This window comes from Barbus barbus (genome assembly GCF_936440315.1).
Source record: "Barbus barbus genome assembly, chromosome: 10".
Taxonomy (NCBI): Eukaryota; Metazoa; Chordata; class Actinopteri; order Cypriniformes; family Cyprinidae; genus Barbus; species Barbus barbus.
In genome coordinates this window covers 8,887,949-9,032,127 of record NC_136738.1, presented here as the reverse complement: position 1 = coordinate 9,032,127, position 144,179 = coordinate 8,887,949, and the positions used below count along the sequence as shown (strand labels likewise).

Genomic DNA, 144,179 nt, shown 5'->3' with positions numbered 1-144,179 from the left:
GCGGATATCCCTCTCAGATCCTGACAGACAGTCTTACAGCCTTTTTAAGGAAACCGTTCGGATGTTTACAGAGTAGGACTCGACCCCGGGTGTCACGTCCACCCCTCTTTGGCCCTGATTAGGGTCCCGGAGCAGTGATAGATGCTCCCAAGTCAGAGGCCGCGCCGCCCTAGGCGGGACTTGGAGGGGATGCTCTCTCTGGGGACAGGAGGGGCGAGCTGGGCTCACGGGCCCAGTGAGGAGAGGCCCTGACGGAGAAGACGTGAAGAGAAAAGAGGGCAGTGCTGGAGGTCAGGATATGCCAGACTCTGTCTCACACCGACCCTGATCTGGACTGACCTTTGTGCTTCTGCTCTGAATGGACGCTTGTTCCGCCTGCTCTGTCACTCTGACACAGTGACATCACGCCTTAAAGAGACCTTTGTTTTTAGGGTTTATGTAGCTGATTTAGAAACACTTACTGGGGTGCACAATCCTGATGTGACAAAAATTAGGGGCCAAACTGTCTGCCTCAAATGCCCCCTTCTAACCGATTACCCCAAACAACCCCATACAACCCTGCAAATTCAGTCCTTAAAAGACCCTGAATATGTTTGTTTTTGCTCAGTTATCACAAAGAAAAAAAAATCAGATGAGTTACAGTGCATCTATAAATATCTAAAGAAAGTGCAGATGCCTTTGAATGAATTGAGGAATGTTTATTTGCCATGATTAGTAGTTCTTGAGTACAGAGCCACATTTGTAAATCATTTTCATTTCAAGATTTTTGAAATCTATTGCTTGTCCATGCAAAACAGGTTGATAGTGTGTTGCTATGCGGTTACATACTGTAGCATTCAGTGGTTGCTAGGGAATTTTTTAATGATATTCCAAATATAATGTTTTTTTGTGTGTTTGTTCTTGTATTTTTGGATATGGGTTGTAGATTCCATAGAGGATGGAAGCATATATCTTTGGGAAACAAATAAAAAAGATAAAACAGTATTGTTATGAAATATGAACATATTTACGAAATATAATATAATTAAAATAAAATACTTAAGTATGACGTGACCGTAATGTTTTTGGGCACTTAATTGTGTGTTACTATATTATGTTTTATAATTAGCTGAACTTTTGTGACTCTGTTTTTGACCCACTTAAGTGGGACTTAAGTACATCTTTATATGTAATTTCAAAATTCTTCTATTTTATTTCAAAAGAAAGTGTACCGCAGAATGTACTGACAAGCATTTATGATAATCTAAAATATACTATAATTTGATTTCCATTGAAACTCGTATGCTATGTATTGAAATATATTGTAATTACACATTTGTAATGATGAAGATGCAATTGAATACATTTTAAATATATTATAATTAAATGTTTTATCAAATAACACACTACAGTTAAAATTAGATTCAGGTATTTAACATGTGCTTTAGTATGTTATCCAACACATCAAAATAAGTTTACTTCTTTAAAACAACAAAATATAAATAAAACAGATTTTTTTTTCTTCATTTTAATTATTTTAAAGTTAAACATAGTAATGAAAGTGTACTCTCTTTAAGTACAGTTTTAATTAATATTATATTATCTGCGAATAGAACTTTTTAAGATTTGAAGTACACTACAAGTGCACATCAATACAGTTAAGCACACTTCTTTTTCACTTGTGTATATTGTAAAGAAATCTTTGTTAAAATCCTCTCAAAGTTCAAATATGTGCCCCTGGGTTCACATCATGATGCTTGTTAGCTTGTATGTGAGTCTGTGGTTTAGTAAGGGAAGTAGAGTTGTGTGTGTGTGTGTTTGTGGGTATCAGTGTTATTATGTCCATATGTTTTTCAGTGTGTGCATGTATGTGTTTGTGGCCAGTACTCTTTCTCTCTCTGCTTGACTTATGCTGCCGTGGTTTGGCTTCATTTTGAGTTTAACCACAGACTTATTCCACCGCCCTCCTACAATCACCCTCGTAAAGCCTCTCTGTGCTGTTCCTGGATCAGCTGTGCTGTATGAAACACAATGCTTTAAAAACAGTTCAGACAGAGTGGTCTGATTCTAGATCAGCACCGCAGCTCTGTTGTCTGTTTTGGGTGTTGTCTTCATGTGAATCAGAGGGATGGCTTGCATTAGCATTCGCAGATGAGCAGACTTGAGGTTTCGGGAATTAATGTGTTCATAAAAAAGAATTCAGGAGAACTGAAAACATATGGGAACTTCTTCTGGACAAAGTTCATTAAAGGGATTTCCAAAGCAAGTCTGGAGTTTCCCTGCGTGAGACTAAAGACAGACACTGAGTTGATTTCAACAGGTGTGTGCATCAGGAGTACAGTAGTCCCTCTTTTTGGACTAGAGTGGAAAAATACTCAGTCTTTGAATAAGGAATGTTTTAAACAAACATTCAGCATTTTAAAAATGTTACATTACACAGTGGATCTCAGCTTGTTTTGCTTCAGAGGCCAGATTTTTGGTAACTCAACAGTACATAAACCGTTTATCATACAACACTACATAAAACTCCCTATACTACGAGAGACAATGTGGCACCACAATAAGGGGACACATTCTCTCAATATTCAGATTAGTGCTCAATATATGGGGTTTTCAGTGGACACATCTTTTGGACATCAGTGGACACAAACTATTACCACCTATAGTAAATACAAGGATTCAGCCTAACAAAGAATCAAACACATTTGTTGCTAGTGCAACATTATTTCATCCATGTCACAGTAAAGTGGAATTTATATGCTTAAATTTTGAATATAGCTGATTAACTTGAAGTGGAAGGCTATCACTTGTTATAATTAAATCATTATAATAGAGTGCTGAAGGGATGGCACATTTTTGATGTCCAAAACCCAGAGACGAGTTAACATTTGAACACTTCTGGGTCCATTGTTCCTGAAGTCAGTGGGTGGTTAAATGCCATAAATTAGGTTTGTGGTTAAGATATTTTCACATATTATTTTACAATATTTAAATATGTAATGACCCCTTTTGCTTTTTAAAAAGCTTTTACTTGTCTTGAAAAAGATGGTTCCTAACAAGTGGATAAATCTAAGTCTAAAGAAATCCCCAACATATTCTCTAAATCTATCATCTAAAATATATTTTAAAATGTAATTTATTCCTGTGATGACAACATTTTAGTCAGTTCAGTATAGTTTAATAATAGCAGTAAGAGAATGACCTTCATCTGGCTACATACAACTATAAATATTGTGTTAGATAATGTCTCATAGATATTCCATTCCAGCATATCTAAACATGAATGCATGAAAAAGCACATTCGGATTGCAGCTCACCTTTTTTTTTTAATTGCTGTCAGTATTATGCTTTACACCCTTTTTGAATCATGCATAGCAGGATGAGGTTCTTCTGCAGCATTGTGATAGAGCTTCTTTGCATTGTAATAGATTTGTTGTATAGGTGTTCCGAGAGGAGCAACAAACACACAGCCGCTATGTCTCACTATATGGTAAAATGAGAGGTTTCACAGGTGTAGGACTCCTCTAATTGAGGTCTGGAAGATGTGTGTGAGATTGCATTTGAAGGAGCGTGAAGTAAAGGCTGGATGCACTGTAACCCCGGCTCTTGTTTCTTCACTCAGCACGTGTTTTCTCCGCACGCAGCACGCAGTCTGCTTTAACTCTAGTGATCTTCTGCAGCGATTGTTTCACGTTCACTTTGGAGGACAATCCCTCCAATATTTTATTCTGCTGGCCGTTTAAATTTGCTGTATATTCAGACTAAATTTCTTTTAGGCACCACGAATTAAAAAAAAAAAAATATATATATATATATATATATATATATATACGTATATATATAATGTATTATTGTATAAGATGTTTTGCCTCAGTCAGTCCTTTCACAGGTTAATGCAGTCCATGCTCATCAGTCCTGCATTTATTTGATCAGAAATAAGGTAAAAGAGTGATATTGTGAAATATTCCAATTTAAAACAAGTGTTTTCTATCTGAATATATTTAAAATGTAAATTTTTTTCCTGTGATGCAAAGCTGAATTTTCAGCATCATTACTCCAGTCACATGATCCTTCAGAAATCATCTTAATATTGTGCAGATTTACTGCTCAAAAATCATTTATCACTTACTCTGTCCTTGGTGAATACAAATATTAATTCATAACTTTTGATCAGTAGTGTATTTCCACAACTTGTTTATTCTCTCCTCTTGAAGGTTTATTATACTGTGGCTTCCACAAACATTACATATTTTTATTGCTTCTGTGTCATTGTCTTTTATTTTTCATATTTTTACATCTTGCAAGTAGAATCCCACCACTGGTTTCACTGCTTTTAATAACATGAAACCAAATAATAATATGATGCACTATTTTAATACTTAAAAAAAAGTACAATATAAAAAGTAGTACAATATAATAATCTACTCTCTACTATATATCTACTATTAATAATTTACTAACCAAGTTGATAGTAAATCTGTGGAATTTTCAAGCAATGGCCAAAGTATTAAGAAAGTATTAAGGCTGAAGTATTTTTTTTAAAGATTATGTCTGATTATGGGAACATGCATGGGATCTAACAGGAAATACAAATGTTTTATTTAATATGGAAAAACAACACATTAACAGACTTAGGATATTTGGTTTAAATGCATTTGATTATTGTATTTTCATTTATTGAAATAAATTTCAATTGTTACATTTCAAACGCAGAATTTATTGGAAATTCCATTAAACACGAGGAATACTGTTGGAAACAGCTGGAAGCAACATTTTGAAATCTTTGCAAACCTACTTTCGTCTTTCAAAATACTACAGGAAAGACTACAGGATGACTTCAAACTGATTGGAGGTAAATCACAAGAGATTTGGCTTAGAAAACGAATTCAGATATACAAAGATATTCAAAGAGGTTCTGCAAAAGTTACCATTAGCGTTTCAAACAGGTGTGAACACTGGAAGAGGAAGACCTTGATCTCTAAAACAGACACTTCAGATAGTCTAAAAATGAACCCACTATATTGATATGCATCGCAAATACGTGATTGTGCCTCTGCTGAGGTGAAGAGGAACAAGATCGATGATTAACAGGAAGAAAGAAAAAAAAAAAGTCAAATTATTCCAGCATTTGGTCCACAGCTAGACTCAACAAACTCAATACTTGACGCTGAATATGACCCACTGACAAGATCTGAAAGAGGTAGATCTCTACAATTCTCTTGGTCTGTGATCAAGTACAAAAAGATACGACGGTTCACTAGTATTGAGAATAGTACCGATGTTAGGGTAATTCTGACAACCTCTCAAAAACATATTTCACCCCAAAATCAAAAGAAAACAATTACACGTGAAAGAAAATGAAGCCTATTTTATGATATTTTCTACTATTTATGACATCTAGCACTTAAGCACATTCCCTCACCCCCAATTCTATTTTACAGTATTACACTAAAAACCTGTAATACAAAATTTGTTATACTAAATCTGTGTCATTTGAGGCAGCAAATTTATTCCTTTAAACCTTTTGGTTTACATCAAAATGTGCTCAACTGTCATAAAAATAATACAAAAAACAGCTTCACTTTCTTAATGGAAAAATTGTTGTTTCCTTTTTTAATTTTGGGGATCCAAGGTTTAATATTTCATATTTGGCTGTGCATAATAAGCTGAGAGTTTAGCACGCTCAGAGATACCTGGATAGAAACAGAAACATTCATTATGGTTTTGTTTTTTGCATGCAAATGTTAAGGCTTCTGGTCATGGGCCTCGCACTATGAATTGCACCTACAGTCAATTTTTCGTATTTTTACTCCAAACAAAAAGGTATAATCAAAGGTTTGCACACAGAAATAATTTCATTTCCAAAGACAGACGTGATAACAGCTTTCTGAGATCTGCTGGTTTGATGACGATCAAGCGGTGAGGCGCTGAGCGGCCAGTTCCTCGGCATCATCGCGGTTCTCGTGGATCTCCGCCAGCGTCCGCACAAAGCGGGTCCATTCGTCGTTTCGCGGGACCGCAATTTGCTATGGTAGAACAGAGAGAGAAACATAATACAGAGCGTTTTGTAAAGAGGTATAAAGTCTGTTGTGGCCACACAGCGGACGATCAAACTACTCTTGAGATTATCAGAGTGAACTGACCCCTGCCTAACAATCATCCATCTCGTTCTTCTACTCTATCTGCTGAGTGACAGAGGCCCTCTATGGCCCCTGAAGGGCCGTGCTGTTAGGGCCCCTCTGACAGACATATAATTGTAGTGCGTGTTATATTTAGAGGCTCGGAGTGGGCTTTTTACATGACTGTCTCAGTGACAGAACAGGAGCGAGCGAGAAAGGTGTTACAGTGTAGCGAGTCTGTGATGTGTCTTAAAGGGATAGTTCATCCAAAAATGAAAATTCTGTCACCCTCATGTCGTTCCAAACCCGTCAGACCTTTATTCATCTTCGGAACACAAATTAAGATATTTTTGATGAATTATGAGAGCTCTCTGACCCTCCCATAGACAGCAAGGGTCCCGACACGATTAACGCCCAGAAACATAGCAAGGAAATCTGTAAAATAGTCCATGTGACATCAGTGGCTCAACTTAAATTTTGCAAAGCTACGAGAATACTTTCTGTCCACAAAGAAAACAAAAATAACGACTTTATTCAACAATTCGTCTCCTCTGCATCACCCTATAATAGCGCCATTCTGGAGAGTATCAACATACACAAAGAATGTATGCAGCATATGTTCACGGACACATTATTTACATTCAGATCAAAGTGTAAACAATGTATCCGCGTGGCACAACTGACACAGAACAGCATATGGTGTTTACGTTCAGTCGATACTCTTCAGAATGGCGTGATGCGGAGGAGTCATTATTTTATTTTTGTTTTCTTTGCACATAAAAAGTAATTTCGTAGCTTTGTAAAATTACAGTTGAACCCCTGATGTCACATGGATTATTTTAACGATCTCCTTGCTACGTTTCTGGACCTTGAGCGTGTAAGGATCCTTGCTGTCTATGGGAGGGAAAGAGCTCTTGGATTTCATAAAAAATATCTTAATTGGTGTTCTGAAGATGAACAAAGGTCTTACAGGTTTGGAACGACATGAGGGTGAGTAATTAATGACAGAATTTTTCTTTTTGGGTGAACCATCCCTTTCAGTAAACTCTACAGTCTCACCTCGCCAACGTCGTAAATGTGGATCTGTCCCTCTGAGTCACCCACGGCGATCTCTCTGCCCGACTGAGACCAGCGCAGTCTGTTCAGAGCAGGACTGCCGTCCACTGACATGCTGGCAGTGGGCACCTGCACACACACACACACATACACACAGGTTAAATTTATTTTCTCCATCTGACCATAAAGACTGAGTGTCTGTGATGTTGCAAGCGATGACATCTGATCTCTATGTTCAGTCAGTACCTGATACATCCACATTATATATTTTATTTGTCACAAAGAGGTTGTTTAACATATAGGAGAAGGGGATTCATTACTTCCATGCTGATATTTAAAAGTAACTGGCTGTCAAACATGTTGAAGTACACACAGGACAAGGCTGAACACAAGAAACTGTACATTTTCATAACTGTACATTTCACATACTGGCTTTCTTTTACAGCAGAAATAGCTTATAAGAACATAGAGCAACAAACACACTCTGATGCCTTGTTGCGAATTTGGACTCAAACTGTCAATGAGTAAAACATGCAAAATAAGTAGTAAATTATATACAGTAAGCTCACTGTATACAGTAAATGTGACCCTGGAGCACAAAACCAGTCATAAGTAGCTAGGGTATATTTGTAGCAATAGCCAACAATACATTGCATGGGTCAAAATGATCTATTTTTCTTTTATGACAAAAAATCATTAGGATATTAAGAAAAGATCATGTTCCATGAAGATATTTAGTAAATTTCCTACCGTAAATATATCAAAACTTCATTTTTGATTAGTAATATGCATTGCTAAGAACTTCATTTGGACAACTTTAAAGGCACCTTTTTTTGCACCCTCAGACTCCAGATTTTCGATTAGTTGTATATCGGCCAAAAATGTCCTATCCTAACAAACCATACATCAATGGAAAGCTTATTTATTCAGCTTGATGTATAATTGACACTTATGACTGATTTTGTGGTCCTGGGTTACAAATAGGAAATAGCCCAAATTATTTCTATATTATTACTAGGGATGTAACGATATCAAAATCTCACGATGCGATATTATTGTGATATGAAGTCCACGATATGATAGTTATTGCAATATTTAGAAAAAGAAAAAGACAAATGAAGAATTGGGATTTTTTTTTTTTATTTTGGTACATTTTAAAATTAAACTATTCTAATTCACTTTGAGAGTTCAAAATTAAGAGCTCCAGCCCATGTTCTTAAAGAAAACTTAAGTCAGAAGAAAGTCAGTGAATTGACTTGTACCTGAACTTTAAAGGGGATTCGCTTTTATTTGGGTTTTTTTCGCAAGAATAAAGCATAACTGGTGGCTGTTGCGTTCCCAAACACGCGTTAAACTCACAGCACAGGCAATAAACGAGTTCACAGCATTCATTCACTGTGAACGGAGCCGTTCCAAGGCACGGAAAACACTGAATCACAAGCTGGTTGCTTGAACAATGTGTCCGCTTCACTTTAAAACATGCAGCAAAAAAAAAAAAAAAAAAAGCTAAATGAAGGGATTAAGCCATATTGTGCGTTTGGTATTAGTTCGTTTAACATGTAATGTCCCAAAGCATAATAGCCCAAAACAAATATATTTTAAAACACCTATCGTTTCAAATCGTCATGTGACCACGATAATATTGAGACAGTTTTGATATTGCGATATTGATAATATTATTACATCCCTACATTTGATGCTGTACACTTTTAGTAATGAATCATATTTTAAAAGCAATGCAGATTTATATAAACACTGTTCAAAATTTTTTCAGAGTTCGAGGTTGACAAAATTCTTTGAATTTTTTCAAAGAAGTCCTTTCAGATGTTCACCAATGAAGTCTTTATTTGATTAAAAAAAAAAAAGCAATATTGTGAATATAATTATTTAAAAAATTATATAAAATAAAATAATTGAAAATGACAGTTTTCTATTTGAATATATTTTAAAATGTAATTTATTCCTTCTGTTATTCTAAAATAATTCGGAAATAATTATCATCAATGTTAAAAACAGCTGCTTCATATTTTTTTGGGAAACAAAGACACAATTTTTCAAAATTACTTCATGAATAAAACCTTCAAAAGAACAGCATTTATTTGGAATAGAAATCTTTTAGAACATTCTAAATGTTTTTACTGATCAATTTAATGCATCTTAGCTAAATAAAATATACATTTTTGGGGGGGAAGAAAATTAAAAAATACTTGACTGATAACTGACTTTGAATAGTACTGTATATGCTGTACATCTTTTCAATTTAACACTACTCATGGCAGAAATGTTGTTGAACATAAAGCGCAAACTCACAGTGTTTGATTATTTTCATGCAAATGAGTTTTACTTCAAACATATTCCCCCGGTTTCACAAACAAGGTTTAGGCCTAATCCCAGACTAAAGTGTAAGTCTGAGCTGTTTCAACTGAAAGAAACTTGCACTGACTGATCTTAAAATATGGCAGTGTCTTTGTTTTGTCTCAAGATGCACACCAGTAGTGTTTTTTCTAAGGCATGTTTATAAAAACTACTTAAATGTCCTTGTTGAACTTTTGACTAATCCTGGTTTAACCTAAACCCTGTCTGTGAAACCAGGCCTTTAAACCTAATTAGGTACGCAGTTTGTTTTAAAAACTGGCTGAAAAAAATCTTTCATGATTTTCATGAGACGATTTCAGAGCAAATAAATAAATATCCAGATACACTGAATATTGTCAATATGCGGAAAAAATGTTTTGTATGTAATTTTTTAACTATATTGCTCAAACCTGAAGAAAAAAAAATAAGATTCTGCCACTGGATAAAAGTTTGATTATGAGTTCAGACCATTATTGCTAATACTAAATTTGTCACTGAATATGTGCATCATTTATTCAATACTATTTAATATGGTTCACCTCTGTGTCATTGTTGAGGTTCCACAGGTCGATGCGTCCGAGTCCGTCCACACAGGCGAAGAGAGTGGGATGAACCGGAGACCACATGACATCATAAACATAATCTGAGTTGTCCTCAAACGAGTACAGTGGCTTGTTATTCTACAGCAGAGAAAGCAGCGCACAGTCAGCCGAGAGATTCATGAATGAGTGTTATGTAATAAGTGTTTATAAATGCTGTGCTACCTTGGTGCTCCAGAGTTTAACGGTCCAATCAAATGAGGCGGACAGGAAGAGATGAGAGAAATCTACGGGTCCTGCCGCTGTGTGACAGTGAATGCCTGTGATTGGACCATGATGCCCCTCGAACATCTCACTGATACCTGCCCGACTGCTCACACACACACACACACACACACACACACACACACACACACACACAGAGAGAATGGCAGAGGTTTAATGATCAGCATCTCAGCATGTTTCCATAAATCAGTTAACACTTCACATCAACTAACACACACCGCTGAGTGTGTGTGAGCTCATTACTGTGAGAGGTAAACAGCCGTGTGAGAGACGCTGAGTGTGTGTGTAGAGGATCAGATAATCACAGCATCACCAATGAAGAGGGAACATTCACTCTCTCAGCTCATTACGGCACACACAAACACATCGACTACATCCCATTCATAAAACAAACCGCTTTTCATATTTTTGATATGAACACTTGCGTCGGAACTTTCAGGACATTCCAAAGTTTAGAGAGACAATGAAATCCAATCTGATTTCTGCTTCAGTAAAGCTCTACGAACACAGTAGACACCATACATTTACTATTAACAGAAATTCAATATTAGTTTCCTTATACATATTTATTTACAACTAAATAAACATCAACACTAGTATTCAAAAGTTTGGGGTCTGCAAAATTAAGTCTCTTATGCTCACCAAGGCTGCATTTATTTACAGAAATTTTCTTTTAAAAAGTAATTTATTCCTTTGATGGCAAAACAGAATTTTCAGTAGTAACATTACAAATGTTTTTACTGTCACTTTTGATCTATTTAATGAATCCAAAAGGAACAAAACTATTTCTTACAATAAATCTTACTAACCCCAAACTATTGAATGGTAGTGTACATATACAGAATTACAATATATTAATAAATATTAAATTATTAATATATTGTATATTTAAATAACTTTTTTTGGATTACACAGTTTTAAATTAATAACTTAAGGTAAAGAATTTTGTCAATCATACTAATTAAACTGGTAAGATTTTTGTATTAGTCCTAATACACTGAATGTGTTACATACACAGTATCCAGCTTTACTATTTTAATTAATGAATATATAGCAATTATTGAATAGCAATTATTATTTTTGCAATAACATTATAAGTGTTTCGTGTGTGTATTACCTGCCATGACGACAGGCTGTGTAGACTGATCCATCCTCACTTCCCACCACAAAGTTATTAACATCACCCAGAGGGAAGGACATGGAGGTGACCGCAACTGATTTAGACTGCTTAAACACCAGCTCCATACTGTCCTGTTGACACACACACACACACACACACACATCAATAACACCACAGCCAACAGCCTCTTCCACAGATTAGAAATGCGCAATTTAAATTCAGCCAGCGCTTTACCAATCATTAACATCTGACACTGCGGTTTGGCAAATGTTTTTGGAAACTCAAGGTTGAGCAGCATGGAAGAGGTTGTGCTCCTCAGTGGGCCTTTTATAGCGCTTCTGATATCAACAAATTCATGTCAGCAAGATTTGTACTCAACATTCACTATTTTTACTGGTTGAGTAAGCAAGTCGCTTTCTTTGAGTGTGATATTCAAACTCTGAAACTATGATGGTATATTTGAAGGGCATTTGTGGGTACCTGTGGTTGAGACAGCATGTCCAGACTCCAGGAGCACATCTTTCCATCAGTGGAGATGCTAATGAGGTTATGAGCATTTTGTGTGCCAACCACATTAACACAGTACACTGGGTGCTGCATAGAGAAACAGCAATGTAAGGTTAAGGGTAAATAAAACAAATCGGAAAAATATGCAATATTTTGTTTAAGGCCACCATAATAATAATAATAATATCTCAAGGTTCTTGGACTGCACCTACTGCTTTGCCTCATTTCCAGTATGGTGTGTGAACGTCACGTACCGTGTGGGCCGCAGCAGAGAGAGGCGTCCTCTGGACAGGAGTGCGTCTGTTACTTCTGTTGTCCCAGAGGACGATCTGTCCCGAGTAAGTGCCACCGACAACCAGGTTAGGATGAAACTTTGCAAACGCTGCAGACATGACAGCGGACTAGAGGAGTGAGAAAGACAGAGATAATTACACATTTCTTCAATCCTACAGGACAAATCCACAGGAAGTAAGGTTTAGCAGCTTCACCTGTATAATCAAAATTGCAACTACCACATATAAATGTTACAATCCATGTTTTAGCCTACTCACTGAAATTGCCCATTGCAGGTCATCTGCTGATTCTTGTTTAGAATGTTTGTGTATTTAAAAGGATAGATGACCATAGTGAAAAATAAATATACTAAAATGTATTTGAAGTACATTTATTTCATGCTAAGTATTCTACAAATACATTTACATATTTATGTACTTAATAAAAATACCCTGCAATTGAACTTTTAGTATACTAAACCGGTAAACTTGAGTCTGCTAAACTGGAACCACAAATGTTTTACTTTGTACTTTAATTGTACAGTAGTAGTGCTGAAGTCCAACTAAAGATGCATTGAAGTATATTTGATTGTGCTAAATTCTTCAGGTACACTTTAATTATCTTGCATATCTTGACCGATATTATTCAAAGATCATAATAATCATCAATAGTGACATTAAAACACATTTTAGGCTTAATGTTAAAAAAAATGTGCATTGTGCACAAGTAGTGCTCCAAATAAATCTTAATTACAATTATTAAATCAGTAAGTCTCGAGTGACATGTCAGTAAATGTTAATAGATTTTATGATAAGTATGAAATAAGTGCATTTTAAATGCATTACTTTTTTACTAAGGGATACAAAAATGAAACGATACGTGATAAATTACAAACGCAAAATAATACATATATATATATATATATATATATATATATACATATATATATACACATATATATATATACATATATATATATATATATATATATATATATATACATATATATATATATATAATAATAAAAAAAAACTTTAACAGTTGAACTTTAAAGTCTTAAAAATTAGAGTTTTCATTTTTAGGTGAATTAAGATAACCCTTTAATTATTGAACAACAGAAAAAAAAAGTTTATACTATTTGAAAATGAATGCATAAATGGGGGAGAGGTAAGTAAACTTCTCACTGCTGCTTCTCAGCGGTTCAGCTGATATTTTCACAGTCCTGTACCTTCTTGTTTTTAAAAATAGTTTGTGAGCAAAGCTACATTATAAAAGCCTCTGAGGTGCATCAAGCATAAATGCAGTTTGATGTGACCTCAAATTCCACCATGACACCTCAAAACACCAATTGAATGTAAAGGGAGTTTACATTTTTACACCAACCACTAATGATGCAGCTGAACTCACTTTTCTCAAGGAAGAGTTAACCCCAACACACTGAGCAAAAATATGGAAAAAGTAACAACTTCACACCTCTTTGAGTGTGTGTGAATACCGCAGGAGTTTTTCCACGAGAGTGAGTGTGTGTGTGTGTGTGTATCTGTTGCTGAGGGTGGCACATGTGGTTCTACTCAGGCCGTCCCAAGCAGATCACCTCAGGCCAAACACACAGCCAACACTGAACATACAGCAACACTCATCACATACACAACTGATCAGTGAAAAACATCTAAAAGAAATGCTACAATTTGCTTCTGTACTGTTTGTAATGCAGCATAATGGCTAGAAGGATTGAAATCTTCGGGGTTGAGTCTGATGACCATTTATATTTTAAATCAACTGAAGTCAAAGAGTTCACATAGTAAATTGTCACTCATTTTATATGTTCTTATAATTTTAATTTAATTATACATTTAAATAAAATTCCTAAAAATATTAATAAGTGTTTTTTTCTTGCATCTCACTAGCTTTCCTGCATGTGTAATGTGAAATTTAAACAAATCTCTCCTCTTTTACGAACAAAATTGTGCAAATAAAGTAATAAAGTAACACAGTTATTAAACATTTTAACGGTTTGTAAATTATTAATTTATGAATGTTTTATAAGCTTAAGTTAAAACTGACCCGAGGACTTCAAAAGATGTATGCAGATTTTAAATGTACTGGGAGGGTTAAGCAGTATTCAGTACTGAATATTAGAAAGTGTTATATATATATGCTATATACTGTATGGAAAAGAGAAACTTGAATAGTCTTAAAAACTTCTTCTTTTGTGATTGATCCATGCAAGGAAAAAGTCATGGCTTTGTGATGACAAGAGTTTTTGAACTATTCCTTTAAGGCATCACAAGTGTGTGAGTGTATGTGTTTGAATGCCAGTAGAGTGAAATCACAGTGTGCAGGGGAATGAGAAGGAGACAGAAAGATACAGAGAGGAAGAGAGGATGGAAGGAAATCCGGCAGCAGCCCACCCGTGAAATCTCAGGCCGGTGTGTAGGTGTTTGTATATGACAATCATGTTATGTAGGATGGCTTTCAGGAGGTGTGTGAATGTGGAGGAGTGAGAAGTCAGTCGTTGCTGATTGAAGGCAAGTCTGTGTGTGTGTGTGTACCTGACAGTGGAAGACATACTCCGGTGTGGTCTTCTTGTATTTCATGTTCCAGACTAAAGCCACTCCATCAGGCTCATGCGGGGCTTCCTCATTATTGTTATAAGAGGCAACCAGCAACTCTGGATACTGTAAACACATGTGTACAGGTCAAGAACTAGACTTTATACTACATAAGAAAAACTTCTGACTTCAAGTCTGGTTACAGCTTTTTCTGTCCAACAAGCATCCACTTGTATGTATGTATTCATTCATTCATTCTTTGGACTACCTGTTACAAACATGCATGGAAAAAACTTTAAAAAAAACTGTCACTGGGAAAAAATATATTTTTTAATAATAATTCAAAATGCAAATTAAATGCTACATAAAACAGTTGTACCCAAAAAGAAGAAATCATTTACTCATAGTTTACCCTTACATTGTTCTAAACCTATATGACTCAAAAAAGTAATAGACAATTCCTGTGATATATTCAGACTGAAATGTACAGTGCCGTGAAAAGGTTTTTGCCCCCTTCCTGTATTTTTTTTTTTTTTTGCATATTTGTCACACTTAAAAGATTCAGATCATCAAACTAATTTTAATATTACACAAAGATAATGCAAGTAAATACAAAATGCAGTTTTTAAATTATGACTTCATTTATTAAGGGAAAAAAGATGTCCAAACCTTCCTGGTCCTACGTGAAAAATTAATTGCCCCTTCCTGTTAAATCATGAAAGAACTGTGATTAACCACATTATTTTAGAAAGCTGAGTTAAATTTCACTAGACAAACCCAAGCCTGATTACTGCCAGACCTGTTGAATCAAGAAATCACTTAAATAGAACCTGTCTGACAAAGTGAAGCATGCTTAAAGAGCAACACGTTATGCCGCGATCTAAAGAAATTCAAGAACAGATGAGAAAAATAGTTGACATGTATCAGTCTGGAAAGGGTTATAAAGCCATTTCTAAGCCTTTGGGACTCAGCAAACCACGGTCAGAGCCATTGTCCACAAATGGAGAAATCTTGTAAGAGTGGTGAACCTTCCCAGGAGTGGCCGACCTACCAAAATTACTCCAAGAGCGCAACGACGACTCATCCAGGAGGTCATAAAAGAACCCAGAACAACATCTAAAGAACTGCAGGCCTCACTTGCCTCAATTAAGGTCAGTGTTCATGATTTAACAATAAGAAAGAGCCTGGGAAAAAACGGCATCTATGGGAGAGTTCCAAGGCAAAAGCCACTGCTGACCAAAAAGAACACAAAGGCTCGTCTCACATTTGGCAAAAAATATCTTGATTATCCCCAAGACTTTTGGCCAAATATTCTGTGGACTGATGAGACAAAAGTTGAACTTTCTGGAAGGTGTGTCCCCCGCTAAATCTGGCGTAAAACCAACACAGCATTTCATAAAAACGACATACCAACAGTCAAACATGGTGGTGGTAGTGTGATGGTCTGGGGCTGCTTTGCAGCTTCAGGACCTGGACGATTTTTCATCTTAAAAATATATTTAAATTGAGACCTATGCTCTCAAAGTCAAATGCAGAAATGTTATTTCATGCGTTTATGACCTCAAGGTTAGATTATTGTAATGCTTTATTGGGTGGTTGTTCTGCACGCTACAGATGGTTCGAAATGCAGCAGCTAGAGTTTTTACTAGAACCAGAAAGTCTGTCAACACTGCACTGGCTCCCTATTAAACTTTGTATAGATTTTAAAATCGTGTTAATTACTTATAAAGCCCTGAATGGTTTAGCTCCTCAGTATTTGAGCGAGCTCTTATCGCATTATAGTCCTCCACGTTCACTGCGTTCTCAAAACTCTGGCCATTTGATAATACCTAGAATATCAAAATCAACTGCGGGCGGCAGAACCTTTTCCTATTTAGCGCCAAAATTCTGGAACAATCTACCTAACACTGTTCGGGAGGCAGACACACTCTGTCAGTTTAAATCTAGATTAAAGACCCATCTCTTTAACCTGCCTTACACATAATACAGTAATACGCTTCTAATAATAAAATCTGTTAAAGGATTGTTAGGCTGCATTAATTAGGTCAACCAGAAGCGGGAACACTTCCCATAACACCCGATGTACTTGTTACATTGTAAGAAGAATGGCAACTACGCTAATATTAATCTGTATCCAGATCAGATGGTCACTGCAATCACCAGATCCAGTCCGTATCCAGATCAGATGGTGGATCAGCACCTAGAGATGACCTCTACAGCCCTGAACGTCAGCGGAGATCAGGACACCTAGATGAGCCCAAGAGACAGATCCCCAGTGAGGAACTTGTCACCTAGATAGCCATCGGGACAAGACCACGGGAACCAAATGAGTCCTTTACACAATCTGACATTGCTGCAGTTGGAATTGAACTGCTGGTTTGTCTGGCCAGAGGAGAACTGGCCCCCTGACAGAGCCTGGTTTCTGCCAAGGTTTTTTTCTCCATTCTGTCACCGATGGAGTTTGGTTCCTTGCTGCTGTCGCCTCTGGCTTGCTTAGTTGGGGACACTTCATTTCCAGCGATATCGTCGACTTGATTGCACAGATACTATTTGAATTGAGCTGGATGATGACATCACTGAATTCAATAATGAAATTCCTTTAACTGAAAATTGAGTGTTTAATCTTGTCATTTTACATTATTGACACTATTTTCCTATTTTGATTTTGAAAAATTGCTTTGACACAATCTGTATTGTTAAAAGTGCTATATAAATAAAGGTGACTTGACGATTTGCCATAATTGATGGAACCATGAATTCTGCACTCTGCAATCAGAAAATCCTGAAGGAGTTTGTGACCTCAAGCTCAAGCGTACTTGGGTTGTGCAGAAGGACAATGATCCCAAACACACCAGCAATTCCACCTCTGAATGGCTCAAGAAAAACAAAATTAAGGTTTTGGAGTGGCCAAACTTTGATTTTCAGTCAAAGTCCGGACTGAAATCCGATTGAGATGCTGTGGCATGACCTTGTCCTTTCATGCTTGAAAACCCTCCAATGTGGCTGAATTAAAACAATTCTGCAAAAAATTCCTCCACATCGATGTGAATGACTCATTGCCAGTTATCGCAAACGCTTGATTGCAGTTGTTGCTGCAAAGGGTGGCACAACCAGTTATTAGATTTAGAGGCAATTACTTTTTCACGTAGGGCCAGGCAAGTTTTGGACAGCTTTTTTCCCTTAATAAATGAAATCATATCAAAACTGCATTTTGTATTTACTCGGGTTATCTTTCGGGTTAAAACTTGTTTGATGATCTGAATCTTTCAAGTGACAAATGTGCAAAACTGGAAGGGGGCAAAAACCTTTTCACGGCACTATAAGTCATATATGTTTGGAATGACATGTTGGTGAGTAAATGATTACATTATTGGTGAAAAATAGCTTTTCCAAAAAGAAAGCTAGTTTTTCCAAAAATCTGAGGAGTAACATGACATGTCATTACAGCTGTGCAGTGTTTTTAATTCAATCTTATAAATTAAGACATTTTTTAGTTTCATTTGTAGTATTTAGCCACTAATTGCTTTAGTAATTCCATGACACCAGGAGATTTCTCATGTAAACTCACATTGACAGCATTGTTTCAGTGTGTGTTTTGTGCTCTCTCTCAAATCACACACATCTGTGCTGTGGACACACATGAGGTGCAGTGTGTTTCAGGGGGTTATACTCTAGATCTATTACATCAAACTAGACACAGCGACTTCAAGACATCATCTGTTTGAGCTTCTGTTTGATACAGTGGAAGAAATCAACACTTCTAAACATATAGCCGATGTAAAATATCTTCACATTCAAATTTGGTGGCTTAAACAGCATTTGCTTGTTTTTAGAGGACCTTCAACATTTCTGTCGGTTTCAGACAAATTCCTCTTATTATTTATTTCACATTTACTATTACTATCAACAAGCAGACGTTCAAGAATATCATGGGTAGCAAAAACAAAAAAATGGGTAGTTTTGAAATCTAGTGAAGGTAATTTGAAGTAAAATGTGAACAGGGTCATGAGCAACCATCATGAACATCAAATGATAAATAAATGTGTGTAGTTGTCAAATTATAAAATTGAAGTGTTCTTATTTTTATCTCCTTAAACTACATCTGAAGAGGGTGTCAAACATATCCAAATCAGGTATGTTCAAATGTTTAACTGGACCCTATTATAAAATATATCCATTACTTAATTACTTAAATACATATTATATTCATTACTTAAACAATACAGTGCTGCTTGAAAGTTTGTGAACCCCTTGCAGAAAATGTGAGTAATTTTAACAAAATAAGAGATCATACAAAAAGCATGTTATTTTTTATTTAGTACTGTCCTGAGTAAGCTACTTTACATAAAAGATGTTTACATTTAATCCACAAGACAAAAAAAAATAGCAGAAATGATTAAAATAACCCCATTGAACCTTTTTTAATAGTTGTGTTTGAGACCCTCAATTGTCCTCAGTGTGAAAAGATGGATCTCAAAATCATACAGTCACTGCTGGAAAAGGTTCAAATATGCAAAAGATGCAAGAAAACTGAAGAATCTGCAGGACATGGAGGACTTTTCTGAAGAACAGTGCTCAGTTTAACTTCAGAACAAACAAGGGACTCTTGAATAACCATCACAAAACAAAACAAATCATGGATCATCCATAACCACACACAGTATTAAGAACCAAGGGTTCCCAAACTTTTGAATGGGGTTATTTTAATAATTTCAGCTATTTTTTTTTGTCTTGTGGACTAAATGTAAACATCTTTTATGTAACATATCTTACTCAGAACAGTACTAAATAAAAAATTAACATGCATTTTGTATGATCTCTCTTATTTTGTTAAAATTACTCACATTTTCACAGATTCTGCAAGGGGTTCACAAACTTTCAAGCAGCACTGTATATCCAATTATTTTTAATGTTTTCATGAACAACAATAGCAGTAGTTTTGATAAATTGTAAAACTAACCTATTAATGAAAAATATAATTCAATTTCAGCCTAATTTCATGTGCAACATATCAGTAAGATTTTTACAAGTTTTTGAAAGAAAAACTTATGACCAAGGCTGCATTTATTTGATCAAAAATACAGTAATAACAGTAGTATTGTGAAATATGATTACCATTTAAAATAAGTGTTATCTATTTGACAACACTATCTACTTCAGACTAATTTAATGTGTCACTGCTCAAAAGACTAATTTCTTAAAAAAAAAAAATCTTACTGGCCCCAGATTTGAATGGTATTGTATATGTTATATAGCAATGGATATAAAGGCTTCAAATGTCAAAAAAATAAATAAAAAAATAAAAAACAGATTAATATATTTCATGAAAATCAATATTTATACTTGAAATTTTGACATAAATGAAGTTTAGGAGTTCACGTACCTGTGGGGACCAATCCAGACAGGTCACCACTCGCTGTTTGGACCAGCGATCATCAACAAACTTCCTGTTTAGAGACAGTTTGGCCCCAGCCTGCATCTCACTAGACACACACACAAGTATCTCACATTAAACAATGCACATGAGCTGGTTTGTGATTTTGTTTAGGTGAGTAGGGCTGACTGTTACCCCTCCTTCTCCTCCATGTCACGGCCGCTGTAGTCGAAGAAAACATCCACGTGTTCGGACAGAGCGCGCTCAATGATACGTGTGCTGTGATCAAAAAACTCCATGAACTCCTCCGTGTGCAGAATCTGCAACTTCTCCTCCTCTGTTAGCTCATAAGGGGGCGCTACACTCACAAACAGACAAGAAACAATGGCAGGTGTGTAACGGGGTGAAATTAATTGCATTTATGCATCAGAATTGTTGAACTCTTGATTCTAGTGGTTGACAAATGTTCCAAAGTGTTTAATTAAATAGTGTTTAATTCTCCATAACTGCATGGCTGTGAAGCAGTTCCAGGTTTGTTCCAGTCAATCCAGTATTGAGCCATGCAAGATGCGTAATCGTTATTGTAAGAGAAAAGCTCTACCCAAAAGATGTCTAAACACATGTATATCGCAGGGAACAATTGTGCATAAGTGGAAGAATGGATTCCAAACCACTAAACAACTGAAAATTTAATGCACACTCTGGGTAGAATCATGTCTTGAAGCAGGGGGCACTAAATTGTGTGCATTAAACTCAATATTTCAATGGTCTGCTGTGAATTCTTCCTTACATATATTTCTTAGCTAGATTGTGTTTCCATTACACCAACATTAAACTAAAAATGGACACACTTTATTTTAAGGTCCAATTCTCGCCATTACAAACCAATAACTACGACTTCTGTCCAGGGCCGGAGTGGGACTAATTTTTAGCCCTGGAGTTTCAAGCCTTAGACCGGCCCACTTTTTTTATTTATTTTTTTGTTCTGGCCTTTTCAGTGCCTCCTTTGTGCTTTCTATTATCCATTTTTTATCTATTATTTTTTGCTCGCATATTTCCAACAACTAACTTTTTTTTTTTTTTTTGAGCAAGGTGCAGCTGTCAGGGAAGTCAACAGATAATTATGTCATCATTAGGGTTGCCAATTAACTTCAGAAATGGAAAATAAGGGACAATTGTGATTCTTTATCTTTTATTCTTTGAGAAAATAGTGTTCTTGTATTCTTTAAGAAAATAAGTGTTTATTCTTTAAGAAAATAAGGAGCAGAATAAGGGATGCTCCAAATATTTGTACTGTACCATAATGTAGGCTGTTTGCCTGAAGTTAAAAATAAGTAATAGTCACAATTATTCTAAAAATAATTTTAATTTTATACAAAAAATGTCATTGACCTGTGTAAATTGTACCATTATAGAACTGTGAATTCACAAGTGTAGTAATTTAGGAGGTGAAAATACTGTGAAATTACATGCATACAAAATGGCATGAAATTTGAAAGCATAACAACTGAAGGTCAATGAAACGTCAGTCAATAAAGCATTATTTTTTAAAACAATGGCACTTAAAGTTTTGAACTAAAATATTATTGCAACTATATCCTTTGAATGAATAAAAATGCATATTTTTCAATTAAAGAAAACTTAGAGAGTGTGGTGCTTCTGGTGCTTGGATTTGTACTTTAATAATGAGGTCCAAGTTTAAGGATAGGCTACTAGAAGTTTATTTATTTTTATTTTTTTATGTATTTTTTCTCCCTGTCTCTCTCTCTCTCTCTCTCTCTCTCACACTCTCACTGTTTAACAGTATTACAATGAAAGATGTCTTCCCTCAGGTAGATTGAATGTTTTCCTGCCTTGCTAAATGTTGGTCTCATGATCAATAAGTTGCTTGCATTGGCCAAAACTGATTTGACAGAGTCAAAACACAACCTGCACCAGGTTGCCGTTAGCGTGAGTCCCGCACGCTGTGAAGCAGGAGCAGCCGGCAGAGGATTCCGCTTGGTCTTAAAGCCTTCCGCAAACGGCTACTTCACAAAACAATGATTTGAGCAAAAAGAATGATTAAATATCAATTTAGAATTTGTTATTTATATGGTCTGGTGAAAATAATAATAAGGGCTGAACGAAAATAATAGATAAAAAGAGTGGGGCTGCTATGAGTGCAGGCACTCTAGGGACAGCATCCATATCAACCCAGTGGCATGACAACACCGCGGCCCTCACAGCCAAAATAACAGACCGGCCCACCGGGAATCCTCCCGGTGCTCCCGATTAGCCAATCCGGGCCTGCTTCTGTCTCAATAAACTCCTAATTTGCAACTAATAGTTAATGAGGTAGTTGTTAAATTTAGGTATTGGGTAGGATTAGGGAAGTAACTAATAAAAAATCTAAAATGAAAAAGAAAACAGAAAAATTATATAGTACATCAATGATACTAAAATAACACTGATGTATTACACTAGAGTCGGTAGGACACTGTATATGAAGTGTGTTCAATACTTTACCTTCCTCATCTTGTTTCTCTGCTGGTTTCTCTTTTTCTGCCTCAACCTCAGGCTGCGGAGTTGCGGTCTCTTCCTCCTCATCTTCCTCTGCAATAGGAAGATCACAAACATAATTCACACCAGAGCTGCTGATCTGTCTTATTATAGGGCCCATGTTACACACTACTTGGGTTATCACTGGGTTAATATAGTATTTTCAAGATAACATTTGTTTACTGTGGGTTAATGGGTATTAAACAACTCATGGTGACATTATAACACTAGAAATTCATTGTTAGCAAAATCCACATTTACGTATCAACACCTATTCAGTGCTCAGCAACTTGGTCTAAGTACAATAGGAACCACTCTGCATGAAGTCAGCCAATAGTAATAGAAATCATTAACATATGTAAATAACCTCTTAAAGGTACAGTAGCAAAAGCAGTCTTTTTAATTCGAAGGGTCAGAGAGTGTAATAAACGTCATGAAAAACTAAAATTATTAAATATAATATAATATAAAAAAAAAATACTTTGAGACTTTTTTTGAGATGAAACCACTGTAATCCAAAAGGTGGGAAATTTACTTTCATTTTTACTTATCAACCATAGTGGTTAAATTAAAGCTATACTTCACCTGCCATTTTCTCTAATTAAAAATATAAATAAATTATCTAACAATATGAAGTGGATCAAAAAACATACAATGTGCATTTTTAAATGTGACTGATACTTGTTGAGGCCTCTGTACCTGAAACTGAACAAACACAATATATGTATGAGTGTAAGATAAACAAATTACCATCATTGTGCTCAAACAGAGGTTCCCCAACCACCGGGTCACGACCCACTACCGGGCTGTGGAAGAGTTGCTACGGGGTCGCAAGAACGTTCAGGGAAAAATGTGTATAGATATGACACTGTTATTTATTGCGTGTTAATGATTGTTCTAATTATTCTATATTTTCGTTTTATGCGATTGATATAGATTAGCACTTTGGCAATTTATGTTAAATAAGTAAATGAAAGATTGCTCTGATCCGTCACATATTAGGGGTTAAACGGATCGCAGTTTATCCGTGATACGTACGGATGAGACCCCACTGTTCGGCACGCACGTGATTCACAGATTCATTTGCCAATTTACACGTTCAAGCAATTTTAAACCACAAGAAGAAGAAACGAAAGAGAGCTCAATTCGTTACTCATGCGCTGTTCTCGCACACAAAGCGTGCACAAGCAAAAGAGATGCGTTTCAGACAGTGCGGAAATACCGAGTTGCCTATACATACACATACAATTAGTCTATGTCAAAAACCCTTTGTGGCATTGTCATTCTCTGTGCTTTAAATATTTTTTCCTTGCTTATCCGAAAAAATGATCCGATCTGTGATAAAAAAAAAAAAAAACACAATATAATGCTATTGTAATACTATTTAATTGACTAATAAATATTAGGCTATATCTCAACCCCAATCCCCCCCCACACACACCTCCAGACGTTCCGTGAGAATATTATACGATATTATTATATGAGAATATTATATAATATATGCAACCGGTCTGTGGTGTACAAAAGGTTGGAGACCCCTGTGCTAAAAGAACCAGCCTTTTAGCAGGTGATGGATGTTAATTTCACCCTAAATCTCCATTAACATAAAATAACCAGGACTGTAGAAGGATTTGCTTCATTTCACTGGTTCTGATTAATATAAATAGAATAAGTGGGGGAAGAAAATCAAATTGAATCAGCCAACAAATTCCTGAAACCCAGTGAATATGTGACAAGCCCATGACTGCTAACAGCCTGTTTAGTCTGTTCAAATGCCCAAGAACAACATGGAGTGTGTTTGTGTGTGTGTGTGTGTTTGGACATTGTATCTACAGCCCAGAGTCCGTCCTCTCTCTAATCTACTGGGGGTTACGCCATCACCGAGGTCTTAACCAACCCGTCCAACAGACTCCCAGCGTAACTGAGAGAGGGACTATTCAGCAGCGCATCCCACACACACACAGGGCAGCAGGTGCCAGCGGCTGAGACAGCTGACGGCTGTGTGTGTCAGGCAGATGGTTTTGCTGCATTTGTGTGTGTGGTGGCACAGGGATGGCACAGGGGTTTCTGCCTGACTGCTCTTAGTCAAGACTCTCTCCGGATACACAAGTCTGTGCAATTAGAGAGTCGGCAGGGGGTCCAGGGACCGCTATTCACCCCCAAACATGAGCAGCTAAATTAAGCTTCTGCCCTGACCAGCTGTAAGCCACACACGGCTCATCTCTGACAATACTCTACCAATGAGGCCTGAACTAATGTAAAGCTCAGGGAAAAATTTTAAAAGGATGTTAAAGCAATAGTTCCCAAAATTAAATGTTTTCATTCATTTGCATTCATACTGTTCTGAATCCATATGAAACAGAAAAGGAGAATATCTGAAGAATATTCTAGCACCTCTTTTCAATATAATAAAAAAGCAAAAGGATCACGGTCTGAAAATGCACCATAAAAACACAAAAAAGTAGTCCACAGGCTGCAAGATTTCGGGAAAAAATCCAATTGCAGTTTTTCTGATATAAATTTAATTTGCAACTTAAAAGATGAAAATAAATACTACATAAATACTACAATACTAAAAAGTACTAATAAGGTACTAAAATGGACCCTACAGGTACAAAGGTGTACCTTTTGAAAAGTAACGTCCCAGTAACAGCTTTTCTAAAAAATATAAAATATGCAAAATAAAACCGTAATTTAATCATTTTATTTTACAGTGCAACTGTAAAATTTTAATACTAATATTTATGGCTCTTAATTACTTAATTTTCAAAAGTTTAAAACATCAAACTTAAAGCTTCTGTCTTGTTGGCAACAGCTGGTTTATAAGCACTTCTCATGACAAGTTTTGGAAGATGATCGGCACGTGTTCCCAAATGCATGTTATACCTGCAATGCATGCAACTAACAGCACACAAATTCATGTGGAGCAGAATTTACAGCAAACTGAGACAATGAAAGCAACAGGCCATGAGCTGCTGGTGAGTAAAACACTACAGTGCCATGTTATGCTCTGAAATTTCGATGAATTGTGCAGACTTAGCCACTGACTTGCATTCTTTGTATCACCAAGGACCACGGCTTCAGCTAAAATCCTATTTACTGTTCTAATCAAGGAAAAAAGCCACCAACTTCTTGGATGGCCTGAGGGGGGAGTAAATTAACAGCAAATTTAAATTTTTGGGTGAACTATCCCTATAAGAATAAGCTCATCTGTGAGAAACTGACTGAAATGTAAGTCATTATTCACTGAAAATACCCTCCAAATCAAATAGGGCAGCATTGGCAAAAATCCTGTTTGACCAAGAGAAATGACAAGTTCTGTCATGAAAATAGATGCTGCAGGCTGATGGGTCGATAATGCAAATTGATGATATTCACAGTAGGGATGTAACGATATGAAAATTGCTTATCACGATTATAGTGACCAAAGTTATCATGGTTATCAGTATTATCACGGTATTGTTAAATTGTGGAGATGTTCAAAAAGTATCGACACATAAATCACTTCAAGTTTTATATTTAAAAATCAACAAACAGCAAATAAATTGATTCTGATTCTAAAATGACTTTGTTTGCATAATCACTAAAACAATAACATTACCAATGATGTTCGGATTTTAAATGATGACTGACAACAGTTTAATAGCATGTTCAAATATCTAATGTAAATTTTCAAACAAAGCTTTGAAAAAGTTTCATATAAAAGGTAAACCTCACATTTCAGACTGTAAATAAGAAAAAGGGTTGTCAAAATGATAAATGATTATAGGCTATGTATTTTATCTGCTCCATAAATAATTCTAGATACCTTATGCAAATTGTTTAAATGTGTAGAATCCACATAAGCTTGTTTTTCATCAACCGGTCAAAATTTACAGCAGGGCATGCAAATTTGGTCAAGTCAAGTCACCTTTATTTATATAGTGCTTTTAACAATACAGATTGTGTCAAAGCACTTAACAGTATCAAATTGGACGATAATTGCTAAAGAAATTGGTCCGTTTTTTGGCCACACAGAATCTGCAGCGCACACAGACTGAATGTGAATATAAGTCTCTGTAAATCCACTCTCTGACAGCAGGTGGCGCTTTATATGGAAAAGCTGTATTACAGCTGATTCCCGTGAACTCCATGAACTAAGCAGTATTGCGATTAAAAACACTTCCCTTAGGAATTACATGGAGCGAAGATGAAAACAAAATGCCATCGAACCGTTTCTGAAGACAGTAACCTTCAGAGGTACATTCATATAATTCATTCATATATTAATTTGTATAATTCCCCAAGCACTCTTTTAAAACCTCCCAGCTTTTCCGCCCTATTTTTACTCAAAACGAAACTACTCTGCACGCTGTGTGCACGTGAGACTGTTACTGAAAACTGTGCTTTATGCTGGACAGTCTGTATTTATCGTGAGTTGTTCAGATCGCGGTAATATGGTTTTAATGTTAATTAAAATATGAAATGGTAATACTAACCATGAGGAATTTTATCATAATTTATCGTCAAACCAGTAATCGTTAAACTACTTGGCACAAGGCCTCCTTTAGCAAATTGATGCATTTTTGTAAAAAAAATATCAATATTTAAAACGATATGAACAGTTTTGTGTAACTTCCACTAACTGTCGTACGCGCGTTGACAAGAGCCTGCCTTTCCGGCTAATGATGTAAGATGTACTGTAGGCGCAGTGTATGTGCATGTGAGTCTCATGAAAACCAACATTTGTTTACAGGAGCAAAGGAAGCGAAGTTTCCTTACTTTACCAAAGGAAAACCAGTCTCCTTTTGGCTTATATCGAAATTCTCAGACATTTGTCTTTACAAATCCTTGTTTTGTACTTCTAATTCGTGACCGACGTTTTGTTTTGCTGTCTCTCTGTCACGCTTCCGCATTTGTCACTAATCATTGGTGCTCACGCTACGCCTACATCATCCTCCGGAACGGCTTCTGCATATGACAGTTAGCAAAAGTGAAAGAAAGGTGTTTATATTCTTTTAAATATTTTTCTTACAAAAACACATCAATTTGCTACAGGAGGGCTTTATTAACCCCCCGGAGCAGTCTCTTATACAAATTAAAAGTGATTGTGTAAGTCACAATACGGTGTTACACAAGCACCCAGTACAAACTGCATTGTTGAAAACACCCGTAACACAAGTGGAAAGTCTATCGCAGTTCCAGGTTTCGCCACCAGGTTCTCTCCAACACGTTTGAACGAGGTGCGAGATTTATCCGTACAACTAGACAATTGGGTGAAATGCACAGATTCTCAGTGGTTACTCGGCACGATTAAAAGAGCTACAGACTGCAATTTGCGAGAAGACCTCCGGGGTTCTCAGCAATAAAACGGAGTGCAGGCAGAGAATGCAAACATTTTGAAGGAAGGGATCAATTCTCTCCTTCTCAAGGAAGTAATTCAGGGAGTACCAGTAGAAGAATCAAAGAAGGGATTCTTCAGCCAGTATTTTCTGATCCCAAAGAAAGGAGGAGGCATTTCAATATCTGAAAGATGCTTATTTCCATATTCAGATCCATCCTCAGCAAAAACAATTCCCAAAGTTTGCTTTCCAGGACAAGATATACGAGTTCAAGGTTCTACCATTTGGCCTGTCTCTAGCACCCCGCATTTTCACAAAATGTGTGGAAGCGGCACTAACACTACGGAGACAGCAGGATATAAGGATTTTAGTGTAGCAGGATGACTGGTTAATTTGTGCCAAATCAAAGGAGATGGCAGATCTGCATACGAAGGCTGTATTAATGCATTTGAATGCTCTGAGTTTTGTAGTAAAGCAGAAGAAGAACTCATTGACTAACTCAGTCAATAATATTTCTGGTTTTAAACCTACACTCAGTATCTTACCGGGCATCCCTGTCAGAACAGAGGAGGGAGAATTTCAGGAACTGTGTAAGTCAGTTTCATGGAAGGAATGGGAGTAGTCTCAAATCGCAAGGTGGTCACCACAGATGCATCCTCGCTGGGTTGGGGAGCGATTATGGAGGGACAACCTGTGAATGGGGTATGGACAGAATCAGTCAAAGTAATGCATATTGTCTGGTACTCCTTGCAGTTTCTCTGGCTCTCAAACACTTCCTTCCACAGATAAGAGACTGGCATGTGTTAGTTAGATCAGACAACACAACAGTGGTTGCCTATATAAACAGGCAAGGGGGAGTCTGATCAAGGAGTCTGCATGCCTTGGCAAAAAGAATATTGTTATGGAGCAGAAAGTACTTGCTGAGTCTCAGAGCGGCTCATGTGCCAGGCCAAATGAATATCGGGGCAGACCTGTTGTCGAGGAGGAATCCTCACCTGGGGGAATGGAAGCTCCACCCAGAGGTAGTTCAGGAAATATGGTGCAAATATGGTCAGGCAAGAGTGGATCTATTTGCCTCAGAGGAGAACACACATTGTCGCCTGTTCTTCTCACTAAAGGTGATGGATACACCACTAGGGATGGATGCATTAGCACATCCCTTGCCAGAGACTCTGTTATATGATTTCCCACTGATAAGCCTTATCCTCCCCACACTGTCCAGAATCAGATCACAGAGGGTGAGGGTCCTGCTAATAGCCCCGTTATGGCCAGGGAGGACATGGACAGCAGAGATAGTTCAACTGCTGTATTCACATCCATGGTGTCTTCCTCAGTGCAGAGATCTCCCCTCTCTGGCAGGGGAGGAGGATTTTTCATTCACATCCGGAGAGGTGGAATCTTTGGGTCTGGCCCGTGAAAGGTCTAAGCTGAACGCCCTGGGCCTGCCTCAGAATGTGATCTCCACCATACAGAATGCTAGAGCAGACTCTACCAGATCTCTGTATGAGGCAAAATGGAAAAGGTTTGAGGCAGTCCAAACAGTAGGAAAGTATCCTATCGTAAGTAGATATATGAAGTGTGTGCACCGTCTGAGACCAATCACCAAACCTATGTTACCAACATCGGTCCTGGTCCTGGAAGCACTCAGGGAAGCCCTTTTGAACCCTTGGATCAGGCAGATTTGAAGACTGTCTCGCACAAGACAGCTTTACTGCTCGCACTAACCTCTGTGAAGCGGGTCGGAGAGTTACATGCATTATCTATCAACCCTGCATGTATCAGGTATACAAAAAATTTTCCAAAGTTATCTTGCGCCCAAACCCAGCATTTGTGCCCAAGGTAATCAAGCCTGGCTATTCATGTATGGACATAGAAATTCAAGCTTTCCACCCTCCTCTCTCAGAGTCCCCAAGGATAGGGGATCTGCAGCACTTATGTCAGACTAGGGCATTAAGGATTTACTTGGAGAAGACACAGTTTTTTAGACGATCTGAAAACTTCTTTGTGTGTTTTGCGAACCCTAAGAAGTGCAAGGCCCTGTCAAAACAGTGACTATCTCACTGGATAGTGGAAGCTATAAAACTGGCATATTCAGTGAAAGGTCAGTTATTACCAGGCAACCTAAGAGCCCATTCTACAGGAGGAATGGCCGTGTCTTGGGTGGTATTTAAAGGTATCTCCATGGAAGATGTGTGTGCAGCAGACAACTGGGCTTCTCCTCATACTTTGGTGAGATTTTATAAATTGGATGTGACAAAATCTGCTTTGGTACAGGCAGTGCTGGAAGCACAGTAAAGAAAAAGGGAAAGGAGCATAGAAGACTGCTAAGTGTAATGAATAAGCTAGGGGATGCCCAAATATTGGGTGTTTTCTATATCCCATAGTGAGGTGGAGCGAGTCAACCAAAAGAGAACGTTGGGTTATGGTTATAACCTTGGTTCTCTGAGGGAGATGAGTGAGACATCTCACCAGAGGGCCCATTATTCTTATACTCAGAAGAGCTGTAAAGTATGCCATACTGAGCCAGCGCTGCTGTTTAAATAGGAAGGGATGAGGCTTCCCGAGAGCGCGGGCCTGATGGGCGTGATTGTATAGGGCTTCATGGATGGCCACGCAAGAGGCGTTTCCCATAGTAAGATGTCTCACTCATCTCCCTCAGAGAACCAAGGTTATAACCATAATCCAGCATTTTAATATGGATGGATACGCTTTATTTGACTACTTTTGGACCGTTGAACAAAAACATCTTGGAAAGCTTGGAAGAGCAAGGGCAATTTTTAATATAACTCCAATTGGATTCGTCTGAAAGAAGAAAGTCATATACACATAGGATGCCTTGAGGGTGAGTAAAACATGGATTAATTTTAATTTTTGGGTGAACTAACCCTTTAATGTAACTTCTGTAGTCTATTTTAAATGGGAATAGTATCAGAAAAATAATGATCTTCAATATTTTCTTCACACAAAACTGACCTCAGAACACTATGAATATAATGATACAACTGAGGACTTTTATACAACACACTATACAGAAAAAAAGCATCTAGGATATTCATCAAAGACCTCGTCCAATGACATGAGGATGAGTAAATAATTAAATTAATTACATTTTTCGTGTAAATTATTCCTTTAGTTTCCCCACAAACAGTCATATTCGATAATCAAAATGTGGTTTGTCCATGCTAATGGCAGCTTTTTGCATGACCAGAAAAACTTGTTTCAATAGATAGTGAAATCGCCCTTTCCTGCAATAATCAAAATGATAATGTCATCTGTCAGATTTTACATCAGAAACGTGTCCACGGCTCTCTCAGGAAGAGAGAGGGAGAGGGAGGAGGGGGTGGTGGGGGTTCACTCTGATGAGTTTATGGAGTCGTTCTGATGACACAGGCCATCTCGCCATGCTGGGCCCGTACTCAGCAAAGAGAGAGGAGAGAAGGTTAAAATCTTTCCTTTCAAGGGCCTCAATCAGGCTCGGAGGAAAACAGTAATCAGTGTCTTTCAGTCTGGGGCCCGAACGCAGCGCGGCCCTTTCTCCGCCAGCCAGACCCGAGCAATCAACCTGCCAGGCATTAGCAGCGGAAAGACAATCTGAAAATAAGGGGTGTAATGCACCTGCCAGCAAAAATGCCCATTTGGAGAAAAGCAAGTGATCCTGGTGACCCCACAGAGGGGAGGAGAGAGAAAAAGAGAGGGAGAAAAACATTTAACAGAATTCACCCTGATGGCAGATCACCTTCCAATCGACACCTCATCTCAAAGCAGCAACAATTATAGCTTTTGTATCCCTCAAGAAATAAAAGCTTTTTGCGAGGGGAGGGCGTAAGCAGAGAGAGAAAGAGTAATCGACAGGCTTTGTCAAAGGACAATGTATTAATGCAAGCGCCCCATGGGGTTAGAGGTTGTTCGAGAACAAGACTAATGCTCTTTGATGTCCTCTGCAGGTGCACAGAGTCCGTCAGACGCCCACAGAAAAGGAGTCGCAGAGAGACCTCTGAGCACCGACTTCCACGTTTGTACTTGTGAAAGAGGCCCAGGCAAACCTCTGCTTTGTGAATAAGAGTCCAATACTCCTAACATACCCAATGAAGGGATTGTTCGTGATGAGCTTTACAGCTGGAAAACAAAACAAAGAGATGTGCGCAGCTCCTCGGGTCGCATAGTCCTCCAGAGAGGAAGTTCAGTTGAACAGATCAATAAAGATCAATGTTAAACGGTGCTTCTGAGCTTCACAGGCCCATTCAGACACTGAATTTGATTGTTTGAATATATCTCTAAAGCATAAAATGCTTGAATATTTTCAACGACAAAATACAGTTTTTGCAATAGGAATCCCCAAGATTTGGTGTTTCGCGTATGGGCGAAAAACTTCCCGCAGATTTCACAACAGATTCAGTTGGTGACATGAAATCAGCCAGCTGACCAACAGTTGCTTATTTTAAAGGTGATTTCAGTGTTTCATACATTACATGTTTTGCCTGAGAAATTTTGCCAAAATTTTGCTAATGTGTCTGCACATTTAGCAAGCAATTGAACAGATTAAGACAATTTAAGTCCCATTGTTTTTTGTGAAGGCTTTATACACAAATACACTTCTAATGGCCAAAAACGCTAACATGCATTTAACATCTAATGCCCATTAACATCCAGTTATTTCAATTGGAATCCCCACGGTTTGTTATTCCACATACGGGCAAAAGACTTCCCGCAGATTTCGTAAGAGGTTCAGTTGGTCACATGAAATAGGCCAGCTGACCAACAGTTGCTTATTTTAAAGGTGATTTCAGTGTTTCATACATTACATGTTTTGCCTGAGAAATGTTGCTATTGTGACTGCATTATGATCATGTCGATTTATGTCCCATTATTTTTAGTGAAGGCATTTTACACCAATTTTCAAAATGCTGTCTTAAAATGTGGTTAAATTTACCATTGTTTGGTTAATGTTCACAGTCAAAATCCAGTCAACTGGAATCTATGAGATCGGGAATTTTGAATACTGTTTGGGCAAAAAAATTCACAACAGGCTCAATGTGAATCTAAGAGAATCTACAAGATCGGGAAGATTTTCGCAATTTCGTTGTAGAATTTGCAACAGGTTCAAGTTGGTCACGCAAATATAACACGCTGACCAACAGAAAATTCTTTGGTTTCTATGTGAGCATTGTTTCAAACATCACTACATTATTGACAATACACCTTTTTTGCCTGCAAAATTTTGCCTAAATGTTGCTAATATGACTGGACCTTTAGCAAGCAACTAGATAACTATACATTTTGAGACAACTTATATTCTATTAATTTTTAGTAAAGGCATTACCAAATTAGTTTTTCCCAAAAAGTTTGAGCAAAACACAAACTTAAGATATAATGAACACAGCGGAGGCTTTTAATTATCCCTGTAATCAATGTGGTAATTCCTCTGTCATTGACTGATAGCTGATGAATGATGAAATAAGTGTGTTTAGGAGATGATGGACAATAGTATTCATTTAGAGATGCCTGGATCTGTGAAGAGCTGGGCTAAGGATGTTCTCCATACGAGAGGCTTCTTGTGATTAGAATGGGATATTAACCCTCCCACGAGCACAAGGGCGATTAAAACAATCACTTTTAATTCAATTTCACACTCTCACAACCCCTGGTGCTCCAGTAAGCAGAGCTGTGGATCGGCCAGTAATAAAAGTGATTTTAATCCGCAAATCGCACGTCTTTTTGTATGTTTTTAATGCACACCATAAAAGACCATAAAACTGATGGAAGAAGTACTAAATCGAAAACCTTCAGATACACGGTCACATCAGGTCAGAGTGCCACATGAAAAAAATGCACTGTATGACGTGACTAGTTTTGTCTGGAGCAGTTCTGTTTACACATCACTGATGCAGGTATGCATCCTGAAAATTCAAGGGAGTCACTTTGTTTATAGAATGCATTGAATGCGTGTGAATTTAACTGTATCTGGCACTCTGATACAGCACTGACACCTGTATGTCCTGCTGCGCACAGTAACGGCCACACACCTCCTGACCTACACAGAGCTGAGCCTTCAACAGCCCCACAAGCCTCTTCACCACAAACCACTCCATCAGTGAGAAAGAAAGCAATGTTCCTCCCAATGTCACCCAGAGTGATTTGTTATGTGCTGGAGGAGAGACAGGAGAGAGTGTGAGAGTTGATGAAATGATTATACAGTGGCAGGAATGGAAGGAGAGATTGTGTGTGTGTGTATGTGTGTGTGTGTGTGTGTTGAGGAGAGCTTTCGGACAGTCTGCAGATAAAAGTCTTAATTTTAACATACTGCGGGCTGGGGCAAAGTGACACTGCAGAGAAAAACGTATCTCTAGATGTTTTTTCAGCCTTCTGACAATGTGTAAATCCATCTTGTCATGATAGGTGATGTTTCCACATTTGCTCTGAAATGGCCTAAAAAATTATTCTCACTCGCCTTAAAAACACTTCCCACTATAGGGATAGGAAGAATGCTATTTAATTATAATGATAACTAACAATAAAAAGTAATAAACAATGTACACAGCCGTTTTAATGTCTGGGGTTGGTAAGATTGTTTAAAAATGTTTATGAAAGTCTCTTAAACTCATAAATGGTACATTTCATTCAAAAATCTGTAAAACACTGTAATATTAGTTCAATAAAAAAAAAAAAAACATTTCTGATTAATGTAAAACATTACATTAACATTTAACATCATTAGCAACGATACAGAAGCATCACTGACAACACATTCTGTAATATCTATACTGTTTTCCCTCTTTAAAATGTGTTAAAAGAAAGGAAGAAAGATTACTGTAAGAATTGCAAAAATCCCTAAATATCTCCTGCACAAACATCAACAGAATAGACATTACAAATACACACAGAGTAAAGCAGTGATCGCATATATCTGACATGAGAGGGGCAGTCACAGACATGCACGAACTGCCACATAAAAGGCCTCAACTGCAATTACACAAATCCTGACCTGCCTTTGGACACACATTCTCATATCTCCACTAACCTACTGCTCATTTCCTGTGCCCCCTCGCTCCATCTCTGTAAACGGATGTGAGTGTGAGTTTAATCTTGCCTTGACGTCTTATGTTTCTCGAGTCTCTGCAATTTTCCCTCAGCTTTCATCTCCATGTTCACTACAGTCAGATCATTTCCAAAAAGGGTTACACACTTCTGATGTCTCTCTCACACACACACACACACACACACGCACATCTGAATAGCTCTCAGATCAGAAGCTTGTGCTCTAACTGCTGCAGCAGATGCAGTGCCACTCGCCAGCCTCCTTCTCCGATGATTGACATGTGTCAGTCACGCTCGTTTCTATTCTGACCTGCATCCTCAGCGCTAAAACAAATTGGTTTCAACTTGTCTGGGAGATTTTTTGCAATGAGCCAAACCACCTTTGTAAAATAATAACCTTTTGCAAAATAAATTCTATTCATTACAGTGAAAGTTTCAAACTCATTTGCTATCAATGAAAAAATAGTCACTGACTGCTCTACAATATAGCCAATGTTATGTTTTTATGCTGTGGTTGATAAAAGATAATATAACTGATATTGTAAACCTATAGCCTATTGTTTTTTGCTGTTTAAAAACATTTAACAGCATTTAACAGAGAATCAATAAATAATAATCTATGAAATTAAGCATAAAAACATTCAAATTTACAGTAAGAAGTATAATTTTCCTAAGCTGGAACAGGAAATGTGTACATACATATATCATGCATCTGTAATTCTGATGCCTGAATCCACCTGCAGCATTTAAAATTCTGGAGGCTGTTGGTGTTTTTTTTTTTTTAAATATAACTATCACAAATTGCTTTATTTACTGTCCATAACATGAAAATAATCTTGTAAATGGTATCAGTCAGCATTCCTGTATGGGTTTGATGATGACTTACCCTCTTTCTGCTCTGTCATGGTGGGCGTCTGTGTCTCCTTGGTGTAGGACACCACCTCTTTGGGAGGGAAATCCACGTGGGTCACCTTCGCCATGGCCAGCTTCAGAGGACCACGTCTGAAAGAGCACACACACACATATATATATATAAATCATAAGAAGGAACAATGCCCACACTGTTCAACCATCTAAATGTTTACACACACGCTGCATCTTTCTTTAGCAGATGACAAACTGAGGCCACATTTACTTCTGGTAACATCTCTATCAGCTGATCACAAGTGGACAGCGCTAAACACAGCACAAGTGGAATCATGTTCCAATAAGTCTTAGACACGCACTGTGATTCAATCACCCACACTACATTCATAGGTGGTGAGAAATGGACACGTTTGCTGAAAAAAAAAAAAAGGACACATTGGACTAAATTTCTTATGCACTTGAAAATCTTTTGTTCTGAAAAGTCTTGTGCCAGATTAGTTTGTAAATAAATACAAATTGCAATTCATGAATTTTAAACAAAAACCCATAAACTCATCAAAAATAATATAACATTTTTATAACTGATTCATTTAATTTAATGGGTGGTTGTGAAGGAAAAATAGCCCACTGTGCACATGGGATTGGATCTCTTTCAATTGGTCAAAAGCTTTAGAATACAAAAAGTTTATTAGTTTAACATTTTTTGTCATTATGTAATTTCTAAACTTGCATTTGATCATGTTAATGACTTTTACTCTAAATTCTATTATTCTAAAATCTGAAAAATAGTAACACTAATGAATAAATACTAAATAAGTCCAAACCTTTAACCGGTATTGTAAACATTGTCTCATATGTTCATCACACCAGGTGTAAATGTCTGTAAATGTCGTCTGGAAATCACTGTGCTCACTTTAGAAGTCTTTCAAACTGATAATATTTACATTCACCTCTGTGTGATGTCCATCCGAATCCATATGCCTTGCTATCTTGAAGTTTACTTTACAGTACAGCATGAATCATAGTATGAATCTCTTCTCATGATCAACAACAATCCCACATGACTTCTTTCTCTAGAGGTTTGAAAGAGCAGAAGTGAAGGAGAATGAACAGTAGGGCTGTAACGTCCCAGTCGATTAGTCGATTAATTGGTCGATACGGTCTGGTTCGACCAAAATTCTGATTGGTCGATTTTTTGCCGCGCTCATTTCATCAGGTGGAAAGCACTAATTGCTAATGGGGGTGTTTTCAGAGCACCCCTGTTTCACAGGTAACAGTCTGTTTTCAGAACACCCCCATTGTTTTCACTTTTTTTGGATTAGCCCAACCCACTGGAGAAGAGAGACAGATAAGTAGGCTTTAGAAGGTTTGATGCTAAATATTATTTATTTAATAATAAGCTAGTGGACTCAGCGGTTTGGAACACATATCAATATACATCAGTCCTATTCTAACATGTCAACAACAAAAAAATCGACAGTGTGGCAGCATTTTGTTTTAATAATAACTTAATAACGGGAAAGAGGTTGAATGCAAAGTTTGCAAGCAACAGTTTGCTTTCCACAGCTCGACGACAAACATGACGTATCATCTGAAAGCGGTAAGCTAACTTGTCTGCGTTAGGTTGCCCTGTCTGTTTTTGAGTAGGCTACATGAACATATCAGAATTGGCATATTTCAATATTTTAGTGTAATAATCGTTTTATAACTGCAGGCGCACACATCCGTAATGACGGTAGAATCCCCCAGACAAACCCATTTTTTTATTTGGAATGCGCAATTGCGCTGTGCCCACTGTTTGTGTTAGTTTTGAGCCTAAGATGCTTTATTGTTCAGTTATGCACTTTATTTGGTTTCTGCTCTTGTTTGTTTAATAAATATTCTTTTTTTATTAAAGTGGACGCGCCTTTTGTGTTTATTAAGAGTAAAAGCTTTAAGTCTATTCGTGTCTCAGCCGCGAAGCTGAGCTCTTATGTTCAGCCTCGCTCTGTGCGAGCTGCGCAGAGCGGCTGAAATGATAGTGTCTGACAGTTATACTTATAACATATGACAAAAATAATTTTCTAAATTATGTTGCACATTCCTCAAAAGTTCTTGTGATATCACTAGTTGACAACATAGTACTGTTTTCAGAAATCACAGGCTATGATATTGCGCAGGTGCACCTGATGCACCGCTGTCAGAGACGACAGACTCGTGTGTCAGACTCATTTCAGTGCAAAATAATTAGGTCAAAAACGATTTAATATACTGCAAATAGCCTATTAGTTTTTTATGTTTATTTATAATTAATTTAGGCAGACAACAAGGCTACCAAGTACTGAGCACAGTGCGTATCTAATTAATGTAACGTACGTTTTTTTTTTTCTCCACAACGTCATTTTTAGTCGATTTTTAGTCGAAAGTTTCAGGACTTCAGTCGACCAAGATTTTCTTTGGTTGATTACAGCCCTAATGAACAGAAAGTGTGCAGTACCCTAGCTCAGAGTGAAGCAGAAGAGTAGAGGGGTCACAGTCCCAGTGCAGCGTCCTGTTAGTGTCACAGCCACGAGACAGGGTTACAGACACAGAGAGAGATACAGCAAGACAGAGAGGCTGTTAGATTAAAGGTGGTTAAAAACAGTGTTATAGTTCTTCAGAGCAGTTAGAGACAAGAAAAGCTTCTATACTGACACACACGAGACAAACACAACACAGTCAGAAAGAGAACCAGATGTCCATGTGGTGCTCTGTTTCTAAAGGAAATCATGTGTTCTGATGTTCAGGAGACCACCACACTTCTCCAGTACAGAACCAGACATAAATCACCTGATCACAGCTGTTTGAGAAAACCACACGTACTTTAAATGACACCATCATAGACTTAATTCAAATAAGAGAATTGTAAGTAAATACTAGAAGTGACATGGAAAGCCTGCTTTATATACATCAACAGATAGTGTTGCATATTATTTAGTCACTAAATTGCTGAAATGTTTGGGCAAAAAGCTGTCTGTCACCAAAATAAGTAAGCTCTACACGGCGGTTTAAAAAACGTGCCACTGAGCTATAGTTACAACATGTGTAAATGTAGGGTTTTGTCACAATTGGTTAGTTTTAGGTGTCTCCGAGACCTTTCTGAAGTAAACCAACTTGAGTACAGTTCATTTTAAAATAAACATTAAACGACACACACAACCTTTTTCCCTTTTTTTTGAGTCAAACAGGGTATTCAAAAAACAAAAAAGGAAGATGGCCGGTCTTCATTGGGAATTAGAAGGTATAAAACATCGATATGGCAGTTAAAAATAAGAGGGCATCAGTTAAAAAGGTTTTTTTTTTTTAAGAATTCCTATTTCAAAACACAAATTTCTAACACTCTATATTTATAAAAATTCTTCTCAATTTTCCAAATGAAGCTGGTGTGTAATACTAGCTGAGCACCGTCTGTTTCTCAAGACACTGATGTCCAGTTTGCTTGACAAGACAGTGGTGCATGAAATAGCCTTCATCTCTGGAAAGAACAGACTGATGCATTTCTGGAGAAATAGGTTTCTTTTTCACCATTCCTGATAGAAAAAGACATTGTATTGTGATTTCCACAGTTCATTAACCCTCATGTTGTGTTCTGGTCGACAACATTTTTAGTTGTTCAGGAAAAAATGATGAGCCTACAGAAAATTTCTTATATCTATCTTGTTGTGCTATATTATTACCAAATATTGTATGTATATTCAATAATTTGAGTGCATAATCTCAGATCAATGAGGCCTATCCATCAGTTCCAAAAAGAAATACAAATCCTGTGCAAACTGAAAGAAAACAAGTTCGTTGTTGATAATATTGCATAATGAGAGATTTAAAAGCAATTTTTAGTAGCACAAACATTTAAAACTGTTAAGAAAGGTCCCATCAAACACCAAATTTCAACAACAGAAGGATTTCATCAGGTTTTAGAAGTAGAAAAACACTGCTGAAAATGGGACATTGCCTTTACAGGTAAAAATTAAATTTTTAATATATAACAATACAATGTTATTTCAAATGCTAGTAGTACAATATTTTTAACTACATTTCTTTAAACAAAATTTGTTTTGGTGAACAGAAGACTCTAAACTTTTCTCAATAGCTCAAATACTCTGCTGAAACAAAGCAATCTAGTTTCAAAGCCAAATGCATCATTAAAATACTTTCAGTCTTCTCATTATATGGAGTTGAATATGTATTTACAAAATAAAATGAATTTTATTTTCAGTTATTTTCAATATAAAAGACGACTGCTGGCTTATATTAAAACGACAATTAAATCTTTACAGATCATGACACTAAACTGCCCCACATCAGCGGAAGCACAATCAGAGGCTGTGTGTGGTCATGAGTGCATTAAGTGGGAGTATGACTGTGATGAGGGAGAATGTGTGTGTGCAGCTGGTAACATGACCTGCGTGTGTGTAGGAAGTGATGAAGCGGTGCGGGATATGAGTGGACACGGAGCCCCGGGGGCATCTGTGAGTGTGTGTGTGAGTTTCTGCTGTAATCAGGGGTTAAACACTCCCTACAGCAGCTCTACACTGCTCCCACAGGTCTTATTGTGAGCTAAATCGCACTTACATTCTATAAGCTTTCTATATTCATATTGTTTTACTAGTTGGAGCCTAGTGGTTAGCTTATGTGCTCCAGAAAAGTTATGCAGGTTCAATTCTAGCCTGTGTCCCCACAAAACATTTGACAGTCTTCCCTCTATTTTGACTGTCAATAATACAGTGACAATATTGTTTTACTCTCAGATATAACAGATATAACATTAAGGATGAGCAACATTAAAGCAACAGAGTGCGGAAAACAAATTACAATTTTAGCACTTCCAGTTCCATCTTCTCAAAGTGAATGGGTTTTGGTTAAATGCCTGAAATAAGGTCTGTGATTCATAAAAGATTGAGATATTTTTATGTTTTACTCTTCAACATACAATACACCAGTTACATCTTCCTTTAATTTTTAAAAACTTTTACTTGACTTGAAAAAGGCAGTTGCTAGCAAGGTGTTAAATAGGGCTACAGAGGATGTCATAGACTCACACTGAACAGGAAAACTCGTCTACGCACTAGTCTGGGTTTACTGCCTCCCTGTGTTCATAATTTGCACTTGCAATCTATTCTAACTCAAAATTTCAGGGAAACTATTTTTTAAATTAAGACTGAAAGAGTTGTCAAAAGCTCAATGGGGATGATGTTAAAAATCAGTAGATGGTGTAGTTCATTTTTGTGAAGATTATTATGATGAACATCCGACTTTTGTTGGTCGCAAATTTTATTTTCCGCAAAAATTCAAAAGCCAATGGAAAAATCCTGTGGTGTTTTTGTGGTTCGGCCTACTAGACTGGATTCTGGGATAAGCTTCTCTGTAGATGTAGCCTTTGCATTAAGAGTGCATCTATGATGCTGGAAAACACAGACACAGTGGGCTGCTCACTAGGTGTTGGAACAGAGCTAATGATTTCATGTTTCCCCTTCTTTCTTCTCAGGGGGTTTCCAGCAATAAATTCTGTTTTAGTTACAGGTGAAAAGAAGCTAATAACAGAGATTTATTCAGAAGAATCTTTCCCTACCTGCTCAGACCTGCATACAGACACAAAAATACAACAACACTTGCACTGGAGGATTGTCCTTCGAGCAATGCTAAAGCCACAAATCTTTCCAGTGCCAATCAGATCAGACCTGCCATATGTACTATAAAGAGAGAAAGAGAGAATACCTTGGCCCGGTGGCACAGTCTCCTGAGTCTTGGCTACCTGCTTCACTTGGAGTGCCTGCAGATTTGGCCGTAGGAGACATGGGTGTAGGAACTAAAGAAAGAAAGACATAAACATACTTTCATCTACATACAGTGCCCTCCAAAACATTTGGACAATTCAATCACTTAATGCATGTGGACTCAAATGTTACTAGAGCTTTTCTCTTCACTAACTTCACTTTTCTGAGACGTTTTTTCTGATGAACTGGTGTTTTGATGATTTTTAGCAGATGTATACAAATAACTGGTCAAAATTTTGGAATAATACGATTTTTTATATTTTTGAAAGAAGTCTCTTACACTTACCAAGGCTATTCATTTGATTATAAAAAACAATAATATTGAGAAATATTACTACAATTTCAGAACAGTTTTCTATCTTAATATATTTTAAAACTTGTGATGGAAAAGCTGAATTTACTGCTGTAAATTTTGACGAAGACTGTCAACATTTTTAGCCCATTTTAACAATACATATAAATAATTATATGTACAGCGTTCAGATATAAAATAAATCATAAATACTACATCTTAGCTAAGTGTTTGATGAAATTAGCTGCCCACCATCAAAACTACTGTGGTGCACTTCTGCCCCCTTGTGTTCAATCAATATGGTACACTACACTGGGTTTCTCCGTTTGTTGGTAGCACTTTCAAGGAACTAATGCTGTTAAATGTCAGCTTAAAATCTGGTTCACATAGCATATTATTGACTTAGACTGCAAGGGGTCATCTGATGCATAAAGGGATCTCAGTTTGATATTCTAGGGATATTTTATATTAGATGTTTGACTGACACTACAGTGGATGTGGATCAGGTGTGTAGGTGACTTACCCACAGGTACATCTGGTGTGATGCCCATACTCTGTAGCAGAGCCTCAGCCTCTCTGCGCTTTTTCTGCAGGTCTGAATCATCCTGCGGTGGGACGGCCTCCTTCTTCAGCTCAGCCTGACAAACAAAACAGAGTGAATCAAACATGTCATCAAAAAACTAAATTTCTATCGTTCCCAAAGAACAAAAACCAGCAATCTGGCTCTATTTACTTCCACCAGGAACCCTCCTACTGCATTTACTCAATGTTGACACAAATTGTAGTGTTGACTGCATTCATCAAACTCACCCACTCAACCCTGTTACTAAAGTTATTGTAAGAAAAATGACTGAACATATATGTCTGTTTTCTTTAATGGGAAAAGTAAGTTTATCAATAACTGGAAACTAACACTGTCTAACAATCAGGAACTTTGCAAATGTCAAATGAATAAAAAAATACCTAACCTCGTATGAAAACAGTAGAAAACAATCAAAACATAACTCATAAAAGATATGGTATTTAACCTCCCAAGTTTGAAAGAACTTGCTGGCTATTTGTAGAAAAGGAAAGAAAAACAATCTGTAATTTCAGGCTCTTTTGTAGACCATTCATGAAATGTGCCTGAAAATCTGCAGTTAGAGCTGAAGATTCTGGTGGAGGATTGATTGCTTAAACAATATTAATATAAGTAAAAAAAAGTAAAGTATGGCGTGTTTTCACCTCTTTTTTCTTGCGTTCCTCCTCCTTTCTCTTCTTCTCCTCTCTTATCTGAGCCAAACGCTGTTTTTTTCGCTCAAGCTCAGCTTTCAGTTCACTTTTATCCGACATTATGCTTTACAAAACACACAGACAAAACTCAAGTTAGTGTCAGGAAGCCAGAACGTTGTCATGAAGGGATTTTCTGTATACATTTCTTTTTTTAATTGAAACTTTTTTTCATGTTAAACTGTGAAGCTGCTTGACAATCTATATTTTATAAAGTGCTATAGAAATAAATGTGACTTGACTTGATGAAGTGAGAATATGGGGCTCATACTCAAGGAGAAAAACAATTCAGAAGCCCGAACTGAGCAAAATAAAGCAATTTGGTGCAGATGTTATTTATAATATGGCCAAAAAGTATGAAATTCTGATAGCTTGGAATGTAGGCTAAATCAATGATCTTAATAACAATATAAGAGTGCTTTATGTATATAAATAGCAGATGCCATTCTGTATCTCCTAATAATATGTTGCATTAAGATAATCAAATGCTTAATTTTATGATCAAAGCTCTGTAGTTTTTATTATGGGAACTAAACCTATGATGCAAAACAAAACAATAATAACTTAGAGATGAACAAATAAACGTTCCCTATAAACCTGATGCATTATATTTGATATTCACATTTGAACATGATTTTTTCCAAATGATGTATGGATAATTAAGTGAACCTAAGTTGCTTCAGTTCAGTACTTGCGCATCTTAACATTTACTAACAATATAAAAGTTATTCTCATGTTTACTTTCTAAAAATCAGTAAAGATTTCACAGAAAAAAGACACGTGAACAACAACAGTTTTACACTTATATTAAAAGCCCTTTTACTTTCTAAAAACTACCAATCAGACGGCAGGTTTATTAAAGTTGTGTACAACAGGGTTTTTAGCAAAGTTGATACAGTGTACATGTTGATAATTTAGAGGAATTATAAATTGTCATATCAAATATGATACAGTAAGTGAGAAGCACCTGTCAATAATAATATTCCAGCTCATACAAAAAACATTATTCAACTGATCAGCATAATCTGCAGTCTTTCATTGCACTTCCCTCATCTCATTATGACAAAACTTGTGTTAGTGTTACTCATTTAGAAGCTGATTTGGATCAAAGCGACTGCTGAATGATAAAATGTAAATCTATAAAACAGATATTTGACTTACATATACATATCTAACCAAATGCTGCTTACTGTAAAGAAATAAATGTTATTAGGTTCTTCTTTTCCTGTAGCACAAACCTTGAGTTATTTATTATTTCTATTAACATCCTCAGCAGATAGTAAAACATATTCAGAGAGAACCATAAACCGTAGAGGGAAAGAGAGACCCCCTTCACCTGATCTCAGGACCCCATTCACTGCCGCCTGTCTGTCGGCCCGTCCCAGCCTCTTCAGACAGATTAACAGGATCAGTCCAAGAGTCACGTTTGTGTCTCTGCTCACTGCTCTAATCTGTCTTTTGTGCACGGCAGCACCTGACTCTCTCCACAGAGCTAAATGACCAAATTAAAACATGCACTTGAAAAACAAAGAGGAAACGGCCTTGTTTAGTCCAGTAATCTCTCACTGAGGATTACAGAACAGACTTATCTTTCGCTCTAATATTTTCTGCCATCTGCATGAGTCCTGATACATCAGATCACACCAAAACTCGTGATCGTAGGAGTTTACAACACAATACAGCCACTGAACACTTCAAAAATAGAGCAGCAAATGATTGCAACAAATACTGCAGGATCTTTTCTCATAACATTTTTCCTGCTCATAACAGATATGTTTGTGATTTTAAATGGATATATTAAGTATTTTCTCCTTGAGTTCAACTAGGTGTCATTCATCTTATTAAATGTGAACTTTCGGGATTTTGAATATTAAAATCTGACATCTAATCTAACATTTATAACTTCTCTTTGTGAAAAGTGTGCTTGGCATCTTAGTCTTTTTTCATGGCAAAAACAATAAAAAAATACAAGTATAGCAAATACAATAAAAACCAGCAAACAAACAAACAAGTTATATTACACACGATTGTTAACATTAACATATGATTGTGAAAGGTTTGCTTAAAAAGTGTGGTTCTTTTTTTTTAATGAATGACACTACATTTACATTTGTACAGTGGTTTCAAACAGTTTAAGGGTGATTTAACTGTGCAAATATTTTCTGTAGATTTGAGAGGGCATTTTCAGAAATGTGACCTTCATGAATAGCAAAAAAGCACAGACACAGAGCTGTCTTTTAGCAACTCACGGGATTATCATCAGATGGTGGGGTTTTTTTCTGTTAAAATACTAGGCCTATACATCATACACACAAACACTGGTAACACACAGCACAAATAGTCAAATACTCTAATTCAATTACTCTAAGAACAGAAAACATTGACTGTAAATCTCCTTAAATCGGATTTAAAGGATTTTATCTGAATAAGATTAATTTCTGCCCTCTCACAGCACAACAGAGGAACTATATAACTTATACTTCCTCTGTTGTGCTGTGAGAGGGCAGAAATTAATCTTATATATATACACATACGCATACATTCACAGTAGAGTTTAGTGTGTTATTGCTGTGTGATGAACGTTAGTAACGTTAGCAGCCCGGTAGAAACCTACTGCTGCACTCCACCCAACACATGAAAAGTGACATGCTGAATGATGAACAGCTCACTCGTGTCATAAACACACTACTGAAATGTTTTCTCTAATCTGAAAGCATGTTGTGAACAGACCTGAGGGTGTTTATTGCCTGCAGAAAGCGCTGCTTTTGTTGCACTTCTCAGCTTCCGGGTGCGCGGATGCAGAAGCGCGTCTGACGGGTGCCGGGGAGGACCATATTACCCAATGTCAAAAAGGCGTTTTTTTCTCAAATATGTAAAATAAGGAAGAGAGTGAAGATAAAGTTCGCAAGGCATACAACAAAAATTACCCAGATATTGTTTTTTGTAAACTTTTTGCTTTAGTTACATTATCCTCTCGAATATTAACTTCCCTATGAACATAATCGTCGGATATTTGCTCTTACAGTCAGACACAAGGGTGCATAACATCTTCAAAACAAGGCAAAATCTTTAATATATTATATGATTAATTTCCATATTATGCATTAGGCTATATGTAGAATTTAATCAGAGTCGTATTTTCAAACAATGGCTTTTGAATGAATTAAGATTTTAATTAGGGTGTCATTTCTAAAAGCAACTAAAACAGACTGCAAAACTTCCTATAGGCTATATCTCAAATCAAGCACATGGACAGCAACATTTTAATATTTCAAAATAAAATAAAATGCCTAACTAGTAGGCCTATAAAGGTAGGCCTAAAAACTGTAAAATGTAGCCTACCATTGACCATTTCAAGTACAGTCAGTGTAAGCATCACAACAAATATTATCCTTATATTATCTAATAGTTTAACTCTGTTGACATCTGATATTTTAAGCTTCATTTAAGTTCAGCTACTTTATGTATTAATTAATAGTCAATAAGAGACTTCACTAACATTTCAGTTACTGATTCATTGTGGCTTAAAGCCACATTATTTATAGATTACAGTCAGCTTTCTGTAATCTATATCGTTAGATCACACACTTTCACTGTTGATCCACCGTGAACTGCAAACCCCGGATAGAGCGGCTGAGTGAATGTGGTCTGGACTGTGTGGATGAGGCTCATTGTGTCAGAGATGCTGTAGAAGGACAGAGTTCCTGCACTGTGATCCACATACACTCCTATTCTAAAGCGACCGTATGGTACAGGAAGATCGGTGTAACTGTTATTGTGCCAGAATGAGTAAAGTAAGGGAGAGCAGTCCAAGCTCCAGGACTGATCATTACATCCAAAAACACACTCATTTCTGCCTGCTTTCCTGCTGATGCTCTTATATGACACTGATATATCCACACCATCATCACCACTCCACTCGAGCTCCCAGTAGCAGCGTCCACACACACACACCCTCTGCACAACACCGAAGGATAATTATCAAATCTGTCTGGATGATCACGATACTGCTGGACTACGTTAGGGACATTAAATACTCCATTCCAGACAGACAAACGGAGGTGTTCATTCACTGTGTTTGGATCCAGAGTGAATTTACTGTAATCTAAAAGAGATAAAACACAAAATAATTTATTCAGTTTAAATGAATTTAATGTGTGGGCCTAACAACTGCTGTATGTCACAAATAGTGCTACAAATATATAATCTTATTTGCATTCTCTCTCTGATCAGTGTAAAAACAATTAAATCAGTGGAAAGTCCTAATAATGATAGACGTGCCAATGCTTGTGTGTGTGTGTGTGTGTGTGTGTGTGTGTTTCCATTGTGTCTTACGCTGTACTCTTCCCTGATCATGGGTTCATTGGTGGGAATAATTTCAACATGTTACTAAGAAAATAAACAAACATAAGTATCCCATAAAACTATGTTTTTATATGCTATGATGACTAAGTGTTAAAGAAAGTCTTTACTTTTGCCAGATATCTTGTCTATCTTCTCTCAAAAGAAATCCTGCAGTTTTTCTTTCAGTTGATAGAGGGACTTTCCCACATCATCAAAAGAGAGGAGAGAGCTAACAGTATTGCTGGATGTATCTGTAGATTCAGGAGATACAGCGAGAGACTGGAAACTCTACAGGAAGAAATAAACATAAAAGATTAAGATCAAAACAAAAAACCTTAATGACATCCAAACTTCCACCACTGGCCTGTACAATCACATAGTATCTTGCTTGTTTATATCTGCACCTTATTTCCAATAGTTGCCTCATTCTGGTATTAATCATATTCTTGGTGTTCTCCTGGGCTCCTCAGGTGTAATCTAACACTCCTGTTATAGTGGTTTTCCATATTTCTAGTAATTAAGCTGAAATTTAAAAAGCATCTAATAGCAAGGTCTTGTTAAAACCACATTTCTGTATTTCAGATACGTTACCTTGAGAAAAAGAATGTGATCATTTGTGTGAGAAAGCTGCTCCAGCTCAGCATCTCTCAGATCATCAAATCTCCTGCTCTAGTCTATAGATGAGTCCCTCAGCTCGACTCACTGCAGCCTTTTCCTGTTCTCTGATCATCTGCATCACCTTACAGCGGATTTTCTCAATAGAGCGGATGAGCTCAATGAAGATTTTCTCACTGACCTCTACAGCTGTCTCTGCAGAGCGCTGTTAGGACATGCATCACAATCAGCTCTCACTGGTGCCTGTGACCCACAATTATAAACAGAATCCAAGCAGAGTCTCAAACCTTTGTTCTTCTCCAAACTCACCTTATGAGTCTCCACAGCCTCTCTCAGCTCCTCAAGATATGTCTTTCTTTGCTGGATTCTCTTCTGGAACTCTGTCTGTCTCTCTTTCAAAATGATCTGTATGGAAATTCAATAAAACTGTAAACTTTAGAAATATTACACACAACTGTGTTAGAAATGACTATACAATGTGTGGTCTATATGGTGTGAAACTACCTTAAAGCTGAGCAAATATGAAGAATTAGAATGAAGAAACTAAATTAATCATGACTTAAGACAATATACATAGTTATTTATAATAATAAATAATAAGGCAGCAGCATACATTATACTTCTGTAAATGGATTTCTAAAACTAAACTGATTATGAGTACAGATCTCTTTTTTGAACATAAGTAATGGAAACAAGATATAGCACCAGTAGCTGACACTATGGGAAAAATCATGTTTTTATTGTCTGGACCCTGTATAATCACAACAGTTTATTGGCTAATGGCATCAACAGTACCTAAAAGGAACACTGGACCATCAATCCTCAGATGTTTTTATGAAGAAATAGTAGCTGTAACTACTGTAAAATCTGACAAAATATGCAGAGATGCCCAGTTTGCTGCGCACTTAGATAAGGCCTAAAAAAGCAGCAACAATTCTAGTGTAACAGTGAACTTAAATGCCAAAAGGTGAGTTTAACCCAAGGGCCTTTATAAGTAAGAGAAACTGCATCCTTCACCGAATGTAACTTCATTTGTTTCTTAGCGTCAACACCCTTGTTGTGGCCCACAAAACAAGAAAACAGTTGATTAGATTGATTAGTCTTCAGCTGACAAGAAAACACTGGATTATGCAGTCTATGTAAATCAATTATAGGACAAACACCCATATAGAGCAAGGGTGTTACGGTCACAGTATGAACGAGATGAACAAGTTGAGTACAAGGTAATTGAGCTTCTTTATTACGAGATGCAGGGTTCCAACATGGACAGGTAAGCAGGAACATAAACAGTCACAGGAAGCTCACTTAACTGAAGTAGTAACCTCTTTCTCAATTCCTCTTCCAGGACTGTCCAACCGAAACTCAAAAGTCCAAGCAGATAAATCATTTTAAATTTTTGTGGCTGGTAACTCCGTGACAGTACCCCCTCCCCCACGGCGTCTACTGACGTCCGTAACCGACGGTGAGGACGGCCGCGGCCTCTGAGGGCAGGCCGATCCAGGTGGAATTGATGGAAGTCAGTGAGGAGTGATGGATCTAGAATGTCGTCCCTTTCCACCCATGACCTCTCCTCAAGACCGAATCCTTCCCAATCGACCAGATATTGGAGATGACCACCTTGCGCCAGGAGTTTAAGATCTCTCTGAAGATGGTCTCTTTGCTGTCTATCTCGGGAGGAGGTAGGCACGAAATTCTCCGGTCCCACTTTATCTTCATAAATGGCCATTTGTTTACGAAGTGAAGGATTCAAACCACGACGAAATGCAGAGAGGAGAGTTGTTTCGTTCCATCCAATGGTAGCAGTGAGATTTCCCAGATGGATCTTTCCCATTGGAGTGCTCATCCCGACAGCAAGGAGATGATAAAATTGATCTTTGCTCTCTCATTAACGAATTGTTGGGGTTGCATTTCAAAATACAGGGAACATTGGAGAAGGAAGCCACTGTACTCAGACGCCTCACCAGAGTAAGTAGCAGGTTTGGCCATGGGACATGTGGAGGCAGATGAAGTGACTGGAGGTGATATGACAAGAGTGATTGTACCAGTTCAACAAAGGGGTCAGAAGTGGCTGTGTAGGAGCCTACGTAAAATCCCATAATCGGGGGTAAACCACCATCCTACTTTGGTGTCATAATATCAGTCTTTTAGCAACCGAAAATCATGGGGAGCACTTCCGCTGAAGTGAGGCAGGCAGCACAGAAATTGGATAGCATAGCCTTCTTTAAGGTTTGAAGAAGCTCTGGATGTTGAAAACTGTCACAAAAAATGCAGTTTAACTGAGTACCTTCTGCTCTACATTGTTCTGACCTCAACATCGTACCCCCTTGCTCATACAGCACGTCAGCCTCTGAGTGCATTGCTTGCGCTATCAGCCAGTGAATTGGTGTGATTCTATGGGCATTCACATAGTTGTCACACTGGGAGGGTGTTCCCATCAGCTACTGATGCAGCACTGAGTAACCCAAGAAATACTAATAAATGTTTCACATCTCATTTAACATGACTTTTAAAAGATGATTGATAGATAGACAGACAGACAGACAGACAGACTTTCAGTTCATACATTTTTCTTTGTCCTCTCTGGTACAGCTGCTGCAGTATCATGATTTTTGTGATTATCCATCGTACACATTTGGATAAAAGTGTCTGCTAAATGACTAAATAAATAAATAAATACACAGATAACAAATGCACTGATGGTCATTATGACAGTAGATTTCCAGTAGTTTATTATGCGTTGGACAAATTTTCTCCTGAAGTCGTCCAGTGGCATCTATCAGATTGTGTCTCTTACCTTTGAAGAGGTGTTTATGTTGTTGGAGGTGATTTTGACAGTAAGAGTTCAGACACACCAGACATGACTTGACAGCTTTGTATTTTCTCAGAGTACAGATGTCACACTCCACATCTTCAGGTCCAGCAGGAACAAAAGCCTGGAGTTTAGTCTTCAGTTGCTCCACCACTTCAGTCAGCATGGTGTTTTTATATAAAGCAGGTCTTGGGGTGATGGTATGTCTGCATTGAGGACAGCTGTAGACTCCCTTCTGATTATCCTGATCCCAGTAGCTTGTAATACAGCTCATACAGTAACTGTGTCCACAGGGAATGGCCACTGGATCCTTCAGTAGATCCAAACACACAGGACATCTGAACTGATCCTGAGAAAAAAATGGTTTCTGCCATTTCACTTTATTTACTCACAGAACAAAAGACAAATACAACAGCTCAACAAGTTTCCAGCTTTCTTTCAAGCAGCTGAAAGAGTTTCCTTGTTCTGTTTAAGAGATGTGAGCAAAACAGCTGCATCTATAAGGTGTGACTCAGATATATTTTATTGCAGATTCATACAGTACGCAATAACAAAGTCCATTCTGTCTCAAACAACCTTACAAAAAACAGACACTAAGATACAAAAACCACTGCAAACATGTAAGTCAATGTTTGCTGCCAAAGCCCAATGCTGCAGTACTGAACCACCGCATTACATACACACGTACTTCTGTCACCCTACTCAGAAGTAATTAAAAAAATTGTTAGAAATTCAGAAAAAAATAATTTATAAACTGTCTGTAGTTTATGATTAACTCAGGTGTATATCTGAAAAATTGTAATGCATAACATGGGACAAATTCCATGTATTGTACTGTTGCTGAACCAAAAATATGAATATACAATACATGGTTATCTACTGTATACCATGTATACATATTTAGTTCAGCAGCATTTCAATTTTTTTTTTACTGTTCATATATATATATATATATATATATATATATATATATATATATATATACACACACACACACACACACACACACACACACACACAGTATAGCTATATATGAAACATAACTTAATCAGAGCCATATTTTGAAACAATGGCGTTTGAATGAATAAAACCCTAAATTAGAATGACAAAATATTAATGTACTGTCATGATCCCTGTCTGTGTGGTTTGTCTTGTGTGTGGACTCTTGTGTTACTTCCTGTTTTTAGTGCCACTTGTAGTAAACTTGTAGTCCTAGGCTGTATCCGAAATCGCCCCCTATACTCTCATTCACTATTCCCTACATTAGTCCACTCATACAGTTCACTTGAAGGAGTGAGTGAGTGAATTCGGACACCGAGTGCACCGGAAGGACTGCCGCTTTTGCATAGTTTGCTTGCGGTTTAATAATCATTTGAAACGGGCAGCTCCAGTAGTAAGATTGAAGGATTTATCTTGAACTCTATCACGGAATTATGTATAAACCTTAAATAGTCAATTTACAATTAATGTTGTACCTTTGTTGTATTATGCCTTGGACGAGCTTCTAAAATGAATGAATGGATGATTCAGCTGCGGGCGCCACCTTCTGGCGAGACGCAGGAATTCGCTCGGCGCGCGACTATCACAGTGCGAGTGCATTCTGGGCCATCTCTAGCAGTTGAGTGTATATCTGGTGCACGTTCAGGTTCACACCGATGTCCAAAGTTTTGCTCCGGTTTCCGGGTTGAAAGACATGTTACCTGGAAACGGTGTGCAACTGGGTTTGAGATACGTTTTCCACGCAAGTCTGTATTACAAGAATACTTACCTTTCAAGTGTTGTCTCCTGTACTTTCCTCCTGTGTTTCTCCAGCGTCCAGTCCTCGTCCTCCATCGTCTTCATATCCTCCAAGCTCCGATCAAGTTCCTGTAGTGGATTATCTCACCAGCTCCTCTGTCCACGATCTCCTGGTCCTACACGCGAGAGAGAATAAAAATGCATTACCAAAAATAAATAAATAATAATAATAATAATACATACATTATGGTACAGTACAAATATTTGGAACGTCCCTTATTCTGTCCCTTATTTTCTTAAATAATAAACACTTATTTTCTACAAGAATAAACACTATTTTCTTAAAGAAAAAGATAAAGAACCACAATTGTCCCTTATTTTCCATTTCTGAAGTTAATTGGCAATGATGACATAATTATCTTTTGACTCCCCTGACAGCTGCACCTTGCTCAAAAAAAAGGTTATTGTCCAAAAATGTATAATAGATGTATAATGTATAATTAATGTATAATGTATAATTTCAGTGCAAAGGCAGCACTGAAAAGGCCAGTACAAAAAAATTTAAAAACCACAAAATTAAACAAAATACATAGTGGGCCGGTCTAAGGCACGAAACTCCAGGGCTGAAAAAGAGTCCCACTCTGGCCCTGTCCTGAACACTCACCTGAACCACCCGCTCATTCTGCTGTGCTGTTAATAAAATCTGTCTAACCTTCCTCTCTTCGTCCTGGGGTTCATTCCGTAACAATGTACCTCCGGGCATGAATTCGAAAGGTGGTGTAGTGGATCATTTTCAGTTGCATTGCCTGGAATATCTAAGGTCAGAAAATAGGATTTTTTTTTTTCATTTAGCATGACTTCAGGGACAATATGTTCATTTCTTTATGTTCAGGGTGGATCTTAGTGATATTAATTGCAACCATAAATTATAGGCTAGACAGTAAAATCCTTAAAAACCTACCTTTTTAACTTTGAAGAAAGAGGCACCAGTGGCATACACAGCAACAGAAAGCTGGAGGTCCCCTGCAGGAGTGCTTTGTATAATTGGCTGACTATTCCATTTTCTGAAGAAGTCACAGTGTGGGCACTGTTGTTCCACAGCGCAGAATGTGCCAGTTCTCCGCACATTGGTAAAAACACAACAAAACAGTCCAGGATCCTGACATATCGCCCTCCTCCCGGAAGGTGCGTCCTCGCACCATTGAAACATCCAAAGGGGAGGGGCGGGTGGGAACTAGGGAGGCGGCTCAGGAGGAGGACGGACACCCGGGAGGGGGCCAGAAGACAGAGACCAGGAGGCGCTCAGCTGGACCCAGGCCACAGCCGTGAAGATGGCCCACGGTGGAGCTGACGGAGGGTAGAGCCATGGAGGAGCGATGGCCGCCGACTCCAGGGGCCGACCAACGGCGGCGGAGCAGGTGGTGGAGGAGCCCGAGGCGGAGACGGAGAGCCAACGAGCCAGGGGGATGCGAGGATCCGGGGGGCCAAGGTGGAGCCGAGAGCTCTGGCGACCGAGGCGGAGGTGGAGACCCGGAGATCCGCAGCGGAGCTGTAGTGACTGAGGACCCAGGTGGAGCTGAAGGGAGGAAGGAGCCCAACGGAGCCGGTGGGATGGAGCGACGAGGCACAGCCAGAGTAGAGGAGTCCTGAGGCGATGGCGGGTCGACGCCCGACCAAGGCGGAGCCGGAGGGACGAGGGAGCCCGGTGGAGCTGGTGGATCGAGGGGTGACGGTGGAGGCGAGGGAGCTAGGAGCCGAGGTGGAGCCACTGGGTCTACGGGCCGAGGCGGAGTCCGGGCCTCGGAGACTGGAGGCTGAGGTGAGGGATACTCCAGCCCCGGCGACGCTGGAGGATGGCAGACCCATGGGGCTCGCACCGTGCAGATAGGGGGCTGAGGGCGAGCGGGGGGGCTGCCAGACGACAGCGGTGGAGGAGGTAGGAGAGGGTGGGCATTTTCGAGGTGCGGGCACAGGAGGGCATTCTGGAGGAGTGGGCACTTGAGGGCGCTCTGGAGGAGCTGAGCTGGACGGAACCAGTGGAGTTGCAGGAAAGCTGGACGGGACCAGCGGAGACACTGGAGGGCACTTGCGAGGAGCAGGCACAGGAGGGCATTTTTGAGGAGCGGGCACTGGAGGATCGGATGCCCCCTCTCTGTCCAGCAGTCCCAGATTTATCTTCAGCTCACCCTCAGCCGCGGTGCAGGGGACGGAGCTCCACTCCGCGCTCACACCGTCCACGGCTTGCTCCCTCGTGATGGGCACTGACGCTGGCTCTCGCACCTGGTCTGAAAGATTGGGCTCAACTTCCGGGGCGATCATCCGCTCAGTCGCTCGGCTTCGCGCTGGCTCGCAGATCGTGGCGGGAAATGGCTCTCCGTCATCGGTGGGCTCGGGCTGGTGCACCGCAGGGAGATGGTGGGCTGGGCTCTGGGTCTGGAGTGGATCTGGCGAAATCATCCTCAGGGGAGACTGTGAGGGGCGATCCGTTTCTCGCCAGAGTCCACTCCACGAAGGCGGCGAAATCCTCTCGAGGACCATCTTTGGACGACATCTTTGGCGTCGTCCAGGTAGCTGGTGGTGTTAGCTAACATCAGGAACAGTCTTGTATGGCCCTCGAGAGATCTGTCCCCCTGCTCCAGCAGGAGGAGGAGGAATTTGGGCCGGACGAAGGGATCCATAAGGGAAGCACAATGGAAAGAAAAACACTGAGGGAAAACAGAAACGGAGGGTACAAACGGAGGTAACGGTTTCGGTCGGATCTTCTGTCACACTTCACCAAGGAGCAAGGAGCGGGGAGTATTTTCAAACACGATCATTAATAGTCCACACACGTAGGAAACACAGGGAATGACATTTAAAATCCGACAAACACTAACTGAAAGGACTGGGGCTTATAAACACTGGGTAATAGGGGAAGACGATGAGACACACCTGGAGCAAATGAAAACAATCAGACTGGGGAGAAACTGGGTCACAGGGAACACATGAGGAGCAAAAACACAACAAAACAGTCCAGGATCCTGACAATATGCACAAACAAAAATTGTCTAACAATAAACCTAACATTACATTATTTAAAATTGAACCAAAGCATTACATTGAAGATTTAGAATATATAAGAAATAAAAAAGCAAAAAGGATATATAGAATTATTGAATCCTTTTCCTATGGAAATGTTTTGTAAGTTATCCCCTCTAGTAGCTCCCCCCGCCGCTTTTGTTCCTTTGATGCTATTATGAATGTAGGTGATAATAGTTGAAAACAATGTGATATATGTATGTTGTGTTACTGTTCCTGTTATGCAAAACAAAAAAACACAAAAACATTAAACAAAAAAAAGAAAAGAAAGGGGAAAACATTTAATGAGATTACAAAAAAAAAACAACACTGGGTGGATTTTTATCATTATAGGGTGGTTGTGTACACACACTGCCAACACACATTTAAGTTCAAACAACTTGTAAAAGCGCATGTAGCAGACCCCTTTAACGATATGCTATTTAAACTAAGTGCAAATAGCTATAGATTCTATTTACACTAGGATTTTCTGCTATTTATACTACTTATTGCAAATAGTGGCAATTATCTGCACCTCAGTATTGTAGTACATTATAAAACAGTACACAATAATAACGTATTGAGTGTAAATTAATTCAAATTATTAAATGGATGCCACATACATCTCAGAGAAATCTATTTGACGTCTGCATTTACATCTGGAAGACGTATGTTTTAGGGTGTTTGCTCATCTGCAATATGTCTATAGGACGTTTGCTTTTAGATGTCAAATAGACGTCTATTAGATGTGTTTAAGATGTTTATGATTTAGAATGTATGTAAAATCTGAAAGACGTCTGTCAGACATTTGTAGACAGCAGATGCTTTCCAGATCAAGAGATCTTTAACAGCCCTCCCTAACCCTACCCGATACTTTTATTTTCAACTTTTTTATTGAAAATAAATGCCTTTCTGATGCAATATGAGATTTGAAAAGGGAGAAAAAAAGTTTGGCAAAAGGTGGGCTCGAACTCGGTCAATCGTGTCAAAAAGCGTGCACTTTACCATCTATGCGACTGAAACTGATGTTGAATTAGCTTCTTTTTTTAGTGTTGACTATCCCAATCACACTTTAGTAGGCGGAGTTAGTGTAAATAGCCTTTGCCAACAAGGCGGGCTATTTGCACTTAGTGTACTCCGAAACAGTAAATGGCCAAATTAACGATAAAGTTACTCATTCTCACAAATGTATACATATAACATGCAAATATGATATGATATTATCATATTATAATGATGAAATATGATATGATATTATATTATCATATTATTATTATCATAATAAATATGATCATAGTTTAAACTATATTAATCGCGGGGTATTTAATGAAAATGCAATTGAAACGTCATATATGTAAGTGTCAATGCATTTAAGAAAATTAAAAGACATTTAAATCGCCATTTTACTGCACCTTTGGCTCAGAATGCATTTTGAAGCTCTCATTGCATTTAGCTATAATTATCATGCGGTATCACAATGAAAATGCAATCCCAAGTGTCCTACCTCTAAATTTAAATGCATATAGTAAAAACAGCATTTAAATTACAATTTTGCTACAGTTTTTGCTTGGACATGGTGAACAGTCAATTTGGGTAATATATTTGAATTTGAATTTTGCCTTTAATTTAATTTAAACCTTTAAAATATGTTGTTTTTTTTATTTGCATATTAAAACTAGTGTAGAAAAGGGCAAATTTTAATTATATAATTGAATTTTCATTTTGCACTAAATTTTGCACATATGGAATGGGAAAATGTAAATTTAGATACAGAAATACATTGCCATTTTACATATTGCGGTGTCATATTTTGCATATTACATTGCAAATTGAATTTTGCTACACATATGCTTCCATGTTATCAGCCTCTCTCAAACTTTTTCCTTTTTTTTAAAGTCATGAAAACACTTTTTTCTTTTGCTATTTGAGAAAATGGGAATGCAAAAAAATATATTTGTGGTACTCTCCCATTCTCAATGAATGCGCTGCCGAGAAACCCGGAAAACAGGAAAAGGTCCTTCAGCAACGCCACAATTAGTCACGTGACCCAAGGACGCACGTAATGCGGAAGTAAAACAGAGTGGACGCTCACAAAACACAAGAAGTTCAGATAATTTTAACAAGATTATGGATGAGTCATACAAAACTTAATTATACATCTCATAGCATAGAATATAATGCGAATTATGTCGAGAAACAGTTGATTATAGGCTGTTATTTTGTCCCAGCTATGACTGTAGCATGCAAACAATTTACTGTATGAAATGTGTCAAAATCAAAACAAGATCCATGAAAGTGATAAAGGCTGCATTAAACATCGTTAAAAAGAGTTATACCTAAACTGAAACCCCTTCACACTCCAGCACAGGTGGCGCTATGCATCTAAATGCTGGTTGACAACCCGCCAACAAACCCACAGAAGAAGAACAACAACAACAAGAGTGGATGCGCTGACTTACAGAAACATCTATGTTCGTGCAGCATTAACTTGTTTACAGCAGCCTGGCGAAGCAGTTTGCTAATCAAGCAAGGAAGCAGGTCAGAGATTAGGGGCGGGGTTTCAGTGTGTGTTGTGCTGGGAGCTCAGCCGCTGAGGAGGACTGTGCGCTTTTACTGCGCTGACAGGCCCAGTGTTCACTGATGCTCCTGCGGATCACATGAGTTCATACACACACGCTCACGCATTATTACTCCAGGATTAACGTTACCTGCATGTTTAGTGCGATGTCATGTATATAACGATTGCAGTGCCATACTGAGTGATACAGAAGAGTGAAACTGCGCTGGATGTCACCGGGTCACTGGTTTTGAATGAAACGCTGCATGTGCGAACATGACTGACATTCAACTTCATACGTCGAGAAACAAGTACGCAGTTTTCTGCTGATTGTGTTTTGGACAAGAAACTATGAGCTTAGAAAGCCAACAGGACATTTTTTCAGATTTTCTGACGAGTTAAACTGCAAAAGCCGCCAATATGAGGATCTTCAGGACTTTGATGAACGCTCCATCCATCGCTAAACAAATCGACTTTTACTCCAGATTCTCACCTTCTCCCCTCTCTATGAAACAGTTCATAGATTTTGGTAAGTCTGTGATCAAATGGATGCAGTTCAGTATGAGAATAGAACAAAACAGAAAAGAATACACAAAAAGTGTCATGGAGGTAGTACTAATTGTACAGTGTCAGATGAGAAAACCATGCTATATCCAGGTAACATGGTATTTTTGTAATTGGTATAGAATACAATTAAAAGATAATAAGAAAATAATCTAATCAAAAAAACCCAGTCTAAAAGTTGGAATGTCTAAAAATGTACCAAGACGATTTTAAATAGATTAGAATAGAGAATGATGTTATGAAAAAGTATGTTGGATATTCCATATTATAAAAAAAGAAAAAAAGTTTAGTTTAAGGTTTAAATAACCTAATAAACTAAAATAAAATAAACAACTAAAGAAAATACCACAAAATTACTAAAACCTACTAAATACAATTAGTGAAAGCAGAACATATAAAAATAAAATCTAATTAATTGCTGGATAGAATCAATGCATGCACCAAAACTCGATGATGATGTTATTGTTTTCTGTCTCTCTGTACATTTGTCTCTGCAGGTTCAGAGAACGCATGTGCGAAAACGTCATTCACATTTCTAAGACAGGAACTGCCTGTCAGGCTGGCAAATATTATGAAGGAGATAGATTTATTGCCTGATAATCTTCTGAGAACTGCTTCAGTGCATCTGGTGCAGAGCTGGTTGGTGTGAATGCATACATGCAGTCTTATTATTCTAATGTGTGCACATATGTAAGCTACATTCTGTGGTTGTGTTGCATCTCTGCAGGTATATGCACAGCTTCCAGGATATACTGGAGTTCAAGGACAGGGATACTGATGATGAAATGCTCATACAAGAGTAAGAGATTCATCAAATACCTTCTAGTAGAGGTCTTGTTGGGTCCTAAGGATGGGCCCTTTCAAATGACTAGGGCTCTCAGAAACCGAAGTCTGCATAGTTGGGTTTTGTTTCTACTTTTGTTTCTAGATTTGCCCCAAGAGCATTTCAGTAATTTAGTGCCATGGTATTATAACACAAGGTGCATATCAATTAATCGCAACATGTATTGAGCGACATTTACTACACAGAGCCGTAGTTCACTGACAAGCTAGCTAGGCAATATCACGTTCATAATCGCAGCTAAATCGCATTCGATTATGAACGCGATATTGCTTGTCAGTGAACCAGGGGCGTAGCCATCATTTCAAAAGTGGGGGGGACGGAATGTCTCGTGTTATACCTGTTTTTTTGTTGTTGTTTTTTTTTCAGTTAACCCTTGTCTAATTGACAGGTTTTATTTTTAATCATACCTTTTTGCTTAATATGTTTTATGATTATATTATTATATATGATTATAAAATAGAAGGAAAGAAAGAGAGAAAAAAGAAAAAGAAAGAAATACAACAGCTTGTCACTGGGAGAGTACCCTTAAAAGCACATCTTTGTACCTTATTTACCCCAAAAAGTTGCATAGTTGTACATTACGGTTCATATTGGTACTTTAATGTACTAATATGCACCTTTTTGAGTGTAAGTTACAACGATGTCCTTATAAGGGTACTATTGTTTACATATTTCAGATTGTATTTTGTGTGTGTTGTATGTACATGGCACACAGTAATGGATACTTGCACATTCACATACTCCTTTATTCTGTTCTGTTCTATTATACATTAGTCTGATTACTCTGTTAAAAGGTATAAGAAATATCTTATCATTCATTTACATTTACATTTATGCATTTAGCAGACGCTTTTATCCAAAGCGACTTACAGTATATTACATGTATATTCAGGCTATACATTTTTTTATCCGTATGTATCCGTATTTTTTATCATAGACAATGCTGTAAATAATCTTTACCTCTGAAGCCTCACTGAAACCTTCTGCCTCATTCACTCTCAGCTCTGTATTCACTTCTGCCTCTGTCTATAGCAAATAAAGTAGTGTTTGAAACATGTACATACAGGGAATAGTGACATACAGAAGAAAATAACACATTAAGTACACTGCTGGACAATAACCAATCATTTGTATCCTAAATTATCTTTAACACTTTAGAATGGGGAACACATATTCACTATTAACTATGACTTTTGCCTCAATAAACTCTTCATTTACTGCTTATTAATAGCTTGTAAGGTAGTCGCTGTAGTTGTTAAGTTTAGGATTATGGGATGCAGAATATGGTCATGAAAAATACAGCATTAATATGTGCTTAAGTACTAATGAACAACCAATATGCAAGCTAATAATTACCTACTGTAGTTAAAAATGATAGCTGAGAAGTTGTTCATCATACTAATGTTATTTTTTATTTTTCTATATTTGACTAATTATGTGTTTTTTATGATTGGTCCATATACAGTATAATCCTACAAACGCTTGTGTATTATAGACGTTATACAATGTAAAAACAGACAGGTGTTAAAAGCCACTCTTCTCACCTGTCACTGTGTGTCGTCCTAACTCTGTCCTAACAAACCTAGGCTGACTGTTTCTTGTTCATTCTTGACAACAGATAAAAGTCAAATTAGTGCAATAATGACAGAGCACCCCTAAATGAAGTGCGGTCCTGTATCGGATCAGTGCTATACTTGATTGAAATACATCATGTAGATTTGGCAGAGTGTCACAATGCTGCAAACGCTGTAAAATCTCAGTTCAACATTATCTTTATTCTTATTTGAAGGGTTCTGACCCGTATGTTAATACATACGTGTTAAAATAAAAGACGTTACAAAAGAGTTACGGAAAAATACACTGAAAATAAATAAGTGCATGTTTGTCCAGGCAGCTTTTTATTTCTCCATATAATGAAGATAAAAACTTGCTAATTATTCAACAAGAGCAATAGGCAGAGTCACTCAACATTGTGCAACACTATTCGGATACCACATGCCAACTTACGCTGCTTGACTTTTTCGTAAAAAAGGAGTGAAGAGTATCTTGCTGCTTTGAACTCATCTCGACCTCCTATGAATGATGGATACAGCGCGGGACCGCGGGCGCGAGCCTGGGCATGTCGTGACGTCACAAACTGAGTGACTGATTGCCATGGAAACGTAAACGTCATGTATAAACTATCTTGTCTCTTTGAATTTTAAATTATTCTGCATTTATATACATTGCTCCATTAAAACCTCAACATATCGAGAACACAACTGTCCAATGAAAAAGTGCGGGGGATGAATTTATTTTTTATAAAAAGTGGGGGGGACGCATCCCCCGCGTAATCTACGCCCCTGCAGTGAACTACGGCTCTGTGTAGTAAATGCCGCTCCATTTGAAAGCAGGTGATGGCGATTTACTGCCAATCACTGAACCGGCTTTATTGACGAGATGCGCATGACTATCAATTGTACAACACACACGCATATATATATATATATATATACATACAGTATCTCACAGAAGTGAGTACACCCCTCACATTTTTGTAAATATTTTATATCTTTTCATGTGACAACACTGAAGAAAAGTAAAGTACAATGTTACTATTGCTACAACGTAAAGTAGTGAGTGTACAGCTTGTATAACAGTGTAAATTTGCTGTCCCCTCTAAATAACTCAACACACAGCCATTAATGTCTAAACCGCTGGCCACAAAAGTGAGTACACCCCAATAAGCCATTTTCTCTCCCCGGTGTCATGTGACTCGTTAGTGTTACAAGGTCTCAGGTGTGAATGGGGAGCAGGTGTGTTAAATTTTGGTGTTATCGCTCTCACCTTCTCATACTGGTCACTGGAAGTTCAACATGGCACCTCATGGCAAAGAACTCTATGAGGATCTGAAAAAAAGAATTGTTGCTCTACATAAAGATGGCGTAGGCTATAAGAAGATTGCCAAGACCCTGAAACTGAGCTGCAGCACGGTGGCCAAGACCATATAGCGGTTTAACAGGACAGGTTCCACTCAGAACAGGCCTCGCCATGATCGACCAAAGAAGTTGAGTGCACATGCTCAGCATCATATCCAGAGCTTGTGTTGGGGAAATAGACATATGAGTGCTGCCAGCATTGCTGCAGAGGTTGAAGGGGTGGGGGGTCAGCCTGTCAGTGCTCAGACCATACGCTGCACACTGCATCAAAGTGGTCTACATGGCTGTCGTCCCAGAAGGAAGCCTCTTCTAAAGACGATGCACAAGAAAGCCCGCAAACAGTTTTTTGAAAACAAGCAGACTAAGACATAGATTACTGGAACCATGTCCTGTGGTCTGATGAGACCATGATAAACTTATTTGGTTCAGATGGTGTCAATGCGTGTGTGGCGGCAACCAGTTGAGGAGTACAAAGACAAGTGTGTCTTGCTTACAGGTAGGAGTGTAATGGTCTGGGGCTGCATGAGTGCTGCCGGCACTGGGGAGCTACAGTTCATTGAGGGAAATATGAATGCCAACATACTGAAGCAGAGCATGATCCCCTCTCTGATTCCAACATGATAACGACCCCAAACACACCTCCAAGACGACCACTGCCTTGCTAAAGAAGCTGAGGGCAAAGGTGATGGACTGACCAAGCATGTCTCCTAGGGCTGGGTAAAAAATATCGATTCTCCGATTTTAATCGATCTTCAGTTTAACGCAACGATATCGATTCGGAAAGCCCTGAATCGATTCTTAATGCGCGTGCTTCACGTAAGAGGATATGAATATTCACCTCTCATCCTGAAGGTGTCACCATCTTTTGAATTGCTCCACTAAAAAAAACAACTGCGTGCACCCTATTATTAATGTAGATGTGTATTTCAGTAATAAACTTAAGTAGGAGAGTTTCAGTTACCAGCATTTATATCAAAATATGGATCCCATGTCTGCAAAACTAACATTTTAAATGAAATATTGATAGCTAATCGATATCGAATTGAATAGAATCGAAACCATAAAAATAAGAATCGAATCGAATCGCAGAATTGGTCACAATACCCAGCCCTAATGTCTCCAGACCTAAACCCTATTGAGCATCTGTGGGGTATCCTCAAACGGAAGGTGGAGGAGCGCAAGGTCTCTAACATCCACCGGCTCTGTGATGTCGTCATGGAGGAGTGGAAGAGGACTCCAGTGGCAACCTATGAAGTTCTGTTGAACTCCATGCCCAAGAGGGTTAAGGCAGTGCTGGAAAATAATGATGGCCACACAAAATATTGACACTTTGGGCCCAATTTGGACATTTTAACTTAGGGGTGTACTCACTTTTGTAGCCAGCGGTTTAGACATTAATGGCTGTGTGTTGAGTTATTTTGAGGGGACAGCAAATTTGCAGTTATACAAGCTGTACACTCACTACTTTACATTGTAGCAAAGTGTCATTTCTTCAGTGTTGTCACATGAAAAGATATAATAAAATATTTACAAAAATGTGAGGGGTGTACTCACTTCTGTATTTACATATGCATACATACATACATACACTGAACAAAATTATAAATGCAACACCTTTTGTTTTTGCCCCCATTTTTCATGAGCTGAACTCAAAGATCTAAGACTGATTCTACGTACACAAAAGGCCTATTTCTCTCAAATATTGTTCACAAATCTGTCTAAATCTGTGTTAGTGAGCACTTCTCCTTTGCCGAGATAATCCATCCACCTCACAGGTGTGGCATATCAAGATGCTGATTAGACAGCATGATTATTGCACAGGTGTGCCTTAGGCTGGCCACAATAAAAGGCCACTCTAAAATGTGCAGTTTTATCACACAGCACAATGCCACAGATGTCGCAAGTTTTGAGGGATCGTGCAATTGGCATGCTGACTGCAGGAATGTCCACCAGAGCTGTTTGCACGTGAATTGAATGTTCATTTCTCTACCATAAGCCGTCTCCAAAGGCATTTCAGAGAATTTGGCAGTACATCCAACCGACCTCACAACCGCAGACCACGTGTAACCACACCAGCCCAGGACCTCCACATCCAGCATCTTCACCTCCAAGATCGTCTGAAATCAGCCACCCGGACAGCTGCTGCAACAATCGGTTTGCATAACCAAAGAATTTCTGCATAAACTGTCAGAAACCGTCTCAGGGAAGCTCATCTGCATGCTCGTCGTCCTCATCGGGGTCTCGACCTGACTACAGTTCGTCGTTGTAACTGACTTGAGTGGGCAAATGCTCACATTCGATGGCACTTTGGAGAGGGGTTCTCTTCACGGATGAATCCTGGTTTTCACTGTACAGGGCAGATGGCAGACAGCGTGTATGGCGTTGTGTGGGTGAGCGCTTTGCTGATGTCAACGTTGTGGATCGAGTGGTACATGGTGGCGGTGGGGTTATGGTATGGGTAGACGTGCGTTATGGACAACGAACACAGGTGCATTTTATTGATGGCATTTTGAATGCACAGAGATACCGTGACGAGATCCAGAGGCCCATTGTTGTGCCATTCATCCACGACCATCACCTCATGTTGCAGCATAATAATGCACGGCCCCATGTTGCAAAGATCTGTACACAATTCCTGGAAGCTGAAAACATCCCAGTTTTTGCATGGTCAGCATACTCACCGGACATGCCACCTATTGAGCATGTTTGTGATGCTCTGGATTGGCGTATACGACAGCGTGTTCCAGTTCCTGTCAATATCCAGCAACTTCGCACAGCCATTGAAGAGGAGTGGACAACCTGATCAACTCTATGCGAAGGAGATGTGTTGCACTGCGTGAGGAAAATGGTGGTCACACCAGATACTGACTGGTTTTCGGACCTCACTGACTGCACATTTTAGAGTGGCCTTTTATTGTGGCCGGCCTAAGGCACACCTGTGCAATAATCATGCTGTCTAATCAGCATCTTGATATGCCACACCTGTGAGGTGGATGGATTATCTCGGCAAATGAGAGTGCTCACTAACACAGATTTAGACAGATTTGTGAACAATATTTGAGAGAAATAGGCCTTTTGTGTACATAGAAAAAGTTTTAGATCTTTGAGTTCAGCTCATGAAAAATGGGGGCAAAAAGTTTTTGCGTTTAATTTTGTTCAGTGTGTGTGTGTGTGTGTGTGTATATATATATATATACATATAAATGAAAGATTTCAAATTTGCCATCATGCCATCACTTTATTAGAAACACTCATGCAGCAGTTAACAAAAAAAAAAAAAAAAAATAGTTTTGTTAGAATTACAATATTAATAACTATGAAAACATGTCATCACATGTTGCTGCTACATGCATCTGTACTGTAGGGTTTGGTCATTTACATAGAAGCATGGATTGACAGAGAAGAAGGGGGATAATAATAGTAATAGCATAGAATTATTGATATGTATTTGTTTTACATAATAAAATATTGCTAAATGCTCAAAATGAGAAATGAAAGGTTGGCATGTTTTAAAATAACTTGGGTCTATTTGATAAAACTGCTTTTATTTAAAATGATCCCAAACCCAAGGCAACTAATATCAGACCCGACCCATGTCAAAAGCACCCATCTAAATTTTGAACCCAAATGCACTTGGGTCTCAATCCAAGTGGGCCCATGAAGCCCTCTACCTTCCAGTCCTACCTGTGCTAACGAACACACGCACATTTCTGATGTTTTAGCTTCACAGATGCTGTCATTAAAATCAGAAACCGCCACAATGATGTGGTGCCCACCATGGCTCAAGGAGTGGTGGAATATAAGGAGACCTACGGGACCGACCCCATTACCAGCCAGAACATCCAGTACTTCCTGGACCGGTTCTACATGAGCAGGATCTCAATCAGAATGCTCCTGAACCAGCACAGTGAGAGACACACACACACACACACACACACACACACACATACACATCTAGTGCTCTGTGACGCTTTATAATGGGTTCCATTATGGACAGCAGAAGTGTACAGTCCGATGAATGGGGCTTCTGGAACATGTAGCTTGGATTAGCAGCACTGACTGACATGTTTACAAGTTTCACAGATCGGTCACCCAGTAAACGTCGAGCTATGTTGTTTCACCACCAGTGAGAGGATTAAATGTCAATAACATGATGTCTGTGTGTTTCCAGCTCTTCTGTTTGGGGAAAAGATATGTGACAATCCTGCTCATCCCAAAGAGATCGGCAGCATTGACCCCAGCTGTCGTGTCACTGATGTCGTGAAAGGTGACCGTGATCTATCCATCTCAAAAACATGTAGCGATAATTAAGGATTTGATTAAATGTATGAATACATTTTTCATAATTTTTTCTGCATTACAGTAATGAAAATGAGGAAAGGGGTGCTTTGTAGACTTCATTTAAGCCATATTAATTAATTAATTAATTTATAACTTTTGAGTTGAAATGTGATCTGAATGCCCTAGCAACCTCCCAAAACACGTTAAGACAGAATGTAGCAATGCCCTGGCAAACAGCCACAACACATTGGAATCACGACACCAACTTTTGCCTTGACAAGCACCATTTATATTTTCTTCAGAATCTATGAAACATTATTTAATTATTCAATATTTAAACTTTTACCTGTTACTGTATTTCAGATGCTTATGAAAATGCCCGTAACCTTTGCGACCGGTATTATATGAACTCACCTGAGTTGGTACTGGAAGAATTCAACGGTAACTTCCTGCTGCACATTTACTACAAGTAATGTAACTGAATTAAAGGTGGGGTATGTATTTTTTCAAAAACCCTTTAGAAAACTGAGTCGGGGCAGAGTACCAAAACAAACTTGTAGTCAATCAGCAGTAAGGGGTGTGTCTGCTCATGATGTGGAGTAGAGAGTGTTCAGTGAACAGCCGAGCCGAGCTACAGAAAGATAGAGATGGCGAATAAAAAACACGTTTGCGGAACGATGAGGCAAGAAGTAGGATCCGTGTAAATATCGGATCAGCTTTCCAGCGCTCGAGAGAACTTAAGGAGCGGAAGGCCTGTGATCGGATGCTGAGGTTGCTTTGGTACTTCTCGATAGGTGAGTAACAACCGTGTCTACACCGGACGCACCGCGCCGCAACAGCTAAAGTCTGCCTACACTGGACGCGATAGATTTGTCGGAGATTCGTCGCACCACGCAGTATCCAGTGTAGAGAACATCACTGATTATTATAATGACTTCTATAGCCTTGTATTTTGTCACTTGGCTCGCATCCAGTGTAGACACGGTAACTTTGGTTTTGCTTTATTTCACATAACTAATCATTGCTTGGGTTGCGTAGGCTACGTATGTGTGGGGCGGAGCTATGAAAATAGGGGCGAGACCCTTTTGGGGTAGGGGCGTGTTTGTTTTGGTGATTTCAAATATCAACATTGGCTTCCAGAAATCGCTTACCCCACCTTTAATGATTTGTAAACCGTCAGGTTTCCACATGGATGGTCAGAAGTGTGACTGCTGTGTCTCATGTGTTTCCTCTGCAGTTAAAGGACCTGATAAACCCATTGCTGTGGTTTATGTGCCGTCTCATCTGTACCACATGGTGTTTGAGCTCTTTAAGGTGCTGTACTTCAGTTCTCACTGCATAAATATTGAAGTATGCACTCATCTGGCGAGAATATTTGCCCAAAGTTCTGAGTAGAGTTAATATTGAGTTTTAGATTGCGTATGATGTTGTGTCACATGATGTACAGTGAATGGTGTTGCTCTTTTAGGTGAGCAGCAGTGTGCTGAGCTATAAATATGTTGTGTGACTCCTGCAGAATGCCATGCGCGCTACCATGGAACTTTATGAAGATGCCATGGAATATCCTCCAGTGCATGTGCAGATCGTCCTCGGCCAAGAGGACCTGACTGTGAAGGTACAGAGTCAGACAGAGCGGCTGTGGTCAAATCTGTGGTAACTCCTAAACTTAACCAAACGGCCAGCTGGATTCATGTTAATTATACTGCATACCATAAATCACAGTGTTCCTAAAATTACCATTTAAAAGTTTGGGTTCTCTTTCTTTATTTCAGCATGGATGCATTAAATTGATCAAACATGCCAGTAAAGACATTTATAATGTTACGAAAATATTTCTATTTCAAATAAATGCTGCTCAAGAATCCTGAAAAAAATTATCACGTTTCCACAGAAATTGTTTTTAACATTGATGATGATAATCAGAAATGTTTCTTGAGCATCAAATCAGCATATTAGAATGATTTCTGGAGTATCATGTGACACTGAAGACTGTAGTTATGATGCTGAAAATTCAGCTTTAACATCACAGGAATAAATTATATTTTAAAATATATTCAACTTGAAAACAATTATTTTATTGCATTTTTGATCAAATAAATGCAGCCAACCCCAAACATTTGAAAGCTGGTGTAAATCTGCACTTAATGTAATGGTAGAATCTTTGATAGATAATAGGCCATTAAACAATAAAACCTGGTTTAATGTGAATCATGTTGTTCTGTCAGGTCAGTGATCATGGAGGCGGAGTCCCGCTGAGGAAGATTGACAGGTTGTTTACATACACATACTCCACTGCACCTCGTCCTCAGATGGACACGTCTCGAGCCACTCCTCTGGTCAGTATGGGACATCTCTGAAATCTGAACATACTCTCAGTACAGTCCACATCCCAGGGTCCCACTTTCTTTTGGTTTCATTTTTTAATGCTCAGAAACTGAAGGGTTGTAGTAGCTGTGGCTTAGCGATTGGCTTACATGCTCAGACAAATGATGTAGCAAGTTGTAACCTGCATTTCTTGATCCCATTCTCCCTGTTTTGTCTGCATTATTTCTGTTTCAACTTGTCTATCAGTAAAAATTGGCAAATACATCGTTTTGAATTACCTGTCTTAAATGACCTGTTAAAGCACCCACAATATATCTTTGCTATGTTGATGGCATGTGTTGTCTTGTGGTCTCAGGCTGGTTTTGGTTATGGGCTGCCCATCTCCAGACTTTACGCCAGATATTTCCAAGGTGACCTAAAGCTCTACTCCATGGAGGGATTTGGCACAGATGCTGTCATTTATATCAGAGTGAGTACATCTGTCTGTAACTCTTAACCTTATATAATAACCTCTGGTTTTCATCCTCCCAAATCTATGTATTTTCATTATAATTATTTGCATAATTATATTTTAGGAGATTTTTTGCATTGACATTATTTTTTGATATTGCTTTAACAGCAATGCAAAAAATGTCGGTGTCATTACAGTAATGTGTAAAAATATGATGAAAAACACAAAATATAACAAAATGATGAAAAGCCAACATTTGAATTGTCTCTGCAAAAAACCCCCCCAAAAAACCTTAATGATCCTAAAACTCAGAAACAGTTTAATGCTTTTCAGAAAAATATGAGAAAGCACAACTGTTTTCAACATGGACAATAATAAGAAATGTTTCTCGAGCAGTAAATCAGCATATTAGAATGATTTCTGAAGGATAATGTGACACTGAAGACTGGAGTAATGATACTGAAAATTCAGCTTTGATCAGAGGAATACATTACATTTGAACATATATTCAAAAAGAAAACAAATTTTAATAATTTTATAATATTACTGTTTTTACAGTTTTTTTTTAATCTTACCAACCCCAAATTTTTGATCAATTGTGTATTATAATAATAATAATAATAATAGCCTAACTATAATAATAATATTAATAATTATTATTGAAATGATAATTACTGTTTTGGTTATTTATTGAAATAATGCTTCATTTATATTCTCTCTCATTTCTGGATTCCATTTATAATAATGTATTTTAATCCCTGAAGGCTTTGTCCACTGAGTCCATCGAGAGGCTTCCCGTTTACAACAAATCCGCTTGGAAGCATTATAAAACCATCCATGAAGCGGATGACTGGTGTGTCCCCAGCAAAGAACCCAAGGACATGTCCACCTACCGCAGCTTCTAGTCTGATCTCGCTGCTTGTGTTGTGGATGCGCTTGCCCAGTCTCCCCTCTCGCACCTTTCACCAGACTCAATAAAGCATCTTATCTTCATCTGTCTGCCCCGTGTAGATCAGGATAGAGGACCGAAAAGTAACAAGAGACTGGGAATACATAAGAGCATGCTGAAACACTAAATGTTTCTAGGATGTTCTAATGAAAAAGTTTTGCACTGTACCATGTGGTACCAGTATTGTAAGTTAGCACAGGTGTTGCTAGTGCCATCATATCCCAGATAGACAGTTAGGCTTTTGTAATTCTGGTGTATTTTGAGTGTGACTCAATACCAGTATGAGTTTCATGACTTATTTATCTTACGTTTGAATGGATAAGTCCGTATTTATTTTTTGGGTCATCTTGATCATTTTTGCTTTAAACTTACACATTGTGATTTGGAAATCAAGTTTGTGTCACGCAGTTGTGGGCTATAATATATACCAGCATAACTGGGACTTCACGTTCCTTGTACTGTCCCATGTATAACATATCGCTTTTTCTAAAGAAAGTGTGAGAATGTAGTGTGAAGGGGTTGAAAGTGTTAAATGCTTAACCCCACTAGAATATATTCAGCTTCAACTAATTAACATTGCAGGCACTTAAAGGACAAAAAAGAGGAACAAACGCAAATGAATCGTCTTTTGACCAGTTTTAAACGAGTGTTAAGTAGTTTGAATCTCATCCTGTTTCAATAAAGTACTATGAGTACAGTGAGACAGACTGTAACTGCAGCCTCATGACAAACGTATTTTACACTTTCAAACACAGCTGTAGGATGTTTTTCATGACTTGAGTGTGCAGTAATGAATGATTCACTGTTTTGAGGGCCTCCAATCGACACATGCTGGTGACGCCTGCTGGTCAGAACGTGTAAATGCAAAAAAAAAACAGCTTTTGCAAACCCATTCTAAATGTTTTATTGAAAGTGTAATCTACTAAATGCAATTTACAAAATCAAATACCATTAAATATTAAGTTCCTGTAGCCTATGTGTTCTTTTATTAAGTTGCAGGGCTTGGCTATTAGAGACCATTATCTACTAATCTTCTTTTTATACAAATGTGTCTCAAAATATCTGCAAATGTATAAAGCTGATCCGTGATCAGTTCGTTTAATGAAATCACGTGACTTTGGCAGGTCCATACACAGAATCAGGTTTGAACTGAGCAAATGATTCGCAGTGCTTCGAAAGCGTTTGATTTAAAAGGTAATTCAGCAGTGACTGAACAGGCTTTATCCATTTTTACTTTTTGAACATGGATCTAGTGTGAAGGGAGCCGGATTTTGGATTGAACACACACAGTCTTTTCTTTTACAAGAAGTGAAAGCATTTATTTTGCAGCTTATGCACTTTGTACCAGATAGCTTGATTTTTGTCTGTTCAAAATCATCTATTTTACAAGGTTACAAAAATATAACCACGGGACACGATGACATGAGCACTCTTTTAAAACGACGCTTACAATCAGATGATTATCCAGTAGGCCTACTTAAATTCATTACAGCTTCTGTTAGTCAAATACAATTTGGGCCATGGTCACTAATAAAAGTTAACTATATGCTACATTGTGTAACAAGTATGTATTTTTAACCCATATCCATAACATTAAAGCAGTACCTTTCAAATAAAAACAACAAACGAGATATACAAACACCTTTCACTTTGAGTTTCACTCTCTGCTTTTCAGAATTAGCAAAATGGTTTAACCAACAAGCTATTCTACTTAGTAGAAAATGTGTACAAAAGTTAATGTCCCTTCCTTAAGCTATGCTAATAAAGCTATGCTAATAGTTGTGTATAAAATATTTCATTTGCACATTTATAAACCACATTCCCCTTTTGTTTCAGTAAAAATATAGTGCTCAGTATTACTTGACTGTACAAGGATCCAGCAAAGTGACCCGTTTAACACCATACACCACAGGCCACAGAAGTACTCCTAAAATACAATACAAAATCTTTTTTGAAAGCACTATTTGTGCCACAATATTAGTGGCAAAGTTGTGAAAATAGGCATCTGAATATTTATATATCCCTTAGCAAGTTATTTTTTTTTTTTTTTTTAAATAGGCCCTACAGTGGTATCATAAAATACAATTAAAATTAATAAAAAAAATTGGTCTGCTATGAATTGCCATATTGATTTTCTTACAAGCTAGTCTAATATCTCACTTAGAACACTGAAAAAAGATTTTTCTTAATCAGTATTTTGTCTTGTTTTCCAGTAAAATGATCTAAACATTCTTAGGATACATTAATTTGCTTTCAGAGAATAAATTAAATGCAATTTCTTCTGGAAATTTAACAAAAATATACATTTAACTAAATTTAGTATATTCTCAAAAAATCTGTCTGAATGTGTAACTTTTTCTTTTCTTATGCAAATACATTTATCTTGTTTTAGGGCTGCTGAGATATTTTACTTAAAAAAAAAAAAAGACGACAAAATACTGATTAATTGTTTTTTTCTTTTACAGTGAAGGCAACATGCCCACAGATGGGTACAACACCTTTCTTAGTAAATTCACTACCTGTAGATGAACAGTATATTTCTGCTCATATTTGTGCTGCACAGACTGAAGTGAACAGAATAAAATATGATCTCGTAAGCAGCTTCATTAGTGTTTCAGCTCGACCGTCTGACTGTTATTAATGAGTTACTGACCGTATTCATAGCAACTCCTCTAGAATGGCTCATATGTGTTGTAACAGTCTGCCGATGATTGTGTCAAGAATTAAGACGAATAAAAGACAAGTTGATGCACTGAACATCATCAGCACACAGAGTCAATGCTGGCAGGCAGCCGTCCGCTGCGTCTAGCCTCTTTCTCACGCTTTTCCCGCTGTTTCTCCATCTTCTCTTGTGCTTTCTTCATCTCCTTCAGTTTCTTCTTGATGGTGGCTCGGTCATTCTGACTGGAAACACCCAGAGCCTGTGGAGAGCATTGCAAACCATCCTTAAACACAAGTGTGTCAGCAGATGACAAAATACAATTAAGCAACATCTTGCAGTGATCTTAATGCACTTTTAAAATTTAGAGTATTGTCAAATGCATTTTCTGAAAGAATGTGGTCTATAAGTCCTCCCCGAACACACAATAGCCTAATTAACAAAGATGACTTCCTTGTTAACAACATACTTCTGCTTGGAAAATTTTATATACACTAATCCAAGTATTTGAAAGTGAAACCAACGTTTTGTGCATTTTATAATGAGTATACTTCTTATAACCTATAAAAGCCCCCAAAGTGATTAAAAATAAAAATGCAATCAATCTTCTGTCCTTTTATAGAAGAATATTATTTACAGGAAAATCCCTAGCCCCCTTTTATGTTTAATTTTATATATGAATATCAGGGCTAAAATCGTGCAGTGTGAATTAGGTTAGGTAAAGAATCTTGAAACATCACCTGTTTTTTTTTCTAGCTCTGCTAACCCAATGAGCATTTCACTGTCCGATGGTCACACCTTAAATTTAGCAATTTCTAGTATTGCATCCTTCTCGTGGGCATTTAATAATTTTAGACTTTTCAGTGCGAGTTAAATCTCTTTTTGGCCCATTTTACCTATAAAAATGACCCTGCTTAATTATGCACACCTGAATATAAGGCATTGTTCGCTTCCAGCCCTTGTTAACAATCATATATAACTTACATTATATGTAAAATGAATAGTAGTAATTAAGATTGATGTGGTTTGAAATTGCTCATATGTGCTTGGAAAAATATAATCAGAATATCAACCTACAAAATAATTACGCACGCACTATATATACAGTGCCTTGCGAAAGTATTCATACCCCTTCATTTTTTTTTCACGTTTTGTTATGTTGCTGCCTTATGTTAACTGCTTTAAAAAAAAAATTTCTACATCAGTCTACACTCCATACACCATATTGACAAAGCAAAAACAGAATTGTCACAACTTTGTAAATTAATTACAATAAGTACATAAGTATTCATAACTAAATATTTAGCTGAAGCACCTTTTCAGCCTTAAGTCTTTTTTGTTTGATGTAACAAGCTTTGCTCATCAGCATTTGACAATTATCTGCTATTCTTCTCCTCACCTCTTCACCTCTCAAGCTCTGTCAGGTTGGATGGGGCAGACGCACATTTTCAGGTTTCTCCAGAAATATTTGATTGGGTTCAAGCTCAGGCTCTGGCTGGGCCACTCCTTGCTGTGTGTTTAGGTCCATTGTGTCCTGTTGGAAGGTAAACCTTCTGCCCGTCTGAGGTTCTGAATGCTCTGGACTGGATTCTCATTAAGGCTATCTCTATATTTTGGTGCATCTAACTTTTCTTCTACTCTGACGAGTCCCTCAGTCCCTGCCGCTGAAAAACAGCCCGACAGCATGAGGCTGCTTCCAGTACACTTTACTTTTGGGATGGTACTCTGCATGTGATGAGCAGTGCCTGCTTTCCTTCAAACATGATGCTTGGAATTGAGGTTCATCAGAGAATATTATTTCTCACAGTCTGAGGGTCCTTTAGGTGCTTTTTTTTCCTTCTAATTTTAAGTGTGTTTTCATGTGTCTACACTGAAGAGAGGATTGAGTCTTGCCACACTGCCATAAAGACCAGATCGATGGAGTGTTGCAGTGGTGTTTGTCCTTCTGTAGATTTCTCCATCATGATTATGGAGCTCAACTAGAGTGACCATCAGGTTCTTCGTCACCACTCTAACCAAAGCCCTTCTCCATCAATTGCTCAGTTTGGCCAGGAGGCCAGTTCTAAGAAGAATCCTGGTTGTTTCAAACTTCTTCCATTAAGGGTAACAGAGACTACATGCTTCTGTGACCCTTCAATGAAGCAGAATTATTTTTCTTCCTCAGATGTGTGGCTTGACGCAAATCTGTTTCTGAGCTCTACAGACTGTTATTTTGACCACAGGGCTTGGTTTTTGCTCTGATATGCATTATGAGCTGTTGGACCTTTTATTAAGACGCGTGCCTTTCCAAATCATACCCATTCAATTGAATTTGCCACAGGTTACCTTCACTCAAAGTCTAGTAACACCTACAAGCAATATGAATGCTCCTGAGATAAATTCCAACTGTCCCAGATAAGGGTATGAGTACTTATGCAATGGAATCATTTAAGTTTTTTATTTTTAATAAATTTGCAAAAGATGTTTTTTTTGTTGTTGTTGCTTTACCATTATAGTGTATGGAGTGTAGATGTGGAAAAAAGTAATTTAAAGCAGTTTAACATAAGACAGCAACATAAAACATGAAAAAAAAAAAAAAAAAAAAAATGAAGGGGTATGAATACTTTCGCAAGGCATATAGGCCTATAAATAAAATTTACTTTTTAAAATTTACAGTTCTGAATGCTTTCGTTGTTTATACTGGGACAAAAACATGTCTTACAGATATAGATAAAACAGTATTTTTTTCATTGCAGTTTATTTAAGCTGAAATATTAAATGTGAAAAAAATCTAAATATATCGTTTCTGATAAGTCTACCATTATTTTTTTAATTATCCCAAGGACCATTACATATTCAGTACTTTTTAAATAACATTTCCACAAAACGTGTATCCATAAATGTGTTTTGTTATCAGTGCTGGGTAGTAACTGATTATATTAAATTTTAATTAAACAATCAGATTCCAAAAATTAAATACTTGTAATTAGATTATAATGTGTTTAATTCTCATAATCAGACTACAATTACTTTTTTAAATACATATTATTTATACAATGGAAATAAAATCCTCTGCATCTTCAGCGGCTCAGATGTCGGGAGTAAATGACGACTGCTAGGTTCATTATTACATCCAACAACAAAACACCTCAATCGCTTAATTGACGTTCTTGTCTTCCCCTGCACTGGAGTCGACACAATGGCGGACAGCTCTCAGCTCACTCATGGCGGGTCTAAGGTAAGACGGTCTTGTCAATCAACTATCAACTAATCTAAAGAAGAACTACGTCATTCTGACAGGAATCTCAGAACAGCCTGATTTGAGAAAGAGGATTTAAAAAAAACACTGGGTGGATTTTTATCATTATAGGGTGGATGTGTACACACACTTCCAACACACATTTATGTTCAAACAACACATAAAGTGAATTTTGCATCCGATGACCCCTTAAAAAAAAAAAAAAAACAGTAATGTCTAAGCATTCAAAGTGAGCCAAAATAAAAAGATATTTCTAATTACAATACATACACATGTATTTAAGGCTACACTAATGCCGGTTTATGTCAGATTAGAAACAGTTCTCTTCCAAATACATCCATGAGAGCACATCCTACTAACCTTCAGTCTGTCACTGTCCAGGTTGAGGAGCTGCTGTCCATCAATGGCCTGTGTGCTGAACTCAGGTGTGTACTGATCCATGTTCATACCCATCAGCCAATGACACACTTGCTGGGACGTCCAGTCAGAGACAGGACGGTTCTGCCAGTGATACTCCTTCCCTCCAGAACAAGGCTCCTCATCCAGAATCTAATACACACACAAATCAGCCAGGTGAATCTCATGGTCCTAAACAGGCATCATTTTATTTAATGCACCTACTTTTTGGTTACTGTAGAATATATGAATGTGGGATGATTTCTGTGCACAGAAGATGGAGTGAATGTTACCTCACACAACATCAAGCATGCATGTAATCCTCTCGGTCATGCAAAACAAACACTACTGTGATCAGCCACATGAAAACACCATCAGCACACACATGCATACTTCACACTAAAAATAACTACAACACAGGAATGACACGAGTGAAGAGCGGGTGGCACGAGACCATACTTGACCTTCCAGGCGGCCTGTTTATGGCAGCAAACGCGTGCAAATGAACGGCGGTGAGAGCATCATGTCTGATCTGCACTCACCTCGCTGGAGGAGAAGGTTAATGTATGAGAGCGGCCTGACAGGTTGGGCTCCACCACCAGCCCAGAAAGATCGGAAGCAGGACTGCTGGGGTTCGAATCATCTAGCACTGACAAACTCTGGAATGGGCACAGAGAGCAGGATTTGTTATCCGAACACAAGGATTGGGGAGCTTCAGCTCTTTAAACCAAAAGAATGAGCTTCAGAGAAAAGAACTTGTCAGCAAGTGTAACATCATCAACAGTCCTTCAAAATGACTACTGGAAGTGTCAGACCGATACACTGACCAGACTGATTAATCAACAAACATTTGGGTAAAATTTTGGGTAAAAAAAAGTAGACATGATCTGTTTTCACATATTTTGAGTTATAAGAAATCTTCATTATTTAAAAGTATTGATACTGGATATTGACACAGATTTTATGAATCAGTTTGATTCTGATTCACAAGCTCTTGATTCCATCTGATTTTGATCTCGATTTGATCTTGATTAATTTATAAACAGCATCAGCTACAGTACATGTAAATTTAGAAGAATAGTTAATCCAAAAATGAAAGTGGTCATTTACTCACCCTCATGACATTCGAAACATGTATGAGTTTCATTCTAATGTTGAACACAAAAAGTTCTGTCATGACAACTCTCGGCGCGATTGGTATGGTAATGTACATGACAATGTTAATGTTTTTGGTCTTGGCAGAATAGATCTGCTACGCTGCTGCAGAGCAAGTCCCGAGACTTGCTACTGCCAATACATCCACAACATGCTGCTGTGAGCATGTAAGAAATACTGCTGCTGCAAATATAACATACATGAAATAACCCCCTATAGCATACATGAATAGGGCTGCAACAAGTGATTATTTCACTGATTAATCAGTAGACTTTGATGGATTATTCAGCTTTTGCAATTAGTTAAAATATTAAGTTATACATATTCTAACATAAAGGTCACTTCAACTTTATAAAAGTTATATTATGTAATATGTAATTACAATTATTATACAATTAATTGATTGGTAACACTTTACAATAAGGTTCATTAGTTAACGTGAACTAAGAATGAACAATACTTGAACACCATTTGTTAATCTTAGTTAATGTTAATTTCAGCATTTACTAATGCATTTCTAAAAATCATGTGTTTTTAACATTGGTAAAATGCACTGAACTAACATGAACAAACAATTAACAACTGTTTTTTATTAATTAACATTAACAAAGATTAATTCATTGATGTTAATTCATTAACTAATGTTAACAAATGATAACTTATTGTAAAGTGTTACCAATTCATTATACAAATAGATGTATTTGGCACACAAAATGAGATGCCAGACAGAAACACTCTCTCACCATTTAATTAGCTACATGAAAAAGTAACTGAATGACACATCTTGCACATTCTGCCTAACATCTCCTTTTGCAAGTCATATAGATAAGAAAGAAAATAAAGGTAAGTGATAAGACGCTTTGGATAGACTATTTTATTCACAACATAATGTCTTAAAATACCTTATAGGGTTATGATAACCAAAACAGTCCTGAGATAGATCAAGCTTTGATCTCTGTAAACCAAACTCTCTCTTTAATTAATTTTTTTCCCCACTAATACAAATATTTTATCATTAGCTAGCTCCACACTGGAGAGCTGCTTTATAACAGAAAATCAAGTTGTAATTCTAACTGAAAGTGACACTGGCTCTGGTTTTTCATGTTTAATACCGTAAAGCTCCTTGATTTAAGGCTATCTATTGCATAAAGTACTATATAAATAAACATGATGTGACCGGACTTTACTGGAGTAACGTTACGAACTGCAGAGCTCATGCAAACACACACATCGTTGCAATCAGATGTATTATTAACTGCTGCTTTCACACTGCTGTCAGTTTTTGTTGTTTATTTCGTTACTGAGAGAAAAGCGCGCAATATATATATTTACATAATCAAAGTTCGGATGCACATTCTCTGAAGTGCTGTGTGTGTCGTCTTCTCTTAAAAGGCATCCAGGAGGGCTGAACTACACACTTGCGCTACAGCGCCACACTGGTCAAACCGCAGTATTGCAGGCTCTTACATTAAGTCTAACGACTACTCGACAAAAATATTTGTTGACAATTTTTTTTTTTATTGTCGACGTTGTCGATAATGTCGACTAATCGTTGCAGCCCTATACATGAATCACCTCGTAGCAGATCTATACAGGTGGAGCTGGGGAAGGTGGGGGATTTCTGAAGCATGCTGCAAAACTGCTACAACAAGCAATAATCATATATTTGGAATGTTGACCAGAGAGCTCATTGGCTACCGATATAGGAGAGAACCAATCAGCTGTGCCATGTGATAATGATGTCATTAGGTCAGATTGAGTTAGACCTATCGGAATGCCCCATCTAGAGTTTCATGCCAGAACTCTGTATATATTCTGAAGAACCAAACAGTTGTCAGACCCCACTGACTTCCATAGTAGGGGAAGTCAATAGGGACCATCAACTGTTTGATTACCAGCATTCTTCAAAATATATTATTTTATGTTCAACATAGGAAAGAAATTCATACAGGTTTAAAACAAAATGAGGGTGAGTAAATGACAAAAATTTAATTTTTGGGTGAACTATTCCTTTCAGGAATACAATCTCTCAACCAAAAATGTTCTAAAAGCGCTAAAGCTTACAGGAAAACATGTCAGTTGGTTGTCAGGTTAAAATTAACAAGTCCAAACTATAAAATTCAACTGCTATTTATTTTTAGACAATTAACACTCAAATAAAACAGAGTTGCTGGTTCATCAAAATGAAGATCAATTAAAATAGTGTAATCAATTAATCTATTAATATTGCATTACATTGAGTATTTATAACTCATATCGGATGACCACCACCTACCTACAGCTACTTTTTAGCGACAACTACAACATACTGTAACAGCACAAGACAGAGCAATATACTAAATCCAACCCAATCTCACATGAAAACGCAACTATTTTATGAGGTGGAGATTTCTTATGAATTTGTATGATGTATGATTTTTATTAGGGGTGTAACGGTACACGTATTCGTACTGAAAATTTTTGGTAAGGGGTTTTTCGGTTCGGCATGAATGTGAACAAATCAGAGATTTTAAAAAATAAAAATTTTTTTTTTCAGGAAATTCAAACAATAAATGCCTTTGTGATGCGACAGATCGCCATATAAATGCCTCAGTTCAGATTGCAAGTGAGCGTAACCATCCCTTCCTCTTAAAACTACTAGTTTTAATGTGAAATAAACATGAATGAACATCCCATGCCTCATGTAATTGCTCAATCAGTGTTTTAACTGTGGAAAGACATCAATAAAACAGCTTTGTAAACAAAAATGTAGCATATCATTTACCTCAGACAAGTCAGTGTCCAAGTCTATAAAGAACATTTCACAAAATATTAAGACTATATACTTTATATTTTACTTTACCTGTTAGTGATGTCTTAATTATTTAACGTACGTTTAATAAATAAATCTGTTATGAAACAAGTTATGACAGCCACTGTGTAAATGATTATAGGCCTAGTTCAACAAAAAAATAGCAATTGTATCATTTAGAAGTTAATTTAAAAACTGCATTATGTGCAATTACCATGTTTGCATACAATTTAAGTTATAAAATATATTTAAAAATAAATAATTAAATTTAAGTTTAATTGCAACCTTATAGTAATGTAAAAGGACTCCCTATAGTTTAGAAGAAGCTGAGGCAGATTTTTATCCCTAGGAAAATTTGAATTGTATCTGAATTTATTTAAAGAAAGAGCAATTTGTTCAGTAAAAAACTGTTTAACGTATATAAAAAAAGTTATTTTGTTTAGTTTTTCCACCTGCTGTACCATACCGAACCGTGACGTCAAAACTGAGGTACGTACTGAACCATCATATTTGTGTACCGTTACACCCCTAATTTTTACTAAAAAAGCAAGCATGAAGGTCCACCCATAAACACAACCATCCCTGGGGCGCGAGTAGATTGTACAAAAACATACAAATGAGATAACAGTTATGTAAAATAGTTATGAATTTCCATGAGACTGTGTTGACTAAACCAGATAAGCAGTGTAATGCATCTACATGTTGATTTGACAGTAAAAGCCTGTATTTGAAGGCTGAAAAAATAATCACTTAAAAGAGTGTGTACAAATCAAATCTGAATAAATCAGAAGCAGCATCATGCATCTAGTGCATTGCATTCAACAAACACACACACACTAATGTGTTTCTATATTAAAGCTCGACAGATGAGGTTTGATATTTAGCAAGAATTTCACTACATTTCTAAATCAAATTTGACATCTATGAGCGCTTATAAGACAAAACATACTGTACCAAATCTAAGGAGCGACTGAACAGAGACGACCAGGAGAGGTTTGTCTGTTCGGGAAAAGGGGTCAATAATATGACATCACATCACTGTCCCAAACCTTTACCAAACATGCTTCAGCTGGAGCTGATGAAACGGAGAGGGATCAAAGAGCTGCTGAATTCATTTTCTGACACATGGACTGAGTCTGTTTGGCTCAAGTTGGATGAAATATCACATCCATATGGCTGCAGGCTTCGACCCATTTCGATGCTGCTTCCTCCTTGGCAACTCACAATTACAAACAAACTAAAGCAAGTCCAGCTGGATGCCAGATATTTGTTGTTTATTATTTAGTTTTGTCGTGTGTTTGGCAGAAAGCTGGTTTGTTCTCCCATTCATTTAACTAGAAATGATCAGCACTAGATAAGAAGTTCATATGCACACCGTTCAAAACTTTGGGATCAGTAAGATTTTTTTTGGAAGAAATTAATACTTTTATTTAGCAAGGATGCATTAAATTGATCAAAAGTGATAGTAAATACTTTTACATTATTATCCAAACATTTATATTTCAAATAAATGCAGCATATTAGAATGATTTTTGAAGAATCATGTGACACTGAAATTCAGCTGTCATCACAGGAATAAATTACAATTTAAAATAAATCAAAATATAATAATAATAATAATAATATAATAAAAGTTAAAAAAAATTTAATTCTAATATTAACTTCTAATGTGTTACAATATTACTGTTTCTACTGTATTTGTGATCAAATGAATGCCAGCCTTGGTAAACATAAGAGACTTATAAGAGACTTAAAAAATCTTGCCAACCCCAAACATGTACACTACTTTTATTTTTTAATGAATACAATATAATTGGGTGTCCCTTTACTTTTTTTTTTTTTTTTTTTAAGAGTCCATGCTTTTACTGTGAGAAGCACTGAACTATTATCTAACATTAATTTAGAATGAATACCATCAAGTTTTAAGCATATCTAATATCTTAATTTGATCCTTTTTGTTTGATGTTTGTGCTTGTTTAATGTTTTAATAACCAAAAGAAAGAGAAAATCAACTCATATAATACCGTATATACCGTATGTGTGGAAAGTGCCAAATATTTATATTATTTAGCCCTAGAACTGCAAGGGTCAAGATATTAAGAGTAATATAAATAACAAGATGATAATGTCAAAATTCACATTCCACATCTTAAGATAAGTGTTTTATAAATAAAGTTGTTATCATACAAAAAAGTTCATTCATGGCCATTATGTTTTGAAGATCTATAATAGATCTGGACTAGTTTTAATCTATGCAAGAGAATCAATCCCCGAGCAGAAGTGCTCTGAGAGAGTAGTAGTTGTCACCTTCTTTTTGGAGTTGTGGCTGTATTCGCTGGCGTCTGCACTGGTGTGTGGGAGACTGCTGGATGAGGACGATGGCTCTCTGTCTCTCTCTTTGTCTTTCTCTCCAAACCAGGAGAAGGGCATGCAGGTGGGGATGGAGGTCACGGACTCTGAAGGGGAGACTCGGACCCCTGACTCCTCCAGTAACTCTGCTGAACCCCTACAACATAACACACTGAAACATGAGGAGAGAACATACAAGCTTTGTGTTGTAGAAGTATTTTACCAGGCTTAGATACTCCAATGGCAACTTTTTTATTTGTTTAGCTGGACCTTGATGCACATGACTTTAACTAATCTATGACACAGCTTGCCTTCAACTTTTGCTTGCAAAAAACAACAAGTAAATAGGAAAAAAAACACAGGAGGACATATGTGGTTTCTAACAGAGGACCAGATTGTAAAAGAAGAGCTTTCACATTGACAAGTAACGACCAAATGTATTAGGATCCACATCAACAGTTGAAGTGTAAAATTGTCCTCAGTGTGTGTGTTTGTGTACCCGGTATTCCCTATGTTATGGGGGATCAAATGTACCCAAAAGTCAGGGTCTGAAATTAATGGGGGCGTGTAGCAAAAATGCCAACAAAATGAACAGAAAAGCCCCACAAATTCAATATAAAGTAGCAAAAATTGTCCCTGGACAATTAAACAATAGATTGCGGCTGTTGCAATCTATTAAAAAAAAAGAAATGTGAAAATGAATGAAAAGTGTCTATTCGCAGAATTATATTTTGATACACGCACACACAGCAACAGACTGCTTTTTATGCATAGTTTTCTTTGCAGCGTTGAGCCACATAACCCATCACACGCATTTCCGTTGAGATTAGGAATGCAATGGCCAATCAGAGACGCTTAGATTAGTCATCGCTGAGTTATTGTTATGTTGTAGATACGATGTAAATAAAACATTCATTTCGTAACTTCAGTGATTAGAACGAAAGTTTTTGCCAGATTATATGAGCCATTTCCCAAAATTTCCGCAGACACAAAACCCAAATACGTTTTTACATGTATTCTATTAATCGACATTAATAATAAGTACAATATCAAGAGCAACATTATTTTTGTAATGTTTTTTGTAATGTGTGTTGTAATGTAATGTGTGTTGTAATTTTTGTAATGTGTGTTGTCTACCTGCTGTCCAGTGACGCCCTCGCAGCTTCTTTGCTTAGTTTTTTCCCCTTTCCTCCTGATTTCCTTAAACCACTATCAGAAACAGTCAGACAAATGCATTAAATACAACAACACAATCCTTAATGAACTTACAACAAGAACAAAACAAAAGTTCACTGTAAACCATTAAGTGAAATTGTAAAATGCTATGGAGAAAGGTGTGGAATTCTGCTCTTACCCAAAGTCTGGGAATCTTCTTTTAGATTTTCCAGCTGCGTCATTAGACTCATCTGAAATAAATAAAAGAATTGTATTAAAATACAAAAACAGACAAACATTTAATTTCCAGGCTAACATGGATTGATAAGCACTTAATTTTCTATTGATCATGGCAGCAGTGGGGGGTATAAAACAAATTAAGCAGCAAAACTATATTCAAGATTGACAAAGTTTATTGTAAAAAGCTCCATTCTCCTGGGATCCTAAATCCAGCTTGTTACCTTTAACCTCTTTGCCCTTGCCTTTGGACTCTCTCTTCTTTACATTCCGCAGGAAGCTGGAGGGGGAGGAGTCTTTAGGAGAGGAGAGGGCGGGGCCTTGAGGATCCCTCTGCACTGATTGGCTGCTGCTTGTAATAGAACCTTCATCCTTCTGGTGGTTAGCAGGAGAAGATATGACAACCGGCAGGGACAAACTCTCCTGGATTGATCTCCTACGAGGCAGTGGAGACTCGGGACTCACAGACGGACTCTCATCATCACCCTGAGTTCAAAAACAACGTTATTGTTCAAAACTGACGCATTTTATTTTTCACAGCAGTCATGAATTTCTTGAGCTCTGCGTGACCTGTGTGCTTCTTGCTGGCGAGCTGAGCGTCTCTTTGAGTTTACTGCGGGACGGTGGCTGCCGTTTGGATCTCTGAGCCAGCTGGGCCTTTGCACGATGGACGCTGGTGTCCAAACGCTCCGTCTCAGGAACCACCTCACTCCAGTCTGCTCCTGGAGAGCAATGTATGCTTAACTGACTGAGAGATCCTTTGAAAGCTCTCCAACTGCATGAATTACTGCTCATGTTCAAATTGGTCAAGTGAATTCGCTGTAGTCACAGCTTCTTCTGACTTCTATGTGAACAGTGTTTCATTTATCTCTATGCAACTGGCAATGGATAATGGACCATCTGGAGACTTAACTACCTGCTTTCTCTCAGGCCTACTCAAAAATTAGCTATGTTAGCTTACTTCAGACCATGTTTTATTGGTTAATTTTGTTCGCCGTTGTTGGTTTTAGTAAGAGTGGTATTTTGTATATTTTCTTGTGCTGCTGGGTTTAGTTTTTGCATCTGAAGAAACAGCATCAGTAAACACTGTTGCATAATAATACTGTTGTAGAAGAAACCGTATTATTGATTAATGTGGTAAGATATGTACAAGCAGTTATTAAAATAAGATGCATGCTTGGAGCAGGGATGCTTTTTCTCACAGACATGATGTAATGCAAAAAAAAAAATTAAAAATCTTGTCAGTAACCCTATAAATATATCAATAAAAACACCAGCCTAGTGTTTTAAAACATGACTACCCTAGGATAATGACCAATTAAGAAATGCAACCAGTTAATTCAGGATTAAAATGACCCTGGACTATTTTATATGTGAAAAGTCAACTGCATTTAGCATATTGCTTAGCATAATTATGCATATATTTCATGTTGCTGTTCCTCTCTGCAGCAGTTTTTGTATTTCTATGACTGAGCCCAACTGGTTTTCGCATCTTATAACTTCAGTCTGCATATAAAATCATGCAGGCTCAGCATGATATTACTATCAATTAATCCTGCTTGGATTTAGACAGCCATTAAGAAGCACTGTGATCTTTAACTCACCCAGCAGAATTGAATCTGCAGACTTGCTGCCCGACAGTGGAGACTCATGATGACCGCTGCCAGATTCAAGATTTGCCAGCTACACAAATTGATAGGTAGGAATCAGAGAACATGAAAGCTTTATGTGCGAGTTCATTTCTGCTGCCGCTGACAAGCGAAGTGTGTTCTCACCCTGCGCTGCAGATCCTCTATCTGAGTTTTATACTTGGCCTCTCTCTCCTCCAGAGTTATCCGTAAGTCCTCCTCCCTCTGCTCATACTCAGTCTCTCTGCCACACACACACACACACACACACACACACATACACGCACAGCCAATCAGAATGTTTGTTTCTAATTTCTGCAATGTTATGTTTAGATATGCAAATGATACATTATCTCACATTTTGCATACATTTCCAGAACAAAAATTTGAACACGGCATAAAGTGAAGTTCAAAATTCTGGTTTCATTTTGTTGACATATTGGAGGTAAATGTTTTTTTTTGTTTGTTTTTATTATAGGGATTATTGGCGATCTCTTTTATCACTCCATAAATCAGAAAATACTGTCAATTTGTCAATGGTGTTTTAGGAATAAAATGTTAGAGAAATCAGGTAAATATTATATGAAGACACTCCTATAAAAACACTCAGAATACAGATAATAAAACTGTAATGCTACAAAAGTGGATCAGTGCAATTTTAAGATTCACTCATTTTAAGAAAATAACCTTTAAAGATGTGTATTATAATTAAAATCTCTGGAGACGAATTAAAGAAAAAATTAAATATGTATTTGTATTTGTCTGAAAGAAGATATGCTATGGAAGCAAAATAGCCCAAAATCTTAAAACTGGCCAGTTCATGACAAAACAGTGGATTTTGCATGTAGTGTCTTGCTGTAAGTGACATTTAAGCCCCGTTTTAAATGGTTAGTTGACTGTATAGGATTCTCACTCTCATGCCATTTAAAATCTGTATAACTTTGTACTGTGAAACTGAGAAGGAAATTTGAAGAACACAATACTGTGAAAACATACTTTGACTAGGGGCTGCCACAAAGGACAAACATTGCTATTAATGCTCCAAAAACCCCAAGTTCATGCAAATCACACACTAAATACAGAGAGTTTTGAAGTTATTACAATTAAGACATCGCATGATGATCACAAAGCAGTTCAACTTTATACTACTGGAAAGGTTAGTGCTGATGTCACCACTCACTTCTGCTGATAGTCCTTGAGCAGTTTCTTGGCTTTGCTGTATTTTTTATCCAGAGCTTCATATTGGCTCTGCGTGTCATTGAGCTGTTCGTTGATGCTTTTACAGAGAGCCTGAGCCTCCAGCCAGTTCTTCTCCATCTGAGCGATTCTCTCAGAGTTCTCCTGAACGCTCCTCTCTAACTGAGCTTCCCTCGCCTCCCACGCCGCACGCTCCTCTGACGACTCTCTCAACTGCAACAGCAACAAAACCTTATCAATTAAAACACACTGCTGTATGTTTGATAAAAATGGATAAGATGGTTCATAAGTCCGTACTCTCTCTTTCAGTTCATCCACTTCAGCTTCTGCAATGGTGTGTTTTATCTGGAGCTAAAAATAATACAGAACATATACAAAATTAAGAAATCGTTAATGGCAATCTATTAAAAATAAGTGAAAAGCACCAAAAGTCTTTTACCTCTTTAAACCTGAACGTTAGTTTAGCAGTGTCCATGTTTGACGGCAGGAACACTTCCTCGCTCTCGGGCAGATCGTACACTTCCACATTCCTCCTGCCAAAACTCGAACCAAGGATGCCATCCTCTCCGCCTTCCTCCTCATCCTCGTAGTGCTCGTCCTGTCATGACATCAGAGACACAGACATGATGTAACGCACAAAACAAGAAACAGCCAGTCCAAAAATAGAGCAAAGTTGAGAAATAAGTTATGCATTAACAAAGTAACCCAAGTATAATGAAAATTGTGAAAACCGCGAGTGAAACATTAACATTTCAGAATTCAAAAGCTTAACATACCTGCACGGGTACCAAAAACACAGTGGTTCAACACAGGTATAAACCCCACTACGATTTTGAATAGACTCTCAAATCTGTTTCCTCATTCAGCATGATGGATTTTTACATATTTTTGCATACTTGTGAACATTCAACAAAGACGTTCTGGCTAAAAAAAAGTCTGAAGGCGTTTCTTTAACTTCAGCCAAATTAGAAAATCTTTGGCAAAATGTTGCAGGAGAAAAAGGTACATTTTCAATAGGGCAGCAATGCATAAAGCACAGCGCACACACAAGTCATTTTCAAACAAATTTGCTTTCTGCTGGTCAACACAGCAATTTCCCATGGAAAATTCTGGACCTGTGTTTTACTATTGAAATGACTGGATTAAAACCTTAAAACCTTCTGACAATCAAAGATCCAAATAAACCTAAAAAGGTATGTCTGGACCGAGTTGGCAAGGTTTGACTAGTCCAGTTAGCCCCTGCTGGTAGATGTCATAACTAAACCAAAGCATGTTTCTTTACAGAAATCATCAGTTAGGGTAAAGCACTAACTGATGAAGCAAGCAAATTATAATAAATGCAAATGCAAATAAAAATCTAAATAAATATAATTATAATAAATGCACTGAGTCTTTGGGAACTATGAATTAAAATGCACAGGAACAAACTAAATCTTACTGATATTGAGCAACAAAGTAGAGTAAGTAAATAAATAAATAAAAATATCACTCCAACAGTGCTGGGTAGTAAGTGATTACATGTAATCTGGACTGTGTATTCAGATTCCAAATATATAGTACTTATAAAGAGATTAGATTACTTTTTAAAATACTTCAGATAATAATCAGATTAGTTAGATTACTTTTGTATGGATTACATGATTACAAATTGCATTACACAATGGCAGTATATTGTTCTTAATTTATTGACTCTCCCTAATTCTTCTTTATTATAACATGTATGAGATGAATAATTACGCAAGTTACTTAACACTGCCAATGTATAATATTTAAAACATGAAAGACTTTGACTATGTCTTTGGTGGTTTCATGTTTAGTTATGTTTGTTCATGTAACTCAGGGATTCCTACCCTTTTTTCAGTAAAACCCCATTGATATAAAATATTAACTTGAAGTCCCCGTGATTTAAAGTTAATATTTCAATAATTTAACAAATGTAAAATATTGATGTTGGTTAATCATCATATATATATATATATTATTATTTTTTTTATTAATCTATAAACAAGTTAGGTTCAAAGTAGTCTCAGCCTCAGACATCACGCATACGGCACACTTTTCTGGAAACACTTCAGGAATGTCGAAGTCGTCATCTGATTGGTTGAATTAAACCGAATTTCCATAAGTGTCGCATTTATTTTCGACCCGCCGGGAAAAAGATGCCGTGTCGCCAAACCCCTCACGAAAGAAGAAAGCCGTCGTGTTTACAAATGTGACGACGAATGCTTATCAGGGTCAATAAACATTGGATTTTTTGCGGCATAGAATCTTGAAAATACATCCAAGAGTTTCACACACCGGTTTGTTATTGTGGCGACATTTCCACGCCCTGAAACGTGACGCTAAACGAAATTAACTGTGATTGGTTGTTTGACATGTCGGTCAAACGGCCTCATGGCCAATGAAAGCTACGATACATTCCAGACCTTCAGCCGTCAGTCTGAGGTCTGGCTACGCGAGACTAGGTTAAAAGTAATCTAAAAGTAATCCAAAAGAATACATGAGTAATCTAGAGTACATTACTGACTCCAATTTTCATTGTGTTATTTGTAATGAGTAACAGACTACATTTTGAAGGTAACATACCCAGCACTGCACTCTAAAGGTGTACAATGTGTAAAGCCCATGAGTTGTGTGTTTGACTGACCTCTTCAGTGGACTGTTCGTATGTGTCGTCCACCTGCTGCTGCTGCCGCTCCTGCTCCAGGGTTTCACTGATCAGTCGTGCCACCTCACTGTGAGTACCTGGCTTCTCTCGGCCAATCATAAACCTGAGTGGGGTAATTGACAGATGAGCAAGGCAATAACGAAAGGAGGCGCAAAGGAGGGTTTGGAAAAATTAATCGTTGAGCGAATCGCTTGGGAGTCGTTGGGCAAGTAAAGTAAAAATAAATATATATGACAATGAAAGTGTTTTCTGACCTTGCAATAGGGCTGTGCAATTATTTGCATGCAATTGTCATGCATGCTATTAATTGTAACAACTGCAACATTCTAATTCAATGAGAATAGTGAAGCCCACACCACATCTATTATGACAGAGAAACAATATTTTGGACTCACTTTCAGAATGATTTTTATAAATTGTTTTGATAAACGCTAAAATGCTGGTTATATAATCTTTACTTTATCGTTCATTCTGTTTGGACTGTTGGGGCAGACATATGTATATTTTCTCCACGGACTACAGATTCCATGACTATCTGTGGGGAGGTGGATAGAAGATAATCTGAAGAATGTTGGCAACCAAGTCGGTAGCTACGGACTTCCAAATACTATGGCAACCAGCAACTGTTTGGTTACCCACATTATTCAAAATATCTTCCTTTGTGTTCAACAGAAGAAACTCTTACAATTTTGAAAGTAGAGGGTGAATAAATGATGACAGACCTTACATTTTTGGGTAAACTGTCCCTTTAAAGAGAGCTTGAGCATTTACAATCCTAAAACCCCAAAAAACTTTATACTAAATAAAAACATTTTTGATAACATAACTAGCAACTGTGTAGTTGCATATTACACATGAAGAATCAGATTATAATTATACTGATTTAAAGTCAGCATGAAATAAAAATTTGCTCTATTTTCTAAATGCATGTTATTGATGATTCATCCCCTTTTGAGCTTGTAATTTTCAAATCAAACTGCCTTTAGTCATTCTTCCAGTGAAATTACAGACTTCATGACAGATGCACAACTACTTTCAATGTGTTTTAACCCTGTCCCGGCAAGCTGACTTTCAGATCTCTCTCTTTTTGAGTGCAACAACCACATCTCAAAATTCCTTTTAACAAAAGCTAATGTCCTGCCTTACATGCATCAACATGCAGCACCTAATGGCCACACTAAACTAGGTTAAATGTGAGATTTTTCAGTTCTTTCATAAAACTTCTAACCCATAATAGAAGATGTGATGTTTATGTAACTGATAGACAGAGCAGGACCAACCTTACAGTCCCCTTCGTGTTCTTCAGGACGGTCGCAGCAAAGAGTTGCGTCACACCAACCAGACTGATGCCATCCACTTCCACAATCTGATCATTCACCTGGATCCTGGAACAGAATATGACGATGTTTAAGATATTATGATGACAAAAAAATATATTGATTTCATACAGTATGTCTCTTAAAGCAACCATCAATGTAAACATAATTACACGGAGAACAAACACCTCAAACTACTGTTGTGAAATGTTACATTTAAAAGTCAAATTAAATTGCTATATTCAGTTTGCATTATTATTTATTACTAATAAAACAGAACGTAATGGGATTGTATTGTCTTATGAAAAGTAGCCTTTTAGATATGTTTGTCTAAAGTGTGGATAGACTTTTCTTTAAAGTGGTATCTGCTCTCCAAAATAATAGTGTTGCACTATTAAATATACCGGTATTAAAAAGGTATCGGGATGCCCTGCTTTTAAAATCGGTACGATTCTGCGTTTTACTAATATCAGTTCAGCTTGACATAAATATTAGTTCATGTAATGATAGTGCTACTACTAATAAAAATATTAAGACAATATTTAAGGAATTTTTACCAGAAAAAAACTATTTACTAGAAAACTGTATAAAATCTAATTAATATTTATAAAATAATTAAACATGCTTTTTTGATTGTTCAAATTTAATGAAACTTTTAAAATGGAATCCAGAAAATTAATGGAAAACAGATTCTTAGAATTTGATAAAAGTAAAACTGAATTTGAGAAAAATAAAATGTATTTCATAGGGCCTTAAACTGTGTAAGTGTCACGATTTCAATTAATTAGACATGCTTTTTGATTAATATTTTTTAATGTAAACAAAAAAACGGAATCCAGAAAAACAAACGAAAAAACAACAACAACAACAACAACAGAATTTGGAAAAACTAAAACGGATATTTTTATTTATTTTATGTCTTTGTTTTATTGTATTTGTCCTTTAGTTTGTTACGTGCATCTATGTTCTTATTATTAATAACAAAGAAACTTTTCCTGTTCTATGTTTTTTTGTTGTAGTATCAGTTCAGTAGTAGTATCGAAATATTTTAATCGGGTATCGTATCAATGTCAAAATTCTGGTATCGTGACAACACCACGAAATAATCTCAATTGCAAATGCGAGGTCTCATAGCATGCACTCACGTTTGAGTGCATTACTGTAATAATTACGATATTGGAAAATATAATATTACTGATTATATTACATATTATAATTATGATTGTTTTAAAATGTAATTTATTCCTGTGATGCAAAGCTGAATTTTCAGCATCATTATTCCAGTCTTTAGTGTCACGTGATCCTTCAGAAATCATTCCAATATACTGATTTATTTATTTATTTTTTAATCTAACTTAACCCAAACTTTTGAGCTCCACGTATGGTCACGCTTACAATGCAAAATATATATTTCATAATAAATGATCTATAATACTCCATTCCATCTAATTTGCACTATTGTAAATGTGCTGCTAAATGCTGCACTGTGACATGTGAAATGCATGTCACGTCATATAATCACACCTCTCTGGGCAAGGCACAGATTGCTAACACTTCCCACACCTAATCTGACCCCCAAACTATACATCATAACATGTTTATGACAGACACCTCTGAGGCCTGATACCCAGCTGGGTCACTTTTTCCAAACAGCAGGAGGTATTTCTGCTTTAAAAAGGCCTTTAGCAGTTGGCAGCGAGTGCTGAGATTCACAGGAAAGAGGAAGAGTGTGTTTTCTGTATTGAGAGACAGTCATAAATGCAGTGGTCTGGACAGAATGTTTCACAGCCCATCAGACAGATCAAACATGTGTGTCCTGCTCCAGCTGCCCTCAGGAAGCAGCAAAATCACCCCAAACAGGGCTCACACCAGCATATATACCGTTCAAAGGTTTGGTGTCGGTAAGCTATTTTAATGTTTTTGACACTTAGTCACTTATGCTCACTAAGGCTGCATTTATTTGATAAAAATACAGTAAAAACAGTAAGATTGTAAGATATTATTATAGATATTAAGTTAAAATGTAATTTATTCCTGTGATCAAAGCTGAATCATTACTGCAGTCTTCAGTGTCACATGATCCTTCAGAAATTGTGTTTCTCCCAGTTGAGGAGATTTGTGGTCTTACTTTTCCAAGCAATCAAGACCTGTTGTTTAATCTAAAACAGGATCATCTTAAGAGATCCACAGTGAATCTCTAAGAAATTCTATTCTGCCAGTCCAAATGTTAATCTAAAGATCTCACCTGCCATCTCTCTCTGCAGCTCCGTCCTGCGTGATGGTCTTGACGAAGATGCCCAGTTTCTCCAAACCCTGATCTGCCCCAACACCCATCCCTATAATACTGATCCCCAGCCCTTTATCACCTGCACAAAGAGAAGAGAGAGAGCAAAAAAAGTAAGTTTGTCTTTATAATTTTTTTTTCATTGACTTTGGAATTGAGCAATAATTGATGCAGACATACTCTAACATTTACAGCTTCTCCCCATTAACATATGACTGCCAACATGTACATATTAATACCCGTTCAGAGTTCAGTATCTTGTCAGGGATATCCCTACTCATTTCACATGCAAAGAGGCTAGCCAATCATAATGGAGATCATTTATGTACAGACATTACCTACAGAGATGCAGGCACGTTTACCATTGCTCTGTGATATTTCATGGTGAAATCCAGTGATTCCAACAGAAATCTCTCATGTTTAAGTTGCTCACATGAATTTGCCACATTGATCAATAAAAAACTTGGGTTTGAAAGTGATTTTCGTTTGACCTGTGCTTTGTACTTCTCTACACTATTGACAATGGACCTATTTTTGCCCACAAAATTTTGCTAATGTGACCACACCTTTAAAGGTCCAGTAGTCTCGCGTAGTCTGGAATCTATGGTAGCTTTCATTGGCCAAAGCCCACCCATGAGGCCGTTTGACCGACATGATGTCAAACAACCAATCAAAGTTTGTTTCGTTCAGCATCATGTTTCGGGGCGTGGAAATGTCGCCACAATAACAGACCAGTGTGTAAAACTCTCGGACGTATTTTAAAGATTCTATGCCGCAAACTTGAAAATCCAGCGATCCTGATAAGCGTTTCTCGTCACAGTTGTAAACACAACGCATTTCTTCTTTCGTGAGGGGGTTTGACGCACACGTCTCCCAGAAATCCTGTCTAATCTAACCAATCCGACAACGACTTCGAAACTCCTGAAGTGTTTCCACTTTTGTGTGCCATATGCATCAGACGTTTAGCCAATGTTCCGTGGGCGTGACGTCTGAGGCCAAGACTAAAGGTACAGTAGCAAAAACAATCCGTTTAATTATAAGGGTCAGGGAGATGGAAAAGCGAGCATGAAAACTAAATGCACGTTTCTGGTAAAGATAAATAAATGATTTTTTTTAAGTCATTAATTTATAAAAATGGAACTCTAGAGATGGTGCCGAATATGTTGTTTTAAGGAGTGAAGTATGACTGATTTTTAATCACTCAATCTCAGAGAGAGTTGAAGTATTTTGTGAAAGACACAGCCTCACCTTTCTCGATCTCCACGGGAAACACGTCCATCTTCTCCACCCGTTTCTCCAGCTCGTACTCTGCAGACGCCGCCACAGGATCCACATCATCATTCCTCCGGTCGTACTCTTCATTAGAGAATGTGCTGTACACCTGAAGCCCCAGAAACAACTGTCAATTACAGCTAATAACACACAATAACTATTCATTCACTTTCATAATCTTTCAGAGTGCTTATTATGCGTTTTATTAAGATGAGACCCCTTCCTAATTCACTGGTCAGCATTTCGGTTATTGCAAAAACACTGGATATATCAATGAAACCCAAACATCAAAGCTGTAATCAGCTTCTCTACAGTCCTGCCAAAGAAAGGCTTCCTTTCTGCTACAGTATCAGCCCAGTGACAGCTACAAAGAAAATCACTTGCTGCACACACACACAATCCTTTTTTATGTAGATTTATCCATTCTTTATAGTCAGTCAAGTTTTACAGTATCAGTGAATATACATACAGTGAATTGATATGATGAACTGATGCAGTGTGACTGTGTCTATAGAAACAGTCTAATGAAGAACAAGCAACAATTATAAAACACATTTAAAAAATGCATACCCAACTTTAGTCAACATATAAAACTCATAAACATAATATAAACCTCAGTGAACTAAGCCACAGCTGAGAAGGTGAGAGGATATGGAAAGAAAACTTGTTTTTTCTTATACTGGTATAAAATTTAATACACAATTTACTTAAGTTTTCTTCATCCCACAGTTAAAACTGTTATCATTTACTCACCTTATCACTCACTCAATTTATTTTCATTAATGGAACATGTGTCATAATGTAAAATACCTAAACATGAGAGAGAGTAAGAGCAACTATGACAGAGGTACACTTTTTTTTATGCCTCACATATTAGACTAATGTTTTTGTTTTTTTTATTACTTTATTATGATTATTAATTAATTTATTTGGAGCCTGACAGTCATGTATGTATTTCTTTTTGTTTTTTTCCAAAACAATCCTCTATTTTACAATAGTTGCCCTTTTTTTAGGGCTGTGCAATTAAATCAAATTCGATTATCATGCGCATCTAGTCAGTAAAGCCAGTTCAGTGATTGGCAGTAAATCGCCATCACCAGCTTTCAAATGGAGCGGAAATTACTACACAGAGCCGTAGTTCACTGACAAGATAGGCAATATCGCGTTCATAATCGCAGATGAATCGCCTTAGATTATGAACACAAAATTGCCTAGCTTGTCAGTGAATTACGGTTCTGTGTAGTAATTCCCGCTCCATTTGAAAGCAGGTGATGGCGATTAACTACTAATCAAGAAACCGGTTTTACTGACTAGTTGTGCATGATAATCGAATTCGATTTAATTCCACAGCCCTACCTTTTTTTTGTTCCAAAGAAGAAAGTCAGTCATACAGGTTTGGAACAATATTCAAATTTGAGTGAACAATGCCAATTTTCTTTTTTGGCTGAAGTATCCCTTTAAATAGACTATCAAATATTTTCTTGATTAATGAAAAGAGTTAAATGTGTGTGTGTGTGTGTGAAATAGGATAGAGTGAATGAAAGCGGATTAAGCCTGAAGACCGTGAGAGGAACAATAAAACATTGGGTTTGAGTAAAATGATCTCACTGGGCTCCACTAATTATATTTTATCAGTCTGAGAGTAGAAATTTGAGGGGAAACTCAATATAAAATGAATCCAACTGTAGACAGAGCCTAAACTAGCTTAAATAGTACTATTTTGTGGAGAGACACACAGACTGGGCTCCAAAGTTTGAATGAACAAAGTCAAAGCTCAAATCTTTGCCAGCTCTTTCTCTAGCTCACACACACACACACGTTTTCCTCCAAGGCTCTGTAGATCTGAAGAGAAACTCAGGTGTGTCTCATTACATTAGACTCGTTCAGAGCAAGAGAGGGAATGAGATCAGTCCACTGATTAGGACTGTAACTGAACCTGGTAAACATTTCCTGTGAGTGGACTACCTGGAGCATGTTAGAGCTTGAGCGACTACACATTAACACAAATCCACAGCAGGTCAACAGCAGTCAGTCTGCTCATCTGAGCAGCGACATACTTTGATCAGACAGGAAACAGACATTTTTATCGTCATAATCCACCTGAGAACCACAAGCGTTTACTAAGAAGGAAAGACACCGAGACAGATATCATCACCACTAACCTCTCTTTCTGTGGAGGTTTAGAGGGCTTCTCCAACTGCAGCTATAGGGGCAAAGAACATTTTAGAGGCGTCCAAAGTATTTTGTAATCTTGGTTTATAGCATTGAGGGTTGTGGTCTGAATTAAAAACGCCGATTCAAAATTAGGAGCAGAAAAAGAGTCAGTTTATTACTGAGAACCATCTACATCACAGCACAGAAAACAGCGCTGTTAGTCACTGCAAATGTGCTGAGCTCTGATGTGATGAATTACATCAGAATATATCAGCATGATGCCAAATTAACTGAAAGTTCAATAACAGCACAGAGGCAGCTCACTGGTTTCAGTCACCATTCTGGAAAGCTACATGTGAGAGTACACATTAATTAGACAATAAGACACTTTCCAGCAGACAACATTTTGGTCTTTTAAATAAGAGTTCGGTGTATCATGTCATCCACAGACCACACAGAATATTTATTAAAGCCGAACTAAAAAGCAGCTCATCCAGGAATCGTTATGATAAATGCCACAACCATGATTTCATTATCTTATGACCACCCAAAATTACATATCATTCATGTATCGGCTAATTGGTGAGTCCTGATGAAAGACAATTTGGTCTGTTTTGGTTAGTAAAGGGCATTGCACACTAAGTCTGAAATGTTCGCGTTTTTCCATATTCGTCATCCTTTCCAATAAAAATGCATGCTACGGATGCGAAAATGCAGAAAATCAAACCTGATCCAAATTTTTTTATGACAGACGAAAGTTTCGGAGGCAGTGTGCAATGATCTTTAGAGTTAACCAGTCCTAGCAGAGCTAACTAGCATAGATGTCTTAAAAGGTACACCAGCAAAAACTGTCTGCACTGAAAAGATTATACTACAAATTAAACAATTAATTTTAGCTACATTAAAAAAAAATTATAAATAAAAACCTTAAAAGTTAGTCAACTAAGTTTATTTAAATGTAGCTAAAATTAATTGATTGCAACCACTAACCTCAAGAAAATTTAGCAAATTCAATTAATAATTTTTTTCAGTGCGTGTACTAAATTAATCTTCAGGAGTAAAACATAATCACTAAGAGCTGGCCCAAGGCCAGTGTGAAAGATGGTAGGGATAGTTGATGGAATTGTAACAGGCCCAACTGTGAACGTTTATCATTCACACAAGTTTTTTTTAAGTCTTACAACTTAAAATGTTCAAATGTTTAACTAATTAAGCACAAGATGACGACTAACTGTACAATTCGCTCACTGTATGAGTTTCTTTGTACACACTCGAATCCGCCTTTCTATATTTAATTTATGCAGCTGATGACTATGCATGTTATTTTAGATTTGATTTCTTTATTTCATTACTGTAATGTGTCTCACCTGAATGCTACTGTTAGACCTGCCTGAAAAACATAAATCACTGGTTATTTCATTTGTATATTTGATCTATTGCTTGTAACATGTTTGTTTTTTCTCATTTTATTACTCACAGTTACTTGTCTTTGATAATGTTCAACTCTGTATTAGTTTGGTTTGAGGTTTTGAGATGGTATTCAAAATTTATTTAAAGAAAAATTTGGTGTTCTTATTTATCAGAACTACATGATTGCATTAGTCAGAAACAAAGGAAGCTGTATCATTTATTTAAGTTAGTTATTTAAGTATTTATTAATTAGTTAGTTAGTGGTGGGGCCAGTGTAAAAATCTGAACCACTGGCCAGCAATCCATGTGATGAGCCCTGCTAATGATATAGCAAAAATAAAAGTGTTAAATATGGCATCTTTAAAAACTGTGTGTGTGTGTTTCAGGGTTAGTGTGAAGATGGTGGAGTATAAATTGATGTAGTCCAAAAACTGGAATAAAATGGTTCAGCTTCCCAACCTTGAACATAATCCCCAATCCACACGACTAGACGTCTCTCTGTCTCTCTCTCAACCACAGGGACTAACTTTCCTAACCAATAATAATTGGTCTTAACTACAAGCTGAACAAAACCATACTGCTTTTGTACCATATTTTAATGCAGTCTCAGCATGACTGAATTAAATTTAAGATATTTTAAGACTTAAAGACTATTACACATTTTTATTTTTTTAGAAAAAAACAAGACAATTTTAGATCAAAAAAGGTTTAATTAGAGGTTTTAACACCATAACAATACAAAACTGAGTTTGAAATGGACGGTACAAAAGAACCAGCTCATTAGAGTCACTGTTTTGCGAACCGAAAACAAAAGTGGTTGCTTTGTCTGTTTGACAATGCAAGAGAAAGACTTGTTGCCATTTAACTGCCGCTTTTAACTTATTTCATTCAATTCAGACTGCTGTAGATTCAGCAGCTGAGCAGGAAACCGTGTCTCACACTCACATTCCTCCACGCTCCTCACAGGATTTAATCTAAACAACAGTCTCTGTTGGCTGGGCGGCACATTATAGAAAAGCCCAGCATGAATCTTCACGGAAGCGATTGAACGGAAACCTCTCAATGCAGTTCACCCACTGACTCTGTGTCTGCCAGGCTAAAAAAAGCATGTGACACTGAGGAAAAAAAATCCTAAATAAATATGTATATCTTGATTTACAGAAGAAAAAAAAGATCTTAACATCCTTACAAGATCAAATTTACTTGAGAAGCTTCTAAGACGTGTTTTTTTAAAAATGCACCTTGAAGTTTATATTTTTTCAAGCATAAATTTAAGCCTAAAAATCTATTTTCCAATGAAGAAAGAAAAAAAACCCCCAAGATAAACTTGACGACGCAAAAGAGAACTCAATTCGATCCGGTTTTCTGAGCGCAGACAAGCATACACGCACAGAAAGCGCGTCTCTCAGCGCGTGAGTACTCTTTCACGTCACATGTGCAGAGAAATACACAAAATGATGTCGAAATGTCAGTTTTGAAGAGTATTCACGTAAACAGCTGCGAACATAAACAGTAGGGAGAACGTGTATCAGTACTTTGCATCCATTGCATCCTCCACCGTACATTCAGTTTTAAAGGTATAGCAGCGTCATTTAGTTGCTATTGTCCGAGTCATTGATGTTAATCAAGCAACAAGACAGACATACAATCACTCACTGCTCTTGACTGAAAAACTTTAGTAGCCCTATAGATTCATCTAAATTTATTTATAGAAATAAATGTCTGCTTGAAAGAATGAAGAATATTGTAAACAAATTGTTATAAAAAATGCATAATTAGCCTATATAACCATTGGTATTTCATTAAAAAGACAACCATGTTCTTGTTCTTTATGAGAAGTGGTTTTATTTCATTTTAACAAATGCATGTTGTGTGTCACCGGAGTTAAATTGCACTCTATCATGATAAATAAAACAATATCAAACCTATATAGCCTAATGAGTTTGGACATTTTAGAGAAATGCTTAATAAATGCACTGTAACTAGATTTTAGCTGACTAAATTTACTGTAGATTTAGTCGACTAAAACTAAAAACAATTCAGATGACTAAAACTAAATCAAAATTTGCTGTCAAAATTAACACTGGTATGGTGTAACAACATTTATTTGTTACTCGCCACCTTATCTCCACCTTTTCCTTTCATTCTTTTCATGGCTTTGGATATTTCTCCACGTCGCTCTGCTTAAGTCGTGCTTCGTTGCAATCTCTTTTTAAGAATTAAATTCTCAGAATTTTTAAAGTCTCACCACGAGCGATCATACAAGTGCAGATATATCTGTACCAGCTCAGCTATTCGACACTCCAATGTATTCATATAGCTAGTAACTTACTGTTCTAGATGTTGTTCTCCTGTCTGACCAAAGTAGAATGAGAAACGAAGCAGGGAAAAAAAAAAATCTCACGTCAAAGAAGGTGGGGTTCCCGAACCCACCCACCGATTGCGTAATCACCACGGACCAATGGAAGCTCAAAGGTGTTTAGAAGCCAAAACGAACTCCCCCAGAAAGCTCGCTTTGGTGAGCTGTTTCGAACTGCTGAAACGAACTCAAAAGAAACTTCGTTTCGGCCTGATTTGGTTCGAAATTACATCATATCAGTTCGTTCTTCGATTTCGTTTTAAGTATATCAGGGCCTTAAGCCAAACCCTAATCCTAACCCTATAGTAAGTACATGTAGTTAATTAATATTACTCAGTACTTAATGTATAATTACATTGTAACAAGGACACCTTCAAATAAAGTGTAACCATATTTTGTTTTAGGAATATTTATATTTTGTATTGGAAAAGCAAGACAAAATACTGGTTATAAAAATGATTTTTAGCATGTGAACTTACACCCACCATGACTGAAACTGTGAACACTGAAAATCCATCAAGAAAAATAACAGAGCGAGACAGAGAAAATGAAATGACTGCGTGTTAATTAACTGTTGAACATTTTTGAGTATCTGTGAGCGTGTGATGAATGGCAGGCCTGCACTGACCTCACACTGCTCTGTGGTTACACTTGGCCTCTTTTTCTCCTTTCTTTCTTTCTCTCTCTCTTCCATCTCTCCTGTTGCCATGGACGACGCCAGCAATTCAAACAATGTTCCTTTTCTTTGCTGAAACCTGACTGCTCTGGTCTCTGAGAGTGAGAGAGAATCTGCTCTGCACTGTTCACACCTGCTTCAGTTACACGACAACTTTCAAACAGCTTCCTTTCTGACTTCTGACTTCCTCTCCTATCCTCATCCAGAGAGCAAGCACATTATGGGAATAAAATTCTCACTTTTTACTCAACCTAATATTGTTCCAAAACTTTTGCATCCCACAGAAGAAGTATCGAAGGTTTTATGAAAGTATTATAAAAGTAGTCCACATATGACTTGTGTTCTAAATCCAATACACCTATGAATGTCACGCAATAGATTTGTGTGAGAAACAGGCTGAAATGTAATATTTACTGATAATCCTCCTCTCCAACGAGCTGTTAACCATTGTCATTGGATCTATACTCAAAAACGAATCAGGCCGTAAACCACCATAAACACCCAATATTTAATCTTAATGCTGCTTCACTGCTCTTCGTGTTATGATGGCAAAAAGTTTTAAAAGTATGTTTTTTTAACATGGTCTGCTACTGTGCTCAACGTCAAAATGATTGAGTTGGACAATCAAATAAAAGAAGGTGGGCTTGACTGTTCACTGAAGCCGAGCATGAACTTGGCTTGAATCACAACGCTTCAGTTTTAAGAGTGAAAGAGGGCAAAGTAGCTAAACATTTAATATTTGACAAGTGCATTACAAAAGAAATGTTAAACGATCTGCAGTAATATCCAGTGATGCAAACTCAATTACTCTCAAATCTTATTGTTTTGAATAAAAAACATGTGACCCGTGCTGGCAAAATAAGTGTGAAAGTGCACGGGCTAATTTTGAGCTACAGACCCAAAAAAAAAAAAAAAGGGAAAAAGTACGATTTTGGTCGTATTTAAAAATTAGATTAAGCCCTCGTCTAGTGATCCCAATGCTCCTAATATTAATTAAACATCAAAAATTATCTTGGAAATATGGAAGTTGATTTTCAGTGATTAACAAATTTGGACGAATAGGGCCCTATGAAATAAGTATTGTTTTTTTTCCAAATTCCATTTTTTTTTTCCATTTTAATTTTTCTAGACTCTGATTTAATGGTTAAATTAGTTTTATCAATCATTATTAAGCATATTGTATTCCGTAATTGAAATCCGTCTGCGTTTTCCGCATCGCATAAATCATAGGGCCCTAAACGTGTTCCTCACACAAAGTGACGACTATAAGGATCATCATAAAAATTGCATAAAAGTGCTTTTTGACGCATTACTTGATACCTGTCTGGAGTTTTAGAACACTTGGTCCATGTAATCTTTCATTGTATGGATGAGCATTCTTCCAATAAACAGAGCAGTCGTGCGTTGGGAACAACATGAGGGTGAGCAAAGCAAGACAGAATGCTTAATGTCAATGCTTAATGCTTGACCACTGTGCATGTTTTATGTGGTGTCCTGACATTTGTAATGTGGGTAAATTAATACTCACAGTGTACATCTGCTTCACATTTACATTTCAACTCCAGTCCAGAGAAACACTGGAACGCTACACCAGTCTTTCCCTGTTATGTCTCCATCAAGTTAGTAATTACTGTTCAACTCATTTAAGTTACAAAAAAACTGTCTTACACACACAAGCTGTGTGAAGTAAACTAACTGAACTCCTGCTCAGAACACACTAACACACTTGCGTGAGAGGAGGGAACACACACATACTGTATGCATATACTGTATATTAGCCAACAAACCCTACAGGCTGCACACATACATGAATACAAACAGTAAGAGTCACATTAACACATGACCACAAAGAAAAAATGAACAGTAAAAAAAACACAATCTAATTGAATGGTGTTTATTATTGAAACTGTTCTATGATTGGCTCACTATCTAAACAAACACTTAATTAGAATTTTCCACTAGTCATGTACAAAATAGTGTCTGGAATATTCTGTATATCTATTTACTTCTTGTTGTTAAATAAATGTGTAAAATAATGTGCTTAATCTTCTTATTTTATATGAGGTCAAAAGTTTTTCCAACCCTGTTTGAGTACATGTCGAAGTCCCTGATTCTTATGGTATGAATTTATATTAAATTTAAAATATCAAAGTTATGACATATTTGTATATATTTGTGTATTACTTTTTTGTACAGCTGTGGCCAAAAGTTTTGAGAATGACACAAATATTCATTTTTACAAAGTCTGCTGCTTCAGTGTTTTTAGATCTTTTTATCAGATGTTACTATGGTATACCTAAGTACAATTACAAGCATTTCATAAGTGTCAAAGGCTTTTATTGACAATTGCATTAAGTTTATGCAAAGACACTTATTTGCAGTGTTGACCCTTCTTTTTCAAGACCTCTGCAATACGTCCTGGCATGCTGTCAATCAACTTCTGGGCCACATTCTTTTTAGCCACGGCTGTATTATAGATTTATATAGTGGTAGAAAGTTGGATATAGATGTTTGTTGTGTTTAAAGTAATCAATTCGAAATTGAAACTTTTCATCCTTACTGTCATGTTCTGTATATGTATCCAAGTGAAACAGCTGCTTCTTGTTGGGAAGGGAAGGGAAGGGGATGTTAATGTTTTTGATTAAAGAATAAAAGGGAACATTTCTTCTTTTTTAAATGGCATGCATGAACAAATCAATTATAATAAATAGAATGTATTGTTCTAATTAATAAGGATAAGGATAAATAAGGATTGTCCATTTTGTTTTCATTGTGACATACATGTTTAGGACACAAAAGCGTATTAGCAGTACAGTGATTAACAAGACTAAAACCAGCAGTGCACTTCTACACCTTCCCCTCAACACCACCGCACACACTCCTGTGAATTTACAACACAATTCGGATTCAATTCCACTAGTCATAACTGAGCTGATTTAGCAATTAGTGACAACAGGCAAATCATATATGCTATATTCTTTCTGACCAATTTAAACACCCAGTTTGCTGCTGTTTAACATTTGACTGATTGTCAGCACGCGTCATGAATATGACAAAGAAAAGCAGCACTGAATCAGACCCATGCTGCACTTTATAGCCATTCATTCATTCATTCAGAAAACACATTTAAAAGCAACTCAAGGTTGACCAAAGCCACTTAATGATGATGAACTCTTACATCTTTGTTTTTTTTTCTTTTCTCGATATATTATTATTATTATTAATTTGCTGTGGGCTATACACTCCACCTGGTCAGTATTTTTTAAACTCGCTGTAGTCCCAGAAAGTATTTGAATGCATTAAAGTCATTGTTTTAAAAAGACATCCAACAAGGTTTATTTGGGAAAAGATAAATAAATAAAATGTTTCTTGAGATGCTAAATAATAACGGTCAAAATTAAGGCAAATTTGGTCAACTTTGTGTTTGTAAAATGCTAGGTGATCATGTTTATAGTTAATGTGATGAACTGCACCTGTGGTTCCTGTGCTAAAACACCTGTGTGAACTTGGAGAACTGACTCATACATTTAATAAAAATCACCAAAACAACAGCTGAAGAAACTGAAGAAAAAAGATCCTGCAGCATTTGAGGGCAAATGACACACTGATGTTATGTATCTAGAGCAATGACATTCAGAGAGACTGAAGGGTCTAAATACTTCATGGCCACTGTATTATTGTGAAGAGATACTGTTCAGCTCAAAGAAACGACATGAGAACAGCACATCAATTTCAGATGAATGTCAGAAAGATCTTACACACACACTGGAGACCTATCAACCCTGCAGTATAAAAATAGCTAATATTTTTAGTGCCCTATAAAATCAGTTTTATTTTAACCCCACATTCCTTGTGTAACAATTTAACAATTTATTAAAATTAAAATTATTAAAATGTATTTAAAATAAATAAAATAAAATTGTCCTGTGAAATGCATTATGTTTTTAGTGCTGTCAAACAATTAATCGCATCCAAAATAAATGTTTTTGTTTAGAGAGATATAGATATAGAGATATAGATATAGATAGATACATATATATATGTATGTATGTGTGTGTGTGGTGTGTATATTTATTATGTATATATAAATACACACACATGCATGTATATATTTAAGAAAAAAATGTTGTTTATATATTAAATATATTTATATATGATATGATTTATATGAATCTAAATATATACACGTAAATATTTTCAAAATATATGCTGTATGTGTGTGTCTTTATATATACAAAATAAAGATACACAGTACATACACATATGTAAACAAAAACTTTTATTTTGGATGCGATTAATCACGATTAATCGTTTGACAGCACTAATTTCTTTCAAAAAATATATTTTGTCTGTTTTAATTATTCTGTATTCTGTGTTTTATGATGTAATGGTATTTTTTTATTAAATACATAAAATGTGACAATTTGATTCATTTGAAATTTATTTTAATGTAGATCCTGTTAAAACTGACACTTTTCTCACTCCTTTAAAACTCCCTTCGGGTAGTGACATCTGGAATGCTAAATTATCTGCAGATATAACTGAGGAGGAAATAAATAAAGCAATATCCAGGCGTAAAACAAATAAGTCACCAGGTCCAGATGGATTTTCATCCGAATGGTATAAAGTATTTAGACAACTTATCACTATTTTATTGCCAGCTTTTAATTATGATTTACATGGTGGTGATTTGCCACTCTCGTGGCGAGAAGCTGTTATTGCGGTGATTCAAAAGGAGGGGAAAACTAAACAAGAGTTTATAGACCAATCTCTGTCCTGAATATGGATTATAAGATATTTGTCTCAGTCCAAGCTAAAAGGCTTGAATTGTTAATGCCGGAATTAATTGATCAAACTGGGTTTATTCAGAGTAGGCAAACGCAAGACAACATTAGACGGACTCTCCAAAATATCAAACACATTCAAAATTCTAATATACAAGCTGTCCTCCTAAGCCTCGATGCCGAGAAGGCTTTTGATTCGGTCAACTGGCTTTTTCTTAAGGGTATTTAAATTCCATTTTCATGAGAAATGTATTAAAGTAATTCAAAATATATACTCATGTCTCACCGCAAGAATTAAAATAAATGGTAATCTATCAAAGACCTTCACACTGGAGAGGGGCACTAGACAGGGGTGTCCTCTGTCCCATCTACTCTTCACATTGTTTATCGAACCCCTGGGGCAGTGGATCGCTTTTGAAGACATTGCTTCTCACAGGATGCTAACCATTGTCACATATTTTGGGGATGTCCGAATATCAGACGTTTTTGGAAAGTTATAAATAACGTATTAGAAAAGATTTTAAGCACTTCAGTTGATTTCAGTTTTGAGGTAATTTACATGGGCAAGGTGTCAATTGTTTCCTGGGAAAGGAAGAACAAATATATGTATAGAATAATACTTGCTTCAAGTAAAAAAGCTATTACTAGATGCTGGTATATAAACCTAATCCGCCATAAATACAGGATTGGATTGACGTTGTAAAAAGTATGTTTACTATGGAGAAAATTACATTCTTTGTGAATTACCAAAAAGATATATTTGTTGACTTTTGGTCCAAATGGATTGAGCATATAACTCCTATTGAACCTAATGTTTTTTTTTTGTTATAGAACCGGTTTTATGTTCATTTAAAAATATTGTGTCCACATCCCCTTTCTTTTGTAAATAGTTTTTAAATAAATGAAAGAATTAAAAGAGATGTATTGATCTGTTATCGTCATGAAGATTTGTTGATCAGTTTCTTTTCCCTGATCAGGGAAAATATGTTGGAAATGCTGTAAAAGTGACAAATGTCATAAACAGATGTGTATTGTATCTCTTTGCAATAAAAACTTTAAAGAAAGAAAGAAATTTATTTTAAAATGTAATCTGAACAATTTGTGTGTGTGTGTGTGTGTGTGTGCAAGAAAGAGTGCCACACAATAGAGGTTTACTGTTTAAATGAAAACAAAGACAAAAAAAAGACTGACATTACAGTATAATATTCACAGACATTAGTCCATATAGTGATTCTTTGATTTATTCATCCCAGATTTACAAATTCTGTTACATTTTCTTTATAACGTGGAATTCCTTTCCATGTTTTCCTCATCATAAACATCCTAGGACCCTATGTGAACTCTGGTTTGATCCCTGTTGCTATGAACAAAATCCATCTGAAACTGCAGAAGTGAACTGCTACTGATCATTTTGTGTGTGCATGCATTTTGCATTGTCACACTTATTATAGCATAATGCATTTCTAAAGCTGCTCAACTCACTGCCTTCAAAGAACAGTGTGTTTCATCTCCTGCAATATAGCAGCTGGAAACTGATTTCAACAAGCAATCGAAACAAGTGTATTATTTTGACTCTGCGACACATTTCTGCAGTGCCATCAGACAAGCTCCACTTCTCTATCCTAATCCTAGGGTTGTGACTTGGTTCCAAAAAAAACTGATCCTTACAGATTGCTTGATCTCTCTGTGCACAGAAGGAAACAACTCAAAGAAGAATAGCCTTGCGTAATGTACAGTCAGCCAGTTTTCTTCAAAACAGTATTTCAGAGCACGAGCAAGTTAGATTCCTCAGGTGACGGCTGACGTGTGTCACGGAAACACGAGTATTCCCGTGTTAGCGCCACACCCATGTGTTTGTTCAGACTTTTGTGTAGCTTTGAGGAGAGGTTGCTGAACTTCCTGGAGTGAGCGGAGAGAGGTGGGGCGCACGACAGGTGCACTTCATAATCACACGTGCACGCGCACTACAACGCCCTGTCCAGGACACGACAGCACACAAATGCACATTCAAAGACAGTAAACTGGAAGAACACACCTTGTGTTGCTAAATATAACAACAAGAGACTTGAATTGTGAGGATGAAGGAAATATCCTGACTCGCTAAGATAAAGAGAAACACTTGTTCATTAGCACTTTAAGTTCCATTTTATCAACATTAGTTACTTGAATTAATGTTACTTATTTAATTAACTAATTTTTGTTAAAATTGCAATTTTTATTATTATCATTATTATAATTTTTCATCATCTAAGAGTTTTCAACTCTAGGACATTAAAATGTGCAAAAAAGACTTATTTCCATATAGGTTTTGGGATCCTAGCCATTTCTAGAGAGAAAAACACCATAGAAATTTAAGGTTTCTTCACAACAAGATGAATATTTGGTGTGAAAATTCGGTGCAATAAACATTTTAATTTGAATAGACGTCTGTTAATGCATCCGTTTAGAACGACGAGCATTTGCATGCCATTGCAATGGTTTTTTTTTTTGTTTGTTATTTTAATTAATCTCTTTTCTATCGCACTGTAAAAAAAAAAAAAAGAATCGTGTTATATAAAACTACAATTTGGCGTTTTTTGCTAAGTGACAGTAAATAGCATAGAACAAATTTGTTTCAAAACCTCTTCTCTTCTCTCTGCACTCTTGTATTTTATAAACACATTTTTTCACATTTATTTTGTATAGCTCGTTTCAAAATACAGCAGCTTCACAGAAAATGCATTGCAAATGCCAGTCGGATATCCTCAATAAGCTGAAAAAACCCCCAGACAATTTCAGCTATACCACACATGCTGAAGTGTGTGAAATGGAATTTTCATTTGGAATTAAAGAGACAGTTCACTCCAAAATTAAAATTCTGTCATTAATTACTCACCCTCATATCGTTCCAAACCCGTACGACCTTTGTTTATCTTCAGAACACAAATTAAGATATTTTTGATGAAATCTGAGAGCTCTCTGACCCTCCATAGACAGCAACGCAACTGTAACGTTCCCAGACCCAGAAACGTAGCTAGGACATCGGTATATTGTCCATGTGGCATCAGTGGCTCAACTTCAATTTTGCGAAGCTACGAGAATACTTTTTGTGCGCAAAGAAAACAAAAAGAACAATTTATTCAACAATACTTCTCCCCGAGTTCCCGTCTTCCACCATTTTGTAGAGTACCATGACGCATGCGTGCATAATCAATGAAATCAGTGTTACGTTAACAACAATTATGACGTTGATTATAGAGATCGACCGATATATCGACTTACCGATATTTCCCCGAAATGTAAGCATTTTACCATAATCGGATATCGGTTTTGTAATATCGGATTCACCGATAAATGCCGCCATCTTGTGGGTATTTTGAGAATTGCACGCAGGATTGCCATTGCAGCGTGTCTGAGGGGGGACGAGACAACAACGGCGTGCAGGTACTTGATTTGCTGTAGTTAGTAAACTTTATTTTACATAACAGGCATTTATTTAATGCATCTAATGTGTGCATTAGTGGCTGTTATGTAGTTTATGCAGCTTGGCTCTAAGAAATAGCGAGCAACTCACGGAGACATGTAAAATAATCCGTCAAGTCCTGTCCCAATAAAGTCGTAACTTTGCCTGAATTAAACAATACTGCCATGAATGAGCGCATGTTGGAAATAAAAGTGCTGAATTTAATTCTCTCTCTGTTGTATATTTGCTCATCATTAGTCTCGTGAAGCCGCTTCATATTGCTGTTCACTCGGCGGGTTGATGCTTTAAAACACCCAAATTGTAGTAACATTTACTATATAACCATTATTTTGCTAATAAACATCTAAATAAATACAACTCTATGGAAATAAAAATTTTATTATCTCCGTGAGCGATCGCAGATAACGCGATCAATAGTCGAGTGTAAATGCATAGACAAGCTGCGCTGTCAGCAGGCATTTCTTAATCTAGAAGGACAAAAACAATATTAATAATTCTGATATAACATTCCAATTGAGAAATGCAATAAAATACGATGTTTTGTTTGTTATATTCCAATATTGCAGAGAACATAATTCAGTGAAATAACATTATCCAGTGAATTATTCTTGACTCTATAGGCATATTAAACAGCTCATAGACCTACTAAAAACTGTAGTTTAAAATGAAGTTGATATGACTCCTTTCCTTTATTTATTTTCTCCATTAGAAAACATTAGACATTCTACATTTATTTTGCTTGTTGTTAATATTAGTGTTTTTGCTGCTGATGCTTTCTATAAATGAAATGTTTTTTGCTGTTGTAATATGAAGATTAAATTTAACATGAAAGACTGCTAATTTTCAACACTTAAAAAAAAAGATGATTGAAAAGAGAAAAAACCAAAGTGAAGTATGTTTTTACTTCACTCAGTCATTAATTTACTTTATAACAGTAAATAAATATCGGTTCTGCATATCGGTTATGGGGCATATAAACATGCAAATAATTGGTATCGGTAATAAAAAAATCAATATCGGTCAACCACTAGTTGATTACGCATGCATGCGGCGTGGTACTCTCCAAAATGGTGAAAGACAGTAATTGAAATAATAATGATACGCTATTATTACACTTTATAATTATTTTGTTTGGTTATTACATGAATAGCCTTGAAATCTAACTCTGTGCTGCATGTCTTTCATTTATGTTTACATTACTTTTGTCAATTACACAAATTTTAAAACACACACTGGTGGTGGTTGAGGAGAGAGCCCCCACGTGATTATAAAGAGCTTTGGGTGTGCAGCAATACACAATAAAAACCCTATATAAATGTATCATTTATTCACTGAAATAACTGCTTAATTACATTTTACTCCTGGAAGGGCCCCCAAAGTGCCATAAAAGTCACTGAGTTTCGTACCATTCTGGTGAAGCTACGATTTTTTTAAAAATCAAAATGTAAAATTCTCCGGTTAGACTGCACAAGGGTTAAACAGCAAGTACAAACTATGCAAAAGTGGCAGTCCTTCCGGTGCACTCAGTGTCTGAATTCACTCACTCGTTTTCATTCACTCATTCAAGTGAACTATATTAGTGGCCCAATGTAGGGAATAGTGAATGAGAATATAGGGGGATATTTTGGATACAGCCCTTGTGTATCACAGCATTTTTGCTTTTCCATACGTGCCACCTACTGTCAAAGCGTGAATTTGCATTTTCATTAGCCTATTGGCTGTTTTATCACATTGGTCTACATAAGCAAATCACTTTAAAAAAAACTGTACTGAACATCATGGTGGTGTGAACAGGCCTTAAATTTGAAATGATACCTTCCCTTTGCACAGGGGTTAAATTGGGATTTGGTTGTCATGGGGGGGGGGGGGGGGGGCTCTGTGGTTTCAGGCTATCGAGGGGTGTACATGTATATGCAAAGCATACAAAAGTCTCCTATCAATTGACAAACTATAAAATGTAACAAGTTGAGAGAGTCCTCTGCTATGAATACTAAAATGCTGATCAAAATCTTTGTACATGCTGACAGTATACAAAGCTACATCTGACTAAAAGATTTTTAAAATCAAATTTTAAATAAGCAAAAATTAATTAAAAAATACCGTAAATATTAAATAATAAATTATAAACAATAAATGTTAATATTAATTTAAAACAGTGTTATATGGGTGGATTTTCACATTGGTCTGAACAAAAAGAGAGGCTTATTAAAACTGATTCACTAACCAGTAGGTGGCACTTTTGGAGCAGCATATAGCCTACAGTTGTTGAAAATATACGGGGAAAGTCCACTGATGAGTTACCAGCACCAAGCCCATGTGCCGGGGCTCAGCCCTGGACGGCCCCGGCCCAATTAAACCCCTTCTTGTGCCCAAAGTAATTTTCATCAGCACTGATTTGAGTTCTCAATAGGTCTGGGCGATATATCGAATGCGATGATCATGTGCATCTCGTCAGTAAAGCCGGTTCCATGATTAGCAGTAAACCTCCATCAAATCTCCATCTTTCTTTAAAAGCTGTGCATGCTCAACTGAGAACAATACAACAGAAAATGAAGCACAGTTTAGCCTTTAAGTTAAGGCCCTTTCGACTTTGCTTTGGCCAGCAAGAAACTAACCAGAGCAGCCATCACCCTCCCAGCACACCCTAGAAACTACATAGCAGTGGGTTCTTCAGTGAACTTTAATTTTGCATTGCCCACTGTACAAATTATTACCCATATTTATATTATTTTTGACACTATTGCTATTTTATTTTAATTATTAAAATTTCTCCAATTCCACAATTGCTTTGTCATGTTGAAAATGTAAAAAAAAAAAAAAAAAAATGCATAAAGCATGCTAGTTTAGAGAATTAAAACAAAGGGGAATCAAGGGCAGAGGGGTTCAGAGATAAAACTCCCACTTCAGCTGCCGCTGTGATTTCAACTATTACAGACACACCTACAGTCTTTCAGAGAGAATGTAAGAAATGGACAGACAGACAGACAACTGTTATTCTCCAAATATACTAATCTCACCACATTTAAAAATATACCATACCACCAACAATTGTTTCAAGTATCATCACATTCGGCACTATTTGTGGTGTGAGTATTTGAGATGCCTGCAGATATGAGTTACACACAGACTGCATAAACACAGCGTACGGCTTAGTAAAGCTATTCGCTAACCTACCATGGCGTCATTACCATAGTGCTGTGTCATCACCAGCTAACTACCTATGTGGTGCTGTCTGCTCTTTACTATGGCACTAGAATTAACATCTCAGATGATCAGATCACAAGTAGTCAGCAGAGATAGAAAACTGTCGACACCTGCTAGTAACAAGAGTCTCACTTGTGAAAGGATTTCGAGGAATTGTGAAGGGAGCCGTTTAGCAGGAGTGTATATAACCTTAAACCTAGTGTTTTAAGAACAACAGTCTTTACAATTATGGCTCTTCTTCGGCATTGAAGAAGAATAGTGGGCAAAACCTAAAAGTGAATGACCAAGAAGGTTGGAAGTTGTATTAAAGGGAAATGATGGTAATAAAAAAACCTTAATAAATAGTGGCTATTTCTAAGGTGTTCATATTAGTTTGTCAAAACTCCTGTATATTCAAATGTATGGAATGCTGTTTGTTATTATTAAAGCTTTCACTGCTTGCTTGCCAGACAATACAAAGAGATTCACTGAAGTCTTGTAAACGTCTTGGCTTCTTTTTTTTTTTTGTAAATGGTCAAAATGTTTTGTTAAAACCACATGCAGCCAAGACTGGTTAAGGTGGTTGTTTTCAGACAACTGACAAGTGAGCCATGCAGCAGGTGAGGACACATTAGTGTTTACACTACAAATACACGTTCTTTCTATACCTCCTATACCCACAACTTGGGGTGTAATGTACACATATTCGTACCGAAAATTTTCAATACGGGTCTTTCGCTTCGGTATGTATGTGTACCGAACAAATCATTCCATTTTCAGGAAATTCAGACAATAAATGTAGTTTTGGTGCTCTTTGATGTGGTGCGACAGATCTCTGTATAGAAGCCTCAGTTCTAATGGCAGCGCAGAGCGTGATCATCCCTTCCTCTTTACTACTAGTTTAAACGTTAAATAAACATGAATGAACATCTCATGCAATTGCTCAATCAGTGTTTGAATTCCGGAAAGATGTCAATATGACATTTTGTTTACAAGATGTTTTAAGAATGTTGAGAAATATTAGACTATATACTTCATTATATTTTACTTTACCTGTTAGTGATGTCTTGATTACTTAATGATCAAATGTACATTATTATTATTCTTTAGCTTGGGTTGAACAAATCATTTTTGCTTAGATGGAACAGCAGCTACGCTAATTATGTCTCTATTTGTTTCTCTGTAATTACAGAAGCTTCAGTCTGGATCAACCCTTAAATGATCTGAGATGACTGAACACCTGAGAAAAGATGATGCCAACCCCTCAGAGGACCTCAGAGGATGCCAACGCTCAGACAACATACAGAATTACCAAATTTTGCCATATATATAATATAAATATATTGTGGAAACTTAATTTCCTGTAGAGCTGCTTTGCAACGATTTGTATCGTAAAAAGCGCTATACAAATAAACTTGAACTTAATGTGTTTAAATAAATATTTTAAAAGTTATGACAGTGTAAATTAATATATTTCAACAACAAACAGAAATTGTATAATTTAGAAATACATTTAAAAACTGCATCATGTGCAATTTACATGTTTGCATACCCGTTTTATTTGAGTGTTAATTATTATAGTTAAAAATAAATAGTAATTGAATTTTGAGCTCTGTTGTTAATTGGAACATTATAGTAATCTATAAGGGCTTCCTATAATTTAGAGCAGAATCTGAGGTAGATTTTCATCCCCAAGAAAATTTAAATTGTAACAATTTATTTAAAAGAAAAAGCAATTTGTTCAGTAAACCATTGTTTAATAAAAAAAAAAAAATAATAATTTAGCTATTTTTTTCCCCCTGCTGTACCGAAACATGACCGTATCGTGACGTCAAAAAAGAGGTACGTACCGAACCATCATGTTTGTGTATCGTTACACACAGTGTTAATTTCGTTGACTAAGACGACGACGAAAAATATTCGTCAACGAACCTTTTTTCTGTGACTAAGACGAGACGTTGACGAGCTAAAACTAATATCTGATGATAAAAACTATGACGAAATTTATGCGCGTCTTCGTTAACAAGACGAGACGGGACTAAAATGTTATTTGAGGACTACCGGACATTCAAAATACATCCTATAGGCTAAGTTAACTGACTTGTCTTTCAAAATGTGCGTCTCTGTCATTGGATAAGGGGCGTTTGCATGTCTAGTCTCAGTATGGCAGCCGCAGTGGACGGATAGGCTACCAAAACGCGAACTATAGCGATCTGAAATACAGTCCGTTATGGTTTAAGTGAGCTTAAACAGGTGGGTGAAAACTGAATGTATGTCAGTAGGCTATTACATGCATACCTTCCGTCTTAAATGGACAGCATTCCTAATTATCTGTCATAAATGTTAACCACCAAAAGATGTTAAATAAATGTATACTTGTTAAGTAAACCTACTGTATCTGAAAAATGAGTTTAATTTATATTTCTACCAAAAAATGAACATTTATTCCAGTTTTTCCAAATTCAATCCTTGATTCAAATTTCTCATAACTAAGCTTAATTGATTTGGTCTAAAGAGAGAAGAATTAATGACTATTTTTGTTTAAATACTGCATAAAATAGCTACCAAAATAAATGTTGGTAACTGCAGTTTGACTAAAAGTTGACAAAAATGCAATGACTTTTCGTAGACTAAAACTAGACTAAAATTATGAAAGACTCAAATGACTAAAACTAGACGAAAACTATGAAAGACTCAAATGACTAAAATGTGACTAAGACTATTAAGCATTTTCGTCTCAAGATAAAGACTAAGACTAAATCAAAAATGCCTGCCAAAATTAACACTGGTTACACACCACAGTATACACATTCTTACAGAAAACATTTCTTTGTCCAGTTTCAGGTTTCTAGATGAAGCCTTCTATGACAAACCGGTAGATGAGATTAAAATAATGGACATAAATACACAGTTAATCATTAATAATTCCCAGGATAATTCACTTAATCCTATCAGCTCTATGTACATATTTGCCAGAAGCATACCAAGCCGCAGTAATACAGTTTGACTGGCATAGCAACAGTAACTACGGGGCAGGGCTAGGGGACTGGCCAATCCCAAACCACAGATAACTTATTATGAGTTATTACGACCTTCTGTGGGCAGAACATAAACTGATAGTCAACATTAAGAAACCTGGCTCTGCCTAATGTATGATGGTGTTAGCTATATTTGTGTTTATTTACTAAACATCCAATTACAACAGAGGTATATATTTACATATAGAATTCTTAAAGGTAAAGTAGCAAAAACTGCCCAGTTAAATCAAAGTCAGAAAGTAAACTACGTTTAAAAAGTAAAGTACGACTGCTTTTGCCGAAATCTTGAGTCACATTGTAGGTGGACTTCTCATAAAACAATAAACTGCTAAAAAGGTGCAGAATGTGGACTTTTATAGATGACAATGACTTCAGAAGCTACAGAGACATCTGACAGAAGACAGAAGTGATCAAGGGAGTTATTTCATTCTGTCTGCACGGTCTGCTGAACAAAGAGTCTCTCTTTCTCATACTCGGCCTCTTTGTCTCTCTTCCTCTACAGGACAGGCTCAGGTTACCGTGAGACCCTGTTCTGCCTCCTCCTCTCTGGAACATGGGACTTCCTCGACTGAGGTTGGATTGAAACAAAACTCAATTCGCCAGACTATTGCTAGAGCACCCAGACTCCTGGAAACTGCATGAGTTCAGCCAATCAGACTAGAGCTTGCAACTGTCGCTCTTCCAATTTTTGTATGCAAATAGGTATCAAACTATCTGTAAACTATATAAGGCTGCCAATGTGTCTTAACCATATGTGACAATAATATGAGCTCTCTTTTGCATATTAATGAGTTTCTGTCCTAACCAGCTGCTGCTGTAACAAGAGTTCTGTCTGCCGTGTGCTGGTTTACATGTGCTGGCTGGCTCCGCCCCCAGTGCAGCATCATTGGTGCAAAATACATGTACAGTAAATGGCAAACTTGACTGTGATTGTTGGGCCTGTGAAATATTTATTAGATTTATTTTTATTTTAGTTTTATTAATCTTATTTTTTCAGAAATTAATTTTTTCCCCCTTCTCTCTCTCTTTTTTAATGTTTAATGTCAATCACATTTACACACTGTCTCCGAAACTTTCGTCTGTCATAATAAAATTTGCATCACGTTCGATTTTCTGCGTTTTCACATCTGTAGCAAGCATTTTGACAGAGAGGCTGAAAATATGCATATTCATTAATATACCACAAAAAACAGTCCACACACTGCAGCACTATTAAAACTGAACTTGTAAAATCTTAAAAACATAAATCCTTTACCAGCAGATAAATCAGAGTTGTGTGAAGCTCCAAAAATACTTTCCTGAAGCTGACATACAACAGATTTGTGGTATAATTTCAATATTTTTAAATGAAGCCATAAAAGATCCATCGCAGCGGAGGACACATTTAATGACTAAATCTGAAGGCGGGTGCTGTGAAAGATCCTCTCCAAAAAAATAACCTTTTACAGAGGCCCACAGACCACTGACCAGACCGTCTGCAGTGTGTGCTGATGTTGGCTAGAGCGGTTCACAGGACCGTGTGAACTGCCACAGCAAAGTCTGATTGCTCTGTGTTTGTGTTAAAGGGGTAGTTCATCCAAAAATGAAAATTCTGTCATCATTTACTCGCCCTCATGTTATTCCAAACACACAAGGCTTTAGTTCATCTTTGGTTTTTCCCTCCATTGAAAGTCCACGTAACCAAACCTTTCACATTTCAAAAGGTTCACATAGAGGTCATTATGAATCTTTTATCTGAAGAGACATAGTTACTTTATATGATGGGCAATTGAGCAGGCTTCATTTAGGATTTTATACAATACATATATGGCAAACGGAAGCCCAACAAACCTTAACGCTTGCCAAGCATGTCTGAATATGCGTTTACCATATTTGATGTGCTCCATGTGTGTTGATCGATGTTTATATGTGAATAAAAGACTAATTTAAATCTGTTCATCAAATCATCTCTCAGAAGATGTCTCTTCAGAAGATGTGGATTCATATGAATACATTTCCGATGCCTTCATTAACGTTTTGAAGAGTGAATGGATTTTAAATTGGAGGGACAGAAATCTCTCGGGTTTCATTAAAAATATCTTCATTTGTGTTTCGAAGATGCATGAAAGTCTGAGTTTGAAATGACATGAAGGTAAGTAAATGACAATTTTCATTTTTGGGTGAACTAACCCTTTAGAGATACCACAAGCTGCTGAATACTCATACAAGATCACGATCCTGCATGATATGACTTTGTACTAAATCCAAATTTTAGTAACTTTATGGCCAGGTTTCACAGACAAGGCTTAGACTAAGCCAGGATTAGGCCATTGTTCATGTAGGACATTTAAGTCATTTTTACAAACGTGCCTTAGAAAAAAACATCACCGGTGTGCATCTAAAGACAAAACAAAGGCATTGATATATTTTAAGATCAGTCAGTGCAAGTTTCTTTCAGTTGAAACAGCTCAGACTTACATTTTAGTCCAGGACTAGGATTAAGCCTTGCTTGTGAAACTGGGGGTGTGTGTTAAAAAGGGGTATGATGTTTCATTTTGAGATTTGGTTATTATGCGATTTATAGCAGTACCTTGCTTTCTGCAACTATTTAGATACATTTAAAAAGTCTTCAATATGCGGCAATGCCATTGTCCCATGAACATTGCTTGTCATCAAACTATTTCAAAACAGTAACAGGAGGCATGTGAACCTTTTTGGAGTCCCAGAAGTTATGAAAATTCAAATTTTACAACCAGAAAAATGTGCTAGGGCTATTTGTGTTTTGTTGTTTGATTGTTATTGTTTACATCCCTTAAAATTGTCTATATGACTTATTTATTGGGTATTGAAAGCAATCAATCAGCGTACACTGAAGACCAACTAACTGCTGCACAATTTCCAGACATACCTCGAAGTATATATATATACTGTATAGTTCCTAGACATATCAGCCTAGAAAATCATTTTCTTTTCATTTTCCGTCGGTCTTAGCGCACGATGTAACTACAGAAGAGTCAAGGTTTAAATAGGAAAATTATCAAAACTCTTTAGTCATTTTTGAGCGAGATGCTAACGGTCTAATGAGATTCAATGATCTATGCTAAGCTAAGCTAAAAGTGCTACCGCCAGACCCGGAAATCGGCTGAACGGATTCAAAAACGGTAAAACTCAACTATTTAACTCTTGGGGAGTTGTACAATGAGCCTATTTCCAAAAAAAAGTGGAGTGTTCCTTTAAATGCACCAGAGATGCAGCTTGCCAGGTCTTCATAAATTCTCATTCATACAACTTCACCAAACCTGTTCATAAAAGACTCTGACCAGTCAAGCGTTTGAATCCCCAGGTATGAACCCACAGCAGCAATGCAACAACTCTTTAGCTAAACATGTTAAGACCGAGATGAAACACAATGGTGGAAAAATACCTGCCTCAAGCCAGGACAAGATCTGTTTACACAGTTACACACCTTCATTTCACAATCACAGAGAAATAAGAGAGGAAAACAGAGTAAAAGAGAATAAGTGTGAGGTCGGTCCTACAAAGGTTGAGACAAAAGGTTCATCATTCATTATCATTAGTCATGCATCAGTGACTTTAACATACTAGCATGTTACACAGACAGCTAGACCTTCTACAGTGAAGGTAGACACCATACTGAATTTTATGCGGATGAAAACGAGGCTGTGAGGAACGGACTTACAGTCTGTACAATGGCAAGCACTGTATAAAGGTTATAAATCACATGCAATTTTTACAACTCACTAAACTTTTCTGTCTACTGAAAGTCGCATGTGAACAGTCATCAATATCATCAAATCTTAAATTACTGTATGCAATGACATATTTGTCACTGTCATTTTATGGTGGACGTGGTGAATAAGCTGCCAGTGTTCAAAATATTGATTTTGAAGACGTTGAAAATGATAGTTTTGAAAATATGCTTGAGATCACAAATAAGAGCTAGATGCTGAATCATCTGCACAAACTGAACCCATCAAAGTTTCAAAATGTAATGCAATAGGCTTTATTTTATTCTTTTGTAATTGTTATTAAAATATCAGGAGAGTTTTACACTACTGCAGTAGTTAGAGATCCATCCGTGTTAGATATATAGATGAAATAAAAAAACAGCGGTAAATCTCCATCACCTGCTTTCAGATGGAGTGCCATTTAATACACAGAGCCGTAGATCCCTGACAAGCTACGCAATATCACATTCAAAATCGAATGCGATTCATCTGCGATTATGAGCGCGAATTACATAGCTTGTCAGCAAACTACAGCTGTGTATTAAATGCCACTCCATCTGAAAGCAGGTGATGGAGATTTACCGCTAATCACAGAACCGTCTTTACAGACGAGATGCGCATGACTATCGCATGCAAAATATCGTGCAGCCCTAATATAGATCTAACGCTACCTCACGACCAATTCGTATGCATTTTACGAGGTGGATAATTCGTACAATTTGTACAACCTCACTCGTACCATTTGTCTAGGACGCCAGTGACGGGATTAGGGGTAGGTAATTTGTACAAATTCATATGAATTGGGGGACTCGTTAAATGCATATGATTTCGCAAAAATCATACAAATTCATATGAGTGAGGCCATATTAATTTGTATGAATTAGCCACCTTGTAAAATAATGTATGAATTGCCATGAGATCGGGTTGATAGGGCTGGGTTGTTAAAGACTTTAATATATGTAACAATTATTGGCAAAACATTCATGCATTTAAGGTCTATGGTGGGATCTTTTGCTGGTATGGTTCAATGAGTTGCCACAAGCCCACGACATTCCACAGCCTCTGGTTGTAAAACATTGTTTAATTCCCCCCCGAAAATGGGATAAACTTGCACAGGTAAGAATGTGTTGGTTAATGTTTTTAACACAATGCATTAACTCAATCTGCTACAGGTTTTAAACTATGGTAACTTTTTAATGTGTTAGCTAATGGCTTGGTCTTGTTGTATTGTGTTAATTAAGCAAAATCATCTGCTTATATCCATTATAGACATAGATATTCATACATGTGTATAACTACAGTTGCAAACCCAATCAACGTGCTCTCAAGAGTTCACAGACCAGCTTTGACCTTTCCAATATGACAGATGGCTTACCTATAGCAGCCCATAGAAACAACCAATAATAAAGCATCAATGCCTACATATCTATGCCAAGAACACCAAAACAAATCACAAGGCAACCACCCAGAACAACCTAGTAACTGCAGTGACAAAAACACTCAGAACTCTTTAGCATTGTAGAGGTTGTTTTTGCACAAGCAGCACCACATTTTGTTCAATCAACAGTTTTGATTAAAAGTTAACATCTCATGGAACATGTACATGTAGACAGAGAGAGATCAAAATGAAGATTGCTCACAAGGAAAGGTCTTCAGCACACCTGTTTCGAGTGCAGGAGTCTGTAGTGCCGTTCGGATAACAGAGGATTGCCCCAGGAACAGGCCACTGCTGGTATTTTGGCAACTTGCTCTGCCACCTTTGCAGGGCTCTGTTTATTTCTTATTTCTATCAGGCCGATGGAAACTGAAAACCTTGTGTTGATCATTACCAGCTAAGGTGTGGAAGACATTCCAGAGCTGAGGAATGCACGAGATGGAAATTATTATCTTAAAATAGATTAATAGATATTAAGAGTCTCAAGGCCTGATCAGACAAAAGAGCAGCGTGACAAAGTAGATCAGGACCACATGTCTGTGGCCGACTGCCATAGGATGGGGCCAGAGTCTAGTAATGTCTGATCACTGCGATTCAGGGACAAAATATGAAACACTGAATAACAAATGAAATATGACGAATAAAGAAAATTAAGCCATTTTTGCATCAAAAAATTATGGACATTTAAAAGCTTTAAAAATTTTGAAGGAGATATTTAGAAGAATTTTGGCAACCAAAAACTTTCATTAAATAATGACAATATTAAATAGTCCCATCCCATATCATAATTGTATTCCCTTTTTTAGACTCAGACATGTTCTTCACAGGATTTGTAAGATTCACTCAATTGGCTTTTATACTTGCACTATACTATCAGCATTGCTTGTAAAACATAGATCTGTGCCAGCATACTTTTCTGTTCTATTTACCGTCCGCTTTTCAGGTCAGCCCTCTGTCCCTCAGTGAATCGCAATGTCAACAATATTTCTAAAAATATTCCCCCTTTTCAACCCCCAAACAAATGTTCTGCAATGAGCCTCTCTGTTGCCCAACTGTTGTCAGAGCATTGACCCTGGGCCTCACAGGCTTGACATGTCCCCAAAACATCTCCTTTCCAAAGCCACAGTGACATGTCTGAGTCCTCTTAAACTGTAAATTAAGTGTTTTTCTAATAATTCAAAACAAAAGCAGATTTTGCATTCCAAACCACAGACATATGAAATAAGACAGAAGTGAAACGCTGAATTTTCAGCTATCATGAAAATGTTATAATGGAAAAAAAGACATATTTCTTACCCGTATTGGCTCAGTGGAGAATCTGATTTTCCTTCTTGGAGGCCCTTCCTCATCCTCAGACAAACCAGGAGCTTCATCATACTCCTCATAGACCTCATCTTCATCTTCATCCTCCTCATCCTGCTGGTCCTGAACCGGTTCCTTATCATCCACAAACGCTGCATTCTCAAAACTATAAAACACCGGAGACGTTTTCCCGCATTCATCCCGATCTTCCTGCTCACTCTCTACATCATCATCATCATCATCATCATCCTCATGACAGCTATTCCTTTTTTGGATGATCTCCTCCTCCTCCTCCTCTTCTTCTTCTTCTGGTTCCTCTTCCTTCAGCTCTGTTGATATACACACATCCTTCTCCAGCTGTTTGTCCTCTGTATGGTTTTGAGTTGATGACACCTGCAGAGAGTCAGCCACATCTTCAGATTTAAGTTCCCTTTGCAGCTTCACCTCCTCTAAAAACTCTTCATCGTTCTCCTCGCTTTCTGAAGACTCATTCTGGACCACTACCAGCTCAGCCCGTACCACTGCTGCACCAGTAGGGTCCAGACATTGTGTGGCCTGCTCTTGATAGATGTCCCTAGACGGACTGCGACTTATGTGGTTTTCACTTTTTGGTTCCTCCGGACTCCAGGGCCATTTATATACGCTGCTGGCAGAAGGTGAAGCTTTGAGATCTTTCGCAGGAGTACTACTAAGTTGAGGTGGTTCATTTGTCAGGGAGTTTTTCACCGAGTCGTTTCCTGATGACGGCGATTGTTTAATTGGGCTTTGAGCATTGGGCGATAGAGGCTGGCCAGGGATTCTGCTGGTCGGAGAGGTTAGTTTGTATGAAATGGGGCTGATGGACTTGAACGGAGGGCTGCTGGAGTCGGTTTTTGGCGAGAGTTTGTCAGAGTTTGGGGACGTAGGTTTGTGTGTTGGATCAGTACCAGGCGAGCTGGGTTTTTGGAAACTCCCTCGTAGAGGTGATGGCAGCGAGCGCTCAGTAGGGCTGCTCAGTTTCTCAGGACTTTGCACTGACTCTTCTTTGTCGCCATCTACAATGAAGTTCTCCAACCGCTTGGAAATAGGCCCGGCGTTAAGTGACAGCCTATTGACCTGTTCCCTCCTTTCCTCTGGGGAACTCCTCACAGGTGACGTCGGGCTTTTGATGACACTATTGCTGCTATTCTCAGAAGATCCCAAGGACCTCCGGGCTCCACGCCCCTCCTCAGGAACCTTCCCCTGGGACAGGCGAGTAGAAACCCTGCCGGGCCCCGTCCTCTCTGTGGCAGGCTGCTCTTTTATCCCTCTCTCAAATAGCTTTCTGGTAACTGAAAATTTTTCCGCCAGGGAGACTTTATCTATCTCGACTTCCTCTCCCTTCGGAGTTTTATCCGTGTTTTGCAGTTCTTGGTTGTTGTCGCTACTGAGGCTGGTTTTGGGAGTGCTGACCGGGAATTTGGACACAGGGGATACAGGAGATACAGGAGATGATGCATCCTGACTCTCCGGCGGTTGCTGGCCGTCCATTTGCAGGAAAATGTTCTTTATTTTGTTTATGCGATTGCCAAACGGCCTCCCTCTAGTGTCCTCCCGGGGGTCACTGGCTCCATTAGCATAAGATTTGGCCTCGCTGTCGGATTTGGTCCCATCAAAAGAGCACTTAATGGTGTGGAAGTCCGACTTGTATGCATTTCTATGCGGGGACGCGCTGCGCAGGGTGCGTTCACCCTTGCCCTCTGCTTTGATCATTTTCAATGACTTTCAAAGTGTTCTACGTTGAATCTGTATTTTGTATTCCGTGGTCCTGTATCCTCAATCGGACAATGGCATGCGCCCTTCGGAGTCACTCTGATACATTTTATCGAATCCCCGCGCTCATCTGATAAGAAAAGAAACAATGTAACATTCTAAACTGAAACAATCGCGTTTACATTTGAACGCGATTTGAAAGCACAAGCATGTAAAACGTTGATTTCGGCGCTCTTTTGTCAGCAGATATAATCTACACACTGACTCATCCCCCTGATCAAAGGAACTTTTTCAAATTGGATCAAAACTTTCCTAGTCATTTGCTGGCAGATCCATTGGTCTCCATTGATTCAGTGATCAATATCTGACAGAGTCTCAGCACTTCAGGATACTGTTCAAAAACCCAAAACGAGATTAAATATAATAAAGAACTACCGCGATCGGTGTTAAACCTGCCCACAAACCCACTAAAGCTACTCCAATGGGACTCGCCGCGGAACAATAGCTCAGCATAAGTTCAAACAAATGATCAAAATAAAGTTTCGGAAATCGAGTTACAGCTTCTGCAGCAATCAAGTCATCTGCTTCTCTTACCTCCACGGATATCTCACTGTCTAGGGGCGCCGGTTCTTCTGCTCTGTGTAATTTAGATCCCCAAGCATGTCATTTGTTTCACCGCCATGGTTCTCCAACGTAGTGCTGTCCGATTCGCCAATGAATCGTTCTTTTGAGTCAGTTCGTTTAAACGATTCGGTGTAAATAATTCACGAAGCGTTCGTAAATCCCTCAGTGAGGGAGAACCTTCTTGTATGAGAGTGAAACTTTTTTGAAACAAATAACAAGCCATATTTGATACACTTTTCGAGCAGGTATAGAAAAATGTAGCCTATCTGGACAATAAAATAGGCTAGCTATAGAAAGGGTATCAAAGACAATGAAAAAAAATATATCAAACTATAACACATAAATACGCAATAAATTCAATAGACCTTATTCAAGGTAGACAGAAGGCCTATTTATTTATTTTGTTTAATTGTTTGTATTTTTAGTTTGTTTTGAGAATAAACATGAGACTGTGTAAAACTAATGGGATATCATGTAATTCAACCCAAAGACCGAAAGTTTATACATTTCTGGATTTTATATTTAACCAAATCATTATTTAATGTGCTTCTGGGAACACTGCTGCGTGCTATGACGGGTGAATTGTTTTATTAGCTGTCTGAAATGAACAGTCCAAACGAATCGATTCGCAAAAAGAATCGAACTTCCATACGCAACTCCAGTGTTTCTCTTCCCTATTCAACCACACACACACACACACACACACACACTGCAGACCTGTCGCACCGATGCGCGTTCCCGATGGCATTCCAGGGCTGCTATTAAACCCAACCCCCTTCCCGACTCTGAATTTGCTGATTCTACTATGACGAAGGTTTGTCTAATGAATATTAATTAGGTCCAGATGACGTTACTAGAAAACCTGCGTGAAGCATCCAGTCTGGAATCCTAATTACTATTCATTAGCCAAACCTGCGCAATTGTATGATTTATTCCGTTTCCCGGTCAGATCGAGAATGCTTGTTGAGAAGTAAGAAAATATAGCCTATTTATAACCAAAAAGTTAATAACGTAAGTGTTTAAATTTGTATTAATATACAATTTTATTTAATTGTTAATTTGATTCAATTGAATCATTTCATTTAACAATTGAATTGAATTTATTTTAATTAAATTTAAAATTTAAAATCGATTTAATTGTTTCAATTCTTCACTTCTTCTTCTTTATTTCATTCTTTTTACATTTATGCATTATTCATAATTGTTATTTTAAGCCTAATTGAAATCATTAATGGCCTTTCTATGATGAGCTATTAATTAAAATAAACATGTAGGCTATAGTGTAAGGCTGAACCACGTTTAATAATTGAGCTGATCAGATGTTTAATAATACTGATTGGCCTTTAATTTGAATTTGTGTCACCCTTAATATGCATTGTGATCACTGTAAAAAGTGATAAGTTGACTTAACTTAAAACAATTGAGGAAACCTGTTGCCTTAAAATTATTAAGTAAATAATAATAATAATAGAAAAATTAAGTGAACTTGACAATTCACTTAACTTATTTATTAAAATGATTATTTACTTAATAATTTTAAGGCAACGGGATAAGTTGACTTAACTTAAAAAAATTAGGAAACCTCTTGCCTTAAAATTTTTAAGTAAATAATAATTTTAAAAAATAAGTTAAGTGAACTTGACAATTCACTTAATTTGTTTATTTTTTTTTAATGTTTATTACTTAAAAATTTTAAGGCAAGGGGTTTCCTCAATTTTTTAAAGTTAAGTCAACTTATCACTTTTTACAGTGTATGGACATAAATAGCCTATTACAAACGTTCATAGGTCAAAGCAGAGTTCAGATCGCAGTGAGAATGTTTTCTGTTGTCACAGTGATACAATTATCTCAACTTGAGCTGAAATAAACATTTATCTTCAGTCTCTGAACACAAAGCATGTGTGTTTCAGTGTCAGGGTGATGTGGCAGTTGGAAACCTTGTCTGGTGTCCCAGCTCTGTTCACAGATGTCTGTCTGATGTTTCCCCCGGTTCTCTCGTCTGGTAGTGTGTGTGTCACTGGCTCAGTAAGACCTGAGTGTGTGACAGGGGGCAATACAGTTGTTTTCTTTTGTTTTTGTTTTTTCATTTTGGTGCAGTTTTTACATGAAAGGTGTACGTTTTCAGAAATTTTGCAAAAATCCAAACTGCTGTAACACTGCTGGTCAATCTTTTAAAACCTCATCTCATGCTGTTATATATACAGTATTTTCAGTCCACATAACCATTGCTTCAAAACACAAGGTCTTTTTAATGTGTAATGAGGACATTTGGTTTAATCACAGAAACATACAGTATTATCGTCTTTCAGTGTAGTGTTTTTAACATTCGGTTCATTCAATTGCATGTTTCAAATCAGCCATGTTGCTGAATTAAAAGTGTTACAGTAATACAGGCCCATTAGAAAATACACTCATAATACTTCCCCATTTTGGAAATTGCAAACCATGCAATTCTACAGAAACTATGTCTGAAATGTATAGATTTACCAAACGATTCAGTGATCAACCATTAATATCAGTTGGATTTAAGACAAACGTATTAAACTGAAAGAGAAAATAAAAAGGCAAATGAAAAGTTTTATATTAATAGCATCACAGTGCAGTTACTGAATGAAACATTTCCGTAGATGGGTCGCTTTTTTGTGTTGTGAAAAGGATATTTTCTGATTTTGTGTTTTGGACCAATGCAACTGTAAACACACTGAAATGTTTGATAAAAGTGCATTTCTGATGATCTGTTGTGAGATTAGTATTAAGAGTTTTGAAAATGTACAAATTGCTAGTGAAAACTGCACCAAAACAAATCAAAAACTGTAAAAGTTTCTGAATAATGATGATGTATGAGAAGAGCTAAATTTAGGGTAACATTTAAAAGTCTTTATTTTGGGTTTTCCATTTATAGTATTAACAGATGCTTTTGTTGTCTTTAGTGTGTGAGACTGAAGTCAGTTCCCCGGTGACCAAACAGCTTATATTTCAGAAAACTACCTCTGAAAAACCACAGGGAATAAATAATGAAAGAAAAGGGGGAAGAAACCGAAAACTGAATAGCTACATGTATGATGAAAAATCTACACTAGACTGAAGAGACAAATGATCTTTTATACAAAACCACAGTTATACACAAAACCCTCATAATAATCGAGTTTTCCTCATATGCCCTGGCAGGTAATGTAGAGGTTTGGTGGTCTATTTGACCTCAAGTGAGTTCGGTGGTTTTTCCCTGAAGGGATAAACTAGTATTATATAGCATATACCTGTGAAATATGAAAGACTATAGCATTCAGTTTCATCAGAAAGGAGCTCAACAAGATCCGAGGAGCATGTTTTCTTGACCTACTGATAGTAGCAGAGTGTGTTTTGAAAGCTTTGAAGGGTCGAGTGTAGCGCTGCTTCTGGTTTTGAGCTTGTTTGTTAGTGCAGAGATGACGACGTGTGTCAAGGGCTGTCGGATTGCTGGCATTTCCTGTGCCCTCGTTCCAGTTATCTGATGAGTACTTTATACAGGCCCTCCACCCTCCTCCGCATTTAACAAGATCAACAGAATGACTATTTACATCCTCACAGATGCTGACTGTTATTTTATGAATGGACTCAGTTCACTGATGACACTTTAAGCCGGCTGTGATCATTAATCACAATAAAGCCAGAAGTACTTTAGTCTATAATAGGCTGATAGAGTACATACATTTTAATGACTGTTACATCTATCTATCTAAAAAAACAGGAAAGGTACTGTACAGACATCTTCGCAAGAACATTTTTACATGTACAGAACAACAGTTTACATGTAACAAACAAATGGAAAAAAATAAGAAAAAACTCCCGTACATAAGCAAAATAAATGCATTAATTAAAATAAATAAATACAACTTTAAATAAAGATAATACAAATATATTCATTAAAAAATAAGAAAGTATACTAAAGTTAATGTTGCATGCAAAGCAGTTTAGCTAGAATTAATTCATTTTTAGCAAAGCAGCTCTACAAAAGATAATAGTATCATTATTCAGCTCAGTTTAGTTCAATGTTGTTTCAATAAATTGTCAAAAGGAAAATGATAAATACAATATTATTAGTTTTATAAGAGGCAGTTACTGTGAATAAAATGTTTACATAGATTAAATACATATTTTGTGATGTGAAAAGGATACTTAGTGATTTTGTTTTAAACTAATGCAAAAAAGGTTGCACTTTATTTTAAGGTGTCCTTCTTTCAGTGTAATTATACATTTAAGGACTGAGTAGTATTAATTAACTACATGTACTTACTATATAGCTAGGATTAGGATTAGGGTTTGGTTTAGGGTTACTTGCATGCAATTATGCATAATTAATTGTTATTATATTAGCAAGTACATGTAACGTGTAACAAGGACACCTTAAAATAAAGTGTTAACAAAAAAAAAACAAAAAAAAAGCTGAAATGTTTGAAAAAAGTGACTTGATAAAGCTTAACTTAAGTGTCAGTTTTGCAAAGTAATTTGTGTGTTTCAACCATATGGTGATAGAGAGGCCAAAGATCCATAGTTCACATTTAGAGGGATAGTTCACCCAAAAATTTAAATTCAGAATTTTCATTTTTGGGTGAACTATCCCTTTAAAGTCAACCTGTGATGTTTTTTTCTGAGTGTAACGAAATATTAAATGAGGCTTGATTTTAATACACTGCCTCACAGCAGACTGACAGCTGGAGGGCAATGGTTAAAGGACACATTGGATCAAATTTTCTCTCTTTTTTGCATTTAGTTAAGTTTCAGCTCAGAAAAGCAGAAAAGAAAGCACGTGACCAGTTTGTTATGGGCTCTATGAATCTGAAAGCGATTCATCTTTTGCCTAAAGATTAGGAAAACAAACATTAACTTGCATGGATTAATTGCTCACCATAAAATAAGTATTGTGAATTAGTAAATTGGGTACAATTTGATTTCATATGGACTTTGAGGAATAATTTCATACTTAACATACAATCGCAGACCACACGTGAACACACACCACATAAGTAAGTTCTCGTGTACAGCATTTGATGTTTGGAATTAACGCAGTGACATTGACATTTTTGTGTGGCTGAAGTGTTCAAATAATTTTGGGGGCCTATTTATAATTATGGATAAGATATATATATCCTTAAAAAACAGTACTTTCAGATAGGAACAACTCGTACTTTTAAATGATGTTGGTGATACTGTTATTTTTGATATTTTATATGGGTGATGTGGTCTAGTTGAAGTATCTAGTTTCTGTTGGTAATGTAAACTGTATTGCATGGTTCCAGTGCTGTGATGATACGGGCATAACTATTTATTCCCATAATAAACACATCCAATCTCCACCTGTGAGTGTGCTCTGCTTCTGCGGTTTGTACACAGGAGCCAGCATGACACAGCAGTGATTACAGGCTCGCTGCACATCACCTGGCAACCACGCAAGGCCCTAAAATGCAGATACTCCTCTTTCTTCTTTTTTTTGAGTGTTCCATTGTAATGGCAACCTTTCAAACAAACGCTTTATGTCCTCTCTGTCTCCGTCTGTTTCACCGTCAGGCTCTGCTGATATGATCAGTGAGATGAGCAGGCTGTGCCTCTCTGACACATGATCAGCGCATTCTTGTTGTGTCAAAGTGCAGCTTTAAAATGTTTAGCCTTTGAAGCGTTTTGGGGAACAAGATTTACAGAAGAGTCCAAAATCAGTGATTTACAGTCATGTTTGTATTAAGTCTTGCCTGAACAGGTCAGTGGACAACTTGATCCTGTAGTAAATCACTGTAATATTTACTGATGTAAAAAAAAAAAAAAAAAAAATTTTTTTTACCTCTAAAATAGGTGGACCATTCCTTGCAACAAACAAATTTATTATAAACAGTTTTTAAATGGGTCTGTTGACTTTCTTATTTGTTAACCTCCTTAACATCTGCAATGGAATTTTTCCTGTACTCTCATGTTTACATACTTGTAAGACTGGCTGATAAGGAGTTTTCACATTTTTGTCCTGTTTTCAACACACTAGGAGTCTGTGATCCTCAGTCCCATTACTGAATGGCAATATTTCACTATTTTAGTGTGTTCTGTTTTTATAATATTTATGATGAACTGGTGACATGGGCCTGCAGTGAATTATTCTGTTTAAAAGAAAACATCCACAGATGACCAGTGTTGGGGAAAGTTACTTTTAAAAGTAATGCATTACAATATCGCGTTACTTCATAAAAAGTAACTAATTGTGTTCCTGGGTTACTTTTTATGGAAAGTAATGCATTATGTTACTTTTGTGTTACAGTCACTAGCCTTCCGGGTTTTCATACAAAATATCTTAAATTGTGTTCCGAAGACGAACGAAGCTTTTACAAGTTTGGAACGACATGGGGGTAAGCGATTAATGACAACATTTTCATTTTGGGGTGGAGTAAAGGTCTCTGCACACTGAAGGTCATTGCAAACTGAGTCACACAGAGAAACAAGAGCAGAGAAACAAAACTTACAGCCAAAGCCAAAGATTAAATCAACTGAAATAAAGCACATTAAATCTCTCACGATCTCAGAAGAGAGTGATTAAACAACTCCACAAACAGCATCACCAGCTTCTTATTACAAATCACTTTGACTTTATTTCTGTCATATGTGTACAAAAGCTCTTTTAGGTGTTGTGTTTTCATTTGAAGTCACCATATTGGCGATCAGTGGTTTCTTTAGTTGGGCTCTTGAACCTTGACTTGTTAAAGTTAGTTTTTATTTGGTTGCGTTAATTAACTGTGTTTATTGAGTACAGTTTTTACAGCAAGAAAAGCCAAAATAATCTATGATCAGATAAGACTGATGTTTGTGATGTCAAAACCATGGTGATCTAGTCTAGTTGACTGATCTTACCCAATGTTTAATCTGTTATTAAATATGTGATATGTTAATACACATAAATAGCACCGCTGATACTACAGTGATCCAATGTTGTGAAATGGTTTTAAGCACAATATGCACAAATAAATATATTGAACTATGGCAGAACTTAAACACACACAGACATCAACAAATGAATTACAAGTCACCCATATTGGTTGATACTAACTGAGATCAGTGAATCGGGTCATTCATTGATGATGGCCATTGGCCATCAGCAGTTAATCAAAACTACTCAATAATTTCTCTCGGCTTTTCTTATCATAACAAACATGCTCCCCAAACATCGTTATAACAGCTAAAGAAAAACTAACATTGTAGAGTCAAGGGTCAAAAACCCAACTAATGCAAACACCAATCACCAAAATGGTGAGGTCAAACAAAACATTTGAAATCAAATATAAACCGCTGTTAATTTGTAGATATATGACAGAAATGAAGTCAAACTGGTTGGTAATAGTGGAGCTGGTGATGCTGTTTGTGGAGTTGTTTAATCATCCTCTGCTGTTTCATTTCAGTTGATTTCATTTAAGGCTGTGGCAGTTGTAGTCTTGTTTCTTGTTCTTTCCTTCAGTGATTGTATTTGTTAACAGCAGGTGTGCATCAGTGTCTGAATTCACTCATATGTTCTCAATCACTCTGTCTAGTGGACTATATAGTGAACTAAAGTAGGGACAAGTGAATGAGGGTTTAGGGTGTGCTTTCAGACACAGTCTATGAGTGTCAACGCTGAGGCTACTTTCTCGAAAATAAAGGTTAGATCTATTACAGTTATTCACCGTATATAGTAAGGAAACTTACTGTTAATCATTTAACAGGTTTTTACTGTGGCATTTTTACAGTCTTTTACCCTTAAAATCACAATATTTTTTTACAGTGTATCACTTTAACTTCAGTGTATAATTATCAGGGTAGATTTGGATTTGAAACTTATTTTTTTATATAAACACCAAATGCTGACCTTTTATGACAAAATGTAAAAGCAACGTTTGTTTTTACACTATATGAAGTCAGTGGGAACCTCCTGTTTATTGAAACATATTTTGTAACTTTTTAGGGATCCGGGCAGCAAAGGTGCTAGAAACCTATATTGTGTTTTTATATTTTGTCCTGATTTTCTTCTTCTTCATGCTGCATGCATGAATTCAAAAGTGCACTGACACACACCCATCAGACACTAGGTGGCACTAGATTAGAATAAGGCCGTTTACATTATAAATCATAAAGATGTGGTCACATTTACCATTGTTTGGTGACTTTTTGTATGAAAAATTCAATGGTTTCAATTGGAATTCATATGACTGGGAATTTCATGTGAGGACAAAGGATTTAGCAGTGGGTTCAGTTTGGTCACCCAGTTCACCGTGTTGACCAACAGAAAGCTGCTTGGCTTGAAAGTGATTTCTGTGTGAACTGTGCCTCATATATCACTACACTATAGATGATAGACAATGGCTCTTATTTGTCCTCAAAATGTTGCAGAAATGTTGCTAATGTGACCACACCTTTACTCTGGAACTGTAAAATTCATTTAAATTCTGAATCAAAAATGTATATTTCCCATTTCATTCCTTTCTGCTCTGTGACAAGTAGATGTCAGAAGCAAACAGTTATGCACTGCTGCTTTATATTATTCTGCAATCTACTATCAGAGAGTAAATTTGCATTTCATTCAGTTTATTATGCAGCACACATGCAGTCTAATTTTTAACAGGTCGATGGAAAAGAAGTTAATGTGCTGTCTGAAAATAGAAACAATTTGAATTATTCATGGTATTTTAAAGCATCCATGATAACAAAAGTATGCATGTTAATTATCGCAATATAGTGTATTATTGAATACCAGTTTTGTGCCAAATTGTCCCCTTTTGCCAGATTAGTACTCTCATTGTTCCCCAATATGGTTAAATTTAGGATTACATTTGACACCGGCACTTATCAGATTCTCTGTTTTGCTTCATGCCTAAGATCACCTCCTACCCTTTGTAAATCACTGTAACAAATAGCCTCTCGTGGTGTATTGCTTTGTTGTCACCAATTAGGTAAAATACTGAAATCTTTACAGGAAATCTTTGTAAAATGTGAACTCTTTACAGGAACCCAATGACTTTCTCACAGCTGAGTAAGTCACTGTTGTTCTGTCCTGCTCTCTTATTCAATGTAACAGCTACAGTAGGTTACTGAGTGTTTCAGAGCTGCTTACAGCATCTGTGCAAACCTGCAGTAAATCACACTGGTTCCTCTCACTCTGATTCTGCTGAATCAGCAACTCCACATGTTTACATTTAGAACAGTCCCAAATTGGAGCCGTTTGGTTTGCACAATTGTATAAAATGCTGAGCAAAGGCATTTTGTTTTTAAACATTAAGAAGATCTGTGCTATAAGGAGTTTTATGAAGACAAATTCGTAATTACACAAAAATATTACACACACATTATTTTTATTGTTATATACTTGTTATATTTTGACTAAAAAAAGGCATTAGTTAATGTTAGCATTATTCAACATTAACTAACAATGAGCAATACAGTATTTATGAATTTTTGTTAATATTAATAAAAATAACTGTTCCTTTTGTTTTTGTTCGCTCAAGTTCAATGATGCATTAGTAAATATTTAAATTAATATTAACTAAGATTAATAAATGCTTTATTTATTATTAGTGTAGTTATTTTTGCTTCTGGTATTGTTTTTTCTTTATTTTTTAAATAAAAATATTGCATTTTTAAACATTTTATTATTATTATTATTATTATTTAAATAAAACAAATAATTCTTAAAAACACAAAATATTTTGAGGCTCTAATTATAGGTTCAATTTGAAAGCATTGTAGGTTTTTCTCCGGGAAATAGCCTGCAGTAAACAGAGAAATAAAAATAGAGCAACAGTAAACCACAGGTTTAGTTCTTGCAGTAAACACAGACTTGCAGGTAAAAACTGAAATGATCTGTTGAAGCCCATCATTTGAGCCTAGGTTAAATAAATGAATTCTAGTCTGGACATTTTCAGTCTAAAACGTTGTTCTCTTTCATAGGTTCACTCAACGCTGCGTAGCTTACGCAATGGGAACACCCCTAGGTGTGACGATTGTCTGAAGCCCTTATAGAATCACGCCAATTCATTGGCTGATGGCGCGAGATGCCGCCCCTACGTCATACGTGATTGACATAGACCCGCGATCGCGCCATCTTACTCCTCAGATTTTCCTCTCTTCAGAAGCGTTCGCTTCTCGCGGTTTTTCTGGCCCATTTTCGAAGACGTTAGTCTGGGATTCTTTCCACTTCAGCGACCGCATCTGTGGAATTGTATTCTCCTAGTGGTGTGTGGAATGGATTTTAGTCGGTGCCAACCGCCGTGCTCTCTCCTCATCGCGAGTGATGACCAGCACGGTAAGTGCGTCAGATGTGTGGGCCTGGCCCACGCGCGAGACGCTATTTTTGGCATTTCCAATTGCAAGTACTGCGAGAATTTTACTTTAAAAACCTTGCGCGCTAGACTCGCGGTTTTTGACCGAGAATCTGCCGTTCTCCCTCGCCGCGCTGCTCCGGAGGCCTCCTCCCTCCGCGAAGCCGGGGCTTGGGGTTCGGATGCGGAGCTCGAGGCTATGGAGAGTGAGCAGTTTTCACTTTCTCTCCCTCCATCGCCTGGGCGTTACCGCGCGATTTCTCCGGTCCAGTTTTCTCGCGGCTGTCTTGCACCCAGCCCGGAGGCACGGGAAGCCGTTTCCTTCGGGTTGGAGGATATTTTGTATACTGCGGCCTCCGACTCTGAGGACTTCGGAGCCGCGCCATTCGACGTTCTCCCGCCTAGCGGCCAGGAGGCGCGGCCTTCTCCGGCCTATTCTGAACTCGTGGACGTTTTGGCGCGCGCCACTGAGAAGTTGAGCTTAGATTGGCCGGACGAGCCTCGCGAGTCCCAGTCATCTAAGCTCGACGAGCGTTTCCTCAGTGGCTCTGGTTCGCGCCCGGCGAGGAGGAAGTTGCCTTTCTTCCCTGACCTGCATCACGAGATTTCCAGGTCTTGGAAGCAGCCTTTCTCTTCCCGCCTCACTAATGCGGCGGCCGCTGACTTCACCAACCTCGTTGGTTCTGTGGAGCAGGGGTACGCCGCAGTCCCGGCGATCGAGGACATGCTCGCTGCACACCTCTCGCCGACTTCCGCCCCCTCGTGGAAGTCTCGCCCTCTCCTTCCGTCCAAGCCGTGTAGAACCACCTCTGCTTTGGTCGGTAAGTCCTTTTTTTTTTTTTTTTTTTTTTTTTTTTTTTTTTTCTTTTTTTCTAATACTCCTAGATCCAGGCACCACCACCCCCAGAGGGGTAATCAGCGCCCGATCCCGGAGTCGGTAAGTCCTACATGGCGGCGGGACAGGCAGGCGCGGCTCTCCACACTATGGCCATCCTTCAGGCCTACCAAGCTGAGGTACTGAAGGAGATGGATGAGGGGGATGGTGTGACCCCCGAGGCTGTTAAGGAGCTTCGCAGGGCTACCGACTTGGCCCTCCGTGCTACTAAGCATACAGCGCGGGCGGTTGGACGCAGTATGGCAGGTTTGGGGGCAACTGAACGCCACCTGTGGCTGAATCTGACGGAGATCAGGGAAAAGGAGAAGGCTTTCCTCCTTGACGCCCCGATCTCTAGCTCTTGCTTATTCGGTGATGCGGTTAACACTGTAGTCGATAAGTTCAGGGCTGCTAAAACGCAGTCAGCTGCGTTTAAGCAGTTCATGCCACGTCGTGCGCGCGAACCGGCCTCTGCCTCTGCCTCTGCCTCATCTTCTAGGGAGCGCCCGGCCCCCAGAAGGGAGCCAGTCGGTAGAGTGAGCGATCGCGATCCGGTGCATCCCCCACTATACACGGTCTGGGGAGCCCGTGGTCGTTCCGCTACTCGCCAGCGCCCCCGCAAGCGGATAGACTTGAAACGCCCGAACAAGCCCCCTGCGGCGGCTTCTTCGGGTCGCTCCTGATATGAGTATCAGGAAGAGGAGAGCTTCCCCCGCCTCGTTGGATCGCGACGGACCGTTAAAACGTTTCTGTCCGTCTCTGAGTTGCTCTCCTCCGCCAACTGTGCCATCCTCGCCGGTAGTGACGTCTCGAGGAGCGCAGGTCACTTCCCCTCTTCGGCGACCATTGAAGGTAAGAGACACTTCAGGTTTTCTCCCCTCAGAGTTGCTGCAGGCTGCAGACATTGTACACGCGGTAAGGGACGCCCAGCGCTTTCCCCCCGCGCCAGTATCTCCTGCCCTTGCCTTTATGGCCTCATTAGGTCATGCCTCTGTGCACGAGGACGCTGTGAGCTCTCCTCTGCTTCAGCTAGGTACTTGCCCCTCCCTTCAGGGGGACGTTCAAAGCAGGGACCCCGTGTTGGTATCCCCCTTGATATGTTCCACTCCGCTACCTCTGTCGGCCTTCCTCCACGCCTGGAGGGACCTGCCGGGAGTGTCGCCCTGGATTCTTCGTACAATCCAGTTTGGTTACACACTCCAATTTGCACGCAACCCCCCCCGTTTCAACGGGGTTCTTCTTACTGCTGTGAACAGCGCCAACGAGGCTTCTGTCCTACAGCAGGAAGTCTCCTCGCTTCTGCTCAAAGGGGCAATAGAGGAGGTCCCCTCTTCGGACCTAAAGCACGGCTTCTTCAGCCGTTACTTTCTAGTCCCGAAGAAGGATGGGGGTTTGCGTCCTATACTAGATCTGCGCAGGCTGAATTACTCTCTCTACAGAGGGAAATTCAGGATGCTGACGCTCAAGAACATTCTTTCCCAAGTCCGAGAGGGGGACTGGTTCGTCACTGTCGACTTGAAGGATGCCTACTTTCACATCCAGGTGGTTCAGAGACACAGGAAGTTCCTCAGGTTCGCCTTCGGGGGAAAGGCTTACCAATACAGGGTTCTTCCCTTTGGGCTAGCTCTGGCCCCAAGGACATTCACCAAGTGTATGGATGCGGCTCTAGCCCCGCTGAGGCTCCAGGGCATCCGCATCCTCAACTACCTGGACGACTGGCTCGTTCTAGCCAGTTCCAGGGAGCAGGTGATTCGTCACAGGGATTCTCTCCTTTTCCACCTTCGTGCGCTTGGCCTCCGGCTGAATGACCAGAAGAGCGTGCTCACTCCAGCTCAACAGACCACATTTTTGGGGGTCTGTCTGGACTCAACCTCGATGCAGGCCCGTCTGGCCCCTGCTCGGGTGGAAAGCATCCAGTCGTGCTCGGCCCGCTTCAGGCTAGGCCGTCGCGTATCAGTGGGCTTGTGTCGCAGGCTCCTGGGCCTTATGGCAGCGGCTTCCCCGGTTCTCCCCTTGGGGCTGCTCCATATGAGACCATTCCTCTGGTGGATGAAGTCCCTTGGTATTCACCCCTCTTGGCCATCCCTCCGCCTACTAAGAGTGTCAGGCGCCTGTCTTCGCTCCCTCTTAGTGTGGCGGGACCTCAATTTTCTCCACACAGGAGTGAATATGGGGTTAGTCTGCCGTCGCCAAATGATAACGACGGATGCTTCCCTCTCAGGGTGGGGGGCGGTCTTCGAGGGAAGACCGGCTTGCGGTGTTTGGTCAGGCAAGTACCTGACGTGGCACATAAACGGTCTGGAACTGAGAGCGGTTCACCTAGCTCTCACTCACTTTCTTCCATTCCTGGCGCACTCTCACGTCATCGTCAGGACGGACAACATGGCGGTGGTGTCTCACATCAATCGCCAGGGGGGCTCCCGATCGCGCACCCTGAACAGGCATGCACGTCGGCTGCTTCTTTGGGCACAGGGCAGATTCTTGTCCCTGAGAGCGGTCCATGTCCCAGGGGTCCTGAACCTAGCGGCGGACTTTCTGTCAAGGCAAAAACTCAGGTCGGGGGAATGGATGCTGAACCACCGGACGGTGGATCAGATTTGGGAACGTTTCGGCGCAGCAGAGGTGGACCTCTTTGCGTCTCAGGAGTCGACTCAATGTCCCCTTTGGTTCTCCCTCTCTCATCCTGCCTCTCTGGGGATAGATGCGCTAGCGCACCCATGGCCAGACATGAGTCTGTATGCTTTCCCTCCGATCAAGCTCATCCCAGCAGTATTGTGCAGGGTGAGGACATACGGAGTCCGTCTTCTCCTAGTAGCCCCGTTCTGGCCTTCCCAGACGTGGTTCTCGGAGTTGGTCTCCCTTCTGGAGGGCGAGCCGTGGGAAATTCCAGTCAGGAAAGACCTGCTGTGTCAGCTTCAGGGCAGAATTTGGCACCCACATCCGGAGATCTGGAAGTTGTGGGTATGGCCGATCATAGGTCGCCCTTAGCTTTTGGTCTCTCAGATGGAGTCCGTGAGACCATTAATAGTGCCAGGGCCCTTTCTACTAGGAAGCTCTACTCCTCCAAATGGAGGGTTTTTGAATCCTGGTGCTTGGCTCATGTTGTAGACCCAGTTAACTGCCCGGTTGGTTCAGTGCTGGAGTTCCTACAGGATAAGTTTTCGGCTGGAGCGGCCGCTACCACCTTGAGGGTCTACGTTGCGGCTATTGCTGCTCGAAGGGACTCAGACGATGTCCCGCTGGGTAGACATCGTCTAGTATCTTCCTTTATGCGTGGGGTTAAGCGCTTGAGGCCGGTTCGTCCTCCTAGTTTCCCTTCTTGGGACCTTTCTGTTGTCCTGAAGGGGTTGATAGAGTCTCCTTTTGAACCTCTAGAGTCAGCTCCCGTGAGGATTCTGACATTAAAGGTTACTCTTTTGTTGGCGTTGGCCTCGTTTAAGCGTGTGGGAGATCTGCAGGCTCTGTCGGTCAGCGAGTCCTGCACTGAGTTTGCTCCTGGTCTAGTCAAGGCATTTCTGAGACCTAGGCCTGGTTATGTCCCCAAAGTTCTCTCTACGTCTTTTCGTTCACAGGTGGTAATGCTGCAGGCTTTCTCTCCCTCCTCCTCGAGTGAGGGCGATGATAGGCTTCATCTGCTCTGCCCTGTTAGAGCCCTGAAGGTGTATGTGGACCGTTCCAGCCAGTGGCGTAAGTCCCTACAACTGTTGGTGTGTTTTGGTGCAGGCCGCAAAGGGCTAGCTGCATCTAAACACACAATATCCCACTGGGTTAGGGATGCTATTTCGTTGGCCTATGAGGTGCGCAGTCTGCCTTCACCTCTGGACATCAGAGCTCATTCCACCAGAGGGGTGGCCTCCTCCCAAGCTTTGTTTAGAGGGGTTCCCCTGGAGGACATTTGTATGGCGGTAGGTTGGTCCTCTCCGCATACTTTTGTGAGGTTCTATAACCTTGATGCAAATACAGCTCCTGGTTCCCAGGTTCTCTCTGTTTGAACCAGCTAGGTTTGTAGTGCTCTGGTCTGTAATGGGCCAGGTCTGGCAGCGCGTTAGCTTGGCGTGTGTGGTATTTCGTTCCCATTGCGTAAGCTACGCAGCGTTGAGTGAACCTATGAAAGAGAACGTCTCGGGTTACTTGCGTAACCCATGTTCTCTGAGTAGGGAACGAGACGCTGCGTCCGCTGCCAAGCTCCTCTTGCTGTCGACCTGCTTCTTCGACAGGAAAATCTGAGGAGTAAGATGGCGCGATCGCGGGTCTATGTCAATCACGTATGACGTAGGGGCGGCATCTCGCGCCATCAGCCAATGAATTGGCGTGATTCTATAAGGGCTTCAGACAATCGTCACACCTAGGGGTGTTCCCATTGCGTAAGCTACGCAGCGTCTCGTTCCCTACTCAGAGAACATGGGTTACACAAGTAACCCGAGACGTTTTCCAGCTCAGAACACGATGGAGGTGTTGCCACCTGGTGGATTCATGACATAATTCACTGTTCAAACTGACCATGTGCAAATGAGAGTTTGATATTAAAATAACTGCATAGCAACTAAACAATACTAACAGGTACATTAATAACATTAACAGAAAGTATAGTGCTGCTGGTTTCGCAGGCATGAAACTGTGAACTCACAAAACCAGCAGTCACACACAATGTTTGATCCTCTACAGTCAATCTTTTGTCCATCTGTTACCAAGGATACAGTCAGAGGAATGTGGAGCATTCATGTTCAAAGCTCTTTTTTTTTCTTACATGGCTTCTGCAAATCACTGATTCTGTCCATGGGGGAAATTAGGAAAACTTACTAGTGGAAATGAGACGGAGCGACTGTAAATAGTATATAATTGATTAATACACTGATGTATTTTTGTTTAAATATGTTTTTGTCCTAAACTCAGTGTGTGACTGTAGCCACAGTCTCTCTCCGGCTCTCCCTGCAGGGCTGTTTCCTCTCAGCTGCTGACTGGACATCTTTATAATGAGACAGAGGTACAGCACGTCAATGTGCTTGTGTCTGGAATTTCTGACCGCATAAAACAGAGAAACACCCATTTTCCTACAGTTACACCCACCTACCACTGGCTTTACACAGCATAATATCAGGATAGCATTAACTACGACACTCACACTCAGCACTGTTTCTTTCTCATGGAGAACCTGTTGTTTGACAGCAGATTGAGTCCAGCCTTCAATATAACACTTTCTAAATGACTGATATGATCAAAACTTTGCTGAGAACCTGTTGATAGTTTGTGCTTTTTTTATCAAGTAAAATGTCCACCTTCTGGTAATGGTTCACATGTCTTCTTGATGTGAAATCTTTAATTATTTTTATTAAGTAAACTATTTTTCACAATTTTACTAATACTGGACTGAATATCCATAATTAGTTTTTAGAAAAAAAAAAGTAAATATCAAACATAAGGCTTTACTGAGGAAAGTTTTTTGTACATCAATTAATAATCATATTAATTAATAATGTATTTCCATAAAAAGCCTGATGTATCAAATATGATACAAAACACGCACACATAATATATAATATATATATATATATATATATATATATATACACACACACACACACACACGCATAATCGCATCCAAAATTTTTACTTTTTACATAATACATGTGTATACGTGTACATTAATTATGTATATAAATATACACACATGTATATACACATGTATGCATATATTTAAGAAAAATATATCGTTTACATATTAAATAAATGTATATATATAATATAAAATATAAGAATATAAATATTTAAATGCATATACATGTAAATATTGTCAAAATAATGCAATAATAAATAGACATAGTGCACACAATTTTATTTTGGATGCTATTAATAGCGAAAAATCGTTTGACAGCCCTAATGTTTTATTATTTAATTATTTTTACTATTATTTCGTATGTCAGGCTTCACAGGGTGAAAGCCTGAATTAAATCTGTTAGTCATATAAAGCGATATTTTCTGTTGGATTAAACTGCTCGATTTATGAATTATCTATGATGTCTTAATTATTTTTTTTAATCGCAAAAGTTTTTTTTGGTTGTAGACTTTGAGTAAAGTGGAAGAAATCGAGTGTTTTGCACTACATGTTGAAAATAGGCACTGTGTGCGCTTGTGACAACTAGCCCCGGTGTGTTTCCGAGCTGTCAGCTGTGTGGGCGGCAGCAGCATCGCTCAGAGTCAGACTCAAACTCGATCGTTCTCAGTAAGTCACATCTGCTCATGATCAGGTGCGGACGATGCGAACTGTAATATTACTCCATGATTTCACCGAAGATGGTCGCGGCACACACCTCCAGCCACCCGTCCGCTTCTGCTGAGTGGATCATCTGTCTGGATAAGAGGTACCATAATTTATCCTGCACAAACTTCATTCTGTCCTAATGCTGTTGTTCTGGTCCACCTTCAGCAATCATTTACACAGCGGTGCCTCGTGCAAAAGACGTTTCAAGCACATTTGATTTGTTAAACAATATTAGAATGTAAGTTTCATGTCATATGTCAAATGCGATTGTCAGTGTGATTGATGTACATGATGCATTCGGATGCAGCCTTTCATTGTCAGCCCGATAGATTTCAGATGATAGATGGATTCATTGCAAGCTTCACGTCTATCGCTGCTTGGATTCTGAATGCTGTAGATGGTGAATTGAAGTGCACTGAGTGTAGTTTGTAAAGGGTTGTTTGTCACCTGGAGGGGGTCACCAGTGCTGCAGTGCTTGTGTTACTGCAGACGCATTAAGAGACACTTTCTGCTGTGAAGGGCTTTAGTAACAAGACCAAACTTAAAGTAATAGTCCACCCCAAAATGAAAATCCATTCACCCTCATGTCATACCAAATCCCTACACATGTTTCTTCAGTGGAAAATGGGAAGTTTATCAGAATGTCCATGGTGCTTTTTTTTCCCTTAAAATGAATGGAATTCAGTTAGACAGAATGAGGCTTTCATTTGTACAAATTATCTCTATTTTTTTTAAATCACAAATTATCTCTAAAGTATATAAACTCCTCACTCCCAAAATACAAGTACATAAGGAAATGAGATGTGATTTTTAAACAAATTTTGATTTGAAGCAAAATTTTGATTTGAAAATTGGACAAAAAGACAGTTACACGATTGTGCTTGATATAAAGCTGGGTGGCTTTATATCAGCTTTACAGTATTTAGACGGGGAAACATGTGTCAAAATAGTGTCATTCTCCTCTGGCCAGACAATATCAGCAGTTTAAATCTAGGCTGCAGCAGAGTCAGATTGTGCAAAGGACTCATCTGGTTCCTCTGGTCTTGTCCCGATGGCCATCTAGGAGACAGGGTCTTCACTGGGGACCAGTCTCTTGATGCTGATCCATCATCTGATCTGGATACGGACCGTATCCGTGTGGCTGCAGTGACCATTTGATCTGGATAAAGTCTGGATCTGGGTGGCTACGGTGACCTCGGAATAAGAAGGAAACAGAAAAATATTAGCGTAGATGCCATTCTTCTAACAATGTAACAAGTACATCGGGTGTTTTGGGAAGTGTTCCCGGTTCCGGTTGACCTTATAAATGCAGACTAACAAATTATAGAAATGCGATAGTGTATTATGTGTAAGCCAGGTTAAAGAGAGCGGTCTTTAATCTAGATTTAAACTGCCAGAGTGTGTCTGCTTCACGAACAGCGTTAGGTAGATTGTTCCAGTTTGGGCGCTAAATAGGAAAACGATCTCCCGCCCGCAGTTGATTTTGATTTTCTAGGTATTATCAAATGGCCATAGTTTTGAGATCGCAGCGGACGTGGAGGACTATAGTGTGATAAGAGCTCGCTCAAATACTGAGGTCCCAAACCATTCAGGGCCTTATAGGTAATTAGCAAGATCTTAAAATATATACGATGTTTAATAGGGAGCCAGTGCAGTGTTGACAGAACCGGGCTAATGTGGTCATACTTCCTGGTTCTAGTAAGAACTCTAGCTGCTGCATTTTGAACCAGCTGGAGTTTGTTTATTAAACACTCAGAGCAACCACCCAATAAAGCATTACAATAATCTAGCC

At 37.8% G+C, this 144,179-nt stretch overlaps 3 protein-coding genes across 5 annotated transcripts; 1 reads left to right on the top strand and 2 right to left on the bottom strand.

Moving 5' to 3' along the window:
• Positions 1-4,629: 4,629 nt before the first annotated feature.
• On the bottom strand, positions 4,630-46,085 carry LOC306875695 (dynein, cytoplasmic 1, intermediate chain 2a). 3 transcript variants are annotated; one of them, XM_079426377.1, is made up of 17 exons: positions 46,004-46,079; positions 44,610-44,790; positions 43,229-43,340; positions 42,528-42,642; positions 41,654-41,744; positions 35,940-36,055; positions 22,665-22,751; positions 20,355-20,517; positions 20,169-20,268; positions 14,786-14,911; positions 12,215-12,361; positions 11,934-12,047; positions 11,451-11,584; positions 10,274-10,418; positions 10,049-10,189; positions 7,158-7,283; positions 4,630-6,005 (listed from the first exon to the last, which is right to left on the bottom strand). In XM_079426377.1, exons 3-17 carry the CDS (start codon positions 43,334-43,336, stop codon positions 5,892-5,894), a joined length of 1,827 nt encoding a protein of 608 aa, XP_079282503.1. In that variant the 5' UTR covers positions 43,337-43,340; positions 44,610-44,790; positions 46,004-46,079; the 3' UTR covers positions 4,630-5,891. The 3 variants fall into 3 exon arrangements, with proteins under 3 accessions (XP_079282503.1, XP_079282504.1, XP_079282502.1); XM_079426378.1 differs by having other exon boundaries at positions 44,610-44,765; XM_079426376.1 differs by lacking the exon at positions 44,610-44,790 and having other exon boundaries at positions 46,004-46,085.
• A 12,165-nt stretch (positions 46,086-58,250) lies between these two features.
• LOC306876433 (pyruvate dehydrogenase (acetyl-transferring) kinase isozyme 1, mitochondrial-like) lies at positions 58,251-72,334 on the top strand. The gene is made up of 11 exons (XM_079427588.1): positions 58,251-58,921; positions 59,454-59,595; positions 59,684-59,755; positions 66,441-66,625; positions 66,890-66,985; positions 67,363-67,440; positions 68,237-68,313; positions 68,516-68,614; positions 69,225-69,335; positions 69,680-69,793; positions 70,540-72,334. Exons 1-11 carry the CDS (start codon positions 58,813-58,815, stop codon positions 70,678-70,680), a joined length of 1,224 nt encoding a protein of 407 aa, XP_079283714.1. The 5' UTR covers positions 58,251-58,812; the 3' UTR covers positions 70,681-72,334.
• Positions 72,026-125,050, bottom strand: LOC306876432 (neurabin-1-like). The gene is made up of 19 exons (XM_079427587.1): positions 124,927-125,050; positions 122,596-124,462; positions 95,046-95,178; positions 93,759-93,879; positions 91,478-91,582; positions 90,177-90,300; positions 87,969-88,127; positions 87,827-87,880; positions 87,513-87,742; positions 86,480-86,576; positions 86,309-86,387; positions 85,275-85,426; positions 84,929-85,190; positions 84,667-84,718; positions 84,450-84,521; positions 83,271-83,469; positions 77,560-77,676; positions 76,982-77,170; positions 72,026-73,645 (listed from the first exon to the last, which is right to left on the bottom strand). Exons 2-19 carry the CDS (start codon positions 124,330-124,332, stop codon positions 73,487-73,489), a joined length of 4,041 nt encoding a protein of 1,346 aa, XP_079283713.1. The 5' UTR covers positions 124,333-124,462; positions 124,927-125,050; the 3' UTR covers positions 72,026-73,486.
• Positions 125,051-144,179: the final 19,129 nt, after the last annotated feature.

Bases quoted from the DNA above. Each gene is read 5' to 3' on its own strand.
- LOC306876432 (XM_079427587.1), bottom strand. From the start codon at position 124,332: ATGATCAAAGCAGAGGGCAAGGGTGAACGCACCCTGCGCAGCGCGTCC. The intron at 87,743-87,826 runs GTACGGACTTAT...TTGCTGTTGCAG, and splicing joins TGGATGAACTGAAAGAGAGA to TTGAGAGAGTCGTCAGAGGA. The intron at 86,388-86,479 runs GTGAGAACACAC...CAATTTGTGTAG, and splicing joins TAGAGGATCTGCAGCGCAGG to CTGGCAAATCTTGAATCTGG.
- LOC306876433 (XM_079427588.1), top strand. From the start codon at position 58,813: ATGAGGATCTTCAGGACTTTGATGAACGCTCCATCCATCGCTAAACAA. The intron at 66,986-67,362 runs GTGACCGTGATC...ACTGTATTTCAG, and splicing joins TGTCACTGATGTCGTGAAAG to ATGCTTATGAAAATGCCCGT. The intron at 68,615-69,224 runs GTACAGAGTCAG...TTGTTCTGTCAG, and splicing joins AAGAGGACCTGACTGTGAAG to GTCAGTGATCATGGAGGCGG.
- LOC306875695 (XM_079426376.1), bottom strand. From the start codon at position 43,336: ATGTCGGATAAAAGTGAACTGAAAGCTGAGCTTGAGCGAAAAAAACAG. The intron at 22,752-35,939 runs GTAAGTCATCAT...TTCCTATTGCAG, and splicing joins CATGACAGAGCAGAAAGAGG to AGGAAGATGAGGAGGAAGAG. The intron at 12,048-12,214 runs GTACGTGACGTT...TTCTCTATGCAG, and splicing joins TCTCTGCTGCGGCCCACACG to CACCCAGTGTACTGTGTTAA.